This window comes from Opisthocomus hoazin, chromosome 2 (genome assembly GCF_030867145.1).
Source record: "Opisthocomus hoazin isolate bOpiHoa1 chromosome 2, bOpiHoa1.hap1, whole genome shotgun sequence".
NCBI lineage: Eukaryota > Metazoa > Chordata > Aves > Opisthocomiformes > Opisthocomidae > Opisthocomus > Opisthocomus hoazin.
This window is the reverse complement of record NC_134415.1, coordinates 35,224,541-35,368,719: the sequence shown is the minus strand read 5'-3', so window position 1 is coordinate 35,368,719 and position 144,179 is coordinate 35,224,541. Positions and strand designations below refer to the sequence as shown.

Sequence of the window (144,179 nt, the reverse complement as noted above, 5' to 3'; positions counted from 1 at the left end):
CACCTGTAATTTAGTATAATTTAGAACTTAAAGCCCTGAAAAGTTAAGTGAATGCATTTAACCCACAGCATACTTAACCTTCAGCACAAATTAACCAGTATGGACTGCCCACCTTATCGTGGGAGCTTACGCTAACATTTTTCTTCTACTAAATTCTTTTCCATCACATGGAGATCCTGTAAAGGACAGGAATAAATATAACCAGTCACCTCAAAATCAAGATTGGAGGTGAAGAAATATAACTGCAGTGCAGTGTTACCATAGTAACAAAAGCTCTAAAGTGATCTAATCTACTGTTAAATTCCAGCTCAGAGATGAACTAAATCAACATAACGGAATGTTACATTTAAAACAGAACGAAGATAATTTGAGAGTGATATTATGTTTGTGTCCCAAAACATAGCATAAAATCCATACCTGAGAAGAGAGGGGAATTTTTAGGCCTTTGAATTGCACATTTATCATTATTTGGTTCTAATTTGGACTCTAATTTATATCCTGTAAGGTTAGCTGTCAGGTGACTTTTTAACATACTGCCTGAGTTTACTCACACAGTTGTGCTGCTTTTCAGAATATTCCCCTCCTGTCACTCTGGCTGCGCAGATGGAGAATGGTGGCCCGTGCACTACATGTCCCAGATTTTTCAAGCCATTAAAGCCTCGCACCCCTCACTGCTGCAGGATCTAAATGAGCTCAAATGCTGAATGTCTTCTAAAATTTGGGTTTGACCATGAGGAGCCTCTGAAGGGTTTTGCATTGCTAGGCAGAGCTGTTTTCAGCTTGTGTTCCTTTCCGTGGTAAATGTTGATATGTCAATAACTATTTTCATTCTGTTTCAAAAACAGAAGCAAATCTTTCAAAGTTCCCATGAAATTCATTCCCAAAAAATGTTGATTTTGAGAAAAATTGAAGTCCTGATTTGGGATGTTTCTTGCATCATTTCATGGCACATCACTCTGTGAATGGACACCGTGTGTTACTTGAACAGGCAGAAAGTACCAATTTGCTTTCGAGTTTTCTTTCAATGTTGTTCAGGAGGCTGGAGCTTCTGCTGTCATTGAAGATTAACTATGACTTAGGTATGGGGGATTGGAGGCTGGGGTATTTTTCTGTTAAGCAGTCTCTGCTTGTGCTGTAAGTTTGAGATTTTAAATACTTTCTATTTAAACATTTCTAAAGTAGATAAGATGAGAAATTCCTATTAGAAGTCTAGCCGAGTTCGACATAATTTTGACATGTGCATAATAACGTAAGAGTAAAAAGAAAATATCTGAACTAGCACCAATAAATTTGAAATAATTTCTAATGGAATTTGAGAACAGACATAAAAATGTCCAATATTAAGAAAATGTGTTTTAGTGAGAGTTGGACCAAAAAAAACAGTCTATCTGAATATAAGCATCTGGCATGCATTTCACAACCAGATATGTCTTCATGATCAAAGACATCCCAGAGTTTCTCTCTGCTTTGTGCTGAAGAATAAATTAACTTTGTGTGTGCTTTAAAAGTGGGTCTTTGGCTGTATGTCATAAGCAAAAACAGGTGAATTTGAAGAGGATGTCTTTCGGTTTACCTTAATAGCTTATAAACACCTTGTGAACAGCATGCTCTAGAGTGAAGTTTTCCTTTTCCAATGGGAGGAGATGTGATCTTAGAAAATGACAGCTCATTTGCATGCAATTTACACACTGCATTTTTCAGGAATACATTTGACTTTTTGCACTTTTCTCTGCTAATTGCATTTATTTTTCTCCATGCAGAATAGAAGTGTTAAGATTAGATTTGAAAGACAGGTCCTACATCTTTGCATATATAGACTTAAGAGCACTATTTGCAAAGAAGAGAGGCCTGTCTTTCTAGCTCTCTCTTGCACAGTGTGTAAAACCTAATAATTTTTTTCTGGTATCAAATCATATATGTGTTTCTTTCTCCTTTATACCATGCCGATCACTGTGGTATCTTCCATAAAGTTCTTGCCTTGTTAATGAAAGGTAGGGAAAGTAGAGCTATTTCTGAGGCAATAATCCTTGCTTTTATGGTCTATTCTCCTTCAGAATGATTGCTTGAATTTGAAACTCTCATGACATTTTGCAGGCAATAAAAACCAGAGGAAGAATGTGTTTCTTTTTACCAGTGCATTCTTATTAAGCCAGGCAGGGCTGCTTACAAACTTGGTGCAGTCACTGTCACCAAATTCAGGTAAATGAGGAAAAAGAGTAATTCCATGAAGGATGGAACTTGGGTTTCCTTCAGCTGTTTTACAGGCATCCTTTTGCTTTTTCAGCTCTATTTTCTGTCATTCTGTTTGAGCCTTCACTGAACTTCAATGGATGAAGTTCTCTGGGGAGGAAAAAAATACCGTCATTCTCCTCTCTGAAACTAGGCATTAAAAAAAAAAATTCGAAAGTGCAGTGCAGTTTCCGAAGTCACTGGGATAACTAAAGAGTCTCTGCTCCCCATGTACATGAGCATGTATTATGCTGTAGTGGACATTTTTGGGTTCCTGCTGGACCTACGTGATTTCCTCACCTTCATGCAGTCAAGTAAAGAGTGCAAGCTTATATATATTGATACAGAGGAGCAGAGTCAAACTTACAATTCAATTTTCAGGCATGTCTCCTCAACAGGATTAAGATTCTTTTTGCATGTGGAAGACACCAAAGGATGCAAAAGAATATTTATCCTGCTTCTTTTTGTACTTTATATGTGTATTTTATGGGTTGCTTCAGGTAAATATAGCAACATGCAGAGACTCTTGTAGGTGAGTACTACTTTAACATCCTCATTTTGGCGAACTTGAATTATTACTTTGGTTACATTTAGAGGTTCCATCAGGGTTTCAATCCCTTTGCTTCTTGCATGGTGCAATCATATTTGGTATTTGATAGTTGGGATAGGGAAGATCGAGGTGGGAGCAAAGTGGTTTAGGCTTATTACAGAGGAAGTGGGTGGTTTACAATGCCTTGATAGGACTGGAGTGTGAGAAATTGCAGATCCCAACTCCTCACTGAACTCTGAGCAATTCTGAGTAGATTTTTGTAATCCTGAGAGATGGCCCATTAAAAACTCTGCATTACCAGGGGACAGTTTTTCCTCCAGACCGTATCCAGCTGCCCAGAGCATACTTAGCCAAATTCAGACTTTGCATGAGAAGGTGCAACTTCTCAGAGATATGTGGCCTAAATACAGTTGGGAAGGAATCACAATATGGGTGAAAGGGGCAAAGAAGAACAGTGTTCTGTTTTGCAGATCCAGAGCACAAAATGAGTGAGATATAAATGTTTGAATGGACGGGAGACAAAACCAAACAAAGTCAGTAAAAAGGCATGAAGATCCAAAAACTAAGGCCTGTTCTCTCGGTGTTTCTCATTGCCAACCACTTAGCAAACAACGAACACAAGAATGTCTCTTACTCGGGGTGATCAATGGTCCAGCTGTCTTGTTTCTGATACTGGCCAGGAGCAGAACTTTGTGAAAAGAACATATGAGGGGAGCAAGTACATAGTTACACTCTCCCAGCACTTCCCCAGCTTCTGGCAGTCTGTGGCTATTGACTTTCAGATCAAGACTGCTCTTGTAGTTGCATCTTTCTGGCTCTTATAGGTCATTCCTTCCATTATTTTGTCTATTGTTTACGCAGAGGCTTTTTTTCTAGGCCTGTTTATACAGCTGGCTCCCATAGTGTCCTTGGCAATGGGTTTTGACATTTTAGTTATAGATTATGGTCAAAAAGATAAACCTGTTTTCTTTTCCTAGTTTAAAACTGCTGCTTGATAACACAGAAATTAAGAATCATCAAATCAAACTGGGGCAGAATGAATAACTTCTTCTCAGAAGTCCTTTGCAATGACATTCCTTATTTTTGCATGATTCTTTCCTATCTTTCCTTGGTTGTTGTTCTCCAAGTTTAGAAAGCTTTAGTCTGTGTGATATATCTTTTTATGGATGTTGTATTTTTTCTTGGATCATTTAGTTGTCCTTCCCTGTTTTCTTCTGCTGCTCTATCCTTTTAGAACAAATGCCTAGAAAAGCATGCAGTATTCAAGCTGCGGGAACACCATGGCTTTATAAAATGGAATAATGATGTTTTTGCTATTGTTTTTAACCTTTCCTTAAAGATTCCTACCATTTTGTTTTCCTTGTTCATTGCCCCTGAGACATGAACTGACATTTTCATAGAACTATTCATAGTAAGTCCACGATCGTTCCTGAATGCTGAGAGATAATTTAGAGTACGTTAATAAATATCTATATATTTAGACCATTTTTCCCCAAATACTTTACTTTAAATTTTGTGTGACATTGATTGATTGTCTCGTATTTCAGTATTGTTAGATCATTCTGCTACTTGTGGTAGTCAGTTTTCATTTTCAGTACCCTGAACAATTTTGAATCATGAAGAATCTTTGTCACCTCACTACTCATTCCCTTCCTCAGTCTGAAATATGTTGAGTAGGATTCATATGGGCCCACAGTTTAACTTCCCTATGTTATGAAAAATGACTGTTTATTGCTATGCTGTACGTTCTACCTTTTAATAAGTCATTTATCCTGTAAAGGACCTTCCTTGTAGTTCCATGCAGTTTAATTTTTTTAAGAGCCTTTGGTGAGAAACCTTGTCAAAACCTTATTGGAAACCGAGGCATAGTGGATCAATTGAAATGGCCTCATGCCCATTTATCATCTCTTTCAGAGAGCCTGAATACCCTCATGGGATGAGACTTTGTGTCCAGGCTTTTCTATGTTATATTTATTTGCCTGTCTGTTACTTCTTTCTTTATTACAGTGTTTATCAATTCACTTGATATAAAAGTCAGATTTTCTGGTCTGAACTTTCCCCAGTTTTCCATTAATCCCTTGAAGAAAACTCAAAAATCCACGTATCTCTACTGAAATCTGTTTAAGTGAGAGTACTTCCACATGTGATTTCTTTTAGGAATCTTATAGGAATATTACTATATACTCTTATCTGATCTTAAAACTTCCTTGTTTGCATTTCCATTTGAAGCAGTTGCTCTGATTTTTCTCCTGTAAAGAGATTGAATGCTACCTCCCTTAATTATTACCTAACAAACATTGTAATAATTGATTTCAATTCTTTGATAAAGCACAATCCTTTGGACCAATTGTCACTTCTAGAAACTCTTCAGCAGATGCACTACTACTGATATATTCTTTTGAAAAAAAAATCTTTGCTTTTTGAAATCTTATCCTCAAAATCTCTTTTGCCTGTCCATATTGTGATTTTCAGATTTGACTTCCTAAATAGCCCTTTCCCATTTTCTTCATCTCAGTGTAGCTTTCAGTTTCTGATTTGTTGAATTTGCTGGAAGCTTGACTGTAGCTTCCAGTGTGGTTTTGTTGTCCTGCTTCCCTTCTTTCACAAGAAAAAAATTACAATACAATACAATAACAATATTGATGTGTCAATTATCTCCACAAGGCACTCAAATCAATCCTGTGCTAAGGGTTTTCAACTCTCCCACCGCTCCCTGGGGACTTGATGAAAAGTGAGGATAAATGAAGACACATCAGCGTGGGCATTCAGTATGTTGCTGATGTGTTGCTGGCTGCAGTCAGTGCTGCTGTATCTTCGGTGCTACCACTGCTGGAGATGGGTAGATTGAAGCTTGGTATCTTTGCTACCTCCTCCCATCTGCAGTGCAGGCGCTACTCAGCCTACCACAGAGCTTTTTGACACCTCAGGTGTCTGAGGTACTTCAGCTTAGATGGACTTTAATTTCAAACCCAAATGCAGCATTTATAGTTCACTTCATGCCTGTACATGGTTTCTACCGAATATCCATGTATGTTCTGAAATCAGCATGCCACGAAAGCAACTGTGTGAAGGCACTTGTTATTAAAGTGCCTCACTTGTTTTCATGTTAATACGCCCAGGGGTGCTACTGGCATCAGCAAAACATCTTGCAAAGAAAATGCCTCTTTAAAAGGAGGTTTTGCATGCTGGTTCACCATCTTGGAAATAACGAGAGGGAAAGCTGTAGGTACGCTCTGTCTGACTGTATGGACGGCTTGTTTGTCGATTTTGAGAAGGTGAGCATTTACGAACATCTTGGTCAGAGTGTTCAAGGGTAATGGTAGGTGGCTGAAGGGAGGAAAATTAATGTTCCTATAACAGAAGATTTTGCTGGCAGGAAGCAGACTTGAGTTTGGATCTACAGCCAGTGTATGAAAGAAAACCCACCCCAAACCAGGTTTCAACAAGGAAATATTTAAGGGTAGATGAAATATCGAGCTTCTCTGAATGAGATACTCTTCATGCAGGTATTTGAGGTTTGCTTCATCTCCAGTTAAGGGCTAGAAACTGCTTTTTAGATGATAGGATATTCTGGTGAATGTCGTAACGTCTTTCTGATGACGTACCCTGCTACCTGTCAAGTCAGTCCAAATCTGGACCTCACAGCATTTAAACTTCAGGTTTAAACTTTGGGTTCATGTACCAAATACAGGGATTATATCTGCATAGCTAAATAAGCCTCAGCTTCAATAAACACAGGAGTTGCTAAGTTCATGAAGAAACACAGGATGCTTTTTGTGCAAACTACATTTTAGGGAAAAAAGCCTTTCTGTGAAGACACCTAGTTTCAGAATCTTCTAATGTTGAACAAGGTATTTAGGAAACAATTTTATAAGACTTGTAAGAACATATGGTCTGACTGAATTCAGACTTTCTGCTAATGAGATCATACATAACTGCTATGATGCTAATAAGGGTAGTATTCAGATTTCAAGATCATTTTCTGTGAAAATACTCAATATTTAATGACTGTGCATTTGGAGTTTTCCAAAGTTTTTAGGGTTTTAGCTTGAACTTTCTGTCTGACACTAATATCAATTGCTTTTAAAATGGTTAAACAGTCCTTATTAAATGAGTATGGTTTCTGTAGTCATGGTTTTGCATTGGCATTGATATCTTTCCATTTTATAGTAATGACGTTTGTTAAGCTATGTGTCAGTCTATATCAGTCCTTCCTATTCACTAAAGTTTCACCTTTACATGTGAAAGACTATTAGGATTGGAAGAAATGTCTAATAGGTTATTTAATCTCCTTTTAACTGTAATAAAAGTAATTTCCCTACTGCAGACCATCTCTAATCCATCGATATCCCGATCTAGCATATTGCCAGGATATTACTAGTATGCATACCTTATTCCCAATGCTATGTGTTGCTGTCATTATTTGACTGTATATTTTCATGAATTTGATGACAAAGCAAGTTTGGGTGCCTATACATTTGGTCGTATGTTTTCTCCTGAACAAGCAGAGTGTAATTTAATATTTTCAATAGTGTTTAAAACACTTTTTTTTTTTCCACATCAGCCACTTCTAGTCTAGTCTTTGTACTGGAACGCTGGTTTGTGTTTGCTGTTAACACTGAAGATTACTTTTATGCCTTACAAGTGACTGTATCCTACTTGTGCCCTCAAAGTTTCGTCCACCTATTTGCAAAATGTGTTCATTACTCATAGTTTCAAGATTTGTAGGCCAAACATTCAGTGTGGAGTAAGGGAGGGGGCATCATTCTTACTTTGAATATTCTTTTTACATGTCTTTCCTTTAAACTCCGTTTCTGCAGGTCTCTTACATATTTATATACAATAATCAAATATGGTTTTGAAATGTAAAAGATTCTCACAAAACTTTGAAATTATTTCCTTTTACATTAAGGTATCTGGAACAGCCACCACTTGTGTTTTACTCAGCCAGGGTCTTTCTCAGGTCTGAAAGACAACACTTTGATACTCTTCTTTCGCTACATCTGAAGCAGCTCTCTGTCTGTGCACCAGTAGATCAGTAGAAGAATATAAATGTTGAGATCTGTGATGCAAATGTCAGAGAAAAATTTGCACTAAAAGCTAGTACAAAAGCTACTGGAACTGTAGAAAGTTTCCATTCATTTGTATTAATAATATGCCTTTGTAAGTAATTAAGCTGTTAACCTGTCAACTTAATATGAAACATTTTTAGCAATTTGCATCTTGTCCCTTACTCATGAAAGACATGACAGAAGTAATGATTTAAGGGCCTGTCTTAAGGTGATACCACCACAAGGTTACTAGTACTGTACTCTTTTCTATAAAGTTAACAGACACTTCTATGAATCTGGAGTTCTCCACAATTGATTTCATCATAATACAAATAATTGTAGGATTCACCTTGATTCAGAGAGAGAAAATCAGACAGGTTGTGGTTACACTTGTTCCTCTGTTGGGAATACGTAGCAGGTTGGTTGCACTTCTTTTTTTCTAAAATACAGTGAAATTTCTGTTTAACACTGAATTCCAGAGTTGCTCGGAGTGTTCACATCCAACAGAACAAGCACTGTGTGCTTTAGAAAGCTGTAAATCCTAGTGCTGGGCTGAAAAGCATCCCATGGGAACGTAGCCTTTTCTGGCAGTACCTCTTTGGGCTGACAATTCCTCCTCTCAGAGGGAGGGAGCAAGCAACCTCCAATGTTTCTCCTCTGGTTGCAGACTGTGGGGTTACTTAGTATGCTGCAGCTGTGCAGATTTTCACTTCTGATAAAACTTAGCCTGAGAGGTATTTGCTGATGATTGTCAACAGTCAAATGAATTATGGATGATGTTGGTAAACAAAATGCCACCTTGATGAATGATGGGTTGGTTATACTATGACATGACTGCTAAGTCATTCAAAGCACTGATTAAACCCATTACAGTAAAATAATCACCATCCATTACCTTTAATGTCATGAACTGACAACCTAGTTAAGGCAGCTGATGGTGTCAGCAAAATGATTTGTTGGTCCTCATGTCCAATGACAATAAATCACTTCAATAAATCAATGAACAGTAGCAATAAAACAATATATTTTCATTTTTCTTGACATTCAATTACAGAGTGTGTATACAGACTTATTCTTAAACACTCAGTGATATGGCAGGATTCAGCATCCACCAACAACTAATACATACAGTTGTTGAGATTGTTTTGTCCAATCATGTTTTTCCCTTAGTTTTGTTTTCTGCTGCATCTGTTACTGTGATACACCACTTGTCTTACAGAGCCAGATTCTTTCTCAGCTATAGAAGGTAAAATTTTTATATTCTTTTTCACTACATCTGAAGAAGATTCTTCAAAATAAGTTTCTATAGGTGCATTATTTTTGGTATTAATGGTAGCATTCCTGGATTTTCTCCTTGCTAGTAACACCTCTAGGCTAATAAAGTCTATAATGTGACTTGTGTGTTAAAGAAAAAATGAACTTAAGTGTATGATCAGCCAGAACTGAGTTCTGGCTCCTGCACTGCTTGCAGATGAGCAGTGGATAACACTGCTAAAACCCAACTCAGCCGGCAACAATCGTCTTCTCTCTGTTCTGCCATTATCAGGGCTGCCAGTCCTGGCAGGCAAGCAATGAGGTTTCTGCAGTGTCGGATTTTATTTTACAACTATACATCTGTATCTACCTATTTCTCTCTCTTGTCATAGATATGGTTGTGTGTGTGTGTTGTTATCAAATCTGGGGCATGTATTGAAGTATCAGTCCCTGGAAGTCAATTATATGCTCCTTGGAAATTATGAAGGGTGAGACTTCTCCCAAAGACTTGAAATTATGTGTTTTTATTAGGTAAGGCCACGTGCATTTTGTCTAAAGATCGATAAGGCTAAAAATCTTCCCCCCACCCCCCTCCCCGAAGGCTCTGTGGTGGTTTTTTCCCAGTATAGTACCAGAGGTTGAAAGGAAGAGCTCTCGCTGGGGAAGTAGGTAGCACATATCACATATTTTAAAAAGGGTAGGAAGGAGGACCCTGGGAACTACTGACCTGTCAGCCTCACCTGTGTGCCTGGGAAGATCACGGAACAGGTCCTCCTAGAAGCTATGTTAAGGCACACGGAGGCCAGGGAGGTGATTTGAGACAGCCAGCATGGCTTCACCAAAGGCAAGTCCTGCCTGACCAACCTAGTGGCTTTCTATGATGGCGTCACTAGATCTGTGGACAAGGGAAGAGCTATGGATGTGATCTATCCGGACTTCCTGTAAGGCCTTGAACACAGTCCCTCACAACATCCTTCTCTCTAAATTGGAGAAATATTCATTTGATGGGTGGACTGTTCAGTGGATAAAGAATTGGTTGGAAGGTCGCAACTAGAGGGTAGTGGTCAGTGGCTCAATGTCCAAATGGACGCTGGTAACAAGCGGTGTCCCTCACAGGTCCATACCAGGACCAGTGCTGTGTAAGATTTTCATCAATGACATAAACAGCAACATTGAGTGCACCCTCAGTAAGTTTGCAGATGACACCAAGCTGAGTGGTGCAGTTGACACAACAGACGGATGGGATGCCATCCAGGGAGACCTGGACAAGCTCAAGAAGTGGGCCTGTGTGAACCTCATGAGGTTCAACAAGACCACATGCAAGGTCTTGCATCTGGGTTGGGGCAACGCCCGCTATCAGTACAGGCTGGGAGATGAAGGGAATGAGAGCAGCCCTGCCAAGAAGGACTTGGGGGTACAGGCGGATGAAAAGCTGGACATGAGCCAGCAATGTGCCCTCTCAGCCCAGAAGGCCAACCATATCCCAGGCTGCATAAAGAGAAGCGTGGCCAGCAGGTCGAGGGAGGTGATCGTGCCCCTCTACTCAGCTATGGTGAGACCCCACCTGGAGTCCTGCATCCAACTCTGGAGCCCTCAGCACAGGAAAGACACGGACCTGTTGGAGTGGGTCCAGAGGAGGCCACAAAGATGATCTGAGGGCTGGAGCACCTCTCCTATGAGGAAAGGCTGAGAGGGTTGGGGCTGTTGAGTCTGGAGATGAGAAGGCTGCGGGGGCACCTTATTGCAGCTGTTCAGTACCTGAAGGGGGCCTGTAGGAAACGTGGGGAAAATATTTTCAGCAGGGCTTGTTGCAGTAAGGCAAGGGGTAATGGCTTTAAACTAAGGGAGGCTAGACTTAGACTGGATATAAGGAAGAAATTTTTTACCGTGAGGGTGGTGAAACACTAGAACAGATTGCGCAGAGAGGTAGTGGAGGCCCCATCCCTGGAAACATTTGAAGCCAGGTTGGATAGGGCTCTGAGCAACTTGATCTAGTTAAAGATGTCCCTGCTTACTGCAGGGGGGGTGGGCTAGATGACCTTTATAGTCCCTTCTAACCCAAAGCATTCTGTGATTCTATTATATGATCACATCTGCATGCTTAGAAGTACAGCTGAAGTTACTTCAACATACTGGGACTTGCCTTTAACTGTTATGCTATGCAAAATAGGAAGTTCTAAAGGTATACATCAACTCTTACATTACTAGTCTTGTTTTCAGTGATAAACATTTGAAAATCATGGCCAGTGTGCTCTTCTGCACCACTAACCTGGAGAGGTCAGTCACATGGGGTTGCACAGGTTCCGGGTGTCAGCTCCTGTGCAGTACACCAAGCCTTCTCTGAAAATAAGATTAATTTTAATTTATTTCTGGACCCAGATCAGTTGGAGGTAGAATATAACATGGAATCCATTTCCTTGAGCACTTGCCTGCTGAAGACAGAAAGATCATCGTGGAGATGAGACTTTTTCGATGCGGTTATGTTGCATGGCATATGAAAGATTTTCTCATTTCTTTCTAAAAACGGATCTGTCAGTAGAGAATGATTGGTCTCACTGGACATATGGGCAGTTAGAACTAGAAAACTTGAATGTCACTAAGGGATGGTAAAAATGAAATATTTGACTACAGATTATTTTTTATGACATATTTAGATTAGAATATAGAAAATGCAAGTAGTCAATATGAGTTATGTAACAGACGCCAGAATGTGTCACGAAATGCTCCACTTTTTGATGAAAGTGAACTATGATGGAGACCCTGCACTGACTTTGCAGGAGGCATAAGTTGTTGATACTTATTCCAAAAGTAGTATCTGCAGCAAACACTTCTGAAATTACGAATTGCAGAACATTGTGGGATATTTGCTGTGTAAGGGTTATTAAGAGATCATTTGAGATAACCATCTTCAATTTAGTTCTGGAAAACCTCAGCAATTGCGCAGAAAACAGGCAGTAAAGCAGGCTGCTGTCCTATATCGAACCATCTGCCTGTGAGATCTGTACAAGCAGTTAAAGTTTGTAACAGGCAGAATTCACAGAGCTTTTGTGAAAACATTGAATTTTCTCAGACTTTCTATTAAATGCAGGGGATTATTTGTGTTATCAGTGAGAACTGGTTTATTTCATATAACAGGGATTAATTTAGTTGATTCATATACCGTCCTCCAAAACTCCACACATCTGTATGTTCACTCTCATGCCCTTTTCCAGGAACATTTTGGCACACTGGTGCCTCGCCTTGCAAAGCAAATTCTGTGCCTTTTATCACCAGGCAAGTTCTTACCTAGCAACTTGCCTCTTTGGGCCCTATTTTGGCTGGTTCATACTTCATCTTACTTGTATCAAGTCAGCTTCAAAATGGTCAGAAGAGGGCTGGGAGCATGGCCTGGAGACTGAGCTTCCTTCACTGCTGGCAGTGGGGTGCTTGAGCATCGTGGGCCAGTTGGTGCACCCTCCCCATGTCTTGCTGCTGTTGCTCGTGCTCTTGAAAGGAGAGGAGGAGAAGAAACTCACCACCAGCCCTCTGTTCTACTGCCTAAAGCTTGGAGCAAAACCTGTGGGAGAGCAGGCTCAGGTGTTCCCTCATCCCAGCCTCACCTGAAACGCAATGCCAATGGCCTCTGGCAAGCTAGTTTATTTTTAAGTCAAGGCTGAAATCAAACTATTCAGCAAGTGTCAAGGTGAGCACAGTGCTTGAGTCCTCACCAGAGATTGGTTTCCAAGCTCCAGAGCAAAGTTAAGAAGGAATTTCATTTTAATCTGAATCAGTCTGGCCATCTCTAATTTTGACTCAGCTACGTGGTATTTCTGTTGGTAGAGACACAGGCTGTTTAATAGGCAGTCTGCCTGTGGGGAACAAGAGCATCTGTAGAGCATTTTTCAGGAGATGTTGTTCCATACCTTGATAAAATTGCAAACCACAATAAGAAAATGGGTGATGCACAGTAGGTAAACTTTGAAAATAACATTAAGCTGATAATTCTTTACAGGGTCCTAACTCCACTGAGGAGTTATGTAATGATTTTTTTTTTAAAGTGAAGCAATCACTTTTTGTACTTTCAATAGCTAAATTATGAGATTGTTGTACTATAGTAGTACTTACGTACTGTACCTTTGGAAAGCATTCATCGCTGTGTACTGTGTGTATCTGAGAACACCTACTTGAAAGGATTGCGTGAATGAGGCAAAGCAGCAAGTTGTTACAAAATTTTCTTTCCTACTCTTCATTTTGAAACTTCTAAAGATCGGACTTCGATATTCCTGTTATCATCGCCTTAAGGTTAACAAGAATATGACACAACATATTGATTTAAAATGTGTAATTTTACATAGGAGTTGACACTTTCAATAGTTTTAAAGCTGTCTATCCAGACTACATTCATTCAGTGTATATGAGGAGACCCTGTTACGTGATAGTGTGTGGTTCTTCTTGACCCAGGAAAGGATGAATATATTGACCTTCTTAAAATGTCACGTATAAATTCCGTGCAATGAAATAGTTAATTACGTAAGCTCCCTCCCAATCAATATTTATTTCTTGGTAAAACTGGCTCTGCAGCATATCTTTGCCATCTCTATAAATATTTCTATAGCAACCTTAACAGTTGCCTCTGTTTCCTTCCAAAGCTGCTGTAGAATTTTTGAAGGTGTCCTAATCTGTTAATAGCACAACTATTGGAAATTGACTGCAAAGATTGCTTCCCAAAGTCCTTCTGTTCTTTCTCGTGGCTGCAGGAAATAAAAAATGAAAGATGGAAACTGCACAGCTCCTGTCATCCAGCTTGAAAAATATTACAAACCCTGGTGATCCCAGCAATGCATCATTCAGTATTGCTGCATGTGGCTCAGAGAAGATCAGGCAGATTGGGCTCTTTATGGCAAATACAATTTTAAGGCATGCTCCAAAACAGGGGAAAAAAAGAAATGAACAAAATGCAAGCACCATCAGAAGATGGAGAGGATTAAAAAAATAATAATTAAAAAAAAAGCAATGGACAACATCTGGAATTTAGCTAGAATTAGTTTTTTGGTCCCATTTTGTCTCCTCATGGGCCACTGCCACCATCAGAGCAGCAGTGTGTGGAGTGACTTGTGATAGAGATGGCAGTCAGCAGCACCTTGGGGCTCGGGCCAGCAGGGATGCTGGCTGCTGAAGCATCCTCTGCTCCTCAGAGAAAGCACATCTACACAGACTAGAACAAAGATCAGTAGAAGGGCAGTGAGGGCAGAGGAAGTTGGGAGAGGAGTACAAGCACATCCAATCTTTATAACTCTCACGAGTGCTTTTCCTTCATCTTTGACACCTGCCCCAGAGCACATGCAGCACACTGCTAGATAACATCTTGTCATGAAAACCAAAGCAATGATTACACTCTGACTAGGTTATCAAGGCAATTTTATTTCACAGTTGTCTATTACGGTATAGTAAGTAACCACACGGCAAAAATGATCTTTCAGGAAGAGAATGGGATGTTCTTTAAATTGTCCTGTTTTTTTAATATCTTGCCATTGAAACCACCAGAGTGCTGTACTGCAGTCATATAATAAAAAGAAAAATAAAATAAAATTAAAAAATAAAAACCACAAAAAAACCCCAAGCAAACAAAAAAAAAAGAGGAAAATAAGACTTTCTCTTTGTTAGGAATGCATTTTGTGTCACTGCTCACCAGCAGTTTATCAAACAGATTTTCCATTTTGTCAGCTCAGCATACGGTGTTCAAAACCTGATTTTTTTTTTTAATTTTTTTTTTTGGTAAAGGGTGGGGTAGAAGGATGTAAACCGTTATTAAAAGCGTGCTTCCTGTGACTTGATGAAAAAAAAAAAGTACAACTTACATTTCATCATTAAGTTTGCTGTTTTGATTAAAAGGTTAAAGTGGTTCTCTTTATTACCTTGTAAGGCTCCCTCACTTGCCAATAATCTCAATTTATGCTTTCCTTTCTCTCATAAGAAGAATGTATTCAGGACTGGGGATTGTGTGTATATGGAGAATATATTTATATTTTAATTCTGAATTGGTAAATTGCAAATATTTAGCAAGATTCAGAGCAAATTAATTATCCAGTGAAAGTACAGGGATAAGTAAAGTAATATATGCATATACACATTCTATCTTGCAGAATGTCCTTCAGAATAGCTTTTATGTTAGATCTGTATTGGAATATCTCTGTTAATGGAGCTTAAGAGCACATTTACCTTTCCAATGGCTGTAGCCAGTTGGTCATCCACAGTCCCTGCGAAGTCCATTACATTCTCATTATTTGCGCTAGTCCTGGCAGCTAGACACCATTTACTGTAAAGGGAGAGGAGGAAGGAGAAGAGGATAATTCAGAGCACACGGTGAGCAAGCTCTCTGAAAAACATCCTCCAGCAAATCTAGCTGTATCTGTGTAAGCTGCTCCCGGCATCCGCTGACTCTCTGCGGCCATGGTGCTGGTGCAGTGTGACAGAGACATCTCAGACTTGCATTTCTGGCACCACCGGACAGCTTTGTTGTAGGGACTTTAGGTTCTTCAGTAAGTTAATAAACCAGCACTGCCATGGTACGGACAGAGGTCTCACTGAGCCATCCTTGCTTCTGGTCGGTCACTTTCAGTAGGGGGACACTTGTGTGACATCTTCAGCGAGTGAGGTTCATTTATAGGAGCCTGGAGCCTGTCTTCGCTCTGGCTCAGTCCTCGAGAAAATGATTCCTGTGGCAGAGACTGAGGAGCAGTTGTTACCCGTGTGGGTGCGCCACGAGGCTCTGCTTGTGGTTACAGAAAGCATTTCACTTTGCAGAAAGTAACACACTGAAAAAATAGCCCTATCTTTTTATTTCACCTGGAGGAAAAAATTCAAGCAGTGGGACTCTCAAGTGGTGGGGGAGATAACAGTTCAGGGGCTCTGTGCTGCCTTGTTACGTAGCTCTGTGGGAGGTGGTGCCCCCTCAGTGGACAAAAAACTCCGCTTTCCACAGCCTAATGAACAAACTCCTTTGTAATCTGCTCTTCCAGCACTTGGGGAAAAAAAAAATCTCAAATTGAATATATTGTTAGTGTTCCTGAAGCGAAAAGGAATAAAACATTTTTTTCTTGAGATATAAGACTTTAATTTTTTTATCTCGTGTTTTGTTGTCCCCAGGAAGGGATCTGATTTCTCTTGTCTGAAAAAGGTTGTGATGAGTAGAATGTTCTGTGAATATAAAGAAAAGCATCAGTATGCTATCTATCTTTGCATCAACAAGTAAAAAAAGAAATATTTGCTTTCGCTTTTTTCTGATATCTGATTCTTCAGTGTTTTTTTCCCAAATAATCATCATGAATTAAAGTATTTGTATTATCATGTCATTCTTTGCATAGCCTTAACCAGTTGAAACATTTATAAACCTTGTAAAACACAGGGGCTCTCATGCCAAATGTTTATTTACACACAGCACCACTTGATCTGTCTCAATTCACTCAGGTTATGTTTTGTTTTTCCCGGTGGCCATTCTGTCCTACCGCTCCAACAGCAGGGAGCAGCAAACAGTCAAAGCAAAAGGCTCACAGACCAAGCACAAGTCCTCTTCTAATAGATTTTCCTCCAAGGCATTTGGCGAATATTTGCAAACACACTCAAGGACAATCAGGCTTGATTAGGAAAAGCAGTCGTGTCCAGACTCTGACATGCCATGGTTGTGGGTTGGGAAATGCAGTACAGCTGTGGCCCAGATATCCAGCAGGTTTGTCTGATGACCTAAATCTTTAGCTCTTTTTTTAAAAGATCATGAATTGTATTAGCAGAAAGGAAAGTTGACTGTAACCCCTTCGCTCCATCCGACCCTTTTTCTATTTCTGTAATAAAAGGGATTGTCAGATTAGCAATTAAATGCATTCATGGCAGGAAAGAAGCATAAAGGTTGAGGAAAGTCAAACAGTTTGATTTTTTGTTTGTTTGTTTTAATGGACAGCATGGATTATTTTTTACCTGCTTTGCTCTGATGGTTAATGAAACACACTGTCCTGCAAGGAACTGCGTGAGAGTAAATGGATTTGTCAATGGCATCCTTAGTGCTCCCGACCCGGGAGAAGTCCATAGGTTTCCATGCAGAACACCTCCGTGGGTACCAGAATATAATTTTTTTTCACATACATTTATTTCATGTTGTTTCATAAATATTTGAATTCTGCACTGTGTTGATGCTCAGTTATTGGGAGTTACTATGTTCAGCTAGAAAGGATAGCTCTTGGGAACTGAATTTTAAAGATGTTTCTGTTCTAACTACTAGAAACAAGTTACTGCATGATAATGAGAACCTCAGGTTACACTATGAGGAGGAGTTCAAAGTTAGTGCACAGCGAAGCAGATTTCTGCAAGACTCTTGGCTTCACGTGTTCTCTGACATCTCTCCTGTCACGCAAAGAGATGGTGTGATTCCCCTCCACCATTGCCTCCTTCTGATGACGTAATGATTAAGTATAGGAGTCTGAGATCTGGTAAACCTGTTGAAATAAATCTGCAGTGTGCAAACATAAAATGTGACGTAAAGCCAAAGTAAAAATGGATTTTAATTCAAACATTCTCAAAGAAAATTCATGAGTATTCTGATGGAAGGTGCTTATCTGGCTATTTTGAAAGATACTGGCAAGTTTATGAATTACATGAATAGTGACACCAGAATGGGCTGAACCCTGCTTCAGAAATAGCAAAGATGCTGTAGCAAACTGGTATCATTATTTATGCTTGTACTTGCTAGATTGTGGTTACACAGACCGTCTTTATTTTTAAGCTTTGCAGCCTCTTTAACCTACGTAAATCAGTGAAGTACTTTCACCATCCTTCTTCTATGCCTCCATACTAGGTCCCACGTGCATTTGTGATTTAATTAATGCTACCCTGAATTAATCATTCTGTGAAAGGTCTGAAGTTTATTTGTTTCTACTGTATGCAGTCCCTGTGGTTATTAATCAACTAAGAAACAAATCTGAAAATAAATAAATAAATGAAATGGAAAAGAGCAAAAAATTTCTGCAATTATAATGTAAAAGTAAGGCAGTCAAAAAGCAAATGTGTGTTAGAAGACACTTTATTATGAATTGCCAATAAATATAACAATATAACTTTCAAATCTCTGGAATCCTACTAAGATTACATTCTCTTCCTTTATAAAAGGGATTTAGTACCAGTGAAAGATATACTGCAAAATAATGCCGCCTTCATGCAAGATGGATGTGCAGTATCAGCAGTGAGCACTCCCACACTGTTTAGGTGTCAAATGGTCTGTAGGCTTGTAAAACTAAACGGGTTGTTTGTGAAAAAATCTGTTTGTAAAGGTGCCACAACTGTACTGTCAGCCTAGGAATGGCTCTGATGCCTTTCCTGGTGCCTCCAGGAAACTCTTCTGCAGTAAAGAGTTGTAATGTTTTCCCTACTGTCCTGCATCTTTTTTCCCCATAGGTATCTTTGTAAATATGGGGGGAGTTATTCCCTGCCTTATCCTAATCGCTGACATGAAGATTACTAGTTCCTAGGCTGCACTATGGAGACAGCCCTTTTTGGCACACCACTGCATCCCCGTATCTCTTGAGTCTGTGATGGCAGTGGGTACTTCTATACAGTAAGTGGGTAGGGACACTGCCTAGTAAAATGGTAGTGTCTTGTTGGTCCTCTGGATTGTTGACATCCTCTTGTAATTCCTACTTCCAAGCTAAAGTTCTTCCATGTTTTCTTACCCCTGGTGACAATGATTTAAATATTTAGCTAAGGGAGACTAGAGTCCCACAGCCTCCACTGCAGCCCAGCATCCATGGCTGCCTCATATAGACCAGACCCATTGTAGTTTACCTTTTGCCATTGTTTCAAGCAGGTATTTGGACCAGACCTGACCTCTGTGCATGATGTCTCCTAGACATTGACACCTCTGTACCAAGTTGCTTGCTTTATACAATACTTCTGTAAGCTGAAGTAGATTCTAAACAAGATGGTAATTTATTTCACGCAGCTTTTGTTCCTGCCAGCTGGCAGCTGACTTTTTTGCCATCTCCTGCAGTTGGTCACTCTTGCTCAGTCTAAGTTTGCTGCTTATCATTGTTGTTCTAATGATATTGCTTCTGGCACCACAATCCAGCTGGAGTCAAAACTTCCATTCATTTAATGGTATAGCTGCAAATATGGCAGCTGAATTATAGGTGACTGACTTTGGCTGTGCATACGCTTTGAGAGTCCTTGCTTTTACTGAAATTGCGCTGCAGACGTCATCCTCTGAACTAAAGCCCTCCACATCCTTGGTCTGTGTATGCACTGCTCGCTCCTTGCTTCCCAAAATAGTTGCAGCATTGGTGTTTACAGGTGGCTCTATTTCACATCCTCCTTGCACGTCTCCCTCTCATTCTTCGCTGTTGTCTTTAGGTTAAACCTATTTCTTTGTGTGTGCGTTGTTTTTTGCCGGTCTTTGCCTCGCGAAACTGTGGTTTTCTGTTTTTTCTAATCACTTGGGTGGCCGAAGTGGGGTGGCAGTATTCGAGGGTGCCTCCCTGGAGGGAAAGCATTGGTGTCTCAGCACACTCTCCTGTAGCTGGGATCCTAGGTTGGTAGGGGGTCACCTCCGAAACTACAAGTGAATGAGAAAATTTTCTGTTCTGGCGTTTAAAACTCTTGCTAGTTATTTTCCTGTAAGTCCTTGTTGGCTCTCTTCTGGCTTAATTTTTTTGGGATCCAAAATGCTTACTCAGTGCTTCTATTGGACACCTGGTGTTTTGGTTATTGTTCTTCGCAATGGTGTTTATCTTACTTTTCCTTTTATTCTTCCCAATGTGATGGCTAAACACCCCCCCCCCCCCCCCAGTTCTTTATCTTTTAGCAGCCATCACTAGTTCTGTGTACAGACTTTGTTTTCCCCAAATTTCTGTTTGTGCCAGATTCTTTGTTAGAAATATAGCACGGCCAATGGTCTGAGTCACTCTATGCTAATCACCTTCCCTGCCTTGCTGTGTATCTCACTAGGCTGCCTCCACCACATTTCACATACCACATGTTGGCTCATAAAACAGGAGGGTTTCATGCTGGCAAATCTAAGTTGATCTTTAGTTAGTGATTTACTTCAGAGGTGCTGAAAATGCAACGTAGACTCCACCTACGATATATAGGTTGGTGTCATGGTTCCTCCCTCAAATCCTTCCTCCTTTTTGCATTTTATGCACTTCATGTCTTAAGAAGGAGCATATGTCTAGGACAGAGACAGTAGTTTAAGCTCTGTTTTTCATGTGTATTTAGTACTTTTGCAAATAGCATGCTTACGCTTTCTAGGAAAGGCTGTTCAATATGCACCCGGACAGCAGTCTGAGTCTATGCCAGACAGGCAGTCTTCCTGGTGAATATCACATCAATGCAAGTGTGGTCCTAGAGTTGTATGACTGTCGTGTATCATTTTTCTGCTCTGGGAAAGTTTTCCCTCTCTTTTCCCACCCACCAGAATACCCCCACCTTTTTAATAGGAATAGGGTTTTAAAATCTGTTTAGTGAGAGGGAGTCTGGATACTGGACTGGACTGTGGTAAGCCTGGGTTCCGTTCCTAGAGCTGCTGCAGAACTGGAATGACCTAATCCAAGACCTATATACCTACCACTAACTAGATCTCCTCTTTAAGGTAGTTCCTACATATCATTGCCTGCCTTACCTATTGTACGTGCTTTGGATTAGGTGTTGTTATTCTTTAGCTACTAGACGTGCAAAGTTTCAGCACTAGTCCCTCCAGCTTTGGTTAAAATGAGCCCAGATTGAAAAAAATCTGCCCAGATTGACGATGGAATACATTTTTCAGATGGAGCTGGAGCTTGACGGAGATCAGGGGACTAAGCTTGCCCCACAGAGAAATTTTGCTGTATGCAGAGGCTGTGCAGAAAATGATGACTGCTTATTTGACCTTGGTTCTTTTGTGCACATCGATACTGCTCTCAGCTTCAAAGGTGAATGCTGAAAGTCTGAAATAGTATTTTAAAAATGCAGTTCTGACATACCAGGAAAAGTAACAAGACTTGTGAGATCCACTAGCCCAAAAATGTTTGAAGAACATGTATTGAACTTCTAAGCCAGAAGTTTCAAGGAAGCAGTTAATTCACAACTATAATATTTATGTTATCTACACAATGCAATATTCATTGATCTCAGGGCCTCAGTAAACGAGTGCCACAAATAAAATATTTTTTGTGCTAATCCTATCGATGAGAAGTACTTTTCTCTGCATTTTAAGGTGTGGAAGTTCAGATGCACATGGATATGGAGGTTATACAGAAGGTCTGTGACAGATCTATTATTCCGCATCTTACTCAGAAACCTAAGCCAAACAGGAGGGAAAGGGAGAAACAAAAGCGCTGTATGGTGGCTTGAGCACTGTTAAGAGAAATGAAATATTTAAGGATTTCAAATATTTTTATTTTAAATGAATGGTGAATTTGGTTATACTGCATGTGCTTCTTATTTATTGCAGTTGTAGAGTTTATGAATATCGTAAATTGAGACCTTTTAAAGAGGGCCAACAAAAAAGGCAGAACTCATGTTCACTTTTTGACTATATATATTTTGTGTTCAGTCAAGTTGCCTGTGTTTAGTTATTTGCAACTTATTTTTGATTGCCTGGAGAATTCCCATGCCTTATTGAACCTTTTACTGTTTTTTCTGATTTTGACTATTAAAAAAATTTCCATACTGTTATCACAGAAATAGATGTAATATAGAAATATGTAAAAATATAAGTTGTTGTACCAAAGTAGCCCAAACTGTTAGACCTGGGAACAGGTCTGACAAAAAACAGAGGGTTTGGTGTAGCCATATTTAGAGAGTTGCTTGGGATTCATCATCTTCATCAATTCAGATCATTATTCCTCATTGTGGACAGTAAATGGGGGGGGAGAAATTAAGTATGCAGTTTTATTTAACAGAAAAGTTTTGAAGACATATGGAATTCTTTGTGAATAATTCATGCTCTTTAAGATCAGAAGTGTTGAAACAAAAAAAAGGTGGGGAATTCTGCTGGGACGTGCCAGTTTAGAAACAAAGCAGCACTCTTGCTACATGTAAATGCAGCTGAACATGATGGCTATAACATCAGGGAAAAAAAATCTTTGCGAAAAAGTCTGTAGCGATATAGATGATCTCTTTTTCCAGAAGGTAAATTATTCATTTTGTCCTTGATCAATTCCAGTTAACATGTATTTGTGGCTCACAACTCTTTCTCTAAAACATAAAAGTGATTCACGGGGGAAAAGAAAAGTCACGCTTGGGGAAAAGAGCATCAAGAAAACCCGGCCACACTGTGGCCTTCTCCATTTTACGCCCCTACCAGGCATCTCGGATTAAATAACCCTTTCAATGACTTTGGCACTAACAAGTTATTTAAATTTTCCTTGCCTCTCTCAGTACATTGCTCTACTGATTTTTCTGCCAGATTAGATGCAAAGTTGAAAGGAAAAAGGAAAAGAAATATTGGAATGTGCTTGCAATTTGAACAGCGGCGGGAGTAGTGTGGACTGTCCAGTGAAGCCTGAAAGGGACGGGTGACAGATCGGTCACTTCATGCAAACTTCTGCATGCTTCCTTCTGCCAGCCTGCACTAGCAGAGTAATGTAGGTATTAATTTCTTTTTTTTTGCTATATCTACAGAAAGAGTCCCCAGTCTTGCAGTTCAAACTGAATGCAATGGGAATCTGCTAGTGCTTAAAAGGCGATTCTTCATGTTTGAAGGACATTTTGGCACACATGAATCTTCCCATAGCTGCTTACTGCACGGTATGCTGAGCACCTTACCACTGCTGGGGATCCCCTGTCAACGGACAGCCTTACAGCTTTCTTCCATTTGTCTTGTTCTAGCCATACTTTCTGTTGTCCCCCTTACAGGGAATGCATGAAGCAAAGCATTCTCCAGAATTGATATTCCTGGCTCTTTTTCATGGTGCTTTGGTGACTTCTGGATCATCTGGGTCTCCCTTTCATCTAAAATTTTTTAACTTCTCTGAAAATTGGATGAAAACTCTGTATGTTCAGTATCCAGATAGTAAAATACTTTTGTAAATGTTCCTATATACAAGCAGAGTCCTTCTTCCCATGTGTATGCTGGATATTAGCATATCTCCTCTCATTCCCAGGGATGAACAGAACAGGACCCCTTTGGCTGCATAGGTGACTCATAGACATGCAGTGGAAGCCTTATGCGTCCGGTTACACCCTAATGCCAGGACATTTTCACTACCTAGGTTATAAAATGACATTTGGCTGAGAAGCCGAATGGAACAGAAATGTGTCAGTCTTTTAAAATACTGCTTTACCACCTGTTTTTTACTTTTTTCCAGACATATATAAATAAAACTATAGTTTGGTGGTGAGGTTCGTACAAATCAAACTATCTGAAGACTAAGCCCTTTTAGGAACTGCCACAGCGTGCCCTGCAACATTTCTTTTCCATTCTACATGCATGTAAAGAAGGTCAAGCAGTGAATTAGCAGACAACTTTGATGGTGCCAAAGACAACAACCTGCTTCAATACATTATCAAATAATAGACTATAAATTATGTAAGCACTGAAATGCCAAGCAGCAAACAGCATTTCCACTGCTAAATAGAATCACCGAATTCATTAGAAATTGCTAACCCTGGTGATGATATTTTGAGTCTGAACATTAACTCTTTGCCACCATCCTTCTCTTCCTTTCTGCTTCTTTATCAAGTGTGCTCATTTTTTGGTCGTATTCCCTTATTATGTGATTGTCCATCAAGCCCTGCCTCCAGTATGCAGAAACTGTATTTTGATTCACGTTGAGACCGACTCCACAAGCTGACAGATGTCTAAGGCAGCTCTGGAAGGGCACCACATAGGAGCAAAAATGTTGAGTATGCAAAGCTCAGGAGTAAAATGCCCCTAAACAGAGCTGGCGACGTGGTGCTTTGATACTTTTTGTGTTGCTTAGCTCCAAAATTTCCACAAGCGGGTGATGGAGAGGTGACAAAGCCAGGGGCTGTGCACACTTCAGCGTCTTACCTCCTGACACAGAGATCCTGCTGCCTCTGGGAGACAGGAACCCCGGCTGGCCAGGACTTTAAGTATCTGTGGTAGTGAGAAGGTCTCAAAGGAGATAGAAATAAAAAGAAATTTAAGTATGTAAAAGGCAGATTTTATTAGAAATTAAACCAGAAATATTTTTTTAACAGAGAAACATCAAAGTAAGTAGGATAGACAAAAGAAATTTTAAAAGTTTTATACACAGTTCTACCACACCTATGTCCTTACAAATTGATCTGTATTTCTAGGCCTGGTTTTTGTTACTTTATAAATGCCACCAAACTCTGCCCAGCCTCTTCTGTTTCCTGGGGGTCTTTCTGTCCCTTCTGGGGCTGGACTGGTTGCTTCCCATCTCCTGCTGCAGCCCCTGCCTGTGCTGCAGGCCTTCAGCCCTGGGCTGTGCTGCTTCTCTGCTGCTGCTGCCATACCCTGCGTGGTCACAGCTTTCCCTCCTGGAGCATGCCCAGATCTTCCCCAGGGAAGGCATCATCTCTCCTCTCTTCAAGTCCTGTCTCCTTACAAGACCATAAAACATAACTGAAAATGACAAGACAGATGCTTACCAATCAATGTACTGTGTGGTCTTCACCAGCTTTTTGCTGATATCTCCCACCAGAAGCGTCATTGCTTGCAGTATCTGGCCTACTTTAACGTGAATGAGCCAGCTTGTGGCAATGGCCATGATGGTCCTAAGAAAAATAAGTGTGATCCTATGTAGAAAAATTTAATGCAGTACCCTTAGGAGGATGTAAAGCTGCACTAAACTGGAACTTCTTATTCCCAATGGCAAGTTTTGAACGCCGTGGTTTTAGGGAGTAAAATCACCTTGTTAGTAAGAGCTTGATGTATCCAGGTCAAGAAAGTCTTCTAGAAGCTGAAGCACCCTTAGAAAGGGTAGGATTTTACATGCAAACTTGTTTTTTATGGAGTTTCCCAGAGACTGTGGCCATAGCGTTCTGCTAGTACAGCTGTTAGACACACAATGGCAAGGAGTGCCACATATGTGAAATACCATCATCATTTATCGACAAAATGCCTTACAGGCTCAATGGACTAAGTATAACTTCGGTTAAAACAAAACAAAAAAAACAGAGTAAATATTAATGAACAAAAATTCATAGTCTAGAGCAGTAGTTTGTCCCTGTTTAGGCTTGGCAAATGGCATGAGCTTTAGGTACATAGCAAGACTCAGGCAATTGCAGAGGTCTACGGAGAAATGTAGTAGTTCATAGACTGTTTCTGCACAGACTGCTATCAGTACATTATTTGGCAGAACCACTGAAATTCAGTGAATCATCAAAGATAAAAACCTTAAAGTTAAAATACATCAGAAGTACCAGATTGAAGCATTTGCCTTCGAACATTTTACTTGCTAAGCTTTTTTCTTTCAGGGAACTCTGCAGTTCCTAAAAACATCTCTCTCCTTTTCATGGCTGCATACAGCTTTTAGGACAAACTAGTTCTTAAAAAAAAAAAAAGTCTTTTTGGCATTTATCTCAATATTTCACTGAAGAGATAAATTTTGTTAAAGGCTCCAAAGCAAAGACAATTTGCAAATTAATTTCTTTACTAGTCTGAAAACAAAGGATCAAAGGAACATGCCATGTCCTGTGGTACTCTGTTTCTGTAAGAGAATCTAGGGCAGGGGACATATATAAGGATGAGCTTCATTGCTGAAGTTTTCTCTGATGACTTCTATGCTTGTGATAATTTGCTAGTAATACTGCTTAAAGCAAGGCTGTGGTTGTCCTGCATCTTAGTTCAGGTGGTCTTGCTTCCTGCTTCTGCAAGGAAACTTGAAGTGAAAATCAAAGAAACATCTTTCTTCCCTTGTTTACTCCATGCACTAAGAGGCCAGAGATGGTCTTTCAGTTACAGGTGCTCAGAAATAAACTTAACACAGGAGAAGGAAAAATAAAATACCTTGATGCATTTCTTCAAAACAGTGGAAGCTGTCCCTTGCCAGCGGAAGCCTCTAACTGAGGAATGTTCTCAAGCAAGTATCCAAGTTTATGCATGAGTTGTCATCTCAGTATGCATGAAACAATTCAAATGCATAAAATTAGACCTGTACTTGGCAAGCAATGACTTCAACTCTTAGTAATGAACCACTGTCCTTCCATGAATCTGGAGGCAGTAGGGATATATGACTCAAGAGCTAACTCCTAGAAAGTTTCTTGCATTTCTAGAATTATCAGTATTGGCATAATTCAGTGCTGCAGCTTCTATACAAGACAGTGAGTATGTTAGGGAGAAAACTTGGGAGATTAATATAAATAAAGTATTCCAATTAATATAGTAGGCGGTTCTCAGCTCTTATACTAAGCTAATTCCCATTAGGTCAGGATTGGCCATTGTAGGGTCTCACCTGCCTAAAACTGGTGATGATGTTCACACCAAGGATCCACTATTCTGTCTCCAGGAGTGATCATAAATGGACACCTAAAGAAGAGGAAGAGCAGGCAAACTTATGTGATACTTTCCCCTAACATTCTCTCAGCCTCCAACTTCATACAGGTCTGGGGATTTCCTAAGTATCTTCTTGCTTGTCCATTTAGCAACCCTAAATCATCTCTCTTCCAAGTAGTCATCCACTCTTTCCCTGAATCAATGTTCACTCTTGCACCCACAATATTCTTTAAGAAAGAATTACACAGGTCTGCTATCTGTTGTGTTAAAACCCAGCTCTTCTGATTTAGCTCCTTCTGGCTTCATTCGATTCCCTTTAGTTCTTGGAATGAAAAAGATGGTAAAAATTTTGATTACCATCCATCACTTGTTTTGTAGGTTTGTACCAAATTCTTCCAAATCAGCTTTACTTCCCCCAGTCCCCCCCACTTTAATTCCTGTGTCCTAGCTAGTTTTTTGTCCAGGTCAGAAATGTCCCATTTCTCCCACAGCTGTTTGACCTTCTTAAAAGCCTCTGATGGAGGACTTTTGGGAAAGTCTTTTGGAAATACAAAAAGATTATACCAACTAGATCCTTCCTTTCTGCAAGGATCTGTAAGGTAGGGATACCGTTTGCAGTTCCTCACAAGTCTGGCATTTTCCCATGCTCTGTGGATGCATCCTTTACCATAGATTTTGTTAATTTTCCCAGTGTTACCATCATGATTACAGGCCTGCTATTCCCCAGGTCTCCTGGGACCTTTGCTTAAGGACTAACATGATACCCATTCTTTAGACTGGAGGATGTTTTAAGTGGTTAATAGGCTTACATACTGGAATTAGTAACTTGACTCTTGAGTTCTCTTAGACCTCCCGGGTGACTGCCATATGGTTTTTGCAAGAGGTTACCACTCCTCTGGAGCTGAGGTTGGCCAGTGTGTTCTGCCCTGACTGCCTCTCTGATTCCTCTCAGCACAGAGCAGTCTCTGCCACCAGCCTCACAGCACAGTCAGTAACAGAGATGCTTCCTAAGGGGTATTCGTATTGCTAGAGGGTCCATAGACGTGGCCCAGTGTGATCATTTCCTCCTCTGCCTTTTCTGATGATGTTTCTGGAGCTAATCATTCTCTGCAAGCCTCTTCCCATCCTCTTCCTGGGAAGAAGTATTTAAAAATAACAGAAGAAAAGCTGAATGCAGGACCTTACTCTGCATCAGGCCGGACACTGCCCCATGCTGTGTCACAATCCGTCCCCTCTGAAGGTGGCATCTTGCTTCAGAATTAGGCTGAGCTGAGAATCCAAGTACTGTTGGGACTATTGGATCTGTTGTTTCCGGCTTTTTGTGGAATGGGGTGGATTTAGAGTTTTGTATCTGAGAAATGTTTGATTGGTTTTTAATGAATCTGGCACTCTAATCTCATCATGGGATCTGAAGAACTAAGCAGCAGCAAATAGTGTTTACTCCTCTGCCTTGTCCTGCTGCCAGAAATGTGCAGTACTGCCCTCTGACAGAGCAACTGAAGACAAAGAAGAAGAAAAAGGATGAAACAGAAGCTATTTACAGATGCAAGGCTTAACTTTGGTGCTGTCACCTACATACATGGTAGAAATGTCACTTTCTCCTACACATGTTGGAGAATGTGCCCTACAACAGCTGTGGTCTGTCAAGGATGAAAGCCAGAATTTGTAGTAGGATGTGAAAGTGTGAATATTGGCCACGATCAGCCTTGGGAACTTTTTCCTGCTGGAGCTGGCATGCTTTCTGCCCAGAAGCTGGATGACTTTCTGCTGCTCAGTCAGCTGACGCTAGCTTTAGATTTGGCCAAGTGTCTTATCTGAAAGGTACATTTGGGCTGGGTTTCTGTTTCCCTAAAAACTTTGTACGCCTGTATAGTGGCTCACTCACCTTGATTGCTATTCATCTTTTTTCTTTAGGCATGAGTGTACCTCTTGTTCTGCCAGAACGGCAGGGTTGCATAACAATCATGCAGAGGATAAAGATTTTAATTTCTTGAAGTGTTCTTTTTCCCCAGAGAATCTTTTTTTAGTCATTTTCTTCCTCATTCAAAATTCAATCCTCTTCCCACTGTTCAGTGTCACTGCTAGCATTGGTTAAAATCACTCCTATAAGGAGTTTGAATTGAGATATATTAGGGTGACCAGTGGCTTAATGCCTTAACTATAACTATTCCTTGAATCAGCTCCTGGGTAATAAGCAAGGTAAGAATAGCTCCTCATCTTGTGTGTTGCACTAGCTGAGATTCCTATGGGCAATCATTATTACGTGCTACTTCATACACTGTTTGGCCAGATAATGCCTTGCAATTAGGCCTTAAGAGCAAGCAATGGAAAGCTCTCCTTAAAAGCTGATTATATTAGAGCCCAGCAGTGCACCCGTACCACCATTCTCAGAGATTTGTTTCCTTTTTGATGTCTCACTGTTGCTGCTCTGATCCAGAGGCAAGCTATTTATCCAGACAGCTGCAGGCCAAATCTTCAGCAGTGCTGCTCCTGCACAGCTGCACTGAAGTCAAGGGAAATACGGCCTGGCTCCTTCTCACTTCTATCCCTTCGTATTCTATAATGTTAGTTGTATCCTATTGGTACTTTACCATTTCTTTGATTGAGACATTCATCTTCAACTGTTATAATTAACAAGTCAGCATTAATGCAATGGATCCGTTGTTGGAACAAGGTCTGCTTCATGGTTTTTGTACAGATGATGAAATGTTTATAGGGGCTGTGGGAGATAGCACAAAAGTAGAAAACCTTCAGAGTTTGGTGAATGTCCATACAGCTTGGGAATAAATCTTCACTGACCCTTACGGTTACACTGCTGTGCGTGGAAGGGATGGATGGCTTAAATTGGTCCTGACAGTAGCCCCATATTCTGAGTAGATAGAAACTGCTTTGCTCATGCAGAGTAGTAAAAAAGCATAACTGGCCCCTGAGGACAACACTGCAAGCCCAGGTTTAACAGATTATGCTGGGGTGAGGAATCTGTAAGGAAATTGTCAGCCTTCCTGCATTCTGTAAGAGGACATCCATGTATGGCCAGGAGCCTTCTTTCCACTTCCAAAAGCTGCTGTGGTTTGGGAGGGTGCAAAGCAATTTTCTTTCGTTTTGTATTTAGACAAGCAACAGTAATCTCCCTGAGGCTGGCAACGCAGCACTTTCCCTCCAAGGGCACACCACACATTATTTTGCAAACAGAGGCAAGGTCACTTTACCCACATGCCAGGCCAATCAGGAGTGATACAAGTAAGACTGGTTAGCACTGGTCATGAACTAATAAGTCCTGATGAGATTTCTGCTCAGTTTGGAGCACATGCATAACAGGCTTGTAAAATTCCAAGTAGATTTAAGAGGCACAGTACAAAACCTCACCTGTGAGCTCTTTAGTCTCTAGGCATCTTGAACTTCACCTGGGCTAGCAACAATTAGCTAAGCTGTGGTCTTCATCACTTGGCTTGTCAGCCTTTAACAGTTCGTGCCTCTCCTTTGCAGTCAATCTTAAAAGCAACAAAGAAAGGTGATTGTGAAAGGTAAGATAATTTTGCAGCCTTCCACAGGCAGTTTGGGTTTGGATTGTTGTGCCTAAACTTTTGTCAGCTTAGTCCAAAACGTGCTTGTTTTTTAATCTCAGACAGATGTAATAAATTGAATGTGTCATTTGTTGATAAATTATATTATGTTAAACCATGTCATGTGAGTCAAAAGGATAAGGAAAATTGTAGCAGAGGTAAGAAAAATGAAATATGTTAAAGTAAGGCTTTTCTTTCTGCTTTGAGTTTACAGTGTTCAATAGATTCAAATTTTTTTTGGATATCTAATGCTTTTCTCCTCTAACTCATCAGTGAACCATAGCCCAGCATCATCACAAGGGTGGCAGCAGCCAGAAGGGCCTTGATGAGTGGAAGACATGTAACCTGTCAGGGTGTGCAGGTGGGCAGGCTAACACAAATCTGTTAGCACGTTTTATTCCTACGCAGGTCAGGATCTTCTCGTAGGCTGGCCAGGTTTCAATTTGGGTAGCTGTGCATCTGCTAGGACTTTAACTGTGGCTTGTAAAGTTTATTTGAATCCTTCGGACAGCAAGTAAGTCCTGTGTAAATGTCAGATGTGATGGAGTTTTAGAGACAAGGGGAAGCTGAGGTGTTGACTTGGATGTGAGGGAGAACCTTAGTGCATGTCTGTCCTTCCCAGGGCTTCCCCTGACGCGTGCCAACAAGTTCCCAAGAGCACAGGCAGCAGTGCCTCTTCTCCTTTTCCTGGCCACAGCTGGCTGCACAGAGAAGCACAGCACAGATGCCAAAAGCAGCTGCGGGTGGGCTGGGGGGAGGTCAGGAGCCCTACATCTGGGCTTGCAGTGTGGGGCCCCGAAGCACAGCTTCCTGGCTCGGGCACATAGCTGTTAGGACACGCATGTATTGCACAGACCTACACCTTCGTAGAAGCTGCTTCTGCAGGTCTCTGCTCTGCACCCTGGTGGATCCACCCACCAGCAGGCTGTGGATGTGCCATTAGTTTCCCTGGTGTTTAACGAGCAACATCTGTAAAATGATGCTAGAGGTCTTTCTGTGCTGTAGAATTGGGGACAAAAATGGGTATTAGATTTGCAAGGTGCTTTGGTAACATGGTAATGAGGACTATAAAGTACCTGAGAGAGATGGAGAAGCTTCTTTTTCATCATCTGCAGAATCTCTTTAGTCTACCTGACTTTTCTTTCTTTGCCTTAAGAGCAATGGCAGGACCTTATTCTTTGCCTTTTGCAGAGAGCTGCGACTGCCCTGCTCCCTGTGCGCTGAGAGCACTTGCAGGCGGATCAAGAATCGGAGGCTCCTCTTTGTCACCTTCCATGTAGTAACCTGCTTCCTAGCAGAAAAAGTGTTAAAGGAAACTGTTTCAGGGAAGAATATAATGCCGGACAGTCCTAGAGCACCAATTCAAGATTGCTGAAGCATCTGGAAGCTGTTCCTTTTTTATTTTGCCAGGATTCCAGTTGCATAAAGACTTAGAGATGCCTAGCTTTCCTTTCAATGCTCATTTGCTTACATTTAAGTCCATGTGTCATTTTTCATTATTTTATACACTAAGGGGCAAATTCTGAATTTTTTAGTCATGTTTGACAGAATCTCGTTCCATAATAATCTTATTAGCTTAAGTAGATCTGTTTGTGGAAAATGCTAATGCTGAGCCGCAGCTGAGGAGTTGCAGTGGGAAGAGCAGGGAAGAGCATAAGAAGAAAATGGCTGCCAGAGATCGGATCAATAGTTGGGTTTTAATGTAGCTCCACATCAGTCACTGAATGCAGTAAAATAATTTTTTAAATTTTCTGTAAAAGCTGCAGCAAGAGTAGGAAAAACCTTGGATGCCCTTCTAGGGACGCTTTAGAACAAAGGTACAATATTCGTTCTCACTGTGGAGTGTTAAGAAAAGACTCGGTGGCTCTTTGGTTCCTAATTATCACCTCAGGCAGCTTATTTAGCCTACCTGTCATGAAAGTAAGAACTACACAACACACTGTAACTCTTGCAAAGTAATTGAGCCACTTTTTTGGCCTTACGCTATCAATATTAATAACCTACCCTAATTGCACAACGCTTTCATATTTTTTTTTCTCCTTTTTCTTCAATCTGCTACAGGGATTAGTTAGTCATTTGCATCTTCTTTAGAGGCCTTAACAAATGTTAATTTGTCATTCTTACCTCTCGTCTTTTTTTTTTTTAAGTGTCAGAATGAAATTAATTTCCCGGAAGGATATTTAATGTCTTTCATGCATCAGTCAGGGCTGAATTCTTCTTTTTCTCATTCAGATATGGTTTCTCTTAAGCTATATGAAGTCAAGAAAAGAGGAGATACATTTTTATGCATTGCAGAGTACCCTGAAAATAAAGACAGAAGAAGTTCAAAGTTAAGTGACCTATGGTATGCTGTAAAAATATTTCCATTTCAGACCTCTTTAATGTATTTCAATGCCTGAAATGCTCTTCCAGTCTGAATGAATTTCATCAAACTTGGTTGCTCTGGCCAAACAACAAGTTGTTAGCCCTGTCTATGGGCAGGTTGTAAGTACTAGAGGAGTAAAGTAAGCTTTCTCTTTAGACGTATCTCCATACTTCAATCCTTTAAATTCCTCAGGTATGCTCTTCCAGGCTGTTTGCTTTCTTTAACAGGAGATGCTAATTACGTGACTTGTGGAGGCATCATTGGGGTAAAGTTTCTTTAATTCTTTTTATTTCATAACAAATTGTACTTGAAAGTATTAATGGCCTCTAGAATTTCAATGAGAAAGAAGTTTAGGTTTGCTGCTAAACTGCATAGCATCCTGGATGGCAGGCTCATGAACTTGGAAATGGTGGGCAGGAAAAAGCATTGCCAGCCTATTTTTTCATGCTGATGAACATTTCTTCTTTATTTATGGATTAAAGACTAATAGCTGAGTAGTATATTGTAACCATGCTCAAAAGCAAATGACAGTGTAGGTTTGAGGAAAAGTGTGAATAATCAGTCTCTATTTTAAACTTTCTAGTGAAACTTTTTTTTTTTCTGAGCCATAAGTAGAATCACAAAACAATTCAGGTGGAAAAAGGTATCTCAGAAGGTCTCTGGTCCCACCTCCTGCTCAAAGTAAGGTCAGCTGTGAGGTCAGACTGTGTTGCTCAGGAGCTTATTCAGTCTGGTCTTTTAAACCCTCATGGAAGGAAACAGCACAACCTCTCTAGCAAACTGTGCCACTGCTCGACTCTCCTCAAGGTGAAAGATTATCTCCCCATATTCAGTTTGAATGTTTCTTATTTCAACTCATGCCTGATGCTTCTTCTTCTCCCACCCTGCACCTCTGCAATGAGCCTGGGTCCACCTCTTATTCGCTTCCTTGTAGGTGCTGGGGGCTGCTGAAGGAGCCCTGGTCTCCCAGCTTCAGCACACAGGGCAAGAACTCCTGCCCTGTCCATTTTGGTGGCCTTCCCTGAACTCCCTCCAGTTAAATGTTGTCTTTCTTCTACTGAGGGCCCCAGACTGTATGCGGTACTGTCGATGTGGTCTAACAAATGCTGAGTAAAGGGGAATAATCACTTCTTTCAATCTACTGGCAGAGCTTCTCCCTGGCCAGGCAGTGCCCAGCCTGTATCGCTGCAGGGGGTTTGTCGTCCCCAGGTTTGGGGCTTTGCATTTGTCGCTGCTGGATTTTACGGGGTTCTACAAGTGCTGACGTGAACAGTGGATGGTTGCTGTTGTCCACAGACAGGTCTGCTTGACACTACAGTTAGTCAAGGTTTCTGTTGCCTCATATCTCTGGCCTTCAGATATGCTTTGCTGGCTGGGAGAGGAGTCAGGGAAGAATATATGGTGCAAAACGCAATTCTAGGCAGGCTTCAGTGCCTCTTGTGTATTATTTTGGTCTAGTCAAACCCACTCACGGACAATGCAAAGAAAAAGTACTTCTATAACTGTGCTGCTACAGACATGATAGAAACCTGGCAGATGGGCTGCATCTTTTATTATCGACTGAGGAGGAACAGACCCAAACCTGAGGAGCAGTACTAGATGGGGTGGCAAAGACTATTCTCTGACTTCAGTGTTGTCTCTTGCATATGTCTCCCATGGTCCAAAAATACATGAGATGCTTCTATCCTCAGATTGCCTATGAAAAATCATACAGATAAAGGGCTGGGTGGGAGCCTGTCAGCCATCAAAGCCATAAAAGTACTGGGGGAGAGTGACATGAAGTCATAATTCCCCTGCTCCCCCAGATCATAACACAAGCACGTGCTCACTGATGAGAAATATCAGCAAAATCCTTAGCAGTGTCTGAGGCCCTTCCACGCTGGGCAATATCCTTCCCCAGCCAAAAAGGTAGGCAGGGCCATTTACATCACATGCTAATTAGGTTTTAAGCGGGGGGGGGAGGGAGGGGTGTTGATGGATAGCAGGAGGAAAGCAGGAGACACAGTGCGGTTGGTTCTTGCTGTATTAAACATAGTGCTGTGCGGCGTGCTGCTCTGCGGTCTGCAGAGGTGCCCTTTAATAAGGCAACTAATCACAGCCAAGGTTTGAAGTCAAAAGCCAGACAGTCACAGGAAATCTGCGTGAGCATAATTCCATACAATTTCCAATCTTTCCCTTCTACCAGTGTGTTTTCTCGAGTGAATGCACTCCCTCTGGTGGCTAATTTACTGTCTCCATTTCACCCTTTCTTTAGCGTTAAGGTTGCATGCGAGCAGCTGGCTAAAAGAACTGAGAGAGCAATAAGCTACTGCTTTTATTTGGCTAGTTTAATGTTTTATGTTCTCAACACCGAGGACACAGATGAAGTCTGGCCATTCAAATGTATTTGAAAATAACCCCTGTCCACAGAAAAAACTGAAGCTAAAAAAAAAAAAAATCTGTTCAGAAGAGTATTTCTGGAAAGAAGCTTAAAACATTACATTTTTATCAGATAAATGGTCTATTGGCCACCACGATCTGCTGTTTTAAAGCCCAAGTTGGTCATTCAAAAATGCAAATGTGTCAAACTCCCTCATTGATTTCTTTTGAAGCATCTGTTATGTCTCACAATGCAAGCTTTAATGAACATAAAACACCCTTTGTGATCGTAGCATGATAGTCAAGACCATAAATGTTATTATTGCCTGGAAACCCATAGGAAGACCCTATGTGCTGGAAATAGCCAACCGAGTGAGATTAGTGAGGGCAAGAGGGACAGAGCTGGGGTGGTTCATTCTATTTCCCACTGTCTCCTCACCAATCCAGGTGACAAAGTGGCCCAGAACAGGCACCACTGCTCAATCACAGCATGGGATCTGCAAAACTGGCTCAGTGCTTGCAGAATTAGACTGATGCTAACTTTAGAGGCCAGTCCTATCAGCCAGACTCCTTTATTACTCTTTTAAAAAAGATCCCTTGGTGACCACATCACCTTGAATTAACTGTCTGTCCCAGAAGCCATCTAGTTACATTATCTATAATATCATCATTGAGTTTCTGTCATAACTCACTTAATTGTGTGTCTGTTGCTGCAGTGCTTCAATCTGGGGAAATTTCTGTTTCCTTACTCAGGAAAACAGTTTACACTCTCAAGACCAATTTGCCACCTGGACCATAGTTCTTTTGCAAAGGGATGCAAAGATAAGGCTCTTATAAATATCTGAAAACACCATCATCTTTGCATTTCTACTTTTAACAGTATGTATGTCAATGACGGTGCATCACAGCCAACTCCATAAGATAGGTCCTTGCTCCTAGGACATGATGCTTTGAAGGTGGCAGAGTGCTTAGCTGGGGCAGACCTATGGAGGCATGAGTTTGCCCGCTGCATTGCTTTGAACAAGCTACTGAGGAAAAAGTATGAAACTATCATGGCACAAAGTTGTGAGACATATTTATGACTAGCTTCAAGCAGCTTTCGTGCATCCCCTGCAACAGGTCCTCTGGGTTCTCAGGCATGGTGGTAGCTCCAGCCTAGTGCTGGAGAAGGGTTTGTGAGTACAACTTCCAGCAAGTGACCAGGAGGTATCCTGACATGTTTTTCCCCTCTTTTACATAGATTTTCTTCCTGAGGGGAGACAGTTGTGTTCCTGGACTGGTAATGCAGCTGTTAAGAGAGGATCATCATCTAATTAATTCATCCAGGAGACTGTAGTCTTGTGGCTGTGTGTCATTTGGCAGTCGTGAACAGAAATCAGGAGAGACATTCTCAGTCCACAAAACTGACACCAGAGTCTATGCTTCAAGACCTTAGATTGCATATATAAACCAACTTGGAAATCATTTTGAATCTCCATTTATCCTCAGGTAGTTTTAGTGTGGTCTTGAATTAGTGCTTGCTCTAATGGGAATGAAATGTCAGTTCCATTTTGCATGCTAGTCTGATTTTATTGAATTTAATGGTTTTAACTGGGTATTTCCCTAAAAGTCTTATCTCTCTAGTATTTCAAGAGAATGTTGGGGTTTGAGGTGTTTTTCTTATTTAGTATTTTTTATTATTTTGTAATCAGCATCTGAATCTTAACCGTTGTAAATGAAAGCGGAACAATGTGTACTCTACTGATAAAATGGCTTCACCAAACAAAACCAGGCAGGAGTTAACCTCCCTCTAGTTTTTCTCCATTGTGCTCATGATTTGCTGCTGGGCCTGATCTGATGTTTTAAAACATATATGTTTTACTAGTTATGTTAAAATAAAGCACACTTGGTATAGTTTTGAAAGTCACTAATAATTGGAAAGATCTCTTGTAGCCGTAGTAATATTTTTTGTTCTCCTGACATTTGCATATAGAAGAAATGTTACTATCACTTGAAACAAATTTTGCAGTTTGATATATGAAACCCAAAGTTAATGAAATTGCAATGTCTTCATATTGGTTCAAATTATTTTGACATTCAGAGAACGTTACCACTTTTTAAACTATGTCATACATGCTACTGTCCATTTCATCAATATATCATGACCATTTATATTGATGCATTTTGGGATGAAGAGATATGACTTGCATTCATTTGTAACCAAATGTTCTTGTGCCCTATATATCCCTCAGGCTTCACCTTTTGTTTTTCTGGAGGTTTTTTTCAGCCTACCTTCAGTCTACAGCTGTAGAACTTAGATACTTTCTGTTGAAAAGACAAAAACAAAAGTTTTTAATGAATTGTGTTCCTAGCATTTGTTTAAATCTTGAAGTGTCTAGTTAGTCCAACCTGCAGTAGACTATAGCAATTTTTTACTGCATAGGAATTTCTTTGACCACAGAACTTCTGCAGTTTTCATCCCATTGCATATGAAGGAAAATAAAGGTGGTACACAAGAAGTCTTGTAAGTCTAAGATCTTTCAAAGGAAAGAATGTTTACAGGAGGAAAAAGTAATATTTTAGAAAACCGTTTTTCTGGTAGTCACTCTCATTCTCATGGAACTTATTAAACACCTTAGCAAAACAGACTGTGCTTTACATGTACAGCTAAATGAATACTCTCACAATTCCTTACAAGCAATGGTAGCATTGTTACAAAGAGATTGTCATGATTATTTCTTACTTTTTTAATGTAAATATCACTGTTCCTATCTTGAGTAGGTCTAAGTGAGTGGGGAGAAATAACAAATATTTGGCGAGATTTGGTAAAATTATGGTTAAGTCTTGGGGTAACTTAAAGAATCAGTTGAATTAGTTTTGAAAATCATAACTGGATCCTTTCAGAAACCCACATTTTGATGCTTATTTTAAAGGTGGGAATGGTAGAATCTTTCAGCCAGCACACTTCAGAGAAAAGATGCTGTCTTGTGTCTCATCATATTTGCTTATACTTTTGATTACGGGAGAAGGAAAAAAACAATTATAAAATTTCCCAAAATAACCTAATAGCTGCTTTTAACAAGATACAAATCCTTCTGAGCCATGTGAAGTACTGAACTTGAGTCAAGTTCAGCAGAATTACCCATGGCAATCCAGCTCCAGCACTCACTTAAAATGTACGTGATTTAAAAGCTCTCTGTGTCTGATACAGATATTTACAATTTAAATGAAAAAAAAAAAACAAACCAACAAACAAAAAAACCTCCAGCTACCCCCCACCCTTGTATCCCAAAAATCTCATTTCAGGTGTCTTACAGACAAACCCTGGTTCCAGAGAATAGCCTGGTGCAGCATGACTGAGTGCTAGGAAAGGGCTAGGAAGGTCCCTTCCCCGGGGATTAGTATTTGTAACATGAAAGTTATTTTAGCTCAGAGAAAATGAAATAAAACAAATAAGGACTCAAAGATGGGATTCCACGTCCAGGTCTTATGATGATATCCTTTCCACTGTTTTCCTCTTGTTGTGTCACAGATAGCCTTTCTGTATGTTTCTGGGTTTTTTTCCAGATGATGAAATTAGCTTGTCAGTCCCTGAGGGCCATTGGGATTGTGGCATTTTCTCCTGTTTGGGGTTCTATAAAGGTGCCAAGGAAAAGAGGAGATGAATCAGCAAGTGCATGAAGAATGATCACAGTTGAACATAATTATTTAGCTCTGGCTTTAGGACTGTGTAGCTTTCTAACCTATCAAATTGATCATATATCTTATGAAATACAAAAATAACACATTTGCCTAGGAGAAACAAAAAAGCAGGGGCTCTTGGATCCATGAAGGGGAGCATAAATAGTGCCTCTCCTTCAGGAACAGAGTGCCTGGGCTGTAGAAAATAAAAATGCTTTGTCGTCCCTTGGTTTTACCAAAGAAGACATGCAAAATAGCGTAGCTGAGAAAGAACTTTTCCCAGTGCAGATACCCCGTGCATCAAAAGAGCCCTGGTTAGTTCAGCTGGGGCCCGTGATTTCAACACCACCTAAAATTTAAAATGTTTTTGTCATTGAAAATGAACATTGCTCATCTCCATTCCTACTCTAAGGCTACAAAGGATTTGGGGCCGTGAACTGAAACTTGCTGAGAAGTCATTCCCCAAGAGCCACGTGGTTCGTTCCAGCTTTTGGGGCGGATCTTCCATTCAGGGAGTTGGGCTGGGAGGTCTCCACATTCCTCCCTTTGAGATGGAGTCAAGCACAGATGTGAAGACAGAGATGTCTCCGGTCCTTGCCTGTTTGTTGATTTTCCTGGTGGGCTGCTCGGGATGCCAGCACCACACCTGCCGCTGCGTGGGCAGGGTCTTCATTTGTCAGGAGAGCAAGGTGGTCCAGGTTCCCCGGGACATCCCCGCCAACGCCACCGAACTGTAAGTGGGGTGAGGGAAGAGTTGTGAGCAGCAGCCTTGTTGCTGGCTCCGAAACAAACTGCTGTTTGGAAACCAAGGGTCGGGCTTGTAGGGAGCAAACTTACGCCAGCTGTTTGGAAAGCTCAGCCCTTCCTCCGACGCTCGTTTAGTTTCATCTTGAAGCTCCTTTCCCTTACTCTGACCTTGCTAATTTTAAGATCTCCGTTAAGAAAAGATATGGTATGTTATAATGCGAAGTGCAGACTAAATTTTAAACAAGCTTCCTTGGTGCTGTGACAGTAATTTGAAGCATAAAGCCTAAGCTTTCTTTACAGCTTGCTTTAGCATTGTTGAAACATGTAGTGCAACTTGTCTGCCCCAAACAACTTGATGAGCATTTGTGTTTGTACTGCAGGAGCTTTCCAAAGGTTTGTGCTTGTTTGCCAAGAAGCAACTTAGTGTTTTCTCTTTGAAATAATGAAGGTATTAAACATTCAGAGGGATCCTCCTCTATCTGAGGAGCTGCATGACTGCAGTTGGAGACAGTGAACAAAGTAAAGATACCGTACTGTGTTACTCAAGGAAGGGTTTTGTCTATCTTGAAGCATCTCTGTTTTCCGTAAAGTAACTTGGGCAATCCTGTACAATAGCAGTTTTCTGTGTCAGTAGCACAGGCAAGCAAAAGAGATTATGGAATGGCAAGTATGTAACTGTGCAAGTGATGGTTTTCATTTTAACTTTTTTAAAGCAAGTTATATCACCGTTTGTCTACACCTACAGCTGTCTTGCATCTTTATGACCTAAAGCAAAAATGAAAGGAGTGGTCCTGAATAAGCTCTTTGATTAAAAAAAATGGGCTGACAAGTTTGGAGGGAGAATACAAGGAAGAATAACAAGTCACTAGTTGGAAAAATCTAGCTCTATCCTGCTTTTACACACCATGATACAGCCGCGATTACTATCCCACAATTTTCCTAGGGCAGAAGTTTTGTTTTATTCAGAAAGAGAAGTTGCTATGCTCACAGAATAAGTAGATTGTGTAAAAAAAATTCAGAAAAAAGTCTGAATTAACCACAGAAGGTCAGTAAGAGTTTAAATCATACCTGCAACTAAACGGAAAAATAATACATCCGTGATTTAGGTCATCTAAATCCTGAGTGAACCGTGCTCCAGGCATACACTGCTAATTTTGTTTAATTTTGCTTTCATTGTTTCTTTAGATTACACAGTTAACGTCTGCCTTCTAGGGATTAAGCAAAAGCAGATTATAATTATTTCTGCAAAGAAGTAGACTTTTATATCATCAAAAAGCACCTGTTAGTAAAATGGGATTTGTTTGCAGCAGATCCTTGTTAACTTCTCGAGGGTTTGTTAAGGTTGCTAGTCTGCGGGTTCCTGAGCACGAGTACATATTCTCTGAAACAGGCAGACTACAACGTTACTGCAACTGAAAACAGCAAAGAAATCCTTTCTCCTGGCCACGCTGTGCAAATATCGGAGTTAGAATTTCTCAACTCGACTTCTCACTTAAACCAAACTTAAATTACCTTGGGAGGTAATTCTGGTCCCATTCAATCAGTGTAGCCCTGTGACTGATTTCAGCATGGCTTAAAAATTTGTCTATGAAAACTACGTAGAGTCGCTTTGAATATACGAAACATTAGTGTTAGTAAAGCCAGATACATTGGCTGAAGAGCTATTAAGTCACAGATAAGCCTTAGATGTTTCCTTCAAGGCCAAAGCGGGGCTCTAGAAGGGTACCTTCCTACACATCTCTCTGCTGAGTGCCCACTGGGAAGATTAAGGTGACTAAAATAGATTTTACTCCTCCAGATGCTGTTGCAAATGCACTCTTTGTAACAGAAAAAGCTTGCTTTATGTTGCTTCAAAAAGCCTCAAAGAGTCAAAACGGCTTTAAAATCAGCATAGCAACTTAAGCGTAGATGGCCACGGTGTCTAAGGACCCTGTATAGGGCACAAGCACAGACTACTTCTTGTTAAGTACAGCTCCTGCAAGGTACTTTTTCACTTAAGACTTCGTTCTGGGAGTGCTACTTTCATTTGACGTAAAGAAGGGGGGTTTCTTCAGTACACTTAGAGCTCTTCACCTTCTCTCATGTGGTCTTGATAGCTTTCCTAAGCTATCCTAGTGTCCTTTCCTGGTGCCTTTTTGATGCTGAATAACACACCGGTGAAAGCTTTAGCGAGAGAAGAGGAGCCTGATAAGCCTCAAGCACTTCTGCTGCTGCTGCTGTGTGTTTCTATCCCACTACAGCTGTTTCCTAAGTTGGGACACTGGCATGTGGCAGCCAGCTCTGTTACTTGGTAAGAAAACTCGGGATAAAGGTAAAAATACAGCCTTCAACAACCATTATCTCTGCTTTTTGCCATGGCTGTTGTATTTTTATTTTTTGAGGGCTGGCTACTGACACATGATGCCGTGATGGTTTTCTTTCCGGTTGGTTTCCCGACAGTCAGAGCTTACGTTCCACGGTGAACATGAGCTCTGTGGCATGGTAGAAGAGCCAGGGTTTTGCTCCTAGTTGGATTAACATCGGCTTTAGCAAGGATGTTGCAGAGAGGAGGGCTGGCAGCCTCTTACGGTGTGGGATTTCAGTTTGCACTTACCATGTGGAAACAGAGCAGGGATCAGAAACCACAGGTTTCATTATTCTTCTTGCTGCCACATCTACTATTCACATAGTAGCCAAAATCTCGTGAGAGGATAGTTACAGCCTGCTTTGTACGTAGCTTCTTGCAGATTTGAAAGCACTCTGCAGCTGGCATGCTCCAAGTGTTTGCAGGGGAGACTTGTTATTAGCTGTTTTGTTCTATAATCTTTGCCTGGAAGAGGAGTTGGGTAGAAGAATTTTTGGCATTTTTTCATAGATGCCAAAATGCCTGTGAGAAATGTAGATGACTGACTTATAGCTCTGGAGGTAATCCATGAGAAACCAGAGGCCAAAAGTTCAGATGGAAACCGTAGGTTCATCTGTGTCAAAGTATTAACTATTAATTGCCTCGAAGAGTGAGAGAGGTGGAGCAACTCAGTACTCACCTCAGGCAGTTCACTCCTTGGAGATTTAAAACAGTTTTAAAATCCAGTGTCAAGCTTTGTAATCCATCATTAGAATTCACTGAGATTTCATTTAGTCATTAGAGGTCTTGCTGTGAGAAAGTAATGCCAACAAAAATAACTTGTGCTCAGAATAGAACGGATCCTTCTTAAGACTTAGCAAACTACTTTAAGCAGAAACGTATGAATATAAACTGGGAATACAACTCAAAATGCCAGGAAAAGCTTACTCTTTCTCTTGCAGCACCCTGCCTTGCTTTTGGGTTTCTCATTTCGGCAATGTTCTTGTGGTATCCCAGGGAAAGAGAGACCTCTACCCCAGCAGCTCAGTGCATACATTTGGGGAGTGGACTATACCTCTGATTTGACAAAGTAAAGCAGCAGTACAAGGCAACTTAAGCAGGGAGGTGAAAACGGCTGCTTGATTCAATTCTGCTCTCAATCCTGCAGTTATGTGAGAGAAATGTTAAAATAAGCATTTTACCTGCACCCTGTAACCAACGTTGTGATAAAAATGTATCAGGAAATCAAATTTGGTCATGTTTTAGTTGTTACAAAGAGAAACTACCTCCAACTTGGTTACTTTACCGATTTTCTCCTGCTCCTAAACTTTACTCCCTTGATGTTTAGCCCTCCTTAGCTGGGATACAAGTGTGGCAGTGACTGCAGCATGTAGATGTTGACCAGTTGGTTCCTTCAGCCTGCCTGTTTCTACACTGTGGTTGTGATAGAAGAAACATCTCTCAAGAAGGGAAACTCCTCAAAGAAAGCTTGCAAACTTGGATATGTGACTCAGCTAATTAAAATGAATTGTTTAACATGTTAGCATGCCAGAGGCTTCAGTCGGAGAGTGGTGCCAGTTTTAGAAAGGAGCAACTGAGACAGCTGAAATAATTGACAACTGAACCAGTCTAAAATTTGGCACCCGTCTGTCAAAGTGCTATCGAAGAGGAAACTGCAGGTAAAACAAATAAGACCTGGGCTGATCATGTGGTGTTTTGTATTTTAAAAACACTCTCTGGATTCACTAGCCAGTTTAGCCATTCAGTTAGAGTGGTTTAGAGGTATGTGATATAGAGTCTTTTCTCCCAAGCATCTGCAAAGTATAAACCATGGAGGTTTTTACTTGCTCTTTGCATAGGTGTTTTTGTACAATTGCTCAAGGATATTTATTTTAGACTATCAAGTCAAGGCTAAGTAGATGTCTGACCGCTAAAAGAGTGGCTGCCTTGAAATAGCAAGTTCTGCGTTATGTACTGAGTCAGATGTGCTTCCCTGCAACAGAAGCTGCAGATTAAGTGAGGAGTAGCTGCAAGACTGTTACTGACAGCTGCAATTAGGATTTTATTTTACGCTTTTGCGCTTAAAGCTGAAACTACATTGAAACCTGCAAACAATTACAGTTCTTGCTCAGGTGTTTAGACTGGTGAACTGACCTTCATCTAAGACAGACAGGGTGTGGAGGGGATAAAGTAAGCTAACAAAATGAAGACCCATGAAGCTTTCAAGTCCCTGTCTTATGGTGGTTAATCATATAGTTAATCAATAGAGCCACATATTTGCACAGCAAAGCATATTGAGAGCATATTTCATACTACCTAAAGCTTTTTTTTTTTCATTTAAACCAGCTTTACTTCTCCTAGGGTAGAAAAAAAATCTGCAGTTAGTGCTACGTTCTTCTCTTCCTGAATTTATGATGAGCTCATACTTCATAGTTTGAAGCAGAACGCTGTAGAGGTTGCTGTACTATCACTGGCTGTATATTGGTGGAGTGGTCCAACACGCTGAATTCTGTATTTGACATTTTTATTGGAAGGATAAAAAGAAATCGGCAGAGCATAAGAGAGAAAGAAGAAAAGGAAGAAAGTGACACTAAAGAAGGATAATAAACTCTGCAGGGCAGAGCTAGCATAAACTACCAAGTACGTATCTCTATAGAAACATCCAGTTTCCAAAGCTTCAGGAGCTTTTCAACATGAGGAGGTATGCTGCACACAATAGGAGTTGCTTTGCAGTGCAATACTCTGCTAGCTTACTACTAGCTAGTGATGCTATGGCAGTAAATATATACACATGATTATCCCCTGACTTATAAAGACTGCAGCTTGATGCATCTATGAGATGTGCACAATTGAGTCTGAAGATCTATAGATGTGAGCATCTATATGTATCTTTGAAATGAAAGTGCCTTCTCTTATAGTTTAATGGCGAGTATATGACTTGCTAAATCACTAAGCTTCTTGCAGGGAAACACAGTGAAAGTCAAGACTCAGTTTTCTTTGCACGCAGCATTGGGAGGGTACCAATGTCTGTACCAGCTGATGCCCTTTGCTGGGGTCAGCTACAGAGAGATTCTCCCGATGTACAAGTTCTCACTTTGCCAGCAGCCTCTGTCTTGTGCATGCACACCAAAAACAGAGGGCCTGTGTCACATCCTCACACATCTGATACCAGGCAAAACAGGTTCCTGGGGCTGGTCAGCTCCACCTCCTGAAATAAAGCCTCTCTGTTAGACATTTTAGGTGTATTTTTCTTCACTTCGTGCAAAGAATCAAAACTTGCCTATTGAATGAGGTTGTCATCAATGTTTTTTGAAAGTGTTTGGAAGATTAAACTAGTCATTTGTAGGTGTTACATTTTCTTGTCTTGAATAGAGTGTCTTCATCTTGGGTGTCTCCCCATTCAATTTTTGTTTCATGTAATTATACCCTGGGAGAGTTTGACAGTAATGTTATTCATGAGATGCGAGCTGGTAAATACCAAGGTTTAGTGCAGAGGCACAGCAAGAGAGATAAGTCCTGGTAAGATCAGAAATAAGTAGCTTTTAAACTAAGATGTGGTTAAAATGGAGAAGTTGATAAGCTTAGGGGACATTACAAAGTAGGATGGAGGTCCGTCTTTTGCTTCTCCGACAAGAACATGAATCACAAAACAGGTTTGAGGAATCATGAATTCACCAGGGTTACGCAGCAGTTAATATTCCTTTGCTCTGAATTGCGTGTCATGCTAAACTCTTCAACAGTGTGGATGATTTCCTAGCTTCTTTTACTCCCCTTACTACGGCTTCTCACAACTCATCAGTTTTCACTACACAGAATTAAAATGCTATATTTTAGACTTTGCCTTCTCTTTTCTAATATTGGAATGTATTAACTTCATATCCCATCCCACTCAGGGAGGCCAAGACACTTTGGCTCGGGGAATCCTGTTTGTACTCAGATATAACTATCACTAGCTGGGAGAGCAGAGCATAGTTAGAACTATAGAGGACAGTTATGAAGAGTGCTTTTATGAATTAGAAAGACATTAGAGTACTTATGTGTTTTTGTTGTAGTTGTTCAGCTTCACTGAGTGCTCCCCCCCATCCCTTACATAGGGAGCTCAGGGTATTTTTGCAGAGGCAGCTGCAGAAAGGAGGGGGGGGGCGGGTGCCCCTCGTGCTCTGATGCAGCAGGGTTCAAGCTGCTATACTATAAGAACCACAAAGCCGGGACAACTCATCCGTTATCCCTGTATCTGCATTTGTCCATGCAATATGATTTCAGCTCCTCACTCAGGTTTATAAATGACAGCTTGGGAATTTGATTTAATCGTTTTCTGGATGTGGCCCTTAGCAAAGTCCTATCTGCAGCACTGAAGAATAAAGCTTATTGTCTCCCTCAAAAGCCAGGCCATGCCTTTTAAATTAAAAAAAAAAAAAAATCTTCTCAAATGCTCAATCTTTCCAGCAGCATTTCTAAGGTGTAATGGAGAAGAGATCTCCAATGGCAGTATTTGAAAGCTCCAAACTGCATTTCTCTCGAAGATTATCACACACACAATGTGTTGCCTATTAAGCCAGCAGGAGAAAGTCTGTTGTGCAGCTCAAGGGTTTCCTTTGGAGAAGCCCAGGAGGACTCGCTGGGCTGGCATGTCACTGAAAATACTGGGTATGTGACGAGCTTAACAAGGGTGACAGAAGAGAGTGGATGAGGAATGTCACAAGAACAGAGCGAACAGTCGCACGGAAGTGAATGTACATCCCGAAGCAGATAGCTGCTCTAAGCACCAGCAGTTTGCAGGAGGGTGTCCTGCAAAGCCAAAGCAAATTAACATAGTATAGCAAAGCAAAATAAACAAACCTGTTAAAAACCCAACTGAGGAGAGAAAGAACTCCATGTGAAGTTTAGCGTGCCTTACTCTCTTCTAACTAGAAGGCTTTTTAGTTTAGTTTCACTTTCCTGAATGTCCTTGTGCCAGCAAGCTAAAATATAATTGGAGTAGGTTCACAGCTAATTTAAATTGTCATAGCTTCATTAACTTCAGTGGAAAGAACTAAGTTCATTTTCACTGTCTGGCAACGGGGACCTCTGTCAGCCACTTGTTGCTCATTTTGGTAGCAGCTGATTTGTAATTAATCCGTGTGTGTGTTTGGTAAACAAGATACTTTTGGCACAAAAGACAGGTATTATTTTTCATAGCAGCCTATTAGTTGTACACAGTGAGGGGCAAGCACTTTGGTAGGAAAAGTCACTTTTCTTTGTTTAAGACCTTGACCTTTTCAGACAAAACCTGTAAATTATTTCACACTCTTCGCCTGTACGTTGATTGGACTGCTCTTATCAGCAGTGAAATTTAAGTCATTAAAATGAAGTTTATTTCAAATTATAGGTCAGAGTCAAGCCTGGATTTCATATATGAGTATAAAAAATTATTTCTTCTAATTGTCTTGCACACACTGTAATAAGTACCCCAATTTCTGCCTTTACTCAGGGGCAGCTTCCTTAACTTTGGTTGTCCAGGGTCAGGAAAGCTTCTGATATGTTTGCTTTTTCTTAATGTCTTCCTCCAAATATCCTCAGGTGTTTCAGGAGCTAAGCCTGAAAAGTATGGATGCTGCTTATCTCCCATTACCTTATCAAGCCACTCAGATGTATTTGCTCTTGGTTAGCTAAAGGAGAATTTACAGATTGTTACTATGCGCAGAGGGAGATATGTTTCTGAGTGAAATGAAAATAGCCTTCAACCCAACTCAGTATGAACAAGTCTTCATTTTTCACAAGCGTGTTTCCATAACTTTTGAGCTTTCCTAGCCTCTGTCTTTGCCTGGGCTAGCTAAAGAACGCTATATCCTTGATTGTAACACATTCAGAACATGCTATAGACAGGACAGCCTCGATTTTAGACATCTACCCGCTGTGTGAGCTGCAGGCTGAAGCTTTCACATCTGTCTGCTCTCTTATCTACACAAGAGTGTGGTTACTAGTCAGCGTTTTAGCATATTTGCCTGGAAATCTTGTCTTGTGAATGCCTCTGGAGCATCGCTGTGCTAATGTTCCTACTGACACGATGTTTCCCCATAGCACACATCAGGATGTGCTTTCTGATATGAATCCTTGTCCAAATACAGTCAGTTAATTGGAATTACTTTGTAAATATTTATTTGCAAGTAACTTACGAAACTTCAGTGGTTTTCCAAAAACACTTTGTGCATAAACATGCAGTGTGGAAGACTTCCAAGTTTTCAGTGTTTGATTCATCTTTTGTTTGAGAGTGGAACAAGGAGGGAATATACTTTTAAATGATGGTCAGCAGTTTTTGTTTGTATTTGTTTTTTTTTTTTTAATTCAGAATAGTAATGTGCAATGAAGAACCAGATTGACTGAGTCAAGACTGGAAGAGAAAGTGGTGCTTGTTTTCTCAGGAGAGTTTCTGGTGTCTTTTATTTACTTTCTGAAGACATAACAGTAGTATGCAGTGGGATGCCCATAAAGTAACCTCCCCTCACCCTTACCCCAAAACCAGATCATAGCCAAAGAAGTGAAGGGAATAGCATGCCTGCACACACCTGCGTGGGGTGTATGGGCATTGAACCTCTTCCTCCACTGGTTTGACTCCAGGTGAAGAAGATGAGAGTGAAGAACCAAAGCATGTATATGTAGCTGTAAATGGTGAAATGACCAAGACTCAGGTAGAAGAGAGTAGTACTGGAAGGAGGGACTGTCTGCCTGTCCCGTTTTCTGAAAAACGGGAGCATGGGATGGGAAGAAGCACTAAACAGTTATTTGGGTTTAATTTTCTGCATTAAAGAGGATTGTCACACAAACAGAATAAGCATTATAATGGTTTTCTCTATAGATCTTCTGAAAGAATTCTAGTGTTTTTATATTCTGTACTATGCCTTGTGCTTAGAAATGATCCCTGGTGTAAGACTCTTGCCTGTCCTTGGCTTTGAGAGGTTTGGATGTCAGTGCTAACTTCAGGGTAAGGTTTGATTTCTTTCTTCATTTGTATCATCACGATGTACATACATTAGACTATTGGCTTTAGTACCCCAATAAGCATTTTTGAGGAAAGAGGCACCCTATTCAACAGGAAGGACTTGTGTCTGTGAGAGCCATGGGCACACACTGAGGTAAGAAAGCAACTCTGGCTCCAGCAGTGGAGACACAGCCCATGCTGCTTTCTCTGGCATCTCCAGTCTCTCCACCGCTAAAAAAAAGGAGCACAGATCGGCCAAATCCGTTTTTTATTTCTTGTTAGTTATTGGGAAGCGATCAATTCAGAAGAGTCTTTCCTTGGAGTCCAGTCTCCCAGCAGGAGTATTTATAGACATACAGAAATTTCTGAACAAGCAAGATATAAGAAGCGGGGCTATAAAACCCCCTGCTATGGGAAGACAGAGGGTTGATGCTAAAAAACCTGCCTTTCCTCGAAGTTTTCTTTGGCCAACAAAGCTGCTATGGAAATTTTTGCTTTTCATTTTTTGGCAAGTGGAGACTCGTAAAAGAAGTACAGACTGTGTCAGAAAATGACAGCAAAACAAGAAAAGCTACGGCAGAACAGCAACTCTCTCTAGATGGAATTACCGGTTTGGGGAAATACTTGCTGTATCCGAATCCCAGGAGCTGTAATTTCCTATCTGCGGTATATTGTTGCCATGGCAGATGAAGCCCAGACCTCCTCCTTCAGTGCTTTGAAATCGGCATTTGTGGCCCCTGTGAGGGAATACCCTACAAGAAAATCTAGGGTTTGATTCCACCAGCATTTGTACACATCCTAATTGCTTGCCCAGGCAGCTCCGCTGCCTTCCAGTGGGACGAATCGCAGGTGTGAAACTACCCATCTGTATGTATTTGCAGATTCAGGACTTTCTGCTATTGCGGTAGACAGGAAACCACTCTAGTGAAAAATAAAACGGGTGTTGAAAGCACAAATGAAATAGGTAGCCAAGTGTTTAAATTTATTTTAAAATATTAGGGGAGTTTTTTATTGTTTTAATGACCCATATGGAAATTAGAAGATTTTCTTAGGGCTTACAAAGTTTTCTATAAATATTAACTGATTTCACCACATTCCTGGTAAGTATGTAAACATAATTTTATCCATTACAGAAACAGCAAAGCTATAAGACGTAAAGGACGAGCGATTTCCCAAGAGTATAGGGTAACAAATCAGTGATTTAGCTGGGACTATAGCTCCTTCAAGACCTTATTCATTAGACTGCACTCCTGTGGCAATATATTTCCTTGTTAAAAAAAAAAATTACATCTTGCACATTCATATTCCTTTCTAGTAACTATTTCTCTTCACAAGAAGGCTTTATGCTCAGCAACATGAAACACAGGCCTGCTGCTTTGAAACTCCTAAACAAGGTAATACAAAGTCATAGCTGTACTATTTTTTAATGTTTAAGTGATGCATATACAGTTTCAGGGTTTTTTCCCTCAAATATATTTTTAATGTCATGGTACCTCTGCATCATCACCTTTTCCACTTTCTCCTTTTCTGTACTTTTCTTTTATTAGCTTCCATCATTGTGTTAGTAGAGCAGCATTTCACAGTAATGTTACACTCAATGATTTAAAGACAGCTGAGGTGGAGATTTTTGTGGGCATTTCATTTATGGATATCTGTTGGCTCTGTTATGGTCGGTAGGGCTGCCTAAGGAGCACTAATTGGAAGGTTTTCACCTCTTTGAGTTTCGTTAGTATCAGTATTTGTCTCTTTAGCTAGAACCCTTCACAAATACCTGAATGGTGCATCTATAGTTGGGGTTTTTTTTATGTACAGTATTCATGTAGCAAATAATATTTCTTTGGTTTCCTTCATTTCCGTACATACTATTGCCGTGTTGTATCACTGTGGCTGAGTGTGTTGAGTGGGCCCACACCACAGAAATCGGGTTGGTTTTTGAGCACTTTACGCTAGAATTTGGAGCATGCCTACCCAGGGCTTTACAGGAGCACTGCACGGGCTGCACATGGAAGCGTGAGTCTTCACGAAGTGCCCATCAAGGAGTGTTTGCCCTTGGACGTACTGATGCCCTGGTCTGGTGGTGACAGCCTTGTAGCTTCAAGGCTGTGAACTAGTAGCAGCTAGGGCTTTCCGATTTTGTTTGTCAGTCAGAGGCGCGAACGCTGTCTGAAAGAAACGCTTCAGCGGTGCTAGAAAACAGGGAGACTGGCTCTTTGCTCAAGGCTTTGAAAGCCTTTATTATTTTTCCCCTCTGTGTCAGGCTGCCAAGAGGCAGCCTTGGTTCTAGGTGTAGATTCATCTGTTTAGTGTCCTCCAGGCTGAACACACATAGTGGTGGTTATCAGCTAAAATAGGGAATGAGGTAGGGGGTGCTTCAGAAGCTGCTGCTTGCGTCTCCTTGAAGATTTTCTGCATTCCACAGAAAGCTTATTAACCTCTGCTTTAGAGGGATGGCAGGCTCCTATTTTTATTAGCAGTGTCTGACTTGCCAGCTAGAGTACATCTTTACAATGTTCATTGTATAAAAGACTTTACACTTTTCTGCAAAGCACCTTATGCTAGCATCCTACTTTTATGAACAACAGCTTTGGGCTGCAGCCTATTTTGCGTAGAAACCCTCAAGGTTTTGTTAGTCTGAACTCAACTGATTCAGATTGGCTTTCAGTCCTAGAAGCCCACAAGTCCCAGAACCCTTAATCTTCAATGTGATGTCAACTGTTTTTCTTAAAACGCTTCAAAGAAGGAAAAAGGTGTATCTAGACTTTACGGAGGTCTAAATTTCACCTTCACCATCAAGTATAGCATCACTGTAGGAGTTTCCATGGCACTGAGGTCTCCCAGTTGGGAAGTCGTTTTCCAACATTGGTATCTGTATTTCAGCAGCTGCTGTAACAGAACCCAACGACTATGCCTCCTCTGCTAGCCTGCCTAACAGCATGCTTCCAAGTTATGCTTGGCTTGCATGATCATCTGAATGTTTTTCCCTCTTGCTAATCTTCTTGAAGAGGTGATAATGGTAAATACTTTCTGGATAAAAATGATATCAAACCGATCACTAACCATTCCCTGCTATCTCAATGCTGAAATAGCAGTACTTACTATGTCAGAGGCTGCTTCTGCCAGAAAAAGGGATTATCAGCTGAAACATCTGTGGGTTTCAGAGGAGGTAAGGTGAGGAGTGAGGAGGTAAGAAAATCAAAAAGTACCCACAAAGGCAGACAATGTGTTGGTTGTGGCTATCTATACTTTCACTGCATGTTATTTGGTCTTCTGCAACTCAATATATGGGCCCTAAATATTGTTTTTGCAAACAATAATAACAGTAGCACTTCTACAATTGGCAACTTCTGCTAAAAGCAGCATGAAATAATTTTTTAAACACCGCAGTCTTATAAACAAAGCCGTAGAAAATAAACATCCTTTACAACTGTCAAACTCAGAGCAAAGGTTCTTTTTCTCGTTGCTTAAAACATGCCTTAATCTGAGAAAGTGAGAGAGAATGACCGCTATTAGGCCTACCATTTGAACAATCTATTTCCAAGAATAGATATGGATGTTACATTTAAAAAAAAAGGAAAAAAAAAAAGGAAAAAAATTAAAACTTGGTTTGCTAGTGAGATGAAATAATCAAAGGGGCTGAAGTCTCCAGCATTAAAAACAACCCAACAGGTCGAGGGGTATAGATTAGTGGCACATTTTCTTGACAAAGTAATCAACTACAAAATTCATGCACTCTCTCATATTTTGCAAGGTGACCTCATCTGTAAAATTTAAGAAGCCTTTTACCATGTAAAATGGAGCAAAAAAATAGGAGATCCTGCAAGGAAGCTACAACTAGAGCAAAGCAGAGTAAAGTAACGATGCAGATCTTCGAAATAAATCTGAGGGAAAACTTAACAATTTTGGAAGGGTATGTGTGAAACTTCTCAGTGACATTTTAGGCTCAGTGGTGATGCTGACTGTCAATTCTGCTGGCCCTAAAACAAAACCAAGCATGGTTAACCAAGCTTCTTACAGCAAATTCTATCAGCTAGATAAGACGTGCAGCACTTCATGTACAGTACAGTGGCTGACTGTGAATGTCGCCGGAGAAGAATGTGAGGCCAACTCATTTTTTTGTTACAAACTTTGATCGGGACAATTCCATCTCCGCATAAAGAGATTATGATTGCATCGCTGGTTGATTTACCTCTGTTCCCACTATTCAGGCTTATGCATGCGATAAAAGGTCTGTCCAATACACGTTGAAAAATCAGTGGAAGAATTCCTATTGTTTTTCGTTAGATTGTGCCATAATAGTGGGCACACTCTTTTGCCACGTTGCTTTAGCACTTTGTTATCCATACTGAAGTGTCAGCTAACAAAAGCCAAGAAGTCATGGCAATGTTTTTTTCACACGACTCATGAATAGATGTGTGTGTAAAATGAGACCACTAGATAAAGCCAAATTCTTATACAATTTATACCTCTTTAATTATCTTCTGTCACAGCAAGTTACCATTATTTTTAATTAAGCAAATGTCCTTAGACTGGCAAGATGTGCTTTATGGCTGCTGGAAATATTTATTTCTGTTTTGAAATTTTAATATGAAACATCAGGGAGGTGGAAGGAGAGCAGGGGTTTCCAGCACCCTGACATCCGGTACTGTATGTTATGTTTCCCTGACTGTCTCTTCAAGGTTAGCAGTCAAGCTAAGCCAATGATCTGCAGCCCATCTAATTTGGTTTTCCACCATTTTCTTAAGTTGTCTTACGTACAATAATCATTACAATGTAAGTGACACTGCTGGGAAAATCAATTCTTTCTCACTGAATAGAAAATAACTTACACTACACTTGAATCATAATCGGTATTTTGTTTATTTTGTTAGACTTGCAGTTAACCGCTGTCTACTTTGGCCAAGAAAGTTCTGTTTCTTCTGGCAAAGGTGCTGCAGGCTGTAAACCATTACGAAATCTTCCTACTGAAATGTAACAAAAAACACTTATGGATTTACACTGAATTTTCTGTCAGATGTTCGATATGATGTCCTTGAAGATTAAAATATCTCTGAATATTTATTAGCCAGGTAGAAAGCTATTCCAGATAGGCTTTAAACCATGCTCATCACTGGAGCATGTGAATGACTTTCAGTAGTACATCTGTCATTTAGTCTGTTACTATAAGGTTATTATTCCCCTTTTGCTGTTTATCAGTAATTCAGCCACAACAATGAAAAAGACTTATGTGCTATGTGTGGGCACAAAGCCCAAGTAACTGATGCCAGCTTTTCGACCTGAGGATGAATGGGAGTTAGCAGAGGTTATCAGCACTGTGTACTGTTGTCACACCTCTAGGGTGTCACGTGATGTGCCAAAAACCTCTTCAGTTGTACTGTATTTGATGAATGAAATTCAGAGTTGGTAGTTTGTACCTGGCTTAATTTTAACAAGAAAGTTTTATTGGAGAGTGGGAAAAAGTGTTTGGACATTTTTTTCAGTGCGTTACTTTCCTATGCAGCACTTGTGCTCCAGAACTGATGCTTGAGGTGTCTGGCATAAAACTCCTGTGATGAAAGGGGAGCCCACGGTGATGATTAGCCCCCTCCACATGTAGACCCAAGGCTGGTGACGTGGGGTTCAACTGAGACTTGAAAAGGTGTATTGGAGCTGCAATATGCGTCTCCTGGGTTTCGTTATTGGGGGAGGAGGCCACTATGGATCAGAACAAGCTTATCTGCAGTAGGGTCATCCCCCTATCACCCCAAGTAAGGAGGCGTGTAGGATGCTCCATTTTCTCCTACCCACGTAGGCGCGTGTGGTGTAGCAGGCACATCTGTGTGCTGCACCCTTACATTGTTCTGACAGATCTGGAGACCGGCACTTGCTGTGGGCACTCGTGCAGTTGTGTGCCCAGGCAAAGGCACCCCATGCAGAGCAGGGTCCCCACTGCTGGGACACGCCTGTTCCGCTCCTCCATGACCCAGTTCCATGTTAGCAGAGCTGGCCCTGCAGTGAGACACTGCAGCTTCGCTAGAGCAAAGTCCCTTTGGTGGGGGGGAAACAAAAAAAAGGCAAAAAAACCCCTAAAGCACAAAGTGGAAAACAATGTGCCTGTGTGAAAATGCTCCGTCTTATAACCAAAAACCTGATTGCAGTTAACGATATCCTTCTCGCTCCCCTTCGGTGGATAATCCTTGGCTGACTATTTGGGGTAGAGAGAACTCCTGAGCGCTCTCGAACACCTTTCCTAATATCATGTGCAGAAATACACTTTTCCATTGGTTTGAACAAGAATCTCTTCACCTGACTATTAAAATGTACTTCGTGCTTGTTTGTCTATTTAGTTCTGTCCTCCCTGTGAATTCCTGCATTTATCTTCAGGACAAAGGATTAATTTCCTGATTTATTTATGAATTTATTCATGAATTTATTCCCCCCCCAGGGAAAGGAAAAAGTAAGGGAGGCTGTGTTTGTGTTTGGATAACCAGGAGCATTTTCAGGCTCTGCATCCAGCTCTGCATCCAGCTGTTCTGGGAGAGATACTGAAAAGCTGCAAGTGGATTCTTGTCCCACCTTATCTCGTTCAGACAAGAGAAAACACCCCTTGGCTTATAATGATAAGCTACAGCATTGATCGATTTGATCTGTGCTTTTGTCCTTCTTCATAATTTGAGCTATTGATTCAGTTTATTAAAATTAATTTAAAAAACACAAGCCCTGAGTGCTCTGCTGTTCCAGATCAGGCTGCTCCGGGCAGCCTGATCTGAAGCTAATCCATTCACTGCTGATTTATTTTCACTCTATTTTCAAGCAGAGGTCTGTTCTGTGATTCATTTTTTTGTCCTCTGTTTCTCTCTGAGAAAAAAAGACATTTAATTTCACACCTTCAGTTAGAGCAGGGGAGGTCTAGATTCCTTTTTCTGATATATGAAGTGAGCTCAGGAAAGTTCACTTGGCTCATATTCGTGCAGGTTTTACTCTGATGGTGGCCCACTGCGTATTGTTCTCTACCCTCTTAAATCAAAGCACTACCTTTATGCTAGAAAAGAAATCTGTGTATTTGCTTAAATGCACTCCTCTTGCCATATTGGAGTTAACATGACTTACTGTGTTCCTGAAATCAGGTCCAGCAGAGGAAACCCTTTTTCTGCTTCTTCCTAGGAAGCGCAGAGTTGTCTAAGAGCTGGGAGATAGTTCTCTAAAAATAATACCCTTATTCAGACTTAGAGAAATCAAATAAATCCCTTACTATTAAAAACAAATAAAAAATAAAGCCTTAAGGATCTAGGCACCTTTTAGCACCAAACTGGAGTTGAGTCTCTGGCCAAGGATCAACATTTAGTTGTATTTATTTACTGTCAGTACATTCTGCTGGAGATGTTATTGTAACCTTATTTCCCTTAGTTTAACACAGTTGTTTAGATCTTCACCCTTCAAATTCTTCAGGTGTTTGAAAGCTCTTTGGGTGTCCTGCTTGAGCAGTGACTGCATCTCGTGTCTGCTGCACCTCTCAGTCTTTGCTGCTGTAGCATATTCTTTCCACAGTAAAACCACTCACAGTCTGTTCCACACTTATCCTGCGGTCTGATACAGCCTATGATTTCTTGTGCAATATGTCATAACTATCAGCTGGAATCAATCAGACAAAACATAAGCCTAGATATCATCATAAAGAAAACAGGCATAGGGTAATAGCCTCTGAAGCCTTGGTCTGCTTTTAAAAACTTTACCTGTTCCTTCAGAATCAATATGAACACAGAAAGACGGAGTCAGTTTTACTGAATATTTCTTTGTAGGTTAGAAACATCTTGTGTAGTGCTGTAGGAAGATATCTTTGTTTTGACTTGAGAGCCACAGGTAGAATGTTGAATGGATACTTTTTACAACTAACATTTAAGCAAAACCACAGCTGTTCAGATACAGCAAGAAAGCAAATACCCTCAGCTTGTTTATGATGTGATCTTGCCACAAAGCTTCACAGAGATGTTGTATAGCCCAAGCAAGGAGCTTCTGCGAGTGGTCAGCAGCTCAGATTTGGCCCATCAGCACCAATCAAGGGCATGCTAGATTCACTTTCCACCATCCTCTGCCTTGCCTCCTGGCCTCCAGGCAGGACCACAGCCCAGCAGAGGTAGATGACCGATCTGTTTCTCCTCTGTAGGTGTGGAGCCGCTCCTTTGCCTGCTCTCTCCCTGCAATATAAGCCCTGGCTGTGGTAAGGTGGATCAAGTATCCAGCGTACAACAGGGATTCTTAAAAGCTGGTAAGGGTAGAGTAAGAACAGGACAACTGTTTAAGATGTATTACCATGATGCTACTCCAGCCTCCAGCTAACTCCAGCCCAGGGGATTGCCTGAATTCTTATTGTTTGCTTGGCAACTGTAAGTTATCTCTCCTCAAATTATTTGTACATTCTGCCTCTGAGCCGACATCGGCTGCTTGCATGCAGGCGAGCTGCACGAAGGAGTTTTGGCAGCCCATGCACGCTGCATGAAGAGCCAGGTCCTCTTGCGTGCTTTGAACCTAGCTGCCTGTGGCCTCACCGCTAAGATTTTGTAATGGAAAAGCTGGTAAAGCATCAGTTCTTGCCCACCTCTCCAAAACATTCTGTAGACCTCTAGCAACCATTTAAGCTTTCCAGGCTGAAAAGTCCCATACAAATTAGTTATTGCTTTTATGGAAACCAGTTCATATCTTTGATCAGCCTTACCGCCGTTTTCTTTATCTTTCTCAATACTAGTATACACTTTCTGAGATGCAAGGGATCAGAACTGCACCCTCTATTCAAAGGCAACGTAAACCACTGGTTTTTTACCATAGAGGAGGAGCAGGCAGGTTTTAGAAAAAGAGTGCGGCCAGCAGGTCACACAAAACCTTTAAGAGTATTATGAGCCGGAGTCTGCTCTATAGTCCACCTCTCGAAGTGCGGGTGGGGAGGAGAGTAAGGGACAACTTGAGATTTCACAATGGCAGTACATTTCCCTTGTTTTTATGAAGATTATCAAAATGACCTAGCAAAAGAATTTGTGGAGAGCTGAAGCATTCTTTTAATATTTTTATTATTAAAGAACACTGAAGCATTCTTGTCACATTTATTTTGGAAATGTCTTGTAGAGCCGGTTCTGTGCAGTGAAATAGGAGTCTGAATGCGGCACTGAAAACACTACTCATGATACAGTTTTACCCTTTAATCTTCTGGCAAAGGGAGGGACCTAATCCTATAATTGTTATAACCTAAGGAGCAACCTCTTCTTCTGTGATTTACAAAAACTTGCACTAGCTGTGAAGGTTGAGTAATATTTCAACGCTTCAATCTAGACAGATTGCCTGTTTCTGAGAGTGCCAGAAGAGGTGCTGTTTCCTTGTGCTGATCTGGGTATGTCAAGTGGTGATCTCCATTTTGTTAGAGATGTCCCAGGCTGGCTGCAGTGTAGGTTCTTTGCTGCTCTGATGCGTATCTGAGCAGAGACATGTGTATCTCTGCAGCTCTGCCTGGCTTAGGAAGGTCTCGAGTAGAGTGATAGCTTGCTTTCATGTATTTACTCATTTCTTCTTGAATGTCTACTAGCCACGGTGTCCTGAGCTAGTGGAAGGATGTGTAGGAAGGGGGCAGAAGTCTAGGTTTCATCCACTGAGGTTAGATGTTGGAAAGTATATCTTTTCCCAGGCATAACTGCTAAGCTCTTTCTTGGAGGTCTTTCATAACCTGCAGCTGCGCCACGAGCAGGTCAAGCTTCTCCTTTCTCTGTTTCACTGTTCTATCATCCTTTTTAGCAGGACCATGTATGTTTATTATTTTTAAGTGCTCCACAGAGGGTTCATGTTTGAGAAACACTCTGAAGGTGAAAGCACTAAGCACATCTTTATTCTGAACATAAACCAGTCTTTCAGTTGCCAGTGTGGTCAAGCTGGCATCTTTCTGAAACAGTAATACTCACTTACAAATGCATTAAAGATCCATGCTTGACACCAGTGCAATCTTTGTGCTGCGTATTGCTGGGAAGAGACCTGCCAATCGTAAAGGAGATAGTGTAGTTAGCATTTTTAAGGACACCGGTACACTAGCTGCTGTGCTGTATTTATTCAGGATCACCGTTCTAACATCTGAAAGTAAATCCATGACTAATGGAAGGTAGATCGGAAAATTCAGCATTTGCAGTGGCAAGTTAATCCTTGCTAAAATAAAGGAAAACAGTGTTTGGGGGGATTTCTTTAGTACAAGCAGAAGTAATAAGCCTTCCTGGCCTTCTCATTCCCTTGATATCAAATTGGTGAGAGCTCAATAACAGAGAAAGATTGTGAGAGAGAAGAGATGCTCTCAAGAGAGTGCAGGAAGAAATTGAAAGAGTCCATCCACCTGCAATTCATATCCCTGCGAATGTTTCCCTCAGCAGTCGCTAGCAGATGAGCTGAGAAAACTTCTTGACTTGGAAAATGTGCACCTAGGAAGAGCACCAGTGACTCGGGAATGCGTAGTGAGCAGGGGTGGTAAATGGGGATGTTTACAGGGCTTCAGTTAGAAGTGCAAAGTGTTGCAGATTCCACTGGAAAACCTCATCTTGGCAGTTGTCATTACAGCGCAAGGACTCCGAGCTCTCTTTTGCACGCTGCAGCCTGTTGCTCATGTTAATGTCACGGGTGCTCCCATTCTCGGTGTGCTGGGTGGTTCATCCTCTTGGCAGGCAGCAGCACTTCCAGGATTTAGTTTCTGCCCCCTGGCAATACTAAACTGAGATAGTCAGAAGGTGTGACCAGAGGGGATGAACAAGAGGTTTTACTTCTTTGCGTGGTGCTAGAGTAACAAAAGGTGGGGAATTTTCACCTTTGTTACTTTTAGTGTTTTTTCAAAACATATCTAAAATTTAAATGTACACTTCGGTATGTAAAAAGAACAAAATGCTCCACTCGCCACAGTGGGAGAGAAGTGGGATCATGTGGTACAGGCCCAGCATGTTTCTGTATTTCAGTGTAGCTATGTCAGCACAAGTCTAGCTGGTGCCCTGAGGACAGCGGAGTACGTGCTGTTCGCATTCAGGACCGCTCCTCAGGAGATGCCGTTTTCCCAGGACCGCCGGTTGAGTCAGCTGTGTTTGGCAGTCACAGTGCTCTTTGGAAAAGACAGCACGTATTAGATAGCAGAGAGAATATTTACTTTCACAAAGCTCGTACTGTGATCCAGAGGAAAAAAAGAGTCCAATCAAGTCTCCAAGTGCTATTCCTTAAATGGTTTCTGACAGCTCTGGCATCAAGGAGTGCCTGATATCTCATTACAACTTCAAACAAACCTTTGGATGTATCCAAATTAACCCAAATATTTGGTGGCGACCCTGTTATTAGGCTGTGTGTGCTTATTAGGGTATGCAACAGTGAGTAACTTTCTTTTTATTTTGTTAATATTCTGTGATATTTCAGCAGTTTTTATCCTATTGAGCATTGGAGGTATAGTGACTAAGAGCATATAGATGAGAAAGTAGGTAAAAAGCACACTAGCTCATTCTAATGAATTTATCAAGCAAGATAAATTGACAGAGGTAAGTTATCTGGTGTTTTGCTAAACAGCCATGCGTTTTTGAAGAAAAGCTTTCTCTTGCAAGGAGGTTTTACCTTCACTAAGGCATCCAACCCAGAATTTAAGGAAATTTGTCCATAGACAATTTGTCTTGGTCAATAAAAGTAGCATCACATATGGAAGGCCTGCCAGCATAGAAAGTCCCCAGGTCTCAGAGGTACTAACACTACACACAAAGAACACTTGTCACCTTTCTGCTACTACCTCAGCCAATGAACAAATCACTGTTCTTTCCCTGCTGTGGAATAAGATCTTTTTTGGTGCATTCTTGGGACAGGGAAAGAGTTGAAGTGACCAGCTGTGTGTGAGCAGGATGGCTATTCCTGCTCTGAATCAAAAGAAGGGAAGAAAGTTTTGAAGACAATACCTAAAATGCCCCCCATCTGGCTGGACTGCGGACATTCTCCGTAACACTATTTGCCTTGGCAAGTTGCCCACAGGAAAGAACACAAAGTAAAATGTTCTTTGCGCAAGAACAAAATGCCCAGTACTTGTATAATGCTCTTTTTGTTAGGAAAGTATGCAGAGATATTAATATAAATAGATGCAACACAGAGAGGTTGCTGAGAGGGAATAAATTTTTAATGGCTCTTCACCATAAAGATGGTTGCAGAACCCAAGGTCAGATATTAAGGAAGTTGCACATTTATCACATGCTGTACATTTCTCAAAGGCCCATGTGAGTAAGCTGTGAGGAACGAGGATGTGCTCTTCTAAAAGTAGTGTGGTGTCTAACAAGATAATCAATACTAATAAAGTATAGCTATTTGTAAAAATAAAGCAATCACTATTTTCTGACTTTCTGTAACCAAGACAGGATAACTTCATTCACTTGTGTTATTTATCTTATATAAAACACTTTTCACAGCATGCCTTTGACATTAATAGAAGCAATTTTAACTGTGCTTTCAAGCTTACTGCTGGCCTTTTTTGTGGGTTACTCATTCCTAGCAGTTAAACTCTTCCCGGATGCGAGCATGATAACTGTGATTCTGCTCATAGGCCTAAAGAGGACTTGTTTGTTGTTGCAATTTTTTCTCGGTGGCAAACCTTTTTTTCTCTCTGTGTACATACTGTAGAGCAATCCAGAGCTCCAGCTTTGCTTTGCTCCAGCTCTGGGCAAGCTTAAACAAAGAAGGAGGTCCTTCTTGCCGAGACAGCATTGCTTCATGGTCTGCTTTATCTGCTGCAAGGATGCAGGACGCAAAGTTTGCCCTTTGACTTGCAGCCACCCAGATCCACAGAGGGGACCAATGTCCTTGTGTCAGAGGGTGCTCTGCAGTAAGTCGGCTCGGGGCGTGCGTGCCTTTTGTGTTTGTTACATGCCTTGTCTGTAACTGCCACTTGCACCTAAGCCTTCAACAAAATTGTTTGTCAGACACTCTGCAAAAGGAGTTGACACACACAGGCAACTGGTCTGAATAGTCACAAGTCTGTTCCTCTCCAGCTTTATCTCAGTGTAAAGCAACGCAGTCCAAGTACAGTGAAATAGCTGCACCAAGTGTAGACCATTAAACATCTCAGATTGAGTAAGTGCTGGTGTAGCATCTGTTTTTCTGATTGTGAATTTCGCAATTTTCTCTTTTTTTCCTCTCCATCTTATTTCTTTTTAATCCTCTGTCTCCAGATTCATCCCACCCTACTCAAGCAGAGGTATTTCAAAGCATCTTGGAGCTTTATTTTTAACAGCCTGCACGTGTGACCTCGGAAAAAAGCTATCTGCAACGCCGTGGGGGGGTGGATGGTGTTACTGAGGACAGCGCATGCTTTGTCCAGAAATGAAAAGGGTATCAGTGTTGAGACTAAACATACCATGGTTTTGGAAAAATAAGGCAAGGGGGAGGGAGAGTAAGCTTTAAAGCATGTCGCTTGACCACTTTCGCTGTCTTTTAGATGCTTTTTTTTTCCCTCACAACAATTTTCTGTCCTTCCTTATCTCTCTTTATCAGCTGTTAGCTGCTGAGAGGCACCGTGTGCAACTTATTAGCTGACCTAAGCAAGGTCTTGGGGGAAAACCAAATCCCACAGCAACTTTGCTGTGTGTCTGTGTGAGCAGCATCACAGCTCTGCTGGGGAAACAGGCATCTTGTTATCCATGTTGTGGTATCGTGGGCACTCCAGAAGTGAAATGCCAACAGGACATCAGCTGTGTGGTCTTAAAATTGTTAGCTTCAGCTTTTTGTGGCTGGATGACATTATTACGCCAAGCAAGTACGCACTAAAATTAGAGTAGGAATGCCATTAGTACTATTCATTATCCTTTTAATCTAATTCAAAAAAGAAACAGAAATTGATTTTTTAAGGCAAGCCACTGGTAAAGATTAAGGAGTGATTTTTCACGAGCTACTGCACGTATTGCCTTTTGCATTCACACCTGCAAAGCACACGGGCATCGCTAATAGCTTTATCACTGCAGTTCTAGTTGTATTTACTTTGTCTATACATTGCTTTGTTTAATAGCACACAAGCCAAAATGTTTTCTTTCTCAGAGATGCCCCTTACATCACTCCCTGACCAGAGGAGATTCCCTAGTAACGTACCTGAAAGGGGAACATGAACCCTCCCAGAGTTATCCTGCATTTTTAACTGAGATAGAAGAATGGTTTTCCCTTGTATTGCTGAGCAGGATGTTACATGGTATGGAATATCTCCCTGGTGAGTTTGGGTCACCTGCCCAATTGTGTCCCCCCTCAGCCTATTGCCCACCCCCCGTCTATTCACTGTGGGGGCAAAGTGAGAAACAGAGGTGGCCTTGACACTGTGCAAGAACTGTTCAGCAAAAGCTAGACGATTAGCGTGTTATCAGTGCAGTTTTGGTCAAAAATCTAAACCACAGCACCATACAAGCTGCCCTGAAGAAAATTAACTCTCTCCCAGCCAGGCCCATTACAGCCTGAAACTTAGAAGCATATCTTTGGTTTCTGTCTTCTCCATAAAATGTGTATTGTCAGATTTTTGCTTGCAATACTCACCTTTGCTTGCTTTTATTAACCCACAAAAAGAATAAACCAGCTGCACAGTCTAGATAACTTGTACTTTCGCAAGCACTTTAAGTGGATGAGCAGCCGACTTGAGCACATTAGGTGAATGCAGTGATTAGATCCTTCAAGCCAGATTGTGCATATTAGCAAGGGACTACAGTCTCTCTCTCATAAATCAATATACACGTGTGTATAGTAGGGAATCTCAGACTCTCAAATGCGTGGATCATGTCTCGGTTGAAAAAATTAATTCCAAACCTCTTCCTCCATTATTCAAGCGTGTCTGTGCCATCAGGGTCCCCTTTGTGAAACGGATATGTAGTTACATAAATAGTCATTATTGGACAAATATTCTGCTTGGCTTTGGTTTTCCCTTAAGAAGATGGCACAGCTGTCTGAAAAGATGAGCCATTAAGATGGTGGGAGCAGTGTTTTGTCACTGCAGTGCCATTCTTTGTGATCCTGTCAGACTTATGAAGTCCCAGCCTCAGCCTCTCCTGGAATTGAGGCAACTAATATAAATCTTTCTCTGTTTTTAAATTAAAGCTTCATGACTGTTGAAAATAGCTTTGCAGCATGATATGAACACACTTTAAAGATTTTAAAATGAGAAAGCAAATAAAACTAATCTTTTTGCGTTTAACTTGATGGTTTTTGAATTCTGATGCTTTAGGATCTGATTTATGAGTTTTGGACTCCTCTCCGCCTGCTGATAGGAAGGGGAAACCATAGCTATGTCCAAAACCAGCTACAAACTGATCAATAGATTACAGAGATCTTCCACCCAGACAGCTGATTAGGAAAAATACTTTCAGGCTCGAGTATTTCTGCATATACCCCTTTCTAATGAGATGTTTACTAGAACCAGAACCTAGTCATAGGGAAATCATATGGCAATGTGACCCCATTTCAGTGAGCTGGGGGTTAACAAATGTTCTTCGTAAATGTGATTTAAATCACATTTAGCTCAAAAGAATCTCATGATTCATTCCAGTGAGAATTAGGACAAAAGTTTAGGGCCAAAATGACACAGCTAGATTGATTTACACCATCTGGGACACAGTCTGCAGTATCTATTTTTCGCCTACGACAGCATGAAAAGCAAAAGAGTCCTTCATTGTTGCATTGACTAATTAAGCGAAAACCGAAAAAAAACAGGGGACAGGATTTTGTTGATTTTTTGCATTTAATCAAGAGCACACTAAATAGGTCATGACATAGTTTTCTGTTGTAAATCAAAGACTCATCTGTTGCTTGTGCTGGAACCTCCAGCACATCTCCAAAGCAAGAAGCAAAAACAAAGGAACAACAACAAAAAATTACAAAGAGAAAATTAAATTTCACTGTAAATCTTTATTTGACAAAATACACATTGCTGCAGAGGATTAGAAGGTGATAATATCAGTCTATTACCTTAGAGATTAAAGCAAAGTGTTCTTCAAAATCCTATCACATTTATTTCTTTGGAACTGAATTTGGTGATTTAGCATTATGGTCACCGAATCTTTTTGGCTTTTTATTTTATTTTCCTTTGGTCCGTATGTTGTAAAGTTTATAGTATCTGCTTGATATGGTTCATTTTAACATCATGAATTTGCAATTTACATGAGCCAGGGAAGATAATTCTACAGTGCACACACTTTCTGATTAACTGTGTGTGACTTAAGTAGATCTGAGAAATGAGTTTTAAAGAGTGTTTTGAAAGACCTAAATACAGCCTTGTTTTATGAAGCAGAAATTGATTTTTTTTTTAAGTAGTCTAATTTCTGACAATCAGTGCAGTCCTTTGTTGTGCAAGGTTATTGCCAGTGGTGGTGTGCACTTGCCAAGGAAGGGGGCTGGGAGGAGAGAGCACCAGGGCAGTGCAGGGTTAAGTTCTGGTGGAGAATTTACACCACAGAACAGCTTCATAATTGTTCAGGAAAAAGCCTGCGGGATCAGGGTCTGAGAACTCATTTGATGAATATGCAAAATACATCATTTCACACATAAATGACTGACCTCACAAGCACAGTGTATTTATACTGATTTTCTTAATGTGCACACTTCACAAGTTTCCTATGCACACTTTTTTAGAGACATTTAGCAGAAATGATCCCTATGGGACCACTTTTTTTATCTGGTAAGTGATCAGGTCTTTTTAATTACCCATGCCCTGGGTGCCAGATACTTGAATAATGACATTCAGTCCTCCATCCCTTTGTGATAAGGTCGGTCTGATTTTCATCACTAGATTCATGTGAGGCTGGATGGTAGAACATTAATTTTTTTCAGTCTTTTTTTTCCCTTCAAGTCTTATGTTCTTTTTGTCTGGACTACTTCAGTTGCAGAAGACTCTATTTTAGGAAAAGTTCAATAAATCTCTTCATCACTGGAAATGTGAAAGAGTTATTCAGGAACATTTTACCAGTACCTGCTAATTTCTGTTGCTTGTAGAGTGTCCTTTATAGGCTTTGAGATTAAGTTGACACTATAATATTTCTCTTATGTGAGACACAGATATACAGAAACAAGATGTCTTTGGGTTTGCTCTTCGTGGTGATGCAGAGTGGTGTTAAGTCACCTGTGTCAGTGGCTTCATGCCAACTGAGACCCCCACTATTTTAAGTAACCTGGTTTAGATGTCTCTGTATAAATAAACAAATCAGTAGAAGATAGTTCTGCCCTAGTCATGATATGTCTAGCCTTAATTAACAACAGTTCTCTAGTAGTTTCATAATAGAAGAATTTGCTCATATCCGTTCATGGGACAAGCTAAAATGATATAATAAAGAGGCATATAAAGCACTTAGAAATGAAAAATGGAAAAACCTGTGGGAATTTTGCGTGTTCAGTCTGGAGAAATACAGTCCGATTGTAAGCTTACCTGTCCTTCCAGATGTAAAAGAATATTACTGCACAACAGAAAATAATTACTCTCACCGGTCAGAAAAATATAAGTAGGTAAAAGTCAGTTAAATATTAAGCAATATTATATATTTAAGTAAATATTTATAATATAATTCATAATACATATATACAAACATATAAAATATAAGTGGGAATGTACAACTGCAGCAGACAGCTTCAGCTTCTGTCAGTAAACTCCACAAGAAGCACCTTCAACAGATATATTTAAATCAGGATTTAGAAACCTCTCCTGGATATCGAAGGATGTACAGGAGCAACAGAACAGATTTAAATTTAGTTTATACCGATGTTCGTAAGGAATGACAATAGTTCTTATACTGCTCTTCTGCTTCCAGCCATGTATATTACCTTCTCATTATTGCCTTCTCGTAATTATGTCAGCATTTGGGTTTCGTTTCCTTTCCTGTGCTTGTTTCTGCTCTGTCATCATTTGTTAAGTTTTTGGTAGTTCCAACTCCGGGTGCCTTGCTAAGACTTCTGGGACCCAGTGTAGCCTAAATATAACATTAGCATCACTGAACTTTGGACTTTAAAAAGTGTAATAATTTTTTGCTAATTTGTCCCAGGGAAATCAACTCTAACTATAACACCTCTAGAGAGGATGGTGGGGTTAAATTCCCCCTTGTCCTCTTTGGTGGCACAAGGAGTCTCATAGCCCTGGCTGTGTGATGCTTGAGCCTAGACAGGGAGAGGTCCCTCAACCACGGAGCATCCTCGTGGGGCATGAAATACAGGAGGCTGCAGCTCTCATGGTGAGCTGGGACTTGAAGCTGGGATTCCCGTTCCCTGTGTCTGTCCTTCTGCTGCCAGGGCTGTGTTGAGAGAGCGTGAAACCTTCCTCCCTCCTGGCAAAGCTTGCTGTGAGCCGGGGCTCCCTGGCTTCTCCTGTATGTGTTGAGGGTGGTGCTACTCCTGCAGCTCTGACGCTGAGCTGAAAGCTCTGGGAGGTGAGATTTAGTGTTTCCTGGGGGCTGGCTGTGCTTACTGATTTTTGGATCACCTAGCCTTCGGTCTAACCTTTCTGGTGTCTTATGTTGAGCATCTGGCTCTGGGTTTTCAATTCCATGTCACAGACTGAGTGTTTAGGATTTTCAGTGCTTTCCTCGCCAGTGCCTAAGTGCTAACATAATTTTTTAGGACCAAATACTGCACCTCTCCAATAAGTACATGTTTTTTAAATGATGATTTTATTGACTTGTTTGTCTTGGCATGAAACATGCCATGAACGAAGGTGGACTGTATTCTTTTCTTTGACCTTACTATAATGCCGACAACCAAACCAAGGAAATGCTTTTCAGTTATTTCCTCCTTGTACCTCAGAAAGATTTGGTTACTGCACAGCAAGTATCTTAAGTACGGATTGATTCTTGGAGCCTAATGGGTGAGATTTATTGACAATACAGCATTTGGCAAGTTATAATAGACTCCTATTCATTACACAGTTGATAATTCAACAAGTAGCTGATTCTAATTTTCAGTGTTCGTTATACCATTAAGGCTGACTTTATTAGCCTACTCAAGGATGTTTAAAAACAATTAACCCTAATTTTTTAAAGTGGAATGTGAGACTTCAGCTATTAAACTTCAATTCTTCTTTACCTTCTCTGGGGCATTAGACGTATGGCTCCTGAATTCTGGCACCTTCTTAGTGCAGGATAGCAGGGTATTCAATAAATAAGCTCAAGGTTTGATTTTTACTTCTATGCACTTGTGGCTTTACTCATATAGGTAACCTCATCCATGCATAAGATTCCTTTCTTTTAATTAGTTTCGGGTTCGGGCTGTAAATTCTTGTTGTGGTGAAGTATGGCACAGGCCAGTGTTTAATTAAAAAATTTCAAACTTCCTGATGATCTGTGCCTGCAGAGAGAGGATTCATTTTAGAACATTGCCACAAAAAAAAAAAAAAAAAATTATAGATGTCTTTTAAGACCGAGCCTACTTTCTACGGCTCCAAAATTAGGTGTGTGTTTCTACAAAGGAGAGTTTAGGAAAGGTTTCAAAGCAGATCACAGTTAAAGAGTTTCCTGATGGTTCAACTTTGTAGCACTAAGCCTGCTGGGTGTTCTGCAAGGATCCGTTGTATCTGTCTGCACTCTGAAAGCACAGCCATAACTTTGCAAGTATTACACTGGCCGTGTTTTCAGTAGGGCTTTACAAATTGCCTAATCCAGGTTAGGCCTTTTCTGGAAGCTCTTTAATCCTTCTAACATTTGCATAATGATCTCAATACTGTAATTCTTGTGTGGCGGTGCTGAAGCTCTTTCTGATTTACATTAATGATAGTACAGGAATAACGGAATATCAAACTGACTTCATCGTCTTTCAGGGCTGAGAATACCATAAATTTCAATGTTTAAAAAAGTATGGGGCCAAGTCCACTTCTGGTGTAATCACCGTGACATTTTTAGAGCTAGGTGAGGTGTCCATTGACTTTGTCCCACTTAAGTAAATACTAACTCATACTTGGGAATCTAAATGAGGGTCTAGATTCTACTAAAGACCTACAATTAAAAACTATGAAACTTTTACAGTGATATTCTATCAGGATAATACTTTTTTTCACTAAGATTTTGATTAAACCATGATAATCTCCCATGAAAATTCTAAACTAATCAGCTGAAATAAAATATAGATGAGGGTTGCATGAATACTTTATGTGAACAGTAAGAAAGTAAGTCTCTAGTTCTGAAGTATTGTGTTAAAATTTGCAGGACTACACAGCACGTAATACCAGGCTGAGTTCCCATTTCTGTCCTTCTGCAAAAGTTACAATAAGGCTGCACAGTAACAAGCTGAAAGGCTTCCCCAAGCAGCCATGCAAAACCAGTTCGGAGATGATAAAAATGAGGGATGGTCTGGTAGGCACACTCACTGAAAAAAAGATTTCCATAGTAATTCAGAAAACAATTCATTTCCATTTCTATGGGAAAATGGACTAAGATACTGAGTCACAGGGTGATATTCATGCATGAAACATACGTGATGGTTTTTTTAAAAACAAGAATATACCATTTTTTAACAGCTATGGCTCAATGCAACCAATATTTTCTATGTCTTGCTTATTTATGTGCTTGGTGTTTAATACCTGGGAGGTTGAATATTACTTTTATTCTCAGCAGAAAATACAAAAATACATTATATATCTCTACAAAAACTCTGTGGGCTTTCTCTTGTCTCAGCTATGCTTTCTTGACCTGGCATCTAGTCATAAGTGTATCATGTGAAGCATGTATCTTCATGAGCAGGTCATGTTAACATATGCAGACGTTTGTGCTCACTACCTATGAATGATTAAATGCGTGAAAGAAAACAATTACCCAGATAACACCTTATCTCTCCAAGAAGTAGTAGAAACCCTACCTTTCGTTTGCTGAGTTTGCCATCAGAAGTTTTGTAGTCCTCTTTGTTTACTGCAATAAATGCAGATGAGTCCAGGTTAACAAAAAGGTTTATATGATATTTTAAGTGTTTTTTCTTCATAAAACATATTGTGTAACATTTAAAAAATTAATAAAATGTTGTCTTGGTGCACGTGTGATCGAGATGCGTATTCCAAAGTCCCAGTTTTGTGACATCTTATGAACTAATTAGAAGAGAGACTGTGAGAAGCAGCAAAGTGTATTAAAGTTGCACTAATGGGAGATAGTAACTGACTCCTTAAATTACCTTTGCAGCAGGTTAAGGCTTATCTTACATGAGCATACATGTACCACCTTACAGCCTTGTGTAGCCAGCTCACCTCAGTCTGGCTCCACAGGGCTGCTTCATCCTGTGCTTGAGCACCTCTCAAATGAGAGGTTGAGACGAGAAAGACACTGTCCCCTCCCAGCACACAGCAAAGCTGCGGTGACCAGGTCTGAATCTCTTACTGAAGAAAACAGGGAAATTGCAATTACTGAGGGATGTTTTTCCCACTGAGGAGCTCCTGAAGTAGCCCAACACTGTGCTGTAATTTTGGTCCAGGCAGGCAGTTGCAGTTCCACAAAGCCTTTGAACATCAGAGCTGTATTTAGCCACTGAAACCTTCAGCCTGGAAACTATCCTAGTGCTTGTGATAACGGCATCTCCTGTGCTGACAAGGCAACCGCACAGTCCTGTGTTTTGAATAGTGAATAACCACTCCATTTTCTCTATTTTCAGGAGATTTGTCCTCACCAAGATGAGAGTCATTCCAAAAGGAGCTTTCGCAGGACTTGGTGACCTAGAGAAAATGTATGTATCACCTCCATATTTATTAGAAAACAACTATTTTACTCCAAACAGCAGTTTCTGGTTGCAGCTTCTATTACGGCCTGTGAATAAGTCCCTATCTCAGAGCTTCATCTAGTTTCAACTTTCTGTTTAAAAAAATTTGAAACTTTTTTTTAACATCGTGTTCCAAAACATTGTTGTCATAAATACATTTTTATATCAGCAAGGGGGCAGTCCTCAGTCAAAGGGTTGGTTCAGCATGGAGTGTCATTACATTTAATAAATACAGTGCTATAGCAGAAGATCATGGGAAACTGATTATTTTGAGAATTTTGGAATGAAACAGTGGAAAGATTAGGGAGGAAAGCACTTCTGTTCATACCTGTTCAGCCAATTCTCTTTGCACTAATGAATAAATAGGATTGCTTTGTGCATGTTCAGAGTCAGCTGGCAGGATGTGTTAGAGAAGTTTCTTATGGGCGAAAGATGTAAAAATCTTAGCACATAAAGGGTGTGAGCACCTAATTCCTGTGAATTTTAGTGATAAGCCTGGAGATACAATTATGAGCACCTTTGATGAACAGATGTATCATACATTCATTAGTATACTGTTGTGGATGTATTGCAGTCCTCCACCACTAGAAAGAAAAATCATTGGTTACATGTTTCATACTATTCTTTAGCAACAGAAAATCTATGGGTTAACTGGGGCTAGCACCAGAAACAAGAAGTGTCACTGTCCAACCTGAACTATTCTGGGGCATGTACCATTTTTCTGAATTAATTCATATATAAGCAGATCACAACATTTTGTTTAGAAACACACCCAGCACTTGCACCCTGACAGGGTCACAAACAATCTGTTCACCAGAAGGAGTCTGAGCGATAGTGGGGAAATGCACTTTAAAGTGCCTTTTTCAGTGCTGTGTGTGTAATGGCAAAGCTAAAAAGGGATAGATTGCCGACATTTATCTGCATCGTTTCTACAATTTTCGCTTGTATTCTTGCATAACTAAGGGATTTAGCAAGAAGGTGAACACACCAGAAAGTATGGTGAGGAAAGGGAATAGATTTTGAATCTAGAGAAGGATGGGTGGATGGATGGATGGATGGATGGATGGATGGATGGATGGATGGATGGAGAACAAGCAGTGAACATGCAAGAAGGATTGAAGAGCTGCTGGTCAGCAGCAAGTGGTAAAGCTCACATGGCACCTGGCCTTTTCTGAAACATGAGATGCATTTCAGGGTACTACTGTAGGTTCAGGAGACTTCTATTGGTACATGGTACACACTAAAAAGCCTTCAGTTGCTGCATCCCACTCGTGGGTCTGGACCCCCATAAGCCCATCAAGAACCACTATAAAGGGTCTTTTTTCTTGAGAAAAGACAAAGAAAGTCTTATTTTTTGTGGCCAAGAGTTACCAGTTAGGAATAAGATCAGCTCCGTGTCGGCAGTTTTGTTGGCACTTATTTCTTCCCAGTCCTGCAGGGTTCCTTGTAGCCTAGTCCTTGTGGAAAATCAAGCTCTCTGGACTATGAAGTGGCTTGCAAAGTGCATTGTAAACTGCCTCCATTATCTTTAATTACTCAGAAACCATATGTCAGATATGTATGAAGGTAGTGATCACACTGAATAGGAAGTCTCTAAGTGGTGATTTATTGTTAACCAAAAAAATTATATATGGAAATGAGCTCAATCAGAAAGTATATCTATGTACTGTCAGTACATGGAGGACAAATGGGGACAGACATTTTATAGCAAAACATCCTTGAAAATGAAAGTGTGATAAATATGTAAATGAGACCAATCAACATCAACAAAGATGCGGTATTTGCAGATGAGATGGCAAACAGATAAAATTTGAAATAGCTCAGAAATCCTAAACCTAACCCATAAAACATTCATCAGAAATATTCATGATAAAGTAGGGACACGAAAGCGTGTAATCAAATGATGTATTTGCATATAAAAACACAGCCTTTGTATGAAAGTCTTTTTACAAGATCATGCACAGAAAGGAAGATTAAAGCAAACTGTAGTCTATTTAAGGAAAACAGCTACTAATAATGTGATACCTCCATATGGTAAAATGTGGATAGCCTGATGTATACAAATGAGATACTTCACTGTAGTGTATGTATGTGCTCACCTAGAACTAAATAGACTAAAAATGAATAGAGTGACACTATTTCCTGAATGTGTTATTGAAGAATAACAGTATCTTATACAGTCCAGCTTATCTGTACACATGATTTTTTATCATTACTAGGTCATTTCTAACATGTTTCTGAGAACAGAGTAGGTTTTAATGTCCAGAAGTTGGAGTGAAATGGTGGTCTTTGGAATCATCCATTGGGGATGAACTTAATTGAGTACAAGTAAAATCAGAGATGAGTCCTCCATGAGAATCTTAACTCTGTTGTATTTACATTCAAAGTGAATGAAGGCTTTTGAATACAGTGACCAAAAAATTCTGGTTTTCAAAGAAAAAATATTCAGTAACATATTTCAGTGTTCCTGCTTTCTCTTTGTGTTTTAGTTGCTTCCTAAACACTCAAACAGCTGAGAGCTTTGAACAGATGTGTTTTTCCACAAGATGTCAAATATATCCAGATATTTCCAGTCAGACTCCAGTCACAGTATCCTGGAAAGATCTTGTTTGTTTTCTGTTTGGATTGTCCAAGGACTTTCCAGAATGGACACTAGTGACAGCGATTCGTAATGGAAAAAAGTAGTGTGACCTGGAAATGTCGGTATAGAGCACCTGATCCACCCTCCCTTGTGAAGCTTCAATTTTAGTTACCAAGACCAAATCTTTTGGTTTTCATCTGATTCTTTATTATTATTATTTTGTTTGGCAAAATACAGACTGGAATTTTTTTTTTGGCAAATTTGTCCCTGGAATACTTTTGCCGTTTTCAAATTTTCTGAAAGAGTGAGAGGCCATTTGAACAATCTCTAGCTTGTCATTACTTCTCACACGTCTAAATTCCTTCAGTTACTGAAAAGCCATGAAATGTCCATTCTGCAGAGTGTCATAGAGAAACAACTTTCCCCAAGTATGTTCTAGGAGAAATATCTTCTTTTCTTCTAAGATAAAATGCTTACAGTTATGAAATAAACTGACAAGATCTTCTTATCTGAGAAGTCTCTTACTAAAGGTGCACCTTGAATTTTCGTATAGAAAACTACTTCAGAAAACTACTTCAGAAACCCCAGATCTGAGGAACAGCCTAGCCAGCTTGTTGCTAGCAGCTCTCCAACTTCTGCACAGCTCTGCCTTTGTGCTAATTTAGCATATAGGTGTTCGGGGAAGCAGATTAGTTATTCTCCCTATGTGTTTAGTCTACTCGTGGCAACTGGAACGTGGCAGCTCATCTGCACTTCTGTTTAACCAACCTGTTTACAATCCCAGAACTAATTAACCCTCCAGTTACTAAATTAAACAGCAGCCTCATGCAGGCACATACCTGGCAAAATCAATTCAACATGCTCTGCAGCTGCTATGTCATCTTCAACCTGCACAGAAAGTTCTTAATTTGGAGGAGACAGTTTGAAGCAATATTAACTTACCCTTTTTCTCATGCTGAGTTTCCTCCTGTTGCTTCAAGGTAGCAAAGTAGATTTGTGAATGTTGATCTAACAAGGCCTGATTTGGGCATCGTATTTACAGGAAGATTGGTCTGATTGCCTTACCCTATGCAAGCCAAAGAGGCTTCACCTTCATATCCCGAGGCAGAATGACCTTGAAAAGTCATCATCAGTTATTTATTCTTTCAAAGGGTTTAAGCTAAAACATACTGCTTTGTTTCATCATTCACTCTCAAATCCAACCTCTGTGCAGCCCAAGGAAATTCAGCCCTGTGGATGAAGTACTTCTTGAACTAGAAGCTGTCACAGAGAAAAAAACACACTATTATTGGCTCTGTCTTAGTATTTTGAAGTAAGAGAAGAAGGACATTTCTTTAGCAGATTTTGGCAAAGATGCATTTTAAGAACATGTACGATGCTATTGTTAACAGAGCTTGATGAGCTAAATCTTTGATGAGCTCTGAAAATCATGGAAAGCTAAAAGTTTTAGGGTTGGGGGAATCTTCCAGAGCTGGCACTCCTGGAAATTGAAGTCTTCTGTCTATGGAAGACAGCAGGAATATATGCACCAGCTATCTACATCTTCCTCGTGAATTTGTGCAGAAAATAACTCCAAATCAAGTATTTGCTTCATCACTCAGTGCATTCAAGATTTTATGCTTTTTTTGCTGAGACTGTTGATCCAGTGATGGTTCATACGAACAAATGCTGCTGGTCTGTGACCTAGACACATGAGCACAAGATTATTTCATATACAACAACTTGATGATGTATGATTCTAAAATCTCTCTTGTTTGCCCCTGTAGGCTAAAAGGCAGGTCACAGTTTCCTTTGACTTAAGTAGATCAGACTGAGTCACCTTTTATGTTTTATCTAAACTGAGGTGAGGTACTTGACAACAGCAGAGACCACTCAACAGAGTATTTTGAGGCACACGCTGAAGTACATTGCTGAATCAAGGTCTGTCTCTCTTCCCATGAGTGGGGAAGTAACCAAGTCCTTGGCTTGATTGTAAAAGTCTCATCAGGACAATTTGGCATTATGGGAAGTCTTCACCTTATTCAGCAAGTTTTAACAACCTGGCAAATTGGTGGATGCACCATCCAAACCTTCTTCAGCAGCAGCCATCAAAGCTGCCTGGGCTAGCAAATGGCTAAGGGATGTCTGTCATCCCGCGTGCTCCTGAAATCGATTTCATTCAGCCTCAGCGTATGATTCTGTAACACTTCACAGCATACGGCCCAAAAAGAGGGGAAGGAAAGGGAGGAGGAAGTAATTACATGATCTTCTAAGGATGAGAAGTATGTGTCTTCTGCTACCAAGACAGCTGGTCAGTATATTGCAGCTTCTCTAATTTTTCTTGCACAGTGTATTGTATGCTGCCTCATTTGGTACGTGAAAGGCTGTGATTAAGTAAGGTCATTAAAGCTATTTTGAGATTAAGATCAGTGTAACCAAGACACTTGGAAATTGGTTATAAATTGGTTCTAGGCAGGAGTTCCTTTCTATATTTGTTGCATCTTATGGATAAATCTGTTTTTTGGTTTTTTTTTTCAAGAAGCAAACTATGGATTTGCAGGATCTGCTGTGGTATATAAGTTAAACAGTGTATGTTTACAAAAATATTTATTTATATCCCTAAGGTGAAAGGGGGACATGGTGCATTCTGTGTACCAAATTACATACTGAACCAGGTAACAGTCATACTTTCGTAATAAATACTCCAGGGTATATCCTCAAGGTGCAACTCCATGGATAGTAATTTACATTACTTCCTGTAATGTAAATTAGAATTTATGTGTAACATTCTGCTTCTTAAGGGCAGGGCAGGAAAATAAGTATGCAACTTAATGCATTTAAATTAGTCTAAATATACATTTTCTCTCAGGGAACAGAGGACTACAGTTCAAAAACATTAAGTCAGGTAACCAGCACAAGCAAAGAAATTCAAAGCTCAGGCTGACATCCCAAAGGATAAATGTTTCAGTGAGGCCACTGTTATGACACAGGGCTTTCCTCTCTGTCTGACTGGTCTAATCCTGCGCGAGTCAGCAGGCACTACAGGCTGCCCAGCCATGGCAGGCTGGTGGTCGGGTGGTGAGTAATCACAGGAGCCTTCCTGGCTCCTGCAGGTGGACTTGCAAGCCCCAGAAGCCCCCATCACAGTTGACTCTCTGCATTTCATGGTGATGGGTGGTTTTGAAAGAACTCTTTTCTGTACTGGAGGGGTTACTTGCACTTCAGAACTCTGGTTCAGCAGCAAAATCACATAAAAAAACACACCCTCTGCTATACACGTCGTATATGTTCCTTGGACCAACAGCATCCAGGGTGTCAGCCTTCATTCCTCCATCGCTACGCTCTGCCCTTTGAAATGGGTTCCCACAAATGGAATATGAAAGGTAAACAGCTATGGGAGCTGCTCCCAGGGGCCCTTTAACACTTTGTCAGTGAAGTTGAGAAAAGCAGTGCCCTGTGCTGCTGTCTCTCAGTACGACCAGGAGTGGCTTGGGTGCATTTTCTTCTTGGAGGAGTGCTATTACTTCAGATGACCCTTCTGCAGCCTTTGCAAGTATCATCCCTTGGATAGCAAACTTGAGTGTTTGGTATGAACACATAGCAAGCCTGCTGTGTTCTTAATTCAATTTATTTCCTAGACATCGAAGCTATGCCTTCTGTTCTAAACATAACAAGTAATGAACAATGACTAGGTGGTTTTATTATAATCTGCAAATGTTTTGCTGCCTCATCACCTGGCATTCTGCTTTTCCCTGCCAAAGCTTATCTGTGAAAGAAATTTTACACTTGCAGTCATTGTTGTCATCCCTTGCACAATTACAAAAATGTGAAGTAGACGTTTATTATCCATGTCAGCAACTCACTGCTGATATCAAAGAGCAGAGATTTTAATTGCAGCTTTGTGATATTCCAGTATATGCATATCCTGATCTCAATCTTTTGTTAATGCTTAGGTGGAACAAAATCACAAAGTAGAAACCCTTAAAAGAAGAAGTTAGGAAATGTAAAATCAGTCCATAATGTCCACATCAACATTGCTAACTTTTCTATTTAAAAAGTCCCAGAAAATCATGCTAATATTTGCATATTTTAATTGAAACATGTTAGAGTACAAGAAAGGAAGTATTTCATAATTCTTTCTGTATGGTTTGGTGTCTTGATGCTTGCTTTCTTTGATAACATCGATTTAGAAAGGAAAAAAAGAAAATACATTTTGTCATTAGTTCCTTCTGTTGAGCAAGAATGGGTTTTGTGGTAATGAATTGTTACCAGAATCTTTATTCATTAACTGCATTGGTGTGAAGCCAGCATTAGAGACTGAAGTAGTTAATGGAAGAATCATCCTGGACACCATTTCTGGTCTCTGCTTTACAGAGACAGGTAAAGCAAAACAGGGAAATCCACTTGCCTGAATGTATGCTAAATGCTTTAACGCCTCTCCCCAGTGACACACTGTTCAGACAACCTGAATTCCTAAGACAAAAGGTGGGCAAATGTTTGTGTGAGTTTCCACTCTCCGCTAGGTGGAAACTTCAGTCCAATGTTCTTCTGCCTTCCTCTACATAAACAAATCAGATAGAATTAAGCACATATCTAAATGTGGGCTCTGAATTAGCCTCATTCGTTCAAAATGAGATTCGAGGGTGAAATGAACATTTCTAAAAAAAAGGTCTCAGCCCCATGGTCAAAATAAGTGTCCAAATGGAAATGTTAGGAATCATTAAGAAAAGGATAGGGAATAAACCAGGAAATACTCACTGAGATGAACACACTCATGGATGCTTTCCACCTTAGGAACAATGGAGTGGGACAAGACTCCTCCTTCTGGAAGCCAGACCTTTGACGGGGGATATTGGAGTGGTCTGTACATTCGGGCTTAGTATGGGGAACGTGGACAGGAAAAATTATTCCTGCTCATTCTAATACTATAACTGGAGAACAGGGTTTAAAAGAAAACTGGTACATGACAAATCAAAAAAACTTGATGGGGATACTTCTTCACATATCGCATGGTTCAGCTGGGGAACTCTGCTTTGAGATTTTGCTGATGCGAAGAGTCTCCCTGATAAAATTTGGGGAAGTAAATGTGTCTTACCTACTTACATACCAAACACAAAGATTTGAGCTGCAAATCACAAAAAAAAAAAAAAAATGTTGGTTGAGTATTCAGAAGGCCTTTCTCAATAAGCTTGCCTTGCTCTTGCACTGTTTTCTGGACCTCCCCTAGCACCAGTAGAGCAAGGTACTGGGCTGGTTGGACATCAGGTTTGGCGCACTGTGGCTTTTCATGTGTAGATATTTGCTGTCTCCAAATCATTCTGGTTTGGAAGGCAGCGAGGTCCTTGCATTAGAGGTATGGAGCTGATTATTACAGATAATCAGCATAGCAAAGAGCCTCAGATCTTACAGACATACGGTGGTGCAGAAATAATACTATAATCTGACTTCTTTCATCCTGTGGGATATGCATTATGCATACTGAAGAAGCTGATATGTTCGCTTACTGGCCAACTATCTGAGATTCATCTTTAGGGTAGGGGGTTTTTTTGTTTCAAGAAGTTCCAGAATCGGTGTTGTAAAATGTAAGAAGGCTGCCGGCACAGTCAAAATTTTTCCCAAAAGAAGCGTCACTTCTTCAAGCTCCATCTCTTCCTTCCAAGAGCTTCATTGTAATTTGAAATAAAGGAAGTTTCAAGTTGTGGTCTGTTATGAGATTCTTGTACTTTCAGAGTAGAATAAGTGACCTTCTAAGTGACTTTGTAAATATAAAAATACATACATGCTAAGAAACTTTAAATAATTCTTATGCTGGTTGAGGAATGCATTTCTTAAATTTAAGTATGTATATCAGAAAATGAAGAACACAGAATTGCTGGTTCTATTTATGTTTTACATTTTCAAATCCAATTCATAGCTCATACGTGACAAAAGTTCTTGAAGAAGAATCAAAAAAGGTTCTTCTCATGGTGTTTCAGAATATTGCAATGATTCACATAATTACATTTTTCTTGTTAAAAGAAGTGTATTCAGTTCTAATATCCCTAAACAGTTTTTAAAAAAAAAATTGTATTTTGTATATTAGTTACATATTAAGTCTGATATTTCAGGAAAGAACTCAGAATAAATAGTAGTGACTTCAAAACCAAAAGAATTGTAAACACAAGATTAAAACCAAACTAATACAAGTAAGGAGCATTAAAGCCAACAAACGTGGTTTTTAAATAGCTATAAGAGCATTATTATGAAAGGGCTTCTTTCTAACAAAAAAAACCCCACTCCAATCTACATTCTGGTATGAAATCGAATAACAAAGCAATTCTGAGAGGAAACAAATGACAGCGGTTGCGCCTCTCTTGGTTGTTCAGCTCAAGCAGGTAGCACCTCCATCTCCTCCATCTCACAGACAGGCTGGTGACGGTCTGTGGCTCTGCCATCTCTTTCCAGAAACATCCAGCTTCTGGGTTTTCTTTAAAAACTGTTGCTATATAAAAAAAAAAAATGTATGAATTAGAAAAGAAAGTTCTTTTTTTGTGTGTGAAAAAAGGGTTTTAGAGGAGTTTTTAGTCTTTTGTGTATATCTGACTGTACCAGTAAGTGAGTGCAAAGGGTGTGACCTACTTGAAACTGTGCCTGATTTGGTCTAAATGGGATTTTCTTCAACATTTATTGTTGCCACTACTAAATATTGTTTGTTATAAGGAGGAAAGCTGTCACCGGATAGGAAATAGTAATTCAGTTTCAGGAGGATTTCAGAAACACCTTCCCATATTAATTTTATCTAGTTTTCTGTTTATTTTGGAAGTAATGCTAGTGGAATTGGCATGTTGCAATGAAGGATTGTTTCCCATTTCTATACAAATGCTGATTCAAACCTCAGCATTTATGGAAAACAAATGTTGAGATGAAATTAAGACATTTATTTTCTAAGCAGGAGATGTTGGTTCTCTGACAACATTATACTGCACGGCCTTTATTTCTATTATGCCAAATGATTGATGTGGATTTAATCATTAATTTGATAGCTGCATTGCTCAGTGGAGAGGCAGCTGAGCATTTTATCATTATTAGTAAGCTGCATTTTGATTTTTCTATCAGACACTGCTGGCCCCAATTCATCCCAGGTGTAAAACCAGAGATTTGTTGTGCCCTTTGTTTTGTGACCAAGCCAAGAACAATTTGCTCACAAAATTCTATGAATATTTGTTTTGATTTCTCAAGCGGGAACGTGTTTTTGATTAAGAGTTCCAGATATGTGCTTTATTCTTTCAAAATATGTCAGAGTGGTGTACTTTTTGTGAGTAAACTGATTGCTGCATGGTAGAATAGGTATGTGTATATATACTTGCATACACACATATGTGTATATATACACATAGAGTAATCTGGAAAAGATTTAAGTTGCTTGGATTTAGAATGGGAGACAGATACTAAGCCGTAAAATATTTTGAATGCTTGTGGAGCCAACACCACAGATGGAAATTCCAAATGATTGTGAGAGAAGTGCAGAATGCCGGAAAACTGTTGGTGTCTGTATATTTTTCAGTGCATTCAGCAGAGGATTAAGAGCTGGGGATAGGGATAGGCTCGTGGCTTTCCTGGTTCAGAACCTCGTCCCTGAGAGCTGCTGATGCCAATTGCTGAAGGAGGACCTTCAAGAGAATGTGTCTGGAACAATTGTGGAATAGCTCATCTGCATGGAGAATTTATTTTGCCCACCTCATAGTGTGCTCTCCTCTGAGGAGGAGAAATGCACCTTCTAAATACAAGCTGTTCAACGCAAACTCCTGGAATCCGTGTTGCCTTTGTGCTATGAATTTCCACCGCTAAAACAATGAATAATGTAGAATTTCACTTGTGGACTGAATTACACTACCCCTAGTTATTTGGAAGCATAATTTACTTCTGTCTTGCTTGTCTGCTCAAGAGCACAAAGATTTACGTCTTTGTCTGGAAAAGTTTATCTTTTCTAGTGTAATTATGAAGTGAAGGTGCTTATTAGATCCATCTGGTAAGACTAATACGTCTTTTGTCAATCTTATCTTTTATTTTGAATGAGAGTTTATTATGACATCTTTTCAGCTTTATATTCCATATTTTAAAGACTTCATATGATGACTTTTTAAGATTTTGGCTTTTCCCATCTGTGCTGTGAGAAGGGGCAAGCACGAAACAGTGAAAAGGATTTGCTTATTTATTACTTCTGTTCCCAATTAGATACCGGTCTTTTGGAAAACTGGCAGGGGCAAAGGTCCCTGGGGGAAGGGGAATTGGATATTCCCGTTGCGGGCTAATGGGCATGTTCGGAGGGGAGCAGCTTGGAGGTACTACAGGTGGCAGGAGGTTTACTGGCCAGACATGGATGTGTGCCGCTCTGAGGCTGTGTTGAGGAGCAGGGAGAAGCCCCAGGGGTGATGAAAGGGGGTTTGCAGGAGGTCTGGGTAGAGATTACTGCCTCTCGGAAAAAGTCATTGAGAAACTCGAAACCTTCTCCAAATGCACTGGATGTCAGCGGAGAGGGGTATAAACTCTTCTCCTTTCTCTTCCACCTAGCCAAATTCCTCTGTGTTTTTTCCACTTTAAAGGTAATTATCCTAGTTTATATTCTAATCAAAAATGTCTTTTTTGAGCATAAAAAAATTCTGTTGTTCTGTGAGGCATTCTGTATAGAGGGAGGTCACACCATATTGCCTCAAAGCTCATGGCTTGAAGTGCCATAGTTTAGGGCTATCCAGATGGTCTTGTCATTCCATTTTCACTGCGTGCCTCACCTTGACTCCTACATTCCCCAAGCCCAAGCCTGTATTTGGGGATCGGGTGCTGCTAGCCGGGGTGAGCTGTGGCTGAAGGCACAGCCGCAGAGGAGAGGTAACCTCCAACAGGGAATGGAGGAGAGAGCCAAGAGGCAGCACGTTTTCACAGAGGCAAGTAAATAGATCACAGTTCATCTGTGACAGTTGCATGCCTAGGCATACTTGACAACACACACTGTTTATTTAAAAATAAGCTTGGTTTTGCCTGTGTTTCTTGGTAGCAGACTTAAACATGCTAACAAGTAAAGTGGCTTTTCATGAGCCTTCATCTGTCACTACTAAGGAGCCTGGTTTGTATTCCCAGGACCCAGAGTACCTCTGAATAGCACGTTATGTTTTCATCCTACTGTGCTGCCAGGCACGGTGCTTTCAGGGTAAGAGATAACACGCTAACGACTGAAACAGGCTGCAAAAATGAGGGGGAAATTGTGTCAGCAAAGGGCAATCTCTCAGGTCACTAGGGGAAGGACTTCCTAATGGGATCTCAGATAAGCGCTGCACAGGCTTAAATCCCAGGGAGCATCTTCCTGTGAACTGGCCAGTCTCACATTATTCCAGGTTTTACGGATCCTTGCCACACAGGGAGATTGATATCAGGTGTAGATATGTAGATGAAAATCTGTGACATATTTATTCTTCATTTTGATGATGTGCAGTCAACATCAGCCCCAGCAATGTGAGAGAAAGGTGGTTTTTTTGTCTGCAGATCTGAGGATGCTCCTATTCTCCTTATTTTGGGAATTTGTTGGCAGGTTGGAAGATTTCTGCAATTTGGGTGAGTGGCAAGGCTCTCACTTGCCACTACTCTTTTTGTTCATAGGGAAATGAGTAATAGTAGAACAGTGACCATCCTCTGGGGAAGATTGTCCAGGAGCCCGCTCCTCCTCTTCTTGCCGTTATTGACTCCAGGTAGACTTTTTAAAAATCTATCGAACTTACTCTAGCCCTGACCTTGTCTAGTCGTATTGATTGTTAGTAACTGAAGGCTAATTAGGAAGCAAGTTGCTATGGTAATTCTTGAGTCATACGTATAAAGAGAATATACTGCTAAAACCACTAGTGCGTGGTAACTATTAGCATAGTTAAACAAATTAAAAAATATATTTCATTCAGATTTATTCTGGAATTCAAATGTAGATACAATCTGCAACAAAAGTTTTTCCCTTTTTACCACATTTTCCTCTTTTGCAGTCATTTTGTTCTTTTGTTTGTTGATGAGTGAGTTCTGCCTAATTTTAGGCTTAAATGACAAAGTAGACTTTGGATTGTTCTTCCTCCCACACCCTGCAGCCCACACAAAATATGTCACAACAAGCTTCAGGTGACAGGAGAATGACTCAGGTGAAGGGTAATAGGACTTGGAACCCCCAGATTTCTAGGTCACTTGTTCATATCCAGTCCGTATGTGTGTGATGAATGGTTTATTTTCGCATGGGTAGGTTGATGGCATGCGTACCATGAGATGGTGATCTCAGCCTGTGCCCTCAGGAGATGGTGATTCATTGCAAGCTCGGGCTGCTGCAGCTGGCTTTCAGAAGCAGCCTCTTTTGGCCAGACTTTGAAATGGCTCTGTAGCAGAGCTGGTGTCTCAGCAGGTGACCACACTCCTTTGTGGGGCAATGTGGAAAGGTTGGATTGCTTTGTCTGTACTGTACCTTCTCTGTGGATAAATGGAAGATTTAGCCAGTCACATCTAAAAGAGTCTTTTCACCTTGTTTTTAACTTAATGTGACCCAAAGGGAAATCAAGAGCATCCTTGCCTGTTTAACGGGGGTCTTCCTTCTCCTGTTTTGACACATTACTGACTAGTCATGTTGCACACAAATCCCAGCTCTCCCAAAAAGTCTCCATCTGCACATCTTTAAGGAGAAGGAAGATATAAGAGCACACATCCTGTTGCTACCCTTCTGGACAGTTTGAACGATGAGGCAAAATGTGTCTAGAAGAGTCACAGGACTGAATGGGAGATAGGAGTGTACTGAGTTCAGGTCATATCCATGTGAACACGAGCTTCTCTGCCCCTCTCAGCCTTCAGTGGATGAATGTCCTCAAATTTAGTTTAGCAACACATAAAGAACAAAGTGAGCAGAAATGCAGCCACTGTGTAGCATGAATCTCTTTTAACAGATCCCATAAATAAAACGTGTATTCTCTCTATGGCTTCGTGGGAATTGTATGCTTGTGGAGTAGCATTCATTTAACTGAAAATAAGATATAAAATTGATTACTAAGTAGTATGTGCCATTTAAAAGCAAGAAAAGAAAAAAAAAAGACCCAGAAAATAGAAGCGTGTTTAAATTGATTAGGATCAACGTGGTCCTCCAGTTAAATAGGTGCCGCTGTAGAGACAAGTCCTGAGCCTGTCCTTTGGGAGTACCAGCTTCACATTACCAGTAATTTAGCCCCCAGGGAAAACACAGATTAAAAACCCTTGTATTTAGCTGCTGCCTAATCTGTCCTCACTGAAGGCTCCCAGCTGGACATAGGGCACAAAGGATTCACCTGGGGAATGTCTTAACCAGAGCCATCCTGCAGAGCCATCTTGAAACCAGTAGAAAGAATACAATGAACCCTTATTACCTTTATGTAGAAGAATGAAGTGTGTGCTGGTACTGCTGGTTGCTTTCTGTTTGCTGCACTTTTCTTGCATGTAAGAAAAATGCACTCCTGTTCAGGGATCCTGTCCAGTTCCTCAGGGATTTGGGTAACTTCAGGATAGAACATCTTTCAAAGGGAGCTCTGATCATATTCTGGAATATTTGCTTTACATTTGTTTCTTCATTTTCCTGTTAAAAGAATCCAAAAATACATGTTTTACTTTGTCTGATGGAAGAAACAATACAGCAATTTCCTGATGAAAGAAACAATACAGCAGTTGCCTTTTAGTTTTTAATTCGGTATTTAACACACAAAAAACATTCCTTTAATTCTGAAAACTAAACTGCTCTCATGGGATTGCCTTCGAGTGTGTGTACTTCTGTGTCCTTTTGTATACTGAGCTGCATGTTTTTTAGAGACAATACTTATTTCAATTTACAGGAGAATATGCACTCCTCTAAAATGTAAAATGTCAATGTAAATACAGATCCAATATATTAAAGCCAATTGATTTCAATGCCTTCTGCTGCAGAGTCTGAAATCTCCTTCAGTCTCAACTGAAGCAATGATAGTAATCAGAAATGATGGATTTCATGTTCTTCTTTTTTTTTAAAGTGTATTCCATCAACATGACTTTTCCAAATGGTAATTTTTGTGGCTTGGGATCTCTTCAGGATTTTTGTTTCCTCCCTCATCAGTAGTATTTTTTCAAAGTGTTTTACTGGAAACAAAAAAGATTTTGCCAGGCTTGTGTGCTGTGAAAACCCTGTAAGTTCCAGTTTGTTTACATCAATACAGGAAGCCAGGCAGAAAAATATCACAAATATATGCATTGCAGTAGAGAAAAGGAATAGACACAGCAACGTTTAAGGAAAACATCGTTTTTTAAATCCAAACCATGTTTCTTGTTCAGCCTCCTGCTTTAAGTGCTTTGGCTAGGGAGGAAGAATTCTCTTACATTTCTCTTGACGCAGAAGGAAGGACTACTTCCGGTAAGGTATTTTGTGTCACCTCTGGCTCCGGCTTCTTTCTATGTCCCCACTTAGATATGACCCAGGACATCATGGAGGAGAAGAGCTCCCAGGGAAATCAAAGTGCTCTGACATAGGAGAAACAGGTCTTTCCCAAGTGGCCAGGAATTGCCTTTAGGTTCTTAAGGCTTTTGCTTCATTCCTGCAGAGACTCCTCTGTGGGAATAGGTACTGAGGGCTCCCCATCCGAGCTTTCAGTCTAGTCTGAGGACTTTCTTATTAAAGCACTACAACAGCAGATGATAGCAGGAAGCCTTTGTCTGTCTGGCACTTCTACAAGCCTAACTGGCACAGCATAGCTCTGGCAGAAGCCCTTCGTGGCGTACATGAGCAACTTCCTTGTAAATGGGGTTAGATGTGCAGAAAGGCTGCTGCTCACTGATACTAGTGACTAAGCACCATTGTGTGGCCATGGGTCTATTAATTTTCTTTGCTTTTATTAGAATATTGTGTGTATACACACACAAACATAGAAACATATGAATAGGTTGTGTTTTGGCCCAAGTTTTATGACATGTTCCCTTCCCTCTATTAAGACTTTCTTCTCTGTGTGCAGTCTTGCAGTGTTTGCAGGTGAAGAGGGTTATTTGCATCAGGGAAACTCAGGTGGAAGCATGTGATTCTCCAAGGTTTCACAGTGGAGATCTGTTCAGTTATTTGTCAAATAAGACTCTAGATGTATCAAAACAGGCTTTTTGCTGTCATTAGCCACTTGGCAAAAGGGTAAGGGATTGTATCTAGTTCCCATGTTTGTATAATATGTCACCTCTGCATCCTTCAATATAGAACCTGCAGATTTGGGCTGAATGGTAGTTTCTTCTACTTATGACAGCACAGTATCACAATTGGATAAATAACCTTCATTGAACATTTGTTTTGTAACACTTTTGACTGAGTAGCTTCTTGCTGGTGCTTGTTTTTCCCCTGGCAGTCTGCTACAAGGCAGAGGTTTAGTTTCAACTTCAGAAGCATAAAAGAAGATCCCTTTCCCAGGTAGGTTACACCTAAGCACCCCAGTCATGCAAATATTTATGCAGTAACGTCTTGGCTGAGCCTGGAGCCAAAGCTCAGGGATAAGAGTTTGTAGGGTCAAGGTCAAGGCCTCAGTTACACAAAAACCACAAGAATAGTAAGTAGGTTTTATGGAAGGGAAGAATGAAGGCAAATAGAAAAGAAGACAGAAGAAGATCTCTGTGCTGGAAAAAGGTACTTCACAGTAAGACTGTAACATTGAATAAGAGAAACCTAAAGCCCTGCAGGAGTACATTTGAGAGATGTAGTGGATGGTGTTAGTAGCTGGAAGATAATGTCTGTATTCACAGTTGTGGTTAACTTTAGACACTGCTGATATTTTTCTCATGATCGGTCAAGTCATGAAGATTTATTTTCACTAAAGTAGGAGTAACATACTGCTTGATTTGCTCTGGTGAATACTCGGAGTCCTCTTAAAAGCCTGGGAAGATTTTTAATGCCAGAACTGAGGAGTAAGAAGGATTTTTTTACAGTTTTCCCTCTTAACTAAAAAGTTTAGTTGTGCATATCTGAGAGACTTTCTATTCTGGATCTTCCCATTTCTGTAATGCATTGGAGTTAGTAATGAACTGTCCTGCAGAAGCATCTCTTGTGCATTTGTGCTTCCTTAAAGCATCTCAAAACTGTCTGTTGAAGTGTCTGGGAACATCCGCTTCAGAATGGTCTGTCTGGAAAGTCTGTCACTAGACTTTGGGTCCTGGAAGCCACATGTTCTCCCAATCCAAGACAGTCTGCCTATTGATTTTCCCTAGAAATGATTTTCCCCTTTTCCTCATTCAGCCGCTCTCCTGAGTGATTATATCAAATGTAATCTCCTCATATGCCCAGGTCATCTTAATAAAGCTATTCATCATTAGCTGGCTATCAAAGCCAAAAAAGAAGTAATGAAAGATAAGTGGCAATAAATGCTGCTAGCCCATTTCCAAGGAAGGAGTTACGATGTGGGCATGAAGCTTGTGTCAGCATCTCTGAGTGAGAAGGTCCCTTCGTCAGCTGAACAGCCATCTTTGTCTGCCAGCATGGTCACAAGATCCACTGGAGCCCATCGTGTCTGAGAAAAAAGTGCCATTGCTAGGATGGGTGTTTTTGTTTGAGAGACCCCTTTTTTGCCTTCCCTACAAGCTTTCATAGTCAAAGGTAAAATTTAGTGATGCCCCAATGCAGGGAGCAGCAGATACTTCTGCCCTAGTGGCTGGAGGGCACCGAGGTACAACCCCTTTTCTCTGGGATGCCTGTTTGGAGCCAGCATTTCTGCAGAAAGCTGCCGTTTCCTCCGGTCCTTGCTTGTTTGAACTTTACAAAGCTTCACACATTTCCAGCTTTGCTGGCAATAAACTAAAACCAGTATTACACATCCCCTTAGTTCTAGAGTATGAGGAGGTATCTATCCCCCCGAACGGTACTGATTATAAAATCAATTCTTATAATGATACGGCTTCTGCTGTTGGATCCGGCCGTTATCAGTTCCAATTCTGCAGACTAATCGCGTGCTTTTTCAGATTAGAGAGACCAATTTAAAACTGTTACACGGACAATTAATTTGATGCAACCAAACTCTCAACAGACTTTCATCTGGATTGCTGGCACAGTGTGCTAAAGCACCAATAGAAATAAAATGCCCTTTGCTTCCGTCTGCTGTGTGGAAATTTGCATTTTATTTTTCTCATGCCTGCACTGATTTATTTGAGAATACGATGTCATGCCCTTTGGAGAAAGAAGGAAGACGCAGTATTGGTGCCTCCTGATAATCTTTTCCAAAGACTTATGTATGCACTCTTTTGCTCTAAGTGTGAAATCACTATTAATACTCAGTTGGTTAAATGGGTATCCCCCTTATTTAGTCGCGTCAGTACGTGTCTGTGTATCTTCAGCAAAGTAAAGAGATGATGAGAAGCTTCAGTGCTTGAATTCATTTTTGAAATGTCAATAACTGCTAAGATATATTAACCTGTAACTCCCTGGTGTTCAATAAATCATGGTAGGGAGACATGTTTTTCATGTTCACAGGGAAAGTGGCAGGAGAAAGTGTCAGCTATCTATTTTTATAAGGTCAAAATTCTCTAATATTTTTAAGAAAAATAGCTTTTCTTTCTAACCTGTTTAAATCAATGTAGTAGCATTTTGCTGTCACTCTACAGGGAGGTTTTCAAAAGCAGACTTCAGACTGGCTTCTTTCTGATCAGACTGAAAGAAAGAAGAGCTCCTCCATCTACAATATGGAGACAGAGGTAGCCAGGTGTTTAATTTTTCAGTTCCGACGTATAGCAGGCTGTTCCTGGGGGTGCTCACCAAGTGAATGGTGGGCAGGGTTGCCTGTGTGGTACCACACTACCGCTAATTCCTTCTTAAGCTTCACAAGAATTATGGCCACAGTCAAGCCATTGAGTAAAATTGATCTGGCAAATTGCTCTAAACAGTATTCGAATTTAAAGAAAGGGAGAAAAAGGTGAAAATTGTTGCTGGTTATTTTTCTTCCCTTTTCCCTTAAGTCCACATGAAACTATTGATTTGTGGCAGGGCAGAGAGCCCAGTGAGACCATCTGCTCTGGGAATCAATACCTGATACCTCCAATATCACTGCTAATTGCAGGTATCTATAGAATGAAAAAAAATGTTCACAGGAATCCACAAAATATTTATGCCACAAAAGACTGCCTCAAAGGCTGAAGATAAAAAGTCAAAAAGCCCAGTAATGATGTATTGCAGGAAATAGAAGGTGAACAGGTCAAGTGCATAGCCCATGTACATACGTGTTCTGTAAGGGACTTTAAGGAAAGCTTCAGGAGTTTGCAAGAATTGGGTCACACCCAGCACTACAGAGGAAAGGGGGATATTAGCCCCTTCACACCATGTGCCACCTCTATGGGCAAGCTGCACACACCAAACAAGTGCCCAAGAAGCCTTGACGCACAGGGCAGCCCCCTCTGCTAGTCTGCCACGGGCAGATGAAATGCAGAAATCCATAATTTCTGTGTTTACTGTGGTCATCATACAGCCAAGCTTACCATCTGGGCACCCCATCTTTCCTGCTGCTGGTACTACAAGGTCCTCATGCTGGAGAGAGTACGTCCCTGCGCACCATGTGATCTGCCTCTAAGCTGATCTTTTGCCATGCACATACTTTGCTCTTCTTTTGACATGAGCTTCCACTTACTTGTCTATGTTAAGCTTCTGTATCTCTATATATACAAACATACATACGTACACATTTGTTTTAGACACATTTCCTAGCAGGGGAAAAATGACCCTATCCCTGTCTGTGTGCCCTGCTTTTATCTTAAAAGACATATAAATGCCCACTTATTTATTCTTTCATTATTCTGAAATGTGAGACCACTTGGCTGCAAGACCATTAGTTTGTGAGTTTAATATAGCCTTGCTTTCGCTGTAAGATTTTGATTAGTCTAAAAGACTATTTCTTTAGAGGACTACAAAGAAACTGCCATGAACTATGAATTCTTTGCTAATAGAGTTGCTTAAAAGGCCGTTTCAATGTATTTTGATTTTTATGGGTCGCGCTTTGAGTACAGCTAGACTTAAGAGGTATACTTCCTATGCTTCATGCTGGGCTTTGTCACAGATGTCATCAAGATGTACCCCTAGCCCTGCCTAAGGGCAGCTTTGCAGGCAGGTTAAACTGAGCTAAGACTGCACTGCTATTAGGCAGCACCTGCCTCCTTCGCTTCATTTTCCATCTCTCTCCCTGCTGTCTCTGGCTCTGGCTATCGCACATGGAAATGCTATACTGCAGTCTGTTGCTTGTGAATAGGTAATAACAATTGTGGCTTGCTACATTAGCAGCAAATTAGAGGAAATTCCTTAGCTGTGTGATGTTGTAACACCTTAAACTCTTACATTCTCTTTGAAAAAAAAAAAGTTATAGGATCACAGAATCATAGAATGATTTGGGTTGGCAGCGGCCTTAAAGGTCATTTAGTTCCAAGTCCACTGCCATGGGCAGGGACACCTTTCACTAGACCAGGTTGCTCAAAGCCCCATCCAACCTTTTTGCCTTTGTAAAACATTTTTACTGAATACCTTTTCCTCTTTTAGGCGATGTTTGAATAAACAATTTATGCTTTTGAGGATCACTGCTGGTTTCAATAGAGCTGTGCATGCAGTGGAAACTAAGCTTAGCAGATACCTAAGCACTTCACAGCCACTGGGTGCCTTGGGGTTTTGAAGGTTTAGGATTTTTTAGGGAATTGCCCCTGATTGTTTTGCATGTTGTCTGTTCAAAGACTTGAACGCATCAGAAATGATGCTCAAATTGCCATTTGGATTTGATGTGATAGCTAGCAGTAGAGCTAATAGTATCATTCATTACAAACAAACACCACAATAACAGTCCCATCTTCCCTCTTGATGACATATAATAAGATATGCATTATGAGCAATCATCTGTTTGTATTCATACTGTAAGACAAATCACTTGCACAAATACTAGCCAGCAATCCCCTGTTTCTCTTTGTAGCTACAGCTGCAGGTACTATTTTCTCACCTCTGCAGAGGATCTGAGTCTGCCAAGTCGATTGTTTGATTGAGCAGCAGCGGTTTGTACTTTTAATGCTGGAGACACCTAAATCTAAGCTATCATTCTTTCGGTTATCCATGAGCAGGTTGTCCATTTTTTTGCCAGGTATGAATAAATTGTTCACGCAAATTATGCAACCAAAACCCAGGCAAGTGCTGCCGATTCTTCACAGTGTGTGACTGATCTCCCACACTGAATGTGTTTTGGTTTTTTTAATCTATCCTTTTTACTTGAATGACAGCCACTAACAGATATATGGACACAGGTCCATGTAACAGGTATATGTGCTGTAAACTGAGATTCATCTGCAAGGAACGATGATGAGCAAGGTCATCACCAACAGGATATCCTGGAGTGAGTGTAGCAGAGGATGCACAAGTTTTTGCAAGGGACAGAGGGTCTTGTTCTGTTCTGTCACTCCACACAATCCCCTGAACACAGAGGACGAAGCCCAACACCAAAAGGGTTACTGTTTTCTGCCATTCACAAGTTTCCCTTCTGTTCATTTTGTTCTCCTGTCTTAAGAGGCTCAAAACCACAACAGCAGCAGTAGCTGATTTCTTGAGCTTCAAGACAGAAGAAATAATTTTAAATGGACATATTTTCATTAGCTGCTATAAAAAAATTACTGTCGCCTTTGTACCTTGAATGGGAATATTAGAATGAAAGCCATGTAATTTCCCAAATCTCTGAAACACCTGCCCGCATATAAGTGTTATTTAATTGTTTTAAAAACTTAATCTGTTAGAAACTTAATCTTGTAAAAACAGCTTACAGATTCCTATCTTCCTACCTCTTTTCATTCCTTCCTTAGCCATGCGTTCTCCAAGCCTTCCAAAGTGTCATGGCCTGCTCACCCCCTACTTTAATCAGATCTGTATCTTCGATTTCTCAAACTAAAACAAAACCCATAATCCACCCCACTCTTAGGAAGCCAAAACACTCTCCTGATGAAGAAACCTTTGGTCTTAAACATTCCATTAAAAGAGGTATATTGTCCAAGTCGTTCCAAAGTCAAATTTTAGATTGGATCATAAAAATTTATTACCGTCGACAGCCCTGTCTGTCAGGTGAGGTCACTTGTGGTTTATTAACAAAATATTTTTGCCTGTATAAGGTCATCAAATCTGCATCATTTTTACCTGAGCTGTTTAGTGACATGAGATCTCTTCTGGCTAGATGGATTTGTTGCTATTAAATGTTCTGCTTTATCTGTGAAGTTTTTTTTCTAGACAACTGATTTTTAGATTGTGGGGAATGGCAAATATACGGCTGACCATCCAAAACAAGCATGAGCAAAACCAAACCTAATCTTAAAAGTCTGAGACATCTCCCATGTTGTTAAATATTCTAGACTGTAGTTAAGCAAGTGAATTGTACTGTCATATAAATACAGCACAGGGGGCAATTGCTTCTACAGTATATCTTAATTCATTACTTTTAAAGAAAACAGGAAGATAATAAACAGTCTTTGAAACATCCCTTGCAATGGCTGTGTACCTTGCACGGCATGAAGGAATCCAAGTCTCCGTCGCAGCATTTTGTTGCTGCTGAAACCTAAACAATAAAGAGGAACTTGTTCACTTGTGAGCTGGTGGTTCAGCACTGCCGAACAAATCCAGTTCTCCTTGCACCCGACTGAACACCCTTTGTCAGTCCTCATGTACTTTTGTTTTCTTGTTCTCCAGTCAGTTTAGAGCTTCCAGAGCAGAGGAGAGGTGGATTTCTTCCATAAAAAAACCTTCAGGAAACAGGAGGATGGGATTCTTATTAAATCAAAAAATATCAAACCACTGAGGCATTTTTTTAAAGTGGAAAAGGTTAGATGAACAACCTAGCTTCTTTTGAAAGGCTTTTGTTTGTCTTAAATGGGCAGGTAATATGTCAGGTACAGTTCAGTTGTTACTCAGAAGGAAGTGGAATAGTTTTCACACCACTTGTAATAATTTTTGTGATTTTTTTTTGACTGTGCACCTACTGTTACAATCTATTGTTTTACCTCAGGGCTGTTCAAATCTATTTGCAATCACCGTAACTTCAAAAGAAAAAGATATCCAGGAACAAGTGCCAGCCAGTTTACAATCTGACTATTTATCCAAGGTTTAATTGCAAAGATGAGCACAGTTACACTGCCGTTAAAATCCAACAGACCATCACACTACCACTACATTATATCCATATTACGAATTTTACTTCCTACAGCTGACCTCAGCCTGGAAAAATAGCATTTTTTCACTATTTCCAAAAATGGCAGTGGGGAATCTTTTGGCATAGCTGTCTTTACCTTGACTTTCCTGGTCACTGGCAGTATAAGGAATGTAACTGGAACAGGTTGCACTGCAGTAATTCCCCCTTGATTTAGCAGCAGGCCTGAGCTCTTAATTACACCGGAGTCCAAGCCATCTCTTTGCCATTCCACAGATTAAAGAAGCTAAGAAATACATTCTCTGAACCAGCAGGAGATGCATTCTGGTGTGTTGATAACAGAAAATTGGCCTTTTTTATTCTGCAGTTCTGTGGCTGTAAGTGGACATTAATTACATAGAGTAGAGATCAAATAGGGTTTTCTCCACGGTGTGGAAGACTTCTTTACATCTGTGGTCTCCAGCTCCTGTTAATAAGGATGTGCCTGCTGGTGGCGTAATTTTAATCTCTGTAGTTTACGTGAGGTCAAGACAGCAGCATGTCCCATTGCTGAGATTGTGTCATATTTCTGGGGAACTTCATAGCTGTATTCTCTACTTCTGTCACCTTTCACTCCCTCTTTTCTTCTCTGAGTTAAAAGCTTTCATTAAATCCCTATCACTAATTAGTGATGCCAGAGATCTTGTAGCGAATGACAGATGAGCTCTGCCTTCTAATACACAGGGAATGGTGACAGCAGGAGGTGCAGCACTGCCGTTACAGATACAGACTTCAGCCTCAGAAGATGTCTGTTCCTGACTGATGGTGTTTCCCTTGGTGGCAGCTTATCAGTGTTTCTGGGGTCTGTGTTCTTATCTGATATCCACCTTGTTTTAAAAACTGATCAGTAATCTTGGAAGAAGTTCTGTGTCAATTTTCTGCTTGTCCATTCTCTGCTTCACCTTTCATTGATAGCATGTATTGAAATATCATGACTTTTAAATTATTTTTCAGAGAGATCTCACAGAATGATGCCTTGGAGGTCATAGAAGCAAATGTGTTTTCCAACCTTCCCAAACTACATGAAATGTAAGTAATGAGCAATCTAAATTCAAAGGAGACAATTACAAAGATTCATTATAGGCAAGTATCAAAGGTTTTGCAGTTTGATTCAGGTAAGTTCTTAAGAATTCATAGCAATACAGGGACATTTCAAATCTCCCTTTTACTTTTCCATGTTCTTATCTAACTGTCCCTTTCTCTGCGTGTTCAGCCTGAAACTTCTCAAACCACCCCCAATATCAAAAGGTAGGGAGGTCTGCCAGTCTGTGACAGGCTGCTCTTTGAAACTGTGCGTTTCTGGTGCTGTCACAAAAAAAAAATCTCGATGTATAGTACCACTAGATCCTGGGGCAACCACAGATATTTTAAGATCAATATATCAATGTATTTCCTCTGATGTTTCATTTTCTCTTTGCAGAAGAATTGAGAAGGCCAACAACCTCGTGTACATTGATCAAGATGCCTTCCAACACCTTCCGAGCCTCAGATATTTGTAAGATCTTTTGCTCTTTGCAAGTACTATAGTAATTTTGAGTGACACATATGTGTTTCTTTCCAACCCCTGCTGAGCATTTTCAGCGATGAGACAGGATAATGTCCCCTCTTCCCCCACTAGTTGCACATTGTCAATCCACAGTTTCATCTCAGGCCTTCACACAGTCCTCAGAAAAGCTGAAGATAATGTCCTCCATGGAGCAGTCCCACACACAAGCTCCTTGAGACTTTCTAAGCAACAGGTTGAAAATGAGTGACAAGAAATGGAGCTTTTTTATGTGTATAAAAACAGGTTTAGTTTGAAACTCCTCTCGAGAGCTTTGGGCCAAAATCTCTCCCATCTGTCTTTGCTATGGTTCTGTCCCCTGTTACATTTCATGCACGTGGTCTTCAGCATTCACATTCTCTTTTCTTTAGTAATGGCAGTGCTATAGCAATGGTTTTCATTAACACTTGATGTGAGATGATTAAAACCTTAGAATAAGAATGTATTGATGTATGGTATAACTTTATTTCATTAGCCAGCCTCATCAAGAATGTCACTTGCACAACTGTGGTTGTCACATCCGCTCCCATGGGGTTGCCATCACAATTCAGTGATAATTGAATCCATCCTTAAAATAAACTGTTACCCAAAAATATTTTCACAGCTTTTAGCGCATGATCCTAGCATGACTAATAATCTCTCCTCTGCATCAAACGCCCAGTGAAGTTCAACGAACTCCATTTAACAGTAATTGTTTTTAACGGCTGTAGCTTAAATAAGTCCCACAGTGCTCTTTGCTCAACAGTGGTGTCTACACCCAGCAGGAGATTAGCTTAACTTGTATACATCCATCCACCTGAGCACATGCACCCAACCTTATTTACCTTACTTACACAAGAAGCCTTACTTATTAAAAAAGCCTGATCATGATTTCTACATTGAAGTACCTAAGAGTAAGTGCTTAATTGTCTGGTTAGATATTTCTTAAAGATGGGATGAAATCAGGTCAGTGGTCTAACAAGCATAGCTCCCAGTAAGTTAACCAGTGTTTAAGGTCTCTGAAAATCAATAGCATCTGACAGATTCTGGACTCAAAAATACCAAGAGGCATTGGTTTGAATTTAAACTTTAAGTTTTGAGATTTGATGTTTGGACGTTAAGAGATAGGATGTATCCAGCGCTACACAAACCATTATAATTTAAACACTCATTGAACGAGAATATGTAGCTGGAGTCAAGGTACGATTATTGTTCTCCCTGGTACTTTTACCAATGTCTGCTTTATCTAAGTCACCAGGAACTTTGACAAACCTTAACTTTTGTATGTGCATAACTGCAACACAGATTATCTCTTGGCAGTAGGGAAATAAAGCTTTAAATTTACATTGTCATGAGGAGAAATCATGTGCCTTTTTCCTTTGGTTTCAAGCCTGAGTCATTCAGCAGTTACTGCTGTCTCTGAGTAATTCTGGCTACCTGTGAACAAAAATAGAGCATTTGTTTATCACATGCAAAATCCCCAAAACTAGCTGCTATGGGCGGTACAGTTGCTAAGTGTATAAGTAGATAGAAAGAAGGAGATCACATTTATACATAATTGAAGAAATGTGAACACAGTAATGAATACACTAATTTCAGTGATTTTTCAAATGTGGGACACACAAATTGTAGGTCATGAGGAAAAGGTAAAACCCCACTTTAAATATCTGAAGTAATAAAAGCTTTTTTTCTTAACATTCAGGGATGCTCCCTTTTTTGAACATTTGTTATCGCACACTCCTGTATATATTGACTCAAATTTCTAGACATGCTACCTGTATAAAAATTCAGCTGCAGCACCTCTGCTATGACCTATAAAAGCAATAGATTAAAAACATGGAGAATTGCTTGTCTAACTAACCATTCCCCACTCCTCTTCGCAAGTTCTACTCAGTAGCTGAAATCATAGGAGAACACATTTGGGATACTTTTTAAGGTTTTCTCTCTTGTGGGTATACAGGACGGAAAGAGGGTCTCCATACTACTGTGTCCTATTTCTTCCTGTCTCCACTCCATATATCCCATTAATTAAGTGCTTTATTTACATTCTTGATGCTTTCTGGTGTTCCCTGCTTTCTCACTTTTTTCCAGGGAAGGCTTTTCCAGAAACTCAATAATTTGGTGACTAGAAAATTTACTCTAATTTTATTCACAGCCACTTAATTCACATTCATTCTTGTGCCAAAGCTTTTGTCTAATTTAAATTGATAAAACTCATCTTTGTTGTTTTGTTCACTAAGCAACCCCTCTGTGCCTTCATTTTAGGAGGCCAAAAAAACCCCTCTGTTGTATGACTATAAACATCACAAAAGGTGAAGGCTTCATGGCTCTGAGCATCTGAACAGATGAATGTGTCTTTCGTGCTAATGACAAGGTTTGAGGTAGATGTGCTGGTGCTATAAGTCAGTGCAACACCTTTGGCTTCAGTGCAGCTACATCAATTCACACCACAGCTATCAGGAGCAGGACCCAAAGTCCCTGTAGGAGCCTTCCGTGTAGCAGTAAGCTGGGTGTGATGTCAAGTTACATCATGCTTGGGTCACTCTCTCTACATAGTCATACCCTCGTGTTCTCTCTTGGCACATTTCTGTAGGAAAGACTGCCATTTTCTTCCTGCCCTTGTTTTACTCACTGGTGCTTGTCCTTTTAGAAACTCCAGCTGGAAAGGCAGAGAGTTTTACTGTTTGAAAGAACAGGATGGTTAATTTAATGAGAAAGCAGAAATGTTGATGGAATGTTGCAAAATGGTAGCTGGTAAAGGTAACCCAGTCCTGGTATTTGCCACCCTGTGACATACAAGGAAGGGTCGATTCATGAAAGTATAAGACAAGATGCTGAGGGGAGTAATGGATTGGTGGAGCTTGTGTTCAGTTTTGTTGGTGGTGTTGTTGTTGTTGTTGTTGTGGCATGGGGGGTTTTTTACACAGTTCAGAAGTAAAAGTTTGTAAACATGTTGGATGAGTTTAAAGTAATGCAGAAAAGGATTAAGTATCTGTGTGGATAGAAATGCTATCAACAGCTATTTGAGAAATGATAAAAACTTTAAGGCCATGAAGGGAAACTAACAAACCTTTGTACATCACTGCCTAATTCTCCCATTAACTGCTGGAAGTTAGGAAGGAATTGCAAGTGGTTTCAGAAATACCTTGTCACAAAACAGATTTGGAGATTCTGTCCGACCATACACACGGTGTGTAAGTGGAAAAGCAACCCTGATGCTGGTCCTACTGGGACATGCTTCTGTTGCCTGTGTGGTGTATGTTCTCCTCAGCTGGGGTCCATGTCATCTTCCCAAATAGTCCACACAGAGGCAGCAGAGTTGGAGATGGAGACCTGTACTCAGGGAGGTCCTTGGCCCAACCTTCTGCTACAGACCCTGACGTAGAGCTCTGTAGCCCTTCCTGGTCTGACTCACCAGTTAGAACAGCTGTCACAGGCATCCCTGTGTCTCAGTGTGCAGAGGTACAGCAAGACCCAGCTGCAACCAGAATGCCAAAGTAGGGGACTCAGTTACCTGCCTATTGCTGGGCTCTTTGTCATTCTTCCGAAGTTTCCAGCCACAGTGGCAGTCTGGCAGAGTACGAGATGTGTGGTCTGATTCCTCACAACAGTGCTGTGGCTATGACAGAACTGTTAAAACACAGTTCAGAAAACCTCACAGAAAAATACATATTTACTGGTAGTTTTCATTAAAAAAAGGAGAAAAATTAATCAGTGATAATGCCTGAGACTGAGCCTAGGCACCACGGCCCATCACTTTAATGATCTTTGCAACATGTTGCTTGCAAGGCTTTCTCTGTGTTCCTTCAAAAATATTTGTTATAGCCTCTAAGTCTGATTTATGGGCAGGCAAGAAGCTCTGGCTAGCCTTGTCAGTCCTCTCATCAAATTCATGGGCTCATTATAGCCACTAGCTGTTGAGCATTAATATGCTTTTATCTCTGTTGACTTCGGTACAAACACATTTCCCACTCACCCCAGTCCGTTTGTCTCCTGCATCATCATTACTGGTATGGCAAAAACAATAAGGAGTAGAAAATGCTACAAAAATGCAATGCTGAAATACTCTAAACCTTCTAGAAAAAGACAACCTGAACTTTCTCACCAGTCTTTTAGAAGCAGTGAAGAGAATTGTTAATTGGTCTTCTTGGATACATGCCAAAGAGACAGACTGCTTCAAAATGGTAACTTATTGACCTTTTCATGGGTACAAGATTATTTATCTGGCTCTCATTAGGGAGAGCTGTGGCATTGTCTGTTTAATAATGTAGTGATGGCTTTTCAGACCTATTTTCTTTCCAAAATTAGTTCTCATAAGTAATCTGTGTCCTTTAGTTCTTTTTCACAGTGGATCTGTCGATGTCCTGTATTAAGCAATCTCAGCTTGAAGTAGAAAGATTTGAATGTAACACTCCTGTCAGATCAATTTTGAGGGCATACAGCTGGATTATTAGAGAGGAGGGGGAAATTTAGGTCACAAAAACATGCGTTTTATTGGTAGTTTGCATTGTGGAGAGCAGAGCCCAACTCTGAAGAACTGCAGCTCTTTCTACCTTCCTGGTCTTCCTTTGTGGAGGACCTGACACACGTGTAGCTGCCATGCTTCCTAAACCCAAATCTATATCTGCTGCAGATGTAGTGAAGTCCACAGAATCACTGACCGTTTGCATGGAGCTGGCCCTTGAATAAATAGAAGTGATGCTCCACTCTTTCCTTTTGCGTGGCAGCCTCACAGTTAAAGACTTTGCCCCAGAATTGAGTGTTGTGGATTACAGGCTCATCTTAGCCTGCAAGGCTGGGAGACATGAGTCAGGGGAATCCCTTGCTGGAGTCTGGCTCATGTGCAGTGTAAACTAACCAACATGATTAAGGGACACAAAAATAATGCTTCCTGAGTGATGTTGTATTTATCTCTGCCCATCCTGGGTTTGCAGTTTAGCTAATACCCACAAGAAGGTTATGTGGTAAACTCTGTTCCCAGTTTTGTCAGAGTAGCTTCTACCAATTTGGTGTAAAAAAGAGCAGGAGTGTTGCTATATCTGGAGATAGGCAGCCAGAATCTTCCAGGAATTAGTTTCTGAAAGATTATTTTTTTTCTCTGGTAATCATGGTGCTATGTTTTCTTAAGTGCTGACTCCAGTAAGCTTTTTCAGAAGGACAATTAACGCTCTGGAAAGCAGCCATCAGCTATCTGAAAAACAGGTTCTTACTGAGCTGTTTATGCATGGCAAGGGGAGACTCCATTGTAATACAGATTAGAGAGGACACTTGTTTAAAGTGAGGCTACTAAGGGTGTATACGCTATAAGGTAAATATATTGACAAAACTGTCCTGCAGGAAAGATATTCAGTAAATTGGATTATCTACATTCTAACAAGATTATCCACTTAAAGGCCTCTGGAGATTTGCTAGTTGAATAAAAAGAAAGGGAAGATCTAGGCTGCAGTCTAGCTAAATATTTTTTTAGTTCTTCTGCAATTAATTAAAAGAACATCATTTCCTACTCCTAATCACTGTTCTGTGCCTCTGTGCAATCAGTGCTTTGTGCCACCTGTAGATTTACTTGAATATGTAATGATTTGTCAAAGATGCTTTCCTCTTCATCTCTTGCTGCTCAGTTGACACCAGTACAAATTGAGCCCTGAACACTATGCAATTACTAGACAGATCAGGACTATGGCATCATAATAGGCCTTGAACATGCTTTTCCACAGGTGAAAAACCTTGGGGTGAAAAGCAGGGGTGAAAGCCCTGCTAACCAGTGTGTCATTTTGATATGTTGGGACTAAGTTGCCATTGGGAGCGATGTTTGAATAGGGTATGTTAGAGTACCTCACCTTTCATTACTGCAACATGAGGATTGAGATTTTCTTGGTTAAGTACTGTAGAAAGGAAAGCTTGTCATGTCTTCTTCTCTGTCCTACAATAGTCACACACTACTTGGCAGCAGCTTCTGCATTTTAACCTCCATTTGAGTCTTCATTTGAAGCTTCATCTTCTTCTTTGATATCTCCAGGTGACAGAGGAGTGCAGGAAGAGAGGTCTTATGCTGGACCTTGTTCTCACCAAGAAAGAGGGGCTGGCAGGGAATGTGAAACTCAAGGGCAGCCTTGGCTGCAGTGACCATGAAATGGTGCAGCTCAAGATCCTTAGGGCATTGAGGAAGGTGCACAGTAAGCTCAATACCTTGGACTTCAGGAAAGCAGACTTTGGCCTCTTCAGGGATCTGCTCTGTAGAGTACCATGGGATAAAGCCCTGAAGGGAAGGTGGGACACAAGTAAGCTGGTTAATACTCAAGGATCACCTTCTCCAAACTCAGGAACGATGCATGCCAACAAAGAGGCAGTCAGGCAAAAACACCAGGAGGCCTGCATGGATGAAAAAGCAGCTGCTGGACAAACTCCAAGACAAAAAGGAAGCCTACAGGGGGTGGAAGGAAGGAAAGATAGCCTGAGAGGAATACAGAGAAATTGTTCGAGCAGTGAGGGATCAGGTTAGGAAAGTTAAAGCCCCGATAGAATTAAATCTGGCCAGGGATGTCAAGGGCAACGAGAAAAGCTTCTATAGGTATGTCAGGGATAAAAGGAAAACTAGGAAAAATATGGACTGTCACTGGAGGGAAATGGGAGACCTTGTTACTCAGGACACAGAGAAGGCTGAGGTACTCAATGGCTTTTTTGCCTCAGTCTTCACCAGAATTGCTCCAGCCACACTGCCCAAGTAGCAGATGGCAAAGGCAGGGACTGGGAGAATGGAGAATCACCCTCTACTCCCCTCTGGTGAGACCTCACCTGGAGTCCTGCATCCAGCGCTGGGATCCCTAGCACAAGAAAGACATGGACCTGTTGGAGTGGGTCCAGAGGAGGCCACAAAAGATCCAAGGGCTGGAGCACCTCTCCTATGAGGAAAGGCTGAGAGCATTGCAGTTGTTCACCCTGGAGAAAAGAAGGCTCCAGTGAGAGCTTATAGCAGCCTTCGCCAGTACCTGAAGGGGGCTTCTAAGAAAGCTGGAAAGGGACTTTTTACAAGGGTGTGTAGTGACAGGACAAGGGGTAATGGCTTTAAACTGAAAGAGGATAGATATAAACTGGATATAGCAAATTCTTTACTCTGAGGGTGGTGAGGCACTGGAACAGGTTGCCCAGAGAAACTCTGGATGCCCCCTCCCTCCCTGGAAGTGTTCAAGGCCAGGCTGGATGGGACTTTGAGCAGCCTGGTCTAGTGGTAGGTGTCCCTGCCCATGGCAGGGACGTTGAGATCTCTTCCAACCCAAACCATTCTCTGATTCTATGATTTACCTGTGAAAGGAAGTGTGTGCCATAATTAGTATTTGACAAGGAGTTCATAAGAACATAAGAAGAACTGGATGACTTTTTAGCATATGACTCATTTAAAATTAAAGCAGCTTTCAGCTAAAACCCTGTACATCTCCGGTAATGTAGAGAGTGTACTTTAAAATACTGTAAGTGGGGAGTTACAGGTTGTTCTTCTATAGCTTCTAATTTTTTCAGCTAACTCCTTTTACAAAGTGTAAGTGCAGAAGTACTTTAAATAATATGAGTCTTGTGAAATCCACCTGCTTCATTAATCATGCTTTCTATTTAACTATATGTACTAGTCTTTCAAAGGCATTTTTGTAGAGCTTTCTTGGTCACTTATGACAGCTGTTATTTTTAAGCTAATGCAGTGTCAGACCACTCTGACTCCTGAGACAGAACAGTCATGATATTTCAGCAAGTTTCCCAAACAAGCTTCTGGAATATTCACTATACTTCTGTAATTTTTTTTCCTGCATATAAGGAATTGCTTTTTATTATAAGATCAGACTGATAACCAGTTGGCTTTTCAGCAACTGAGAATGTTCAGATACCACCTCAGGGAGTCTAGAGCAATACTTATGCAAGTGAAGGGCTATTTTATGTACCTATGTGTCGCCCTGAGTGCCCAAATGTAGAATTTGGTTGCCACATGGAGGTGTTCAGTTTCAGTTCAGATTATTAAACCTGAAAAGCTGCAACTCTCCTGAAATAATCTAGGTTCTTAATAAACATCACACAAATGCTGTTACTTTTTTCCTGTCTCAAGCAGTCCTTTTCATCACCATTCAACTATTCTGCAATGAACCTGCAAAAACAAAATCACATCCAATAACAAAATTATATTGTTCTATTTAAAAGCCAGGATAAAAAAATACCTTCCATATACTACTAATACTTTCTTTAAGGAACCAATATTCTCACTGAAAGGTTACCTTCTCTACTATCTCACATATTAAAAATACAAGGATATAACTAAACTTTCAAGAACCCAAATTTTCTCTTTGTTTGGTAGAGACAAAATGAGATCTTTTGATGGCTGGGAAAAACTCCCAGCTGGTCGGAGCCCAGCCCAGTCCAGCTCATCCTCCCTCCTGTGCTTGTCGCTTCTTCCAGCCACCAGCAGCCACCAGCCATCTCCTGCTGCATGGCAATATCATGCTTGCCCTGCCCTCGCTACTGCTCTGGATAACAAAATTTTCTTAAATTAGACATGGTACAGCTGCGTGGATATCTGTGACCGTGTTTCCTCACTGGCTGTGGGCACAGAGTTCTCCTTCAGAGTCACTGTTTCTGGGATGACATTTCAGGGACAGGAGCTGCAACACAGAGACCAGTGATGCTCAACATGGAGGGAGTGTAGTTAAGTACGGAGGCTCAGGCTCATTTCCAGTCACACAAACTGCTGAAATGTTCCCACGTGTTCAGTTCCTTGCTGTTGGAGGTTCTGGGGAATAAAGCGTCCTAATTCTCTCCTGCTTTCATGAAATAATGCTATTTCCAGTGTAATTAATGTATTATCTATTAAAGTAGAAGTTAAAAATTGTGGTAAGTAAGTTGATACTTTTGTCTTAAAAGAGCTGCTATGAAAGTAATTTTGCTGTGTCAGTGCAGTTGATTTCTTAGAATATGGTTGGGAAAATAATACCAACACTTTCCTGAGATCATCAGGAGGGACTGTGTAATTATCCAAGGTAGGGTTTCTCCCTTGGCTTCAGAGAGGCAAAATTCAGCTTGTGCTTTGGCGCAAAACCTTTTTACACTACATTGTCAAGTTTCCTATTGTCAAACTCTCTCCACCCAGCCCCCCTCCATTTGTGGCTACATTCTCCCTTTTGTGGCTGCTGTTTTAAGTAAAATGTTTTTTCTTCTTTGTTAATTATTCCTTCATTCCAGGGGCAGAGTGAATAATCTTCATCTGTTCTACCCCCCTTAGGTTAATATCAAACACTGGCCTTCGGTTTTTACCTGCTGTCCATAAGGTGCATTCTTTCCAGAAAGTTTTACTGTAAGTTTTAGTGTCTGCTTTTCACTTTTTAAAAGCTCCCTTTGAATGTTGTCTTGCTCCAACAAAACCTTCCAAGAAGTGATTCCCCTTGTGTTTGCTTATTAGCTTCACAGTAGTGTTTCGGGTTGTAATGCTGTAGGCATTGATGATAATGTGTCCTGAAAGGTCTCAGTTCTCTATAGGTCTCACTTCTACAAAGCATTTTAACTTGAACTTCACAGACCGCTCTCTTCCTGAACTATTCTATGAGCATGTGCCTGGATGGCCCAGGGGAAAGATAAACAGCCTTTCACTCCTCTTTCACCAGTCGAAATCCAAACCAGGCTGGTGGCAGTGGAAATTTGTTGCCACCTGGTGACAGTTCTCTAGCCTGTATGGGAAGAGTTGCTGACCTAGGAGCTGTTTTCCACAGAGAAGTGGCCACATCACAGAGACAAATAAAAGAAAATAATCACAGGGAAATATCTCTCCATGCTTATTTTTTTCACTGGCAGTAAAACTGTCCAGAGGATGAAATATTCTTTTCTATGAAAAACTCCAGTGCCAATAGGAGAAAAAATATTTCTCTCAAATTTTGTGTGAAAGCAGGTGCTTTTTATCTGTAAAAGGAAATTTTTTTCTGTAAAAAATGCATATCAGAAAAAGCTTGATCTTTTTTCACTGAAGATCTTGACAAAATCAATTCAGTAAGTTCTTAGTATAACTGAAAGCAGAAAACCCAGGAAATAAGCAATTATTTCTTCTTTTCCTTTGAACAAAATATATAGTTAATGCACATGCAAAGTTCTGCGTGTTGAAGTATTTGATTAGAAGATTTCAAGCTGCAGAAACATTAATCCTGCAACTGTCTTTATAATGGCCATTAATACAGATAAAATTGCATAGAAAACATAGAGGGGGATGCCTGAATATAGTATACACACATATAAGGTAAGAAATAATCTTCTGTAATACACTTAACATACATAATTCTGAGAACTGCACTTCAGAGCACCCTGAAACCACCAAGTAAACAAAACAGATATGGAGCTACAGAGCCTTCCTCCTGTATACTTTTGCATTTATCATCAGTCTTTACACTTGAATTATTGTGTCTTGCTGAGCAAGAGTTACTTTTCCTTCAGGTGAAACTTCTCACTTTCCTGTGAGAACAAAAAGACCTTGATACTGCTTGAGTTCCAAACTAGGCCTTGGTTCAAACCCTGGCCCCACCAAGGTCAATAAGAAAATTCCCATTGGCTTCAGTTGTGCCAATATTTATGTCCCAAAGATAGGTCTTGATGGGTCATTGATGTTTGTAAAGGGCTCATTCAGATACTTAGCAGAGGGATACACTTCACTTGAATGGGTGCCTCACTCCGTCCCTGTTCCTACCTCTGCTGACCTCAGTTTGCAGAATGAGGCCTCTGTGTAAGTGTCACTTAATGCAAAGTTGTGGCCATATTCAACTGTCAGCATGAGATAATTTTGGAATCGCGTTTAATATCCTGCTTTGCAGATAATTCACTTTGTTCTATGCTTTCCAATAGAAACAGCACAAAAACAACCACATCCCCAGTCTAAATTATGAGTAATACTATTTCATTTCTTTGAGGTCTATTTTGAGCAAGCAACAGAACATATATCTGCCATTCCTCTTTTCCTATCAGTGAAAAATGCTGAAGGATTGAAATGCCTATTTGTCAGTTCAACAAACTGCATTGACAGGGGTCCCGCGTCTTAAGTTCTTAAGCATATACAAAGCTTATAAGCAACCCCTTTGACACTGGCAGGGGAATTATTCATGGGCTGGTAGGTACCCTGCTGAATCAGGCCAAAAAGGCTAATGGCTTTTCCTTCTTCTGGTTGGGAGGTTGCAAGAAGAGGTGATCTTGCAGCCCCTCAGTTTGCATCTTCTGGGCGTTATGCTTGCTGAAGTAACTATTCCATCTGCCTCAGGATTAGAAGACCTGGGCTTTTGTGTATTTTAATCACTTGGGAGGAAAGTATGGGGGTGTTGGAAATGTTTTGCTCCAGCCTTTTTTACCAGGAAGGTTTATGGTCTGCAGACAAAATGTCTTAGACTTAAGTCATTACCCTCTGCCTATAGTAGTTCCTCAGACTGAATATAAGCAAAAATATTGTGTGTGAAACAGTGTGTTGTATTAAAAGCTTCACAGAGGTACAAAAAGGTGTCATTTCTATTGTATTTTCTTTTTCAGAGATATTCAAGACAATATCAATATACGTACAATCGAAAGAAATTCTTTCATGGGCCTGAGTTCTGAAAGCGTGATTCTGTGAGTAAGACAAAGCAAATCCGCTGTTCTCCTTGTTAGCTCATTTCTTCTCCAAAATAAGGTTAAGGAAACCAGGGGATGGGAACTATTTCATATGCTTCCAAACTCAAATTGAGGTTTTAGACTTCTCTCCTGCCCCTGACATCTCTGTATTCTGTTTCCCTGCCATGAAAAGTGAATGCTTTTGTGGTTTTCTGTTCTATTCTAATACTGCACTTTATTTCAGAAGCGCAGCATAGAGCAAATTTAGTAATTACTGATGCCAAGGTTAAACATATTCCACCTACAAAAACAGTTCCATGGGATAAAAATTGTGTTCAAAAGGATGGTATGACTCATAAATATTTACAGTCAGACACATCATTCAAAGGCATTTATTATTTGGGCAAAATATACGTAGATGTGGTGGGACTACAATATATTTGTACACAATGTTCGTGCATTGATACAGGCCGGTTCAAAATGCAGTTTCAAGCTGTGTGGTTAGACGACTCTACATTTGACTTGAATAGTAGTGTATTTAGTGAACTATCTGGCCTCTTTGATCCTTTCTGTTGATGTATCAAAATGTACTGTTTGCTTGCTAACAAGCTGCCTTGATTTCACCTAACCAAGTGGCCAGACTGGAAAAAATGCTCACAGCGTGTGTGCAGTTTACCTCATGTAATGAAGCAGACAAGCAAGATCTGATTGATTGGGTTCACACTGATTTTGGTGGGAGCAAGGTCAGACCATCTGTATTTGAAGAGGGACCAGTAACAAGTCACTTCGCTGTTATCTCTCCTTTCTCCCCATCAGTTATGTACAACCTCTGTCTAACTCAAGTTCCCAGAAGTTTTAAACTCACACACAGTTTTCTCAAATATATATTCAAGTCATGATACCCTAAATGTACTGGTTTATCTTTTCTCCTGTGATTCTAATATTTGCTAGTCAGGTGGGACTTTGTACTTTCAGAATGCTGTGCAACAAGTATTGTATTTGTTTCCATAATACCACTAAGAGGTGAGATAAAAATCTCAGATTTTTACTGCGATTTGACCCCTCTATGCCACCTGAGCAGCAAGAAATTGTCTTCCCCGCCTCCTTAGGATGTCCCATATGATTACTGCCTGGGTATTGAAGGATAGTCTTCTCTGAGGACGTAAGGCTGCTGGTACACTAGCAAAATTGGCTGAAGGTGGAGGGGTGGGGTGAGAATCATGTCCTCTTCCAGATGCTTTGCCCTGCCTCCTGTAACAGCCCCATTGCCATGGGCTACCCATGCCCACCAGCGTGTGCAGGAGCAGCAAGATCTGTACAGGTAGACCTGGCCATCACCCACCTGGTCAGACGGTGTCCTGATTCTGCTGTAGTTCTCCCTTGGGACAGAGGCCCTGTATGTCAGCTTTGAGAGTCCCTGATTAGGCTTTCCTTGTGCTGTGATGAACTTACCTGATTTTAGACCCAAACTTGCTGGGTTTCTGTACAAACCTGAAGTTGTTGTGCAATGCAATAGAGAGTTACTATTACAGCAACATTATTTTGTGAAATCAGGCGTGTCAAGACAGTATTAAAAACACCCAGGACCCATTGAACCCTGACATTCCGAGAAGACTCAACTTTAGCAAGTTTAGCTGTGGCAGGCTCCAAGCATGTTTAAGCCAGTAATTTGGACTACATCTCACCTTACACTGTGTATGGGGTGCGTACAGACTGGAACTGTGGATACATTTGGTAAAGAAGTGCTAGAAATTTATGGAAGAAATTCACCTTGCTTCCAAGTCTGCATGCCACTTAGAGCCTAAGATACAGATTTCCTGCCCTGAAATAGAGTGTAAATAGTACCTCAGGGGCAGTGGCCTCCTGCACCAGGTGAATTTTAAAGAGTGTTTTAAAAATACCAATACAGCCATGAAATAGTGAGTAAAAGCCCATATGTCCAAGCTCTGGATCTCTGTCTCCATTGTCACTTGTTGCTAAGGTAAGAGTTGGTGGAGTCAGTAAGGATGATGGTTGAAGTGAGGGGAGAATTTGTCTCAATAGAAACTTTCCTATGTAAAATATGAGGGCTTGGGATTTAGGTAAAATTTTATTTGCTCTTTTAATGCTTGAATTTGATTAGCCAGATGACAGGAGTGTGTAATCCACCCTGTATTGCAACAATGACTCTGATTTTACAACAGTATCTCATTGAATTAGCATCGTGTTCAGTGAGGGAACACAGTAAGTGCTAATACTGTGATTAAAAGCATATATATCAGCCTGGCAGCTACAAATGGATAAGATCAATGTAGTATAATAAATGTTTTAAATGCTATAAACAGGGACATGTCTCTCCTCTGTGCCTGCTCACTTATGTCTAATAGTGCTTGCAAATGAAGGGGACGGTGACAGCTCTGCAGATCCAACCTAACAGACATTATAGACACAGAGCTGTGTACATCTGCCTGTCATGGTCAAAAGGGTAATCCTTTCAGTCAGACTCATAACTGATTTTCACGCTGACCTTAGCTCACCACCTCAGACCTTAGATAAGTGGGTCACTTGCGTGCTTAGCTTTCAGTGTGAATTAGAAACAAAACGTCCGGGTTTGCTGACAGTTTAATTAAATCAGGCCTTTTTTGCCATCCATCAGACCTGTCATTGCCTGTTGGAGAGGGCGTGAGCTGCAAAGTGACATTTAAAGCAAGATGAAAGATCGCACCATAAAGATGATAAATTTAACTGACCTAAATGTAAATTTTTTTGGACCGTGAAGGGAAGAGAGGGAAGGGCGTTAAACGTTAATTAGTTAATGCACTACAGTACAAACTTGGTGGAAAGCCCCAGAGGATTCGATTCTGAGGTTCGCTACCTGTGTTTCCTCCTGTGGGAAGGAGCCTGGGAAGGTGGGACAGGCAGCAGAGCAGACAGCAAGTGTAATTTGTCGAGGCAACAGACATAGGAAGAATCAGCCGCTTCCTGGGCAGTTTGGCACCACGGCCACTCCCTCCTGACCTCCTGCCCGGCTCAGTGATGATCAGTCTCCCTCCTCCGTCTGCCCTGCTGAGGACATGAGACCACCACAGACAGCAGCCTTTTTTTCTAATAACTGGCAAAGGTTAAGCCGTGGCCCAGCTTTTCAAGAGCATCTTGAAAACAGTAAAACTAAGAAGCACCGACAGCACCAGCAGGAAAGATTCTGATCTCACTCCTCTCGGGATTAACCTTCAACAGCCTCAGTGAGTCCACTGCAGCCTTCCCAGGGGAGCCGTGAACAGCACCAGCATCTTCATCAGCACTGCCCTTCCTTCAGAAACTTACTCTAGCTATCTTCACTGATGGAAGCGCTCATCTGCCCTATACATGTCTGTACTGTCCAAAACCTTCCTCTAACTATCGGGATCTTACAAGCTAGTATTCATATAAATTTCACCGTTTGAATATCCATTTAATAATTGTATTTATCTAAGATCCCTTGGAGTGATTTGAATTACATTTATTTTAGTTATGAAGCATGAATACGAATACAACTCTTTATTTTCTCTATTGTAGATGGCTGAATAAAAATGGGATTCGGGAAATTGAGAATCACGCATTTAATGGAACTTACCTGGACGAGCTGTAACTATTTCTATTGTTTACTATTCTGAAAAGCAATCATTAGAAGGTAGTAGCTGCTGCAAGCTATTTTTTTAATCTCTGAACGTTTTAGCTTAAATACTGTTGTGTTTTTCAGAAATCTAAGTGATAATCACAACCTAGAAAAATTACCAAATGAAGTCTTCCAAGGAGCCAATGGGCCCGTTGTTTTGTAAGTAATAGTCAGATATTATTTTTCCCATTATTAACTCCCTAGAAAAGAACAGAGAAGAACGTATGAATGCCAGTCTGGATTTCAACATCTCAAAAATCTTGGAGTTCAAAGCTGGAGGTGTAGTTCTGAATATAAAGAAAACCTGGAAGCCCTAACTGACATTTCGGTCTAGATCCATGTTTTTACTTCATCCTTAAGTTTTTGGGAGTGTTTGGATCCAGGGATTTAGATCCAGATTCCTCCACACAGTTGATTAAGCTCTGTAACAGAGTAGTTCTGCTTTATTGTTTTTCCAGATAAAAATACTGCTAATTTTTTGTTTGAGCAAAATCAGGCATAAGTGAGTGGGTCTTTGGTGCTTGAATCTGAATTTCTTACCAATGAAGATCTACCCCTGCATCTCTGAAGCTTAATTCTGAAGATAAAATCACTACTCTACAGGAATAGGGATTGGGATGTCGCACTCCCTGTAAAGATAGGTATAAGATACATCTCATGTAGTTACAGCAGGATGTCTTTGGTGGGTGATAAGCTGGAAAGTGAGATCTCAGCAGTGGAGAATTCAGCACTAGGATACTCATGGATCTCAGTCACCATTACCTCAAGTCACGGTTTGCCACGGGGTCTGAAAATGCTTGTGAGTGTGCACAGCTGCTCATGTTTCTAAGCACAAGCCGCAACACATAAGAGCTGCAACAAAGACATGGGAGTCTTCTCACCAATTCGTCAGAGCCTTTCTGTCTTCCAGTGTACCCTGGATGCCCAGGGAGGGGCTAGGAGTCACCCAGAAAGGGTGACTAGGTGTCACTGGAGCTGCTGGAAGAATTTCCACAGAGGTCAGAGTGGTTAGAAATCTAAAAAAGAGGGAGAAAAATGTCTGGTTAACCTTGAGTTCAGATCAGAGCTTTTCTGAAGGCCTTTTTTCCACATTGTGATGGTCAGTGCACCTATCATATAAAGAGCTATGGTACGTGTTACTGCATTCTGCTCCACTTTCATCACTCCCTCAAAGTGTGTTCCTTCTTTGGAAAAGACTGCCAATAGAGCATCTTTTCAGCAGTAATGTCATAGATGTTTCTTTGGAAAAGCGTTGTTTCCTGTAGCGAAAAATGAATGTGTTTTCTCGGCAATCTGTAGCTGATGCAATCATATTCTGGAGATTTATCAAATTGATTTGGCTGTCATTCAGATTCATTTGATCAATTTCTAACACCAAGTTATCTGTGTAAGAAGTTTTCTGTTCCGTTACCAATACATCGACTATTCTATGCATGGGAAATTACCTTTTTATCCTAACATCATGAAAGAAGAGTCTTCTTACTCATCCATTACTGTAGTGTACACCAGGAATGTGCTTTCACTTGTGGAAATCATTGACCCATAGTCATACCTTTCCTGGGACAAGTAGTGTTGTTGCAATCAAATCTATGTTGCAGACTGCAATGTTTTATTAGAATGAATGTCAGGATGTTTTAACTCTTGATCTTCCTGAACCAGTGTTCTACAGCCAATTAATACCAACGTCTAGTTTATAGTTCAGTATATTAAAATAATGTGAAAAAAACACAAACACAAATACTCATGTCAGGAAGCACCAATCTTAGCCCTCGTACAGGTTACACAGTTTCAAGAATCAATTCCTCTCTCAGGCTTACAGCTCTTGGCTGAATCAGAATATCTCTTTTGGAAAGACATCAAGTTTTGAGTTAAAGGATTTCAGCGCTGACAGTAGGCAAGTAAATCAAGTGGCTAATTACTCCCACACTGATACACATACCTTCTACACAGAAATACACTGTATTTCCAACTTGGTGTTTCATAACTTCAATTTTCTGCCAGATTCTTTCATGTAACCATCTTCCAGTGCTTGTAGAGCTGTAGTGGCTTACACTGTTTTTTTCTGAAGTCCTTCAGAGTTCTCTGGCTGTGTCCTGACTCAGATGCAGGGCAAGGTATGGCTGTGGTCCTTCCTATCTTCCAATTTGTCTTCAACAGGAAACCCACATAAGGGGGCCGCAGAAGAGCTCCGGTAGATCCTCAGCTTGATAGTCTCTGAAGAACAGACAGAGATCAGTTTAGATACAAGCACAGAGAAAATTGTTCTCACTGCTCAGTCTACCCCCTCTGATTTCTGCTCCACCAACTATTTCTTGCTATTTCTATATGTGCCTTTCAAACCTCACCAGCTGGTCAGCATTTTTGCTAATCCAACAGAGACTCCGGTGGGAAAGGGAAGTGATTGAAAGAAAAGTCATATTCATTTTACTGTTCCTGCACTGGCTGCTGTCAAGGCTGATGACTAGCAGCCAAGCAATAACAACACAAGAACATGTAATCCAGTCATTGATGCTTTCTGGTTTGGTTTCCTACTGCCACTTTGTCGTCTTGTTCATCACGCTTATTTATCAAGCCTCTAAATAGAGAGTGACCTCACAAAGAACCTCTGCACTGAGGTCTGCACGTGGTGACTCAGTGAAGTTACTAAACCACTTGCACAATGTCTGTGTGTGCTGTTCGGGGGCTCGTCAGTGGCGTATCGATACCTATCCCTAACAGACATACCAACAAACCCCACAGAAGTATGCAAAGCACTTACCCTAACTCACTTCTGTTTATGTGCAATAATGAGCGTAGAAAGAAATATTTTTAAAAGAATAAGAAAATATTTTAATGGAAAAATATGTAAAATTTGTGAAATTATTTAGAGGTGCCCAGAGATCCAGTAACATTTTAGCTATTTTTACATCTAGGTGATATTCCTATTCATATATACTTGTTATTTCCACCCAGTGTAATAACTGTTTGGACTCATTAAGGTTTTTAGCTACCAAGCCAAAGAAAACATTTTCCAGAATTACAAGCCCTTGTGAAGCTTCACAGGCTCTTACTAATGCCATGAGTAATTCTGTCTATGGATTTAGGCAGAAAACTGCTGTTCGGTTGTTGAGTCATGAGCATATATTCTAGGTGACAGTTTTCATTAGGCAGCATACTGAGGGCAACAGTCAGTCCATGAAACAGTCGAGGTTGCTCGTTGCAACCTAATTACCTCTTCCACTGCCTAAGCCAGAAATCAATAGCCCAAAATTTCTCATCAGCTGCTGCTTTTAGCTCCTGCAAGAAACATGTCGGGCCCAGAACAACCTCAGGACCACAGCAAGGCTCCTCTCAGCCTGTTCTGCAGAAGATCAGAGCATTTCTGACTCCACCAGTCTGTGTTGTCCTTTCAGTAGAAGTTGTGGCACCAGGTCAGGGTGGTGTACTGGGGTCGGTGTTTGCTTCTCTGCTCCCACAATTCATGGTCTAGTTGCTGAAGGTGGTAGATTGCTTCTGAGCCTGGATGCAAAACCTCAGCTGTGGGCACAGCATGAACACAAAGATCATCTTTACCCACCACCAATTTCACTAACTGCTTTATTAACTGCTTATGAATTTGTTAGACTTGGCCATCCTAAGCTAAAGGTCATGAGTTCAAACAGACCCATTTCCTGGTATTAATATTGTTTCTTAGAATGGAGTACAGGGGTGCAAATGTGTGTATGGTACATAGCAACTGTCTAAACTTTATTACATGCTGCTGAAACCCAGTGTCCCCCTCACATGGCATCACTCTACTGCATTAATACGATAATAAAAACAATTTGTGCATGTTGGGTAATAGAGATCAAATAACATGTTGTCCTGACATGATACTGTTACGGATGAATTGGAAACGGTACCCTGGAGGGGGCATGGAGAAAACTGCAAATATTGTCAGTCCGGTTCTTTGATTACGGAAAATTCCTTTCTTCTATCGGAGAATAACAAGCAGAGCAGCTTCAGCAAACACTGTGTCCTGGATCAGTCTCAGGCCATAAGAGCACAGGGGCTAAGGGAAGACAGGATGATTTTGTGCAGTTCTTTTTTGCTGTTGCTCTTAAGAGAAAGGAATGTGCACTCCTGCTGTCACAAGCTGAGGGACACTGTTTGTGCCCTAGTGAGGGAAATGGGGGGATGTTTTGCCCCAGCTGTTACACCCTGGAGCCAAGTATCTCTTAGCCTGGAGATGGAGAACCGTTGGTCCTTTTTCCCTGTCCCCACCTGCGTGGCACAAATCAAGATTCAGTGCACAATGTGTTTCCTATTAACAGCCCTGCTAATGCTCTCTTTAATACATTTGTAACTGCTGCTTCCGTCGTTGCCTTTGATAGCCTGTCCCACACGGTAGTTGCCTTCCACATAAATAGATCTCTCCTTTACTCCTGTAATCTTACCCCTTTCTTCACTTCAATCTGTACTCTTTTTGTTTTTTAAATCTCTGGAAATGTTTTGTTGGTTTTGTTCCTCACAGTTTGAACCATGTCACCCCTGTCTCTCTTTAATGTCTTTTTCTTCCTAATGAGTACCAAACCTGATATCCTCAACCTCTCCTCACGTCTGTACTCCCATGTGAGCTTCTCTTTTTGTGTTTATTGCCTTTTCCACGGCAGCCTTCCCATGATGTGATGTTGGTGTAGCAAACTTCTGTTGTGATTTCATCAGCCTTTTTTATCCTGTAACTGTATTCTGGGATGACTGTTGCTTTTACTGTGTATTTACTAAACCCAGAATTCCATGGCACTAATTATTTAAGTCCCTGATAATTCTAACCCAGAGTGTTATGGGAATTTTTTCTTTTTTCTCAGACCAGATTGACGTAACTTGATTGTTATTTGCAATGGACATTAGTTCAGCTTTCCTGGAGGAACACCTAATTTACCCCTGGATCCTCTTTCAGTGTAGATTTCCAGCTGACTTGTTTCCAATCACTAATCTGAGAATGAGTAGACAGTCTAAAATTGATATCCACTGTCGAGCAGAAGTAACTTTGCTTTGTATCAAGATTTTAATATGTTTTTTTAAAGGGATATTTCAAGGACGAGAATCAGTTTCCTGCCAAGTCACGGATTAGAACTCATTAAGAAGCTAAGAGCAAGGTCTACATACAATTTAAAAAAGCTTCCTGATTTAAGCAAATTTAGATCTTTAATTGAGGCAAACTTCACCTATCCTAGCCATTGCTGTGCATTTACAAACTGGAAAAGACAAAAGTAAGTGATTTCATTTGTTTTTCTTTTTGGTGCTTCTCAGCAGTTGATAGTGAATTAACTAAAATTCCTTAAAATCTGGATAGAAAAGGTCTCTTCAGTGCAGGTAAGTAAATGAATAGAAATAAATAAATATACAATACATACAGGTTTATGCATGCTACATAGTGCACTGCCTCTCCGTTACAGGGGAGCAGTAAATTTTGACAGCTGTGTTAGCATCAGCATTTTCCCCAGCTGCGGCTGTAAGCCCCCACCTGTCACAGGTTTGTCTTTCACTGGGATCGGCTGTCCTGGATCAGCCTGGAGCCACGCTGAAGACATTCAACAGGAAAAGTCTGATAACTTTTTAGGAGGTAGCTGGAGGGAAAGCTGCGTTTGCAGAGAAGCTGCTCAGTACTTGCCCATCAGTTCAGGAAGGTAACAGGACCATTGAGTGATCTTAAGCTCTTCTGTCAGAAAACCACATTGATGTTGGAACACTGTCCAACCAAGCACCCAAGATATGTTATTTATTGAGTCTACACGCACAACGTTTCTGGATGTGATTTCTGAAATGGTTAACCTAGAGCAGACCCCTTTTACCCAAATCAACAGAGGGGTGGTGGGAGGGTGGGGTGTCTTTTAGACTCCCAAGGTAATTTTCCACTTGTTTTAATTTTCCATTAGCAAGTTGCAGTAAGACTTCAGGTATCAATGATTCTCATGGAGTATTTTCAGCTGCTCAGATGATAGACTTTAAATGTACGTGTCAACTAGTTAATGAACCCTCTGAATTTGTGCCACTGGAAAACATGAGGAACTAGTACCTACAGAAACACCTCTTATCGTTCGAAGTTCTGCCTTTACTGGATGTCCTCAAAGAGTTGGAATCTACCATGGCGGAAAAAAAAAGTGCATCATTATTACAAGTCAAGACATCGTCTTCAGAAGTTGGCTAAAACTTAAAAGAAAAGTAAAACCATGCAGAGAAAGCACAAACTATTAGTAGCTTCTATTTTAATACTTATAGTAGCCATTTATTCTACTTTTAGCATTGTATTGTTACTGGGCAATGAAAGATATCTGATCTTGCTTGTGCCGATAGATAATAAATATTACCTACATGTGTCTGCAAAGCTACCTGTGTAAAGAATGCAAGTCTCATGGTGGAGACTGCGGTGAGAAGGGAAGTATCTGACAGAATGCATCCCCCATTGCCCTTTTTTGATCCAAAATGCTCAACTTTTTGCTGAGACATTTTGTCAACAGGAGACATTTTGACATAATTCTGCAGACTTATGTAAGTACAAGGCTTGGTCACTTGCTAAACAGAAATGGGTCCAGTCCTTCAGCGCTGGTGGCAAAGTGGTATTTGCCAAAGAGTCCAATGGAAGTATGTTTAGTCCTGAATCTGCAAAGGGACCTTGATATCACTATGATTCATATTTTTGAAGGTGCCTGGCTTCTGGGCTGCTTGGGCCAAATCAGGATCCAAATCCCAGAATCCACCCCTTAAAGTAGGCACCTGGACTTTTCAAAAACAGAGTTAGAGTTACTGTTAAAGGAAAGCTACGGAAGGAAATGGTCCTGACCTTTTGGTGAGCTCTCAGTACCTAGTCCCCTCACTTGGGTTTTAAATAACTGACATGTGAAAGGGTTAGCTAGCACAGGAACAGGCTGCCCAGGGAAGTGGCTGAGTCATCATCCATGGAAGTATTTAATAGACATGTAGATGTGGTGCTTAAAGACATGGTTTAGTGGTGGACTTGGCAGTGTTAGGTTTACAGTTGGACTCAATGATCTTAAAGGTCTTTTTCAACCTAAATGATTTTATGATTATATGATTCTATGTCACACTTGCCCAGGGGATTGAAGCCCACAGCACTTCCTTCCCCCTTAGTACAGCCTCACTTTCAGTAGCCTCTGCCCTGGCAGTTAAGAAGCCAAGGAGGACACTGATAGCCCTTCCCATGCCCTGGGCAAATGCAATTTTGCAAAGAAATTCCAATGAACTGTTCAGAACTCACCTTACCCAAGTGTGGACGACTAGTGAATTGGGCTGGAGAGCCACATGGCAATGGGACTGTTTCTGGAGCAAGTGTGGTCGTGACTTCAAGGTCCACTATAGTATCAGGTATAATGCAGTGGTAAGAAATAGTATGCAGATTGGAGGTGCTCTTCTTTATATGGTGTATGGTTTCTTCAGTAAATGTGAAATGTATCACCCTGGTCAACAGAACAAAGTTGAATGTATTTATGTATGTTTTTCATAGTTACCAGACATATATTTTAAAAAAATATTAAGTGTAAATGCAAAATTATTAGAACTAATTATTGACTTCAACACTTCCTGTTAACTGTTTTACAACATAATTAAAAACTGTAATTTCTTTCATACAGTCATGCATCTTGTACTGAAATTGGTGGGAGACTGATATCCTCTCTCCAGCTTAAAAAGATGAAATGGATGCATTTCAGTTCAGTCTGAATACCAAAGGTGTCATCATACACTTCAGTAGCAATTAGTCACACGTAGAGTAGCTACACCCAGTTTCATTTAAAAGTAGTTTTCTTGACAGCTGGCACAAGCTGCATGTGCATTGAAGACTGCTTGGGTTGTTTTGGAGTTATTAATAGTTTGCAGTGCTTGATCACACAATGTGTATTAATCTCTTTGGCTCAAGAGCTGTGCTTGGTTCAGTGCAGCAGGCATTACTTGTGGTGGTGAGAACCATGGTGTGACCCGACATGCCATGAACCTTCACAGGAGGGGGTTGTTCTCCTGTGGCCGTTTGGGTCTTGGAATACTTCCAGGTAGTCCAGGGAGGATAGAAAGGATACCTCATCTCCCCCAGAAGAGCATTTCTAAGGATCACGGTAGCAGCTGGTGTTCATGTGGGAAATTCTGGAAGGAATTAAGATAGGGGTGTTTGGCTCCTTTCTGGCTGCCCTTTTTATGTAAGATTTCCCTTCTTTGAGGCTTTTGCAGCACTTGAGAACCTTAGATAAAATGAGTTGCCATAGTGGATCATGCTCGATCACCTCTCCCAAATCCGTCTGCACCAGTGAACAGGTTCTGTTGTGATAACAGAAAGCTTACACCTGTTACAGCAGCAGGGCTTTCTAAATTTTGGAGGGTGTCGCATCAAGCACAGCTACACCAGACTGAGACACAAATTAAAATGTAGGCAATTTTGATTACTCTTTTTCCCCGTTCCAAGAAGGATTACAAGATAAATATTGAACTGTAGATTTATCACACTGGAATATTGTGATGCTGGCCTAAGAGAAGGTAAACTGCTTTCTTAAGACAAGCCCAGTGCAGTATGTTGGACTCCCCTCACGTTCTTCCCTGACTGGAAAATAATATCCTGGAAGTGCTGATAGGGCAGAGGCTGAATGTTAAAACCATCAACTTGACATAGACCATTATGATCTTCAGCTAGCTTTTGGCTTTCTTTGACATAAAGATCACCTTCTGCCTAAAAGAATGACATTGATATGACTCTGTCCTTACATTTGATCATTATTCTTTGGAGGAGCTGTCACTTGAAATCCTATTTTTTAAAAAAATGTGCCAGCATCAGGAATTGTGTTTGAGCCTCGTCTCATGAGAACATAATATCAGTTGCTCACAACTCACTTGATGTCACATTTCAGTGAAGATGATTGGTTTGAGATAGGGCTTAATACAGAACCTAGGTCGGGACTGTTTATTCTGCTGACGGTATTTCTCAGCACACAAGTTCCTGCTGTCACTGGATCCAGATGAAGAGTATAAAATAACCACTTGTACAAAGGTAGTCATTTTTGTCTATTTTTGTCGGAGCACTCCACCAACTTTAACATTATTCTTTAAGTTGTCCTTTCTCTAGTTTGTTTTTTAGAGGGTTGACAAGCACAGCAATGCTAAATCATAACAGAGGATTACAAATAGACTGAATAAATTAACAGTGTTACGATACCTACTGTCCCAAAAGGAAGCAAACGTCCCTTGCCAAAAAGTATTTAAATTTGTTGCTCTGAATGCCCTGTACAGCCCAAAGGGCAAATATCCCAAAGCAAAGAACTGGTAAGCATTTGGTACCAGAGGATGGCTCTTCTTTCCCTCAGGAGTTTGTTACTGCCCGTCTTACCTGCTCATGGCACAGGTAACCAGCTGGGAGACTCCTTGCCACCCACCCTCACAGCAAACAGAGCAGCTAGCTCCATGGGAACCTGATTTTGTTTGAGACCACTGGCTGTAAAATAATTCAAGAATGAATAAATCGTAATAATCAAAAATATTTAATTTGCCTTACACAGCAGTCTTATCAGGGGACAGATTTATCTCCAGGCAGTGCCTCCATAATTTGGAAGAAGGTTTATTTTTAACTTGTAGCTGAGAAACGACTGGATAAAAACATTTCCCTCAGTTCATTTACAAAGAACCACCAATTGTAGTAGCTTTCATTGCCCTCCACTGCCTGTTGCACTCAAAACTGAGGGACTTTTTCTCACGTTATTGCTCTTTGGAAGCACATATTCCCTTTCATCTAGAGAACTCTAGATATATTGATCAGTACACTGGACACCTCACTCATCCTTATGCAAGCAGAACACTGGGGAGCAAACTGTAATGCCTTGTTATTGCTGTTGTGACCTCCATAGTGCATATCTGACCTCACACAAAATCAGTTTTCTGCCTCAGTTGACAGGTAAGATAAAAAACATTGATAATAGTAGAGGATGCTCAGAACCTCATAGGAAATGTCCCTCACCTTCTTGTGGAGGGCCTTCATTAGTTTTCCTTTCTTGCGGACCTTTTAAACTTGATTTTTGGAAGATGTACTGAGTGCACAAAGTCAAAGGTAAAATTAGGTTACAAAAAAATAGTTCTCCCTTTTAAGCTGCTACCAATTGTTTAAGAATTTCAGCCTAACTTGCCTAGAAATCTCTTCTCTCAACTGTACTGCAAGTCAGGCTGGAAGATAAGCTGGGATCCCGTCCTAGAAAGTATACACCTAAATTTCTGTCTAGACTGTATATGAAGGAAGGCAGAGCTGAACTGTGTTGGTTTTGCAACACAATGTCAGCTGTTTTATTCCCTAACTCAGATTACATCTAGATCCATTTTATGCAAAGCTGTGGATGCAAGTTTCTGGGACATGAAATCTTAAAGGCAGCCTAGGATAAGCAGTAAATAAAGTATGAGCCTTTATTTCTTGTTAACATGCCTTGATATATCTTAGCTTGAGGGAACTGATCACCTTTACATCATTTCAGCCAAAACATTTGTTTCTTCCCTTGGTCTAGGCATGGAGAAGAAGGACATATAGTTAATCCTCTAGGAAATAAAGCCAAACTCAAAACTCAAAAAAAACTTGGTTTACCTTCAAAGGCAATTTTTTCTTGAAGCTCTTTTCCTTTATTTCCTTTATCTATCTTTCTAAATTACACAAAAAAATTTTAAAAACTGCTTTCTGACAAAAACAAAAGCAACTACTGTTTCTATAGAAATGTTGGATTGGTTTGGTGTGGTGTGGTTCCATTTGCTTTGGCTTGGCTTGGCTTTGCTTTACTTCCCTTGGTTTAAAATCCACTTTCTTTGAAAAACAGTTTTTAAGGAAAAACTGCTCTACTGTGTCTTGTGTTTGTAGCTGTGTTGGCATCTAGCTTCTAGCGATTATCTGGAGGACTGCATGAACATATTTATACTACTTGTTTGTGTTAACGGCCACTTACCAATACGATACGAGATACTCAAAATGAATGGCACAAAGAGTTGTTCTGTGTCCTGAAGGAGTTATAAGACTGAATACAGCATACTGACTGCCAAAAACTTTAGGAAAAAGGGAATTCAGGAGTAATACTAAGGGATGGTATCATTATTGTGATTATACAGACTCCTGATGGGCACAGCTGAACTGACTCATACTTCAGAGTTGAGTCTTATGTAGGAATTCATCATCACATGTTTCCCCCATGAAAGAATCACCTTGTCAATGACAGGTTATATGAGAAATTCAGTTGAAATATGAACGGCTTCTTACAAAATGCTCCTGTCCAGGTGAATAACTATGTCATGATTGCTAGTAAAGCAAACATCAGGCTTTCCTTTCTCTTACATTTTATGAAGTTTCCAAATCATTTACATTTTCAAGTAATATTTTATCAATAAGGACCAGACAGACTATTACTTTCAAGCATCAGGCTAGTCTATATAGTCAGCCAACCAGAAAAACTGCGCAGTTAATGGAAAATGGATAACTTTGTGTTTGCTGTATCCCTCGTGCTGTGTTTCTTAGTTGCCAACTCTACTCTTTTTACAATTTCAGCACTGAATTACATCCAATATGTAGCATATCTCAGGCCAAGCAAGAGCTTGATGAACAGCCTGGTGATAAGATGCATAAGCGATCTGCAGCTGAAGATTATATTTCCAACTACGGCATAGGATTTGACCCAGCAGAGAATGAATTTGACTATGGTTTATGCAATGAAGTAGTTAATGTAGCGTGCTCACCTAAACCCGATGCTTTCAATCCATGTGAAGATATCATGGGATACAACATTCTTAGAGTCCTGATATGGTTTATCAGCATTTTAGCTGTCACTGGGAACATTGTTGTCCTTGTTATTTTAATAAGCAGTCAATACAAACTCACTGTACCTCGTTTTCTAATGTGCAATCTTGCATTTGCAGATCTCTGCATAGGTATCTATCTGTTGTTTATTGCATCTGTAGACATTCAGACCAAAAGCCAGTATTACAACTATGCCATAGACTGGCAAACCGGGGCAGGATGCAATGCTGCAGGATTTTTTACAGTGTTTGCAAGTGAACTCTCAGTCTACACGCTGACTGTGATAACTCTGGAAAGGTGGCACACCATCACCTATGCCATGCAACTGGACCGCAAGGTTCGATTTCGTCATGCTGTGATTCTAATGATCTTTGGTTGGATGTTTGCTTTCACGGTCGCGCTTCTTCCCATATTTGGAGTCAGCAGCTACATGAAGGTCAGCATCTGCTTGCCCATGGATATAGAAACACCATTTTCTCAGGCTTATGTTATATTTCTGTTAGTGTTGAATGTACTCGCATTTGTGATCATATGTGCCTGCTACATCTGCATCTACTTTACTGTGAGAAACCCTAATGTAATTTCTTCAAACAGTGACACCAAGATTGCCAAGCGCATGGCCATACTGATCTTCACGGACTTCCTCTGCATGGCACCAATATCTTTTTTTGCAATATCAGCCTCACTCAAGGTTCCTCTCATCACGGTGTCCAAATCCAAGATCCTTCTGGTTTTGTTTTACCCCATCAATTCCTGTGCTAACCCATTCCTCTATGCCATTTTCACGAAGACTTTCCGCAGAGATTTCTTCATTCTGTTGAGTAAGTTTGGTTGCTGTGAAATGCAAGCCCAGATTTACAGAACAGAGACCTCCTCATCTGCTCATAATTTCCACACAAGAAATGGCCATTGCCCTCCCGCATCAAAAAACAGTGATGGGACAATTTATTCCTTTGTTCCTATGAATCACTTGAACTGAAATGCTTGCATGAATTAGTGTCTGAGGCATTGTGATAATCACTTTCAACTGTGAATTTGAATAATGACTTCAGCATAGCATGTAAACTTATTTTTTATGGGAAAACATTTTTATTTCCACTTGCTATTTTTGTTCAATGAACAGCCATCAGAGATGACACATCAGTATGTGTCAAAGTGTCCTTGTAGAGTTGTCTCAACAAATAAATGAGATTATAACCCGGTATCTCCCACCACACAGGCAGATATTCCCTTCGTTTTAGGAAGATGTGAGCTGCTTACTGAGAAGTTGTTATATATATTTGAAAGAAAAAAAACATGTAGAAGTAATTTTTTTGTCTGTGAAGCATGTTATAACAATGACAGGCTCTTTTCATTGATCATATCTCCTGGGATTACAGCATATAGAAGGCCAACTGAAAGCCCTCCTTCAGCACAGACTTGCTAGGAATGAAACTATCTTTTGTTGTTTCCATTTCCGTTCACCACAGCAGAGGGGCAGAAGGCATCTTCAGCTAGGCTAATATTAGCTGTTCCACAATGGAAGGCTCAGAGAATCAGATTTCACCTGAGTTTGGATGAAGGAGTTTGGTTCGGGATTTATTTTCAAGATGAGGAAGAGCAAGAACACAAGCAGGAGAAACCCTTCATAATAAGAAAGACATTTTATCAAATTCGTCTTACAAAGTTGGGTTGAAATCACTTTTGTGTGGCTGGACCCATTGGGTATGGCAAGATGGGTCAACGGGCTACTTTAACATGATACCTGAGGCAGGTTTGCCATACAGCAGTATTGGTGCATTGTACTGTCTGGGTTACGTAAAGGATGGTATATCCGATGTGGCATCTCAAAACCTGAACAAAATTTTCTGTGAAATCCTACAAGTTCTCTTTCCCCTTCTCTTCAAAAAAAAATCTTCATGTGCATATTATCAGATGATGGTCCAGATTTAAAGACCTGAAAGAAACCATATGCTACACATATTGAAATAACAAAAAAGCAAAAGCTCTTAATCAAGATTTCCTGATTTTTAAAGAGGTTTTGGATAACACCTCAATGAATGTACAGACTTTTAACATTATTTGAACATCGTATTTCTTGAGGCTTAGCAATTCCAAAAGGCACCAGAGATTTGGGGTTGGGTAGGGTTTGCTCATACGATTGTGTATCTATGTGTGGGTATGAGGGCATAAAGAAAACACCAGGACAGAAGTCTGGGCTTCATTCCCACCTCACAAACAATTCACTGTTTTGTCCCATGAGATTATAAATCTTTGGAGTCTTGATAGTTAAATGTGATGAACGTTGAATATTTCCTGCATACAACTCCTAAAATTTCAGTAGCAATTCTTGATGTTTCTATCCATAATTTGTCCTGCCATCGGCTTCACATTTCAGCATCTGAACCTGATGTGAGTAACTACAGGAGGTGATTATTCATTCAGTCCTAGCCAGGGAAGGAAGCACCAATTCCCTAGTGCATTAAACAGGGGAGATCAAAGATGGCATATTTGGGGAGGGGAATTTCATTGCTCAACACAAGTAACATTCTCTCCAAGATCCAGGAGAAGGGAGAACAAAAGAGCAAAACAGGACAAACAGTTCATCTCTGGGCAGCTCTGCTTACTACCCAGAGGAATCATTTCTTCACAAACGCTTTATGTCATATACTGTGTACTGGTGTGCAGCCATTAAAACCCATCCCGATGGAAGTGTCTGAATGATCATGTTCCAAAAATGATGAATGTTCTAGTTGCATTAAAAAAAAAGACTCTTGAATCTATTCTTGGGCCAAAATTGAGTGGTGTTTTTTGGCAGATAGTAGCCCATTTTTGTTGATAAATAGGGAAAATCCTTGTTGTGAGTCACACTTTTTTTGGCTGGGTCCTGACCATTTGCAAAGGCAATAGTCTGAGACCTGGCAGTTCAAGGAAGTACAGGCATAGTCTAGAAGCCAGTCTTGAAAATCCTCTCACAGCTACATCGAGCCTGTGAGCTTGGTAGAGCTCATCCATTTCATGCAAAACCCTTGCCCAGACGCTTGGAGAATCAGGACCCAGTTACATGTGCTTTACTGAAAAATACCCCTGAAAAGAGACCTTGCAGGGTTGTGTCTTGTAGCCAGAGTCAGACCAAGGCCCAAGGGATGAAGCCATCTAGCCCATGGCTTTTTCTCTAGAGGAGACTAGGGATGGACAATACTTAAAGAGCAAATAGAGCCTGCATAACGAGACACCCTGCCTTGTCCCTACCAGGAGAACAGCACAAAACTGCTTCAGGCCCATGTCATCCCGCCCACACATGCTGCGCAGGAACTCCAGTGGCACCTCAGGCTGTGGCAGCAGCTTCAAAGCTAGGAGGCTGACCCTGTGGTTGCCAAGACAAAAGCTCCTTCTTGTAGGCCTCAGATCTCCTTGGCTTTCACTAGTGTTTGGATTTTAACTTTAAGCACCTTCCAATTGTAAGGGGCATCATAGGACCTGTATCTTTCCCTCTGTGGGACACTGGTCCTTTTATAGAATTTTTTGAAGCAATATTTTTTCTTTGAAGAAAGTAGTATAAGAAAAAAAATGCAAGATACAGTTTATTGATGCTTGAAATGTGAAAAAAAGCCTGCTGGTGTGTGGTGTGGATTTTCTCAGCACTGAACAACATGTTTATGTGTGTAATCTTTAAACTATTTTACATTTCCCTTTGTGAAATCTATTTTAATAAAATCAATATCAAAACAAAGTGCCTTGAGAACAAGTGTACGACCAGAGATATGCTGACAAAGTATGCAACAAATGTTACTGCTTATCTGGAGAGCTCCATTTATGCAGCACAACCTCCACAGTTGGGTCACTGTGACCTAAGGATGAAACTGGGCTGATGAGACACTCTGAAATAAAACACTCCTATAACCTTAACAAAGCACAGAAAGGTATGTTTGAAACTTTTTAAACAGATAGCTTAGAAGCACTGACCTGCCTTTGTTTTAAATAATCTCTTCTATTAATTCATGTTTCTTATGAAATATGACATATAAAACATTGACAGAACTTTTACAGGCATTTTTCTCCTTTTTAATATATATATATATATTATGTGCTGCACTCTAATTTTCTTTCCTTCTTTTTTATAGCCAGGGCTTGGAGCTTTGTTTTGTCGAGTCTTTTGTTCAGACAAGTAAGTGTGTGTCTGTGTGTGCATATGTGTGCACATGTGTGTATGAGAGACAGGCCACAAGCAACAAGGTCACCGAGTCAAAGTCTGCCTCTTACAGGCAAAACCTTGGACGTTTTCCATCTTGGAGCCCATGGCTAGCTCGCTCCAAAGACCATCTGATAGTCGACAATACTGTAATATCTTCCAGTTTTCCTCCATATCTTTATGTGGCCCTTACATTTCAGTCTCCAGCAAGCCCCACAAAATGCCCAGTTAAAGAGCTATGGCTGTCTTTGCCCTTATGGTGCCATCATCAGAGTGACATAAAGATACTGTGCTGGTAGTGAATTTGCTGCCTTTGAGGACACAATAAACAACTTCTTCATCTGCTTGACAGAAGCATCGCTCCTTCAGGCATGTACCTTGTGGGGAACCCATATTTCATAGAATCATAGAATCATAGAAAGTTTTGGGTTGGAAGGGACCCCTAGAGGTCATCTAGTCCAACCCCCCCGCAGCGAGCAGGGACACCGCTAACTAGATCAGGTTGCTCAGAGCCCTGTCCAACCTGGTCTTGAATGTTTCCAGGGATGGGGCCTCCACTACCTCTCTGGGCAACCCGTTCCAGTGTTTCACAACCCTCATTGCAAAGAATTTCTTCCTTATATCTAGCCTAAACCTACCCTGTTTTAGTTTAAAACCATTACCCCTCATCCTGTCACTGCTGTCTCTACTAAAAAGATTGTCCCCATACTATTTGACCGCCCCAAGAAACACATATCTCATGTTGTGATCAGAAGTGGGAAACAAGGCCACTTTGTCTTGGCGGACTAAAGGCTGCATCACAAAAATTGCCACCACAGGTAAAGGTAATGGGAGTAGCTGGTTAAAAGCATCAACAAAAGCAAAAACCTGACTCAGTAGAGAAAATGAACTGTGAGGCCATCTTCTTTACAACATTGCTCTGGGGGTTACACAGATTTGCCAAGCAGGGTTTGCTCATTGGAAGGCAGGTCTATGCTTGAGCTTGTTAAGAATGCAAGATGAGGCTTTGCATCCCATTTAGCAAGTCTTCAAATCATTTGACCACATTTCTTTCCTGTAGATTCCCTCCTAATCATTCCACTGAGGACACATCAGATAATGTTATATTTAATTTATGCAGCTTTGTTGTTAAGAAGAGTTAATAATGTGAAATTCTTTATCCTGGCGGAATAATTTAACCATCCCTCCCCTTGCCTGAATGAAAGAACAGAAAAGAAAGGCAGGTCTGGTTCAAACGGTCAAGTAAGCACACAGAAACCTCCTCACAAATTTGCATCTTTAATACCAGCACGTGTAATCTTCCATTGTGTATGCAAATGTGAATTGCACGTACACACTCTTCTTCTCAGGGAGTTTTTGGTCCAAGTACTTCGTTGCAAGCACATATTTGAAAATCTGGGCCTTGTTGCTTTAAAATATTCAAGCACAGGAGTAGGATTTTATAGCTGTCATCTGGATAATTAAACTCTTCATTAACAGTTGTTCTCAAACCAGTAGGTGACCTTTAATTAGGGATGAAAGTACTCAGGAATGAATTTCAAGCATTAAGAAACTGCAGAGGACCCTTTGCCCCCCACCCCTCCAAGTCCATTGAAAACCTTTTGTAAAGCATCAGTTTTCCAAGAGAAATAATGCTGGGTGAGACAAAAAATATGTCTCCAAGTCCAACACATCAGATGAATGCTTCACTTAACCTTTATGTAACCAAAATATTGTATTTTCTTTTTTCTGTCTCATGGCAGACCTGGATCTTCACTACTCCAACCTAGACACCTGCACCAAGTTGTACCCACACTAAAAAAGAACAGGAAAAATTAGTGACATCACAATGAAAGCAGTGCACAGATGGGAACATGCTGTATTTATGAGTTTGTGGAAGACTGTAGGTCAGGACTGGGCAATACGGGCTTTTCTGATGAGTCATCCGAATATCCAGTGTTAAAATTTTGTGTTACAGGGGCCATTTTGGCTGAAATATAGTTCCCAGGGAACAAGCAATAGAAATTTACATGAGAAAATCCTATGGAGAGATAAACTTCAGAGGAAGATAAGTCACGGGTTTTTATTTCATTGTTAAAGAACTGTGTTACAGGAAAAAAGCAAAAGATTGATAGAAATAGCCTGTATATGCTGTGTCCGGGAAAAGGATAGCAGCTCCTTTAAGGGCTATCAGGGCTCCACACTGCACCATCAACAGCCATCTTTGCACTGAAATTCTTTGTACTGCTTGTGAGCTACAAACACCTAGTCCACTTTAAATGCTCACAGTTTCTTCTTTTCATGCCTGTGCTGAATGGACAGGCATGTGCCCCTTGGATGTCTGTATTCTTGCCTCTTCGTTGTCTCAGCTTTGCCCCATCTTGATCCTTTCTATGATGATGGTTCATGCTGCCTGTGCTTAGAAGTATTCTGCTTTTCCCTGCAGTCATGTATGAACAGAATCCATGTCCCTTAGAAATATGTCTTCAGAAATCAGCACTTGGAAGATCAGAAGCCTGCTCGTTGCTCTCTGCTTACTGGGGTGCATGTATCTTCTTACTCTGCCTTCCAGTTTCTATCTCCCATTTTTGTCTGAGTGACTGTTGTGAGGATAACTGGTCCTTTCTCAAGCTTAAACATTCTGCTTTGAAACGGTTCCTGTTTGAGCCAGCCAACTTCAATAAATCAGAGTGAAACACACCGATCACTCTCCCTACCTTCTGCATATTCCCCGGACTTTGCTGGGACAAAAAAAAATCTGATTTTTTTACATATGTGATTCAGAGTTTTCCTTCCCCACATTGCCAGCTGCATCCTTGCCTTGTTCCACAGATGTCATGAGGCACCCGTAAGTGCCCTGGGGGAAGGCTGGGGAAGAAGGGGGCAGGAACTGCCACTGTCTGGAGAAAGTGGGACCATGAAAAGTTTTAAAAGTATAGCCGTATTAGAAGTGCTTTTAAACAATCCCCACATGCTCCAAGGACTGCCTGAATTCACATCAAAGAAAAGCCCAAAGCCTTCCTTTTTTTAAATTTCATTCCTGCACCAAGGTCTGCACTAAGACAGGATTCATGCTACCGTGGTGTCTCTGCCTATGTCTATATGGTATAAGGCCGTGATAAAATACTAGGTTAGCAAGGGCACCAGAAACAGTGGTTTTGCTCAAAGCTGTACCTGTGCTAATGTACTCTGTTTCTCAGCAGAGCTAACTTGCCTGGACTATGCAAAAATTCAATTGAACTAGAGAACTTTTTTCCTAGAGGTGGCGTATGCACGTCACAGCATTTTCACCATGTTGACTTAACCAAGGTTTGTTTTTTTTCCAGTGACTTCAGCTTCTCCTGCTACCCAGCATTACCTTTCTCCTGGACTACTTGGTCACTCTTCCTTCAATGACTGTTGCTGCCCACACCACTGCTTTTAGTATCAGTTTTCCTTCCTTCCATAGATGGTGGCACCTTTTCACATGATTCTACCAGAGTCACTACAGAAACACTCATTAGTCATCGAGAAAGCTTTCAAGATGTCAGTATTCTATTTTTTCACAAAAAGGTGTTGTTTACCTCATGGTAACGCTCTGCCTACAGAATTTTCTTCCATGCATTTAACACCATCATAACTAGTGCTCAGCTTCAACACCTGTCCTGCAGCATGCTGCTAATGAAGGCACCAGCTCGGTAGTGCCTTTGGTCTCGGTTTCGCTGTCCCTCCTGCACCTCTTGTTAACCAGACAAGCGTCATTGTTCTCAGATCCTCAAAAGAGACTTCCCATTTTGACTGCCCTGATTTTAGGTGCTAGTCCTGTTTTGATGTTCGTCAGTGTCAGCAGAAGAAATCTGCTTTTGTCCATGAGGAGAGCCATCTGTGAACTCATGTGAAATTGGGGAGGGAAAAGGCGATCTGGGTTCAGAACAGCCTTGTTATTGCTCAAAGACCTCAAAGGGCACTTGAAGGGCAGCCAAATCACAACATATGTATTTACAATTCATCCTCTCTGCTTGTTGCTTTAGGTAAACCTCCCTGCATCACATAGCATCGCAGGGCAGCGTCACCATTGCTGTCTCCCAGAACTCACGGTGTCGGAGCTGCAGTCTGTAAAGCACTGTGGGACTTCTCTTGTGAAACTTGCATGCATGTATTTGCAACCACAAGTTAAAAAAGGTCACTAACAGTTAACTAATCAGGTAATGAGGCAACTAACCATGCAACTATTTAGGTCTGACCTAATTTCTGGAAAATAACCATCCAGGAATCCTTTGTTTTTTTTCCTCTTTAGGAATAATTCATTAGCCAATATGTTTTTTATCTTTCTGTGAAGGGTCTTACGTGAGTCATAGCCCAAATGGCTCTTGGTTACTTCTTCCATAATTAAAGGTCCTGTGTCACTTTTTTGAATGGTGAGAGACAACTCCAGTGCTCTGTCTGCTGTCCTCTTGCCCAGCAGACACAGATGGTGATGTCTAAGAATGTGAGTGAGCTGAGGCTGTTTGCATAATGCATGCTTCCTTTGCTCATCGAGTTATTGCAATCTCCACACTTTCCTCACTCTTGCAAAGTTCCCATTAGCAGTTGCATGTAGACAATAGTGAAGAACATAGGCAGAGATCTTCAGAGGGACCTAAGGAAGTAGGTAACTAGGATTCATGGACATTCTTGGGGTGGCCTCCTTTGAAAACCTGAGTTTTTAGCATCCTTTTAGTCTCAGAAAACTGTTTGGGGAAAGCGGTTACAGTTTTGCACGAGACAAGATGGTCATCTGCCCTATTTTAATTAACACTTAGTTACGCAAAGGCTAGTCCCCAGTGGTGCCCTTCTTACCCTCATGGTTTTCTCCCTCTCCCAAAAGACCACAAGGATAAATAGGCTTTTGAGGGATAAGCCTGTAGAAGCACTCACTGCTAGCAGAGTGAGGAGAATCACAAATGAGAGAGGGAGGGAGGAAGGGAGGGAGAGAGAGAGGGGGAGGGAGGGACGGATGGATGAATGGATGGATAGTGTCCAGGAAAAGAAGATACATTTAGCTTTTGCCATATGTCAGAGGTAGAACAAATTTCTTAAGGCTGCACCCGGAAACCAGACGGTATTGAGGCAAAATCTTCCAAGTCCTGTGCTCTTCAACCCACAAAGAGAAGATGGCTGTCTGAGGAGACAGTCCTAGTGAGGCTTTCAAAGGCTTTATCCCTTTTTTAACATTGGCAGACTCTGAATAAACAGTGTTGAGGAAGGAGGGAGGGGGAAGTCAGGGAGAATGAAATTTCTCTTACTTAAAATAAGACTATACAAATAATTCTTATGAGGGGAGTGAAAAGCTTTGCACTGAGAAAGCTCATAAAAAAGCAATGTTTAATTTTTCGAAGCTGGGTCTCCTGTGAGCAATGCTCTGCACTGAGACTAATATTCATCCCTGTTCAGAGAACCAGCACAAGGACTATTTCCACAATAAAATGACCTTTAAAGTGGGGCTGACATGATGTGTAAGTTTTGTGCTGGCCCTCTGCATTGCAGAGATTGCATGTTGAGGAGGGAACACTTGTCTTTCACCTGTGAAAAATCGCCCACACCTGCCCCATCACCCCCAGCCACACGTAGCACACATTTGTTTATGTGTCCTTTTTGCTCCAAGGCTCTGCATCATGAAATAGTACCAGAGCAACATGCCATTTTTAAAGAAAAAGCAGGGTAAGATTCATCCCCAAAAGACAGACGACTCCTGCTTATCACCTGGGATTGGGACAGTCTGTTTTGAGTTGAAAGTCACAGAAAGGATGCAAACAGGCTACAGGAACACCTGAGCTCCTGTCTGCTCTAGATGCATGGAAAAAAACAGAAGGAAGAAAGCCTGGGCAAAGGGAAGGTGCGTGGGAGTTGGAAGCTCCCAGCCTCTCCAAGCAAACACCCTTCCCTCTGCAGAGGGTGGTTGAAGGGCTGCAAGGTGGTGAGAGGGCAGGAGAGAGCCCACAAAATCTTCTGTCCTCTCAACAGCCAAGCAGCTGGGCTGGCCATTGCTTTGGCAGGCATTTATATGTATTCTTACCTAGAAACAAACCAAATGAGTTCTCCTGCTGAATTACAGCCGAATTTACACAAAAAACCTCTCATTTCATCACCAAGCATCACTTGCTGAATGTAATTGTCTCACTGCCTCATCACCTCCAGGCTTTATCTCTGTCTTTTCCTTCATTTTTCATGAAACCAATCCATTTCTAACCAAGTCCTTCCTACCACCGGAAAGCCTGTCTGCAATGAGCATCCCATTTGCCACTCTTGTGATCCTCCCATGCCTGCACTGGGTACTAATGTCTCCATTAGCAACAGAATAAACTCTCTTCTCAGCTTCTGCCTGCGTGGCAACAGGCGTGCTGGACCCCATCGCTCGCTGCTCCCTTGGCAGTAATGTCAAAATCAACAATCACGGCAGCGTCTGAGGACTGACTTGAGCCTCCTCTTCACTCCTCGGAGGTCATCGGAGCTGCACGGCCTGCCAAACTTACACATGTCTATGCAAGGCGCGCTTTTCCCAGGCAGCATGCTGGGCACTGCAAAACGAGAGCAAGCCCTGAGTGCTTTTGCAGAAGTGCTTTTGATTAAGCGCTGCATCAGAGTAACTTGCAGAGAAAAGCATGTGAAATAAATGATCATAGATGGTCCCACCTACTGCACGGGCATTAAAGCAAAACAGATAGTGGGGGCTGCATGGAGGAGGGCAGACAGTGGGCTGGGGAGTCCCTGCCCTCCCCTCCGTTCCACACAGGTCCTTTGTTCTAGTGCAAAGTTTTTTTATGCAAATATGTATGATAAGCAAGGGAGCAAGAACGGAGCTGGGGAAGTAAACATGTTGTGTTTTGTTACTGCATTGTTCTTGCTACTTGTTAAGAGCCAGGACACAAAAAACAGATGGTGCTTGAATACCATTAACTACTCAACAGCGTGATCGGGGGCTCTGCAGGAGCGAGTTGAACCTGACAGCTGCTCGAGGGCTGGCCCTGACTTTTTGGGGGGTGGGAGAGCTAGACCTTCTGATTTCCCCCCCTGAGCCTACATATCCTCTGTGTGTAGCATTTTAAAAGCTAAAGCATCTACTTGTTCAGAGCAGGAGAAAGAACCCAGTCCTGTCGGGTATGAGGCTCAGGCATCACTTGCAGTGCCTGCAGCTCTGCCATCGTGATAGCTCCTGCTTGTCATGCCTCCTTCCTTATTCACCAAGCTGCACCACATTTCTCCTCTGTGAGCCATTGCTGTGTTTTCCTCCACCACCTCTCAAGATATACGTGTTCCCCTTCTCTCTTTTTGTTTAAGTGCTTTTCTGTTTCTACCCTTTCCCTCCCCGTTACATTTCTTTGAACCAGCCCAGATGTTTCACTTCTGATGGGAATATCCTGCACTCCTCAAGCACACAAGCAGCCTAGAGGAGAGAATGCAGAGGCTCAAGGTAGGAAGCCTGGGCTTGATCAAGAGGCTGAGGCGTAGGACAATTTTTTGGAGGGATTTAGAAGAAATGGAAGGAGAATCCTTGGCCAAGCCCAGAGGATCCCTGAGAGCATTCATGTCCTGATTTGGGGTGGGCTTTTGCAACCAGAGACTAAACTTATCAGAAGAGTTAGGTTTAGAGAGATTGAGACGGAAAGGTAGAGATGCTAGCAATTATAAAAACTGATTATCATATTATTTATAGGACATTGGCTGGCATTGACCAGCTGATAAGAGCAATAGCAGAGTAAAGAAGGCTGCTGTGATTTAAAAGCCCTGGCAGGAAAAAAAAAAAGCACTGCTCAGCAGCGTCCGGCCACAAAAGCAGGCTGGCTGGATGCACGCACCCCACGCTCTGCAGGCAGCCCAGCCAAGCTCACAGCACCGAGCAGCTGCTCCAGAAAGCAAAAATTATAATTGCTGGGCAATTGCTGTGAACATACAGTTTTCCCCTCTTCTCATTCCCTAACTCTTTGCGCATTTTCTCTCTGCCTGGTAAGCCCTGCAGGCACAGAGGAAGAGTGCAGCATCCACACATGGGGACCTGGTGGTGGGCTGTCCTCACTGCCAGCTGGCTCTTGCCACCTGGGCTTGGTGGGGTCAGAAGATAAGGCTAGCTTGTGCAATGCACCCGCGTTCTCCCAGCACCAGGGGCTTGTGACCACCTGCTATTTTTGTACTTGTGATGCTTCATCACTGTTTCCTAGCCATTCCCTTTAATGGCATTTACTCACAGTTACATAGACTATCCAGTCTCAACCCATCCATGTTAATAATTCAGAAGCTTCCCTTTCCTATTAAAGTAGAAAGCAGCTGTCCTGGATTTCTACAGCATCCAGTGCTTAGCACATGAATAGGATGGCATTAGTTACCACTGCTGCTTGATAGCTGTTTCTGTCGTATCTTTCATCATTATTTATAACCTGATTTCTCTGCTTTCTAGACTCGACCCATGCATCTGCCAGGAATGAACTTCTCAGAGCAGTAAGTATTTCTTTCTCCTTTCTCACATCTCAAATCTCACCAAGGTTTTCTGAGCAGCTCAGTTAACTCTTTCACTTGCCATGACAAAGGGTGAAGAAATTGTTATCCTTTTCTCCAAACTTCTTCCCTTAGACCAAAATTATTCCTCCCATATCTTTTTCCAGTTTATCTAGTAGAATAATGTGAGATCCTAGTCTAGCATAATGAAAATATGTACATAGTACCAAAAAAAAAACCCAAACCACAAAACCAAACACAACTGACTTTCAGTTTAGAGAGAAATCATCTTCACATTGCAGCATACACTCTGTAAGTTTGGTTAGGCATCTCTTCATTTCTGAGCCATTTTGGACAAATGGTATAAATTTTTATGCAGAGGCTTAAGGTCCTGGCATGTTAGAGATTGTTGTGAAGTAAAACCCTAGTGGGTCATGCAGGTGCTCAGGCCAGAGATATTTTTTGACTTCTGATTTATTTTTCCTTCTTGAAAAAGAAGGTACCACGGACCTGCTAGGTAGTTTTTGTTTACTAATCAGTTCAGCTGGGAAAATACTATGCATTAGAAAATCCCATGCTTTTAGACCTCAGGAAAATGTGTTCATTATGCTGGAGAACTTCTGACCTTGCATATCTTCTAAGTACAGCATTTTAAAAAAAAACCAAACCACAATCCCTTTCCATGGTAATGCCCACGTGCTGGATGCTGTCAGGGCACTGCTGGGTGTCTCTCGTTCTCCACATTGGTCCTCAGGGACGCCAGCACTCCTGGCACATGTACACCAGCTGGAAGCGCTTGTTCACCGCTCTGCTTCCGTAATGTCTTTGATCAGGTTCAGGCCATCACATCCCAGAGGAATTTATCATGATGGACTTTCACAGCAGTCATTTTGTGCTAGTGAAATAATGAATAATACTAATAAATCCTGGTCTTGCTTTGTGGCAATACAATAGGCTTTTATGCTGGAGGCTCAGGCTTGAAGAAGGACATGAAAACCAGGACTGAGCAGCAGGAGCTGACAGAAGTTTCTGAGCAACTGAAAACTTTTGAACAGTCTCAAAATCAGACTTTTTGCCTACAGGAATACAGCAGACCTTGCAGCCAGGAAAGCTGGCGTGCAAAAGACGGGCATGCCCAGTGCAAACGTCAGGCTCTTGGGTCAATCCATGCATAAATGGCAGAGGTGCACAGTCCCAAAGAGCTGGATGAGCAGCACCCCAAAGGGCCTGTCCAATGTGCTTGGAAACATCAGCGTGCATGGGCAGTTCACCCGTCTACAGAGAACATGCTACTGATGATAATGAGAGTGTTTCAAGCTTCTGAACATCAAGGGAAATTTTGCCTTATCGGTGATGCCCATTGCCCAGATGTGACAGGTGTGCTTGACTCCTTGACCAGACTGGCAGTGGGTTGGTGCAGATTCTGAAGGAGGTAACAGCCTGAGTCATAGCTGGGCCAAGAACTCCTCCACGTGTTCTCTGAAAACCCACAAAGGAGCAGAGTGGCAGAGTGAGCATTGATGCATCTGAGCTTGGAACACTGATCATGCAATCAACTCATGAATAGCGGGTGGCTTTTCCAAGACTCTTTTATCAAGCATCAAAGAAAATTGTGGGTACAAGGAGTCTCCTGCATACCTGTCCATGGTATGTAACTTGACTGTGAGCCAACCACTTTATCTCATAAATACGACTGCTTAAATGAGTCTTCTTTGAGCTTTCCCAGCTAGGCAGCGTGGCTGCATGGTTGTGATCTCTCCTTCAGCTAGGATGTACTTCAAGGTACATTCCTCGAGGCAGAGAGATCTTTCAGCAATGGCAGATCTTTGGTAAGCAACCTATATCCCATGTAACCCCGTAGTATGATAACTTAGATTTTGCCTTGGTAACTTTGATTGCATGCTGAATTGATGTTAATGAAACATTCATATATAATCTTCTAGACATAAACTGTTGATCAAGTCCAGAGCCAAGTCTGGATGTAGCTGCACCTAGACTCCTCTCTGAGAAAGAGTTTAGAAAGCAAGGAGGGTCCACTCTGAACCTCGTGACTCAACAGGAGGGTCTTCCTTACCCTCTTGTCTGTGGTAGCTCTGTGAATCACTCTAAATCGACTATAACTCAAGTTTCCTCTGTATGTCACTTCCATGTAGTAAATAATAGAGTGAACCTTGCCATCAAACTTTGTTAAACCGCCGTTTTATAATGTTATATTAAAACCATTTTTGCTAATACCTTTGACAGCGGTTCTTTGAGAGGTCCTAAATCACGCATTCGCAACACCAGAGAGAAGCTGACATTTCCAGCCCGTGTCTCATTCACCTTAAGCTTGCACGGTGGTGGGAAGGGGCACCCTCCGCGATGATGTAACCCCCTCCATCATTGGGAAATGTCCAAAATAATTGCATAAACTGCAGGGGACAGCAGCTCCCTCCTGCTGCAGCTTCTGGCTCGAGAGCCGTGGAGCCAAAGGCAAGAGGAAGGAGCTGTCGGAGACAACGCCATCACAGGGAGCCAGAGCCACGATGCTCGGCTGTGCCTCAGTTCACAGCACACTTTGAAGGGAGGTTTTGCCTGCATCGGACATTGCTCCCAGATGGCTAACAGCAGGCAAAGCAGCTCCTGGCACTGCGTTGTGTCCTGGCTGCTTCCCCCACCCAAGGTCGGTCCTGTGCCAGGGAGTCTCCTCCTCAGCGCTGCTGAGCCTGAGAAATGAGTTACTCCGAGAATGACACTGCAACATGCTCCCACACACAGCTGCAGAGTGAGTTATTTAACTGCAGAGATATTATTGAAGTACATACTGTAATGCCTCTTTTATTTCCAAAGTGAAAAAAGGAGCATTACATCATGCCTATACTGAGAAATACTCCTTCCTTAAGGACAACAGCAGAAAGCTTATCTCAAAAAGCGTGATAAAAATGCAAGGGTGCCGGCAGGTAGGGACGGGAGAGGTCGGCTACTTCCACCCTGCTGCCTATGACCTTGTCCATGTTGTTCCTCTGCTTCACTTCCCACCCATGCGACATAGCTCATTAAAAAGAGGATGGGGTGTGTGAGGGAAGTTTTGTGGTGCCTCCCACTCCCCTGCTGCCAATACAGCAATCACACCTTGTACCACAGAAATTTGCAGAATTGCCAGGAGCTCAGTGTGATGGAGATGCCATGTCATACCTGCATAAAAGCACCAAGGTGCCCAGCATCTCCTAGGGATCTGAGGAGATCAGACGACTATGAGGGTCCCCACAGTGCACATTCAAGTTTGACATGGGAAGGCGAGAGGGTAGCTCAGGGGACGTTCACGTGGCTGGCCCTGACCCATGGTCGGCCCTGCTAGCCCATTGGATGGACCTTGGCACAGGCAGGCGATACTGAATTTATCCTATCTACAAGCACAGTAATCAACATTTGCTGCTTCTGCATGCCTACAGCATCTGAAAGGTGCATAGGAAAAAAAAAGCTATAACTGGGCTGAATCAGATCACCGACCATGACTGAGGTTGTCGTTTCTCCTGTGCTCTGTAAAAGATCTCCAAATTTCATTTCTACTGTCTGTGCTGTTGAAGCTGACAGGAGTTAGCATGCATTTAATACCAGGTGGGAAGTTGGAGACAACACTGCACACATGAGTGAAACCTTATAGGAGTCTGACAGAAGAGATTCGCTCACAGCAAAAAGGAAGACATTTGTCTTGATATATATTCTGTCACCTACTGCTGCAAATATGTCATTTTGTTGCTCTTTCTCCTCCTTCTCAAACAAGAATTTCACCTAGAAGGAAATTCAGAAAACTAGATTAGTTTATTTCCAACCCATAATAGATGTACTTTCACTTCTTTCCCTGAGCACTGGTAAAAATTTACAGCATGCTTTCATGGGTTTTTTATACATTTCCAGATTTTTCCATTTATGAATCAAGAGACTAACTGTATCAATAAAAAGACAATGATGTGCACTGGGGACTAAAGTCTGACATATAGGGGCAATGACTCCTGTATAGGGACCAGCTGTCTGAGGTTCTCAGTGTCTCTTACAAAATGCTCCACAGTTTAACATCCTCCTCAAGAGGGAGAAGAGCTCAGAGCTGCATTGAGAGGACCAAGGAAATAAGTATTTTCCATATGTCCTTGGACAAAAGTTGATGCTCAGGTTATGAGTTTTGCATACAGACAGTTTAAAAAGGCTGCAGTGGTGGTGCTCACAGAAGATTTACCCTTGACCGATTTAATGATATCAGATACCATATGATGATGACACTGAGAAATTGGTGTTCAATCTTCTCTAATAAGAAAACAAGTTTCTATTTTGAAAAAGCAATAATCAAAAGAATAGCATTTCTGAATCATTGAATGGTAAGTGTTGGAAGGGACCTCAAAGATCATCTGGTTCCAACCCCCCTGCCATGAGCAGGGACACCTTCCACTAGATCAGGCTGATCAGAGCTCCATCCAGCCTGGCGTTGAACACTGCCAGGGAGGGGACATCCACAGCTTCTCTGGGCAACCTGTTCCAGTGCCTCACCACCCTCACGGCAAAAAATTTCTTCCTAATATCTAATCTAAATCTGCCCTCTTTTAGTTTACAGCCATTCCCCCTTGTCCTATCACTACACACCCTCGTGAAAAGTCCCTCTCCATCCTTCCTGTAGGCCCCCTTCAGGTACTGGAAGGCTGCTATAAGGTTGCCCCGGAGCCTTCTCTTCTGCAGGCTGAGCAGCCCCAACTCTCTCAGCCTGTCCTCGCAGGAGAGGTACTCCAGATGTCTGATCATCTTTGTGGCCCTCCTCTAGACCCGCTCCAACACATCCATGTCTTTATGTTGGGGGCTCCAGAGCTGGATGCAGTACTCCATGTGGGGTCTTCACAAGAGCAGAGTAAAGGGGCACAGTCACCTCCCTCACCCTGCTGGCCACACTTCTCTTGATGCAGCCCAGGATACAGTTGGCTTTCTGGGCTACAAGCGCACATTGCTGGCTCATGTTGAATTGCTAACTGTACCACTGTTATCTAGTAAAATACCAAGAATTGTTATCATATGTTGGCCTAGCATGTCCACACTTTATTTATGAATTATAATGATAAAAAGAGATGCTTTCTTTGAAAAATTTGAGAAAAGTCTGAAAATTAAACCAGCAGCAGCAAAAACCTCACAAAATGGAACTTTAAACACCACCATGTTCCCAGATCTATTATTGGAAAGGTTGTCATATTTGTGTGAAATCTCAGGGATGGAATGTATGCAAGCATTCTGCTCAGCATGAACCCCAAACACCCACCACACTGCTAGATTAAATGTAATAATATGTTCCAAAAGGGAGATACACTGTAAAGCAAATTACACAACCCTTCAGTGCATTTTGACACCCAGAAGGGAAAGATGCCAGGGGAACTGGGGTTTTTTTGCCAAACATGTCAGATCCACAACAATGAACCACAGGGCTCCAAGAAAAAAAATGCAGCCGGGTTGCCAGCAGCAGCAAGATATGACCACAGAAAGGAGAAGTCAGTCTCTGAGCAAGAAGGGGCTCTCCATGGGCTGGTTGCTCCCATTGGAGCTGTAGCTATCATCTCCAGGACTGTGAACAAAGGCTCTGCCCTGCAAAATATTTATTTCTTCTTAAAAGCAGTGCTATTGAGCATACATGTTCATTGAGGAATGAACTTATTTTTTTGTGTAATAGGAAAATCCAGATGCAAAATGGAATTACTGCAGTTAGCTGCCTTTCCTATGGTAGACTGCAGACTCATTCCATTGGGAGTACCTGAATTTTGTTCAAGAATGAGAAAATGAATATCTGCAACATAAAGTATGCTTTTTTCTTGTGCTCTTAGCATATATGGTTTTATTCCTCTGTATTTCCTTCCTGTCACTGATCTTGTAAGAGTAATGAAGTCTTGAAAATAAAGGCCATCCTACCTCACACCCTCCATTGTGGAAGCTTTCATGATATGTACGATTCATCATATCAATGTACAGAGTATCACACTAGCAACACGATCAGAATAGGGGGTTAATCTTAACCCCCCCCCCCTTCCCAAAGGAACAAAACTACGCAACTCATTGCCTAAAATACAGTGTATATCTGCACCAAACAATCCAGTTCTCCATTAGGTATGCACATAGTGCTTTCCAGGTTGCTAGAAGACTATATTCTTCTCAGGGTTAGCTCAAGGCTCCTCAGATGTTTGTTGCCTCAAGGATGAGGACAAAAATAACTAATCCAGGCACAAAGCACTATTGCAGTGAAAGACATCCAGCTCCATCCAGCACTGTTCCCCCTGGGTAAACTGAGCCTGACCGATTTTGAAAAAACTCTTTCTTCTTTATCATCTGCTTGACTAGAGGGTCACAGGAAAAAGTGGACCTTTTTGAAAATATCACTACACATTACATTATTGCTTTTCTTCTAGAATCTGAAGTGACTGACCTATCTTTATTTGAATATATGGTCTATGGCAATGAATCTTGTATTAATTAGCTGTCTCCCTACAATTAACCAGTGTGTCCATTCCTGTAGACAGGTTGGGGAACTGTGGTTTACAGACATGGGCAGCCTTCTACATTGAGCTCACTGGGGTTCTGAAAACTACAAGCAAATAAAGAAACTGGTACATAACCAATACTTAACAGGGACTGGCATCGAGACTATTTCTACCACCTCCTGGATGTGAGCTCAGACCAATGCAGGCCCAGAATACTAGCTGTGTGGCTTTTATTAATGATCTTGAAAGAAATCAATGAGATTCTGACACCAGAAATCTGTGCTGCTCTGGAGGTAGCTAAATTAATCCATTTTCAATTTCTGCTGAAAATTTGCTGTCTCTAATAGATCTCAAAGAAAATCCTGCTGGAGCTGGTCAGCAACCAGAAACCAGTTGAGTTTCACATGACTTTCGAGTTTGATGGCAAGCCTTTCCCACTGCTGGATAGAAGGGAGTTACTGAATTTAATTATTTCAAGCTGCAATCACAAAAAGAAAAAAATTGCACATATATTTGTCTTTGCTTCACAACACAGGAAGAGAGAACGAAAAACAGAAAGAAAACTGCATAATTTGGAACTACCATCAAACCATGCTAAAAAGGTTCATTAACATTGTTAACTGAGTCTAAGTCAGCGTAAAGAGCAATGCTTTAAATGTGTGAATATATTCAGCACATCACCATATGAGACCTGGTTGGTTTTGGTGGCTGCCCTTTAAGGACAGATAATCGCCCGAGCCAGGGTTGCGTTAAGCTGCAAACCCTTCTTTCCCAGAGCATCCACATCTCGTAGTCTCAAGCAGAGATGCTCTGCAGAGATGCTTTGCCAGCTCAGAGGCAAAGGCAGACACATTAATGATGTATTAGTGCACCAAAGACTGTTGTTCTCGCATTCAAAGCAGCACTCCAAGTGATGTAGTGTAACCACAGGAGGCTTGCACTGAATATTGAGGTTATGCGAGGATTTTTCTTTTAAAAGTAATCTCACTCAGTTTATTTTGCTTGTTTTCAGTATTTGGTTGGATAACTTGGGAAATAACAGATTTTTATTTTCTTCTCAATTTCGTAATTGATCTGAAAACTTATAAGAAATTTGTTTCAGGTCATATCAGAACATTTATCCTTTTACTTGAAAAATGACATTGAAAAACAGTAGACAATATATATTCTAGATGAAGTAAAAAAATGTAATACTTGACCTGAAGATCAAATGCTTTGGATATAGGTTTCTGTTATATGATCAGGTCTTACCTTTTAGAACAAAATCTGTATTACTTTTAAATGAAAAATAACTTGTCTCGTGGAAATTTTAAAAAGTAATGTAAAATATCGAAACAAAACCTTTAATTCCAAAAATAGTAAATGCTATTAAACCAAACATTTCATTGGTTTTAGTTCTTTAGAACCACGGGTTTTTCAGCAAATTCATTATTAGCTTTTTTTTTTTTTCCTCCTTTGTTCAGTTGGTTACTAATTAACAGCAATGCAAAAATGCTAGTGCTACATAGAGGAAGAGGTTATAAAAATTGCTGTGATCACTGTTGTAAACACACAGCACAAGTCTTCAATAATTCTAATGATCTCCAGAAAAAACACAAGTTAGCTCTGCCTTACAGATGACAAACACAGGGCACAGATCCTTGAAATCTCTTGCTGTGGTCCTGCAGGACATCTAAGGCTTATCAGGTAGCACAGCCCAGAAGGAGTGGAGCTGTAGGGAGGAACATTTGAAGACCAGAGGTCCACAATATTTGTGTGTGGTTCACCATACCCACATGGATAGTCCTTGTTATTAATTTCTTTCTAGTCTGGTCCCATACAGCTCAACCCACCTTCACAGAGTGCATTAGGTGCACGTCTCTTAGTTTGCTCTGAAAACGCCACATGGTCCAAGACTACTCCACAGCAGGAACCAAAGGTGGAGTGAAAAGGGATGGTCAGGAAGTTCATTTCACAACACACTCTGGTTCTGCTTGAAAATGCTAATGCAGATACTACATTGCATGTACTAAGAGAGCCCAGGTCTCTGAAATGCTAATCTTGGTGCCATTTATATCTAACTTTAAAGAGGTCTACTGTGAGATGGTTTGAGTGTTTCAGCAGTACTAGCCAAAAAATGTGACTTCCAGAACCAGTAACAGTGGCAGCCAGTCAACAGTTACTACTCATTGCCAGAAGATGTGGGCTGTCCCAATTCCACTTTTCAAACGTACAGTTTTCTTGGTGACATCACCATCATCATGACTATTTATAAATGGATTTGTAACTGCATACCAAGGAAAGAATAATTGCTTAAGAATAATACTGATACAAAATCAAATACATATGAGTGAATCAAGAACAAATTAAGACTGGAAATAGGAAAACTGATTCTGATTAATCAAAAAATGAAACTGTGAAGCAGTCTACTTACAAGATAGTGAGAGCTTGAACCTCCCATTGTTTTAAAATGAGGATGATAAATTATGGAATGGGACATATAAAGAAGGGATTAAAACACAAGATTGCTGTATCAGTCCTGAGACTGCCAATTTCTCAGTATCTGCAGGGCAGGGAATTGATCGGAGCTTGCTTATTAATAGTGCTTGTTCACAGTTTATTCTGCACTCACACATGCCCCAAATCTCTGAGAGTACTAGGAGAGTAGACTGGGGTGTCCTTTTGCTTTTTTCTTCCTCCTTATACATACCTAACACAGCTTCTTTCCACATTCTTCTGAAGCACAAGAACTTGTCCACAGGAGACAGTATAGTGCGTTCTCAGTGATATTAAACCCCTCCAGGTGCTCAGCTGGCAGGTTTCCCTCATTTGTTCAGGGTTAAACTCCTTATATGGTTTGGAGTCAAAACCATTTTTCTCCAGATCAGTTTGCAATGATCATTGTTTCCCCCCTGACTGCCTTTAGTTTCCTTGCTTGCCATCTTTTTCTGTTGCTTGGAATGGCCTAATTCATGACAGCCTGGGAGTTTGCTCCAATTAAAACCTCATCTTTGCAAGTCTTGGGACACTAGAAATGTCCACAGCTGTCCTGTGGCACACTGTATTTGGAGGTTTTGGTCTTTTTAACACATTTTTCAGTTTGTTTTGTAGCTGGTGAGGAAATGAACAGTACATGCAAGAGGTATTCGGTTGTTCTTTATTATAAAGTGCCTAAAACATGGTTGTCTGGGGTGGGGAGGAACCGGTCGTGAAGACACAGCAGGTTCCTTGAGTCCCACCTTCCTGTGTGACAGCAATGGCTCCCTACAGGTTATATCAGGCTAAGTAAGTAATAAATTCAAGAGCCAAAGGAGAGGCTGGGACAACCACTTGTTTCAATCTTGCCTCTGTGTCTGTGATGAGCAGAGATTAAACCCAAGGCCCAAACAGTACTGAACTGTGGCCAAAACCAGTCTGACAGCAGATTTGTGATAAAGTGGAGGGTTTTAAATTTCTACTTACACCTAAAGTTTATTCTTTGTGCACCACTGCGTGACACATTTCTCCTGAAAGATACTTGCACCATTTGAAGGCAAAGCCAATGAGGAGTACTGACTATGACTAGCCTTATGGGGTTATGGCTACCCGAGCAAAAGGGACCTGCTCTTCTTTATTTTTCTCAGGGGTTCCGCCAGTGGTGGATGATGTCAAAGTCTCACTGAGTGCTTTGTGCACATACATTATTC

At 41.0% G+C, this 144,179-nt stretch overlaps 1 protein-coding gene across 1 annotated transcript; it reads left to right on the top strand.

Annotated features, from left to right (window-relative positions):
* The first annotated feature begins 39,033 nt into the window (after positions 1-39,033).
* FSHR (follicle stimulating hormone receptor) lies at positions 39,034-122,413 on the top strand. Its single transcript, XM_009937176.2, has 10 exons — positions 39,034-39,185; positions 70,063-70,134; positions 93,871-93,945; positions 94,337-94,411; positions 103,692-103,763; positions 105,965-106,042; positions 109,559-109,627; positions 109,743-109,817; positions 114,704-114,889; positions 121,186-122,413. The coding sequence occupies exons 1-10, from the start codon at positions 39,034-39,036 to the stop codon at positions 122,411-122,413; spliced, it is 2,082 nt and encodes a 693-aa protein (XP_009935478.2).
* The last annotated feature ends 21,766 nt before the right edge of the window (positions 122,414-144,179 follow it).

Bases quoted from the DNA above. Each gene is read 5' to 3' on its own strand.
- FSHR (XM_009937176.2), top strand. From the start codon at position 39,034: ATGTCTCCGGTCCTTGCCTGTTTGTTGATTTTCCTGGTGGGCTGCTCG. The intron at 94,412-103,691 runs GTAAGATCTTTT...TACCCCCCTTAG, and splicing joins CTTCCGAGCCTCAGATATTT to GTTAATATCAAACACTGGCC. The intron at 106,043-109,558 runs GTGAGTAAGACA...TCTCTATTGTAG, and splicing joins AGTTCTGAAAGCGTGATTCT to ATGGCTGAATAAAAATGGGA.